This window comes from Podarcis raffonei, chromosome 9 (genome assembly GCF_027172205.1).
Source record: "Podarcis raffonei isolate rPodRaf1 chromosome 9, rPodRaf1.pri, whole genome shotgun sequence".
Taxonomy (NCBI): Eukaryota; Metazoa; Chordata; class Lepidosauria; order Squamata; family Lacertidae; genus Podarcis; species Podarcis raffonei.
In genome coordinates this window covers 41,333,164-41,477,342 of record NC_070610.1, presented here as the reverse complement: position 1 = coordinate 41,477,342, position 144,179 = coordinate 41,333,164, and the positions used below count along the sequence as shown (strand labels likewise).

Genomic DNA, 144,179 nt, shown 5'->3' with positions numbered 1-144,179 from the left:
TTCACCTAAAAAATTAATAAGGCTTTCCTGAGACAGCCTCCCTCAACTGTCAAAACCTTAACAGTGCTGAGCAATGAGGCCTTGAGGGGTTTGAGGGTATACGTTCCTCAGCATAGGTGCAATCGTTACTATGTCAGGCCCAGACAGAATCAGCTTAGCAAACATAAAAATGTGCTGTCAATTTTTAAATATCCTAAGAGAAAAATTACACTTTCTCTTCCCCACTGTTTTTGCAGCCATAGTTCTTCACCAGCTTCTCCTGTTAAGAAAGCATTGGCTGCACACCATACCTGTAACAAAAGTAGGAGGCAAAAGTATGAAATCTGAAGTAAATGGCCTTCTGTTCTTCAGCGGTCTCAGCCATAGACACAGACCACTACCCAGGCCCTTGCACTCACAGGCAGCAAGTTCTCACCTTAGAGAATTAAGAAATTGTATGGCTAGGACCAGGCCTACCACAAAAGCGAGTTGCTTAAGAAAGTGACATATTGTACACAACTGATGGCTTTGTGGGTTGGTCACAGGGACCTCATTTACAAAGGACCTGTTGTGCAAGTGGTCATTTCTGTGCTGCTACCAGGGGCACCAAGTTGTGCTCAACATTGGATGGGGCCCATCACACGTGTGTGACATCGCGTGGCATCTCTGACAGAGATCGCCAGCGTGCCTTCCTTGAAGGTGCTCTTTCAGTCTTCAAAGGGACACGCCAGGTTCGCCCTTCCCCGTCTCTGGGGGAGATTGCCAGCATGGAATATTGAGGGGACCCATCCCCTTCCTTGAAATTTGGGGGTCCCACGGCCTCTCCCCCCCCCCCCCGCCGATGGTGCCCCTGGCTGCTACTATTTTGGATGTAAGAAATGAAGACCTACGGCTGCTTCTATTTTATGAGCAAGAGGGCAAGCCCCAGTGACCAGGCATCAAAATAACAAATGAGATAAGCATCTGTGTTTATAGGGTAAATAAATATGTATTTATTTGTTTTATTAGAGCAGCAGCTACAAATTGTAACAAGGGCACAGCAAAAGGCATTGTGTATCAGGAGCTAAATCCCAGTGAGGTAAATCCAGGAGCTGAATCGTAGGAGTGATAAGCCCACAGGGCAGCCTTGGCGGAGGGCCAGAGAAAATTACAAGTAGAAGTCTAGATTTAGTCTCACGTTTCAAGTGAATATTAAAACAATAAAAAAACCCAAGCACCTAATTTGTAATTCCACACAATTCTAAGTGTGAAAATCAGCTCAAAATTATAAGATGTAGACTTAACTTTCTGCTCAAGTGTAGACTTTAATCCAAGCTAAAACTTTCAGCTTTCAGCTCAGTTTAAAAATGAATGCGACTAAGATAAGAACAACTAAAGTGTCAGCTTTCAGTTCTAGGCCTTGTTGACATGTCAAAAAGGAACAAATCGCCAGGTCCAGTTGCCACCAACCCAAGAGTTCTTAAAAAACTGAAATGGAAAATTGTTGATCTTTTAATAAAAATGTGCAACTTTGTCCTAAGAGCAGCCTTCATACCTAAGAACTGGAAAAAAAGCCAACAGAACACCTTAAAAGAGAGAGAGATCAAGATCCAGTAGGGATATGGGAAATTACAGGTCAATTAGTTTAACATCTGTTCCGGGGAAAATAGTGGAAAGCATGATTAACAATAGAATTACCAAGCATATGGAAAAACAAGTCTTGCTGAAAGAGAACCAGCACGGCTTCTGCAAGAGTAAGCCCTGTCTAACTAACCTTTCTGCTTTCTTTGACATGGGGTGGGGTGAGCCAGTCTGCAATGTGTGATTACACTTTTGAAAAGCTTTCTTTAAAAGCCCCACATCACTGACCAGTATGTCTCTGAATACCAGCAGGGAGAGTGCTATTGTGCTCATGTCCAGCTTGTGAATTTGTTATAGGCATCTGGTTGACCAATATGAGAACAGGATGCTGGACTGTGCAAGCAGGGCTCTTGTGTTCTTATGTGTACCTTCAATCCCAATTTGCCATATTAAGATTTGGTTTTGAGATACATTTGGTACATTCAGTTAAAATCTCCAGAAAGATATGATGCAAGGGGATTTCTGGCATCAGCATCACATAGTTTTGATGAACTTTGCATTTATAAAATGTGCTATACTTCCTCTCTCTACAAACTGAAAAGCAATCAACGTGGTCACTCTGGACCTCATGATGGTGGATAAAAGCTGATCCCGTTGTCCTACTTTCACATTAATATACAAAATGTGCTGCATAAGAACCTTTGACTCAAGGGTATTTATATTCACACATATATATTTGATATCTATTTTGATTAGATTGCATTTTTGTTGTGCTTGCAAAACGCAACTGCTAAGTAGTTTTAGCACTGGTTCCAATGGACAGGGGGAATAATAACAGAAAATAATTAAAGACTGCTTTGTCACTTGAAATGCAGTTTATAAAATAAATTTAAAAATTGCCTGTAATTATTCAGATTATATTAGGGGGGAAATGGGTATTTGCTCTTTTAATATTCAGCAAAGGATCTGTGGATAAGGAGCAGCTTGACAAATGTCTGGCTCAGGTTTACAGTTGTTTTGGGGAATGGACTCAGGTGTGTGTTTACTTCTCTGGTAGCACAATTGTTTCTGTTAGCATAGATGTTAATGCAAATGTCTTTACATTTTCCGTTTGCTTCAACATAATATGATGCATATAATGGATTCTTTATTGCAGTGTGTCTTCTGGCTTTGCAGCTGATTTAATTTGATCTGTCTGATAGGTAGCTAGCCTTAATACTTTTCAGTGCTTGAAATTTTATTTTGGCCTTCCTGAAATTTCCAACCTAGTTTATATATATGATTGGCTTTTATTGTTGACAGGCTAGAAATGCCTTTCCATTCAGTTAAAGGTGTGGACGTTTTATTAGGTTTATAAATTGCACTAAATATTTGAGCTATGTTGCTGTTGTTTATTTTTGTTGGTCAGGTTGTTTTGCAGCTTCATAAGCCCCAAAATTTGTATAAATGAAGGAAATGTGTATAGCAACATTCAGATACATCACTTTCTACTGCATTCATGCTTGTTGTCTTCCATTGAAAATTCTTGTAACTGACAGTTTTCTGTAAGACTATTTTCTCCCTCTTTAAAGAAGCTCAGTAGGTGTGAAATTTTAGGAGAACACACCGGTAATAAATAAACTTTCTTCATTTTTATTCTTCTCACTTAGCTACTTTGCTATTTGCTTCTGCCAACTAATACTGTGAAGAATTCTCTGTTCTCATCTAGTATTTGTCATACTCATCAGTATTAATTTTTGGAACGAGATTGTGTTACTTTTCTTCCCACAGAAAAGTGCCCACAGAAATAGTATAATTCAGATTTTCTTCCTGGTGGGTTTCGTATCCTTAGAGTTCAGTCATTAAAAGCTCTGAGGTAGTTATCTCACGTTGCTTGTAGCTTGATTTCTTCACAGACCAGGGTTATTTATGCTTCTTTGCCAATTCAGCCCATTTTCTTCCCACTGTTCCAGAGCAGATTCTGCCATTTTCAACACCTTCTGACAACAGTGAAAATTACTTGTAAACTGATAAACAGAATAAGCATTGAAGACTGGGGAGCCAACTTCTGATCAGAGGGTGACACTTTACGTGAGGCTGGACAGATCAGTCTCTTTCAAGTCCATGCTACTTTTACATGTGCTCGTTCGTCTCCAGCCCATTCCCACAATTTGTCTGTCAATTAGTATGTATTTAAGTATGTCTTTAGATACTTAGACACGGGTGGCGCTGTGGTCTAAACCACAGAGCCTAGGGCTTGCCGATCAGAAGGTTGGCGGTTCGAATCCCCTCGACGGGGTGAGCTCCCGTTGCTCAGTCCTTGCTCCCGCCCACCTAGCAGTTCGAAAGCACGTCAAAGTGCAAGTAGATAAATGGTGCTTCCGTGCACTGCTTTGGTTCGCCAGAAGTGGCTTAGTCATGCTGGCCACATGACCTGGAAGCTGTACGCCAGTTCCCTTGGCTAGTGAAGCGCGATGAGCGCCGCAACCCCAGAGTCATCCGCGACTGGACCTAACAGTGAGGGGTCCCTTTACCTTTACCTTTAGATACATATTTAATATATTAAAACACATATTTTATCTTAAGGTATATATTTAATTTAAAAATATTTTTTAAATACTGTTTTAATGCTTTCTGGTATGTTTTTGAACTGAGAACGGGCTGCAAAATTTGAAACCCCAAAGGATAAACATGTTCCAATCTTCACAATAATCCAGGAGGTGCTGATCATGTCTGTTTGCATCATAATTCACAGAAATCTAATTCCTCCAGAAGTTGAGACACCTGAGACCTCTGGTTTCAGAAAACGAACTTTGTAGTAAATGTATTAAAAACAGTTGCTAATCCTGCAGAAACTGCCTTTCTTACACCAGCAGTCAGTTTGCATTCCAGGTGAAAGTTTAAATGGCAGAGAGATCACCACAGTCATAATTCATCCCAATCTCAAAAGTAATTAAAAGAAGAGAGGTTTAACTAATCTGATGCCCTGAACACTAACCTTCAGGGCTGTTATGCGGTGTCTGGGCACTATGGCGGTTCCTCGCTCCAAGATGCTCCCTGCATCCGGAAACATCCCATCTCCAGTGTGAAAAATAGCTATCTTCTGAACATTTGTGGTTGATCCCTTGATCTCCCTATCTTCAAAGAGAGAGCCTGGAAACCAAGATTGGCTATCTTTAATCAACACATAATTATCTCTGTTGATGGCTGGTCAGCCATCTTTCCTCCCAGAAGTCCCAGTCCCAATAAAAGTTTTTAGTCCACATGATCAATGTTTTTTGCAAGAACAAAGCAGGTATAGCTTTGTTTCCATTTCACTCTTCCTTCAGATTTGTATTTCAGAGTTTAAAAGTCTATCAAAGCATTTGTTTACTCTTAAATTTTCTCGCATACCAATATGTTTATCCATGGTAAGCAACATTTTTCATAGTCAGCAATTATTTTAAGACCACCTTCTTTATTTACAGCTCTTTCAACCTGGATTTGCAGTCAATGTGTCCATTCTGTTTCACATTTGCCAAGTGTAAACAAAGCTGTCTTTCATCACGCATCCCTGTAGACATGGTGCCTCTAGTAAAGCAAGCTAGATTTACAACAGCTCTTTGTAAATTGGTCACTAATTTTCTTCCCATCATAATCTCTACGGCTAATCATCCATTTATTTTCCAGACACAGAATGGCTCCTGCCAGTGATTTCCTTTGCCTGAATGCCTATGCAAATATATTCCGTCAATGTGTCATACACTAGTTTAGCTCCCTGATAATCTATCACACTTTGACCTGGGCTCTATCATGCTGTAGTACATGTTTGCATTTGAAAGAGAATTACGTGCAGGCCACTTTCTCTTTCAAGGCATAGAAGTCACTATAGGCAGGGCATCATTTCACCGAAAAATTATCTGAATATTCTTCCAGATATTGGCAGATTTGGATGATAGTTCATGCTTTGGCCAAAAAGCTGAAGTGACCAAACTTGCATCAGAGCAGCATCTATCTGCTCTTGGCCTGCATGGATAATAGTCCATACATGGGGGGGGGGGATTAAGTGAGGAGGAGGACAACGATAGGCCACCCTGATCTCATTGGAGAAAGAGGTGGAATATAAATGAATGAATGAAACTAGCTAGCTATGTAGCTACCTAATTCACTCACTAACAAATTTTTATAGTAACATCCAGTTCTCTCGGATGGGACCCGGGTGGCGCTGTGGGTTAAACCACAGAGCCTAGGACTTGCCGATCAGAAGGTCGGCAGTTTGAATCCCCGTGATGGGGGGAGCTCGTGTTGCTCTGTCCCTGCTCCTGCCAACCTAGCAGTTCGAAAGCACGTCAAAGTGCAAGTAGATAAATAGGTACCGCTCCGGCGGGAAGGTAAACGGCATTTCCGCGCACTGCTCTGGTTTGCCAGAAGTGGCTTAGTCATGCTGGCCACATGACCCGGAAGCTGTCTGCGGACAAACGCCGGCTCCCTCGGCCAATAAAGCGTGATGAGCGCCGCAACCCCAGAGTCTGTCACGACTGGACCTAATGGTCAGGGGTCCCTTTACCTTTACCTTTACCTTTACCTTTACCAGTTCTCTCTGCTATTCATCTAGGAAAACCTGCTCTCCCCCCCCATGATAACTAATGCTAGTTAGTATCAGTTTCCTTACAGTGTCACTAGAGATGTAAGAAGGCACTGTTTCCTGTTTTGTATCCTTTGCATACAGTATTGTTTCTATTCTACTGCAGTTTTTCTTCCACCAAGAACTACATTATGTGTCTCACTGTCTGCTGTGACAAAATTATATAACTTAACGTAATTTGCGTAAAGTATATAAGTGATGTCACCCTTACTTTGTCCCACCTCGTTCATTTCAGTGCGAAGCAAATGCAATGCAAATGAGGAAGGGGGCATAATCAATTACGTATTGTTTGCAGACAGAAACCAACAACAACAATGAATACTGACTGGATTTGCTGAATTGGTTTCCATTCTGGACATGGGAATAATAAACAAACACTGGTAATTTCCACTCCTGTCTCTGCTTTTATCGGAACTCTCTGACATCTCCAAGTGTTGTGCAGCTTGCTGTCTTCCTGTGCTGCATAGGATCTACTAGATTCCCTATGGGGAAGGACTTCTGGTACCTTGTACTCCTTTTATACACTGCTGATTTGTAACCTTTTCAAAACGTGGGAGTAAGAAGGAAAGCTTTTTTTTCTTTTCTTTTTCCTGCACTTTGGAAGCAACCTAATCTGCAGTCGCTGAACATTTCTCTCCATCGTTCATAGCCATTTTCTTACTGGCCTGTTTCGACGCATTACTGAACCAAGCTCAGCAGTGCTCCCATTGTGGCGTGCTCGGTATCTCATAGCAAGCAGCATTGTCAATGCATACTTAAGATGATTCCAACTGTGGCACCGTCGTTTCCTTTGCGTTAAGGGGGTTAAACCCACTCCCCTTTTTTTAAGCTACAGGTATTCCCTTAGCATTTCTCCTCTATTGATTTATTGAGCCAGCACAGCTCTGGAGAGAGTGGTACAGAAAGCCATTTGGTCCCACTGTGCACACCTATTAGGTTCGTTGTGAAGAACAGCTCCTTGGAAAGTTCCTGAATGCCAGCATAGTTGGGAGGCACAGAGCTGAGCCTGAGAGCTAAGTAGGTGCTTATTGGTGCTCCTCTGAAAAAGGAGCCTGGTAGCTCCGAGGGCCTTGGAATCTTAGCTATACAGTAGTACCTCTGGTTATGAACTTAATTCGTTCTGGAGGTTTGTTCTTAACCTGAAACTGTTCTTAACCTGAGGTACCACTTTAGCTAATGGGGCTTCTCGCTGCCGCCACACAATTTCTGTTCTCATCCTGAGGTAAAGTTCTTAACCTGAGGTACTACTTCCGGGTTAGCGGAGTAACCCCAAGTGTTTGTAACCCAAGGTACCACGGTACTGTGTAGGCTCTCTGCTGGAACCAATTAAAAGGAAACCGAGGTGGCGGGTCTGTGGCCCTTTGGAAGTTTTTGGACTACAATTTACAGCTGGGACAGATCAGTCAGTAGATCATGAGGCTCTTAACCTCAGGGTTGTGGGTTCAAGCTGCACATTGGGCAAAAGATTCCTGCATTGCAGGGGGTTGGACTGGATGACCCTGGTGGTCTCTCCTAAACTGCCCTAAGACCCCCGGAACCTCCCTGAGGGTGGTATATAAATTCAATTAATAACAACAACAACAACTCCTAAAATTCTATGATTCTAACTCTATTGGTGATGGGAGCTGGACAAACAACACCTGAAAGGCAAAGGTTTAGCCATCTCTAGTGAGGATTGCATGTTAAATGCAGCTGTGCTATCAGGGCAGGATTTTGTTAAGGGACCCACTAAGCAGAATGAACAGGAGGGCTTCCAAAGACAGCATAGCTTGGTTGCTACAGTTTGAAGCAAGTAAATAATATGCATAACCATATAATGGAGGTGGGAGGTCCAGAGAAAGACTTTCTTTATAATTCATAGGGGTTGATGCTCTCAATATGTGGAAATTTGGTGAGTATGTGACTAACATAACAGAGAGAAAATGCCCTGAATCCACACACACAAAACTCATACCAAGCACTTTGCCATATTTACACGAGTTTAGGGGGCAGTACTACAAGCACATCCTTTGATGCAGATAGACCTACGCTAGCTACTAATGAAGGAAAGGGGGTAGCTCCAACGAAGGCAGGAAGGGTCTCCATATACACATCAGCAGGAAGCAACCAAGGTACCTGCAGTACAAACAGCCATATTCAGAATGTGATGCAAAATGTTACTGAGTGTTCCATCAAATGTCTGCCTTGCTTGTATCCTGCCTTGCTCCTACATCAACCATCTTGCACACGCACACACGTTTTGACCACGTTTCTCTGCAATGAAGAACTGCTTTGAAATAAAGTCATCCCAGAGAGCAATGGCTTTATACCAATTAGTATGAGATTTAGGGAACACGTGGCTTTCGGAGTTCAAAATATTGTTTTCCTAGTTTAAACTTTAATTCTGAAGAGGGGCTTTGGATGGTAAAATAACCCTGTGTAGTAAGGTCATCTTCCCCTATTTTGGATGGCCTTTATAGACGAATGCAACATGCTGTGCTTCCTATCCAGGACCACTGTGGATTTTATACCACTTTCCATTTCACTATGGACAAACCCCCTCATGCACAGTCCACTATGCCTCTGAATACCAATTTCTGGAAATCACCAGTGGGAGAGTGTTATTGCACTCATGTCCTGCTTGTGGTCTCCCATGAACATCTGGTCGGCCATTATGAGAACAAGAACACTGATAGACCTCTTACATTTAGTGTGCCTGACCACTGAATTTCCTAAGCCTTTGCTCAATTTTGTGTTTTATATAACACTTTCCTAGAAGCTGATTTTTCAATAAAATATGCAACATTCCCTCCAAAATCTGTTTTACAGAATACAAAATGCAATGTGGCTTTGCTCAGCAAATTTGATGGTTCTTCTCCCATCAGAAAAAAATGGCAGCTGGGGAATTGTGTTGGTAGAACAAGAGACCAATGTTTATTGGTGTTGTCCTTTTAGAAATATAAACTAGAGGGAGTCCCAAAAGGAAAATTAAGTGTTTAATGCACTCTTTGCTTTTAGCTTTTACTTCATTGGATCGTAAACCATTTGCAATAAACAGGAGAATTAGAAACTTGAATAAAGGGCCATGAAGTCCTTTAGCATCAGATCTAAACTCCAAGGACAAATTGGGTCTTTAAGCATCGTGAAGTATAAGCCGCAACTAGATGGTCTCCTGTTGATTAATTAGCGATTTTTCCAGATCACATATTTAGATTCCAAGTGTTCATTCTTCAATGCATGTCAGCTGGATGCCAGAAAATATCTAAGGGACTGTGGGACAAAGTACTTTAGGCAGTCAATTGCTCTCACTAATCTCAAAAGACACTCTGTATTCTAACATACCATGCTAAAGTGCACCAGCTCTTAGCCGCAAAGCATAACCATACATGGTGCAGATTTAAAAGCATGATCTGCTATGTTAATAGGTTTGCAGAAACAGAATAGTCTTCAGTGGAAATCCTTGCAACAAACCACCATCTACACTGCAGTGCTGTTACTAGATGGAGCCTTGTTATCAAGCACCCTTCCACGCACACATCCTCTAGTAGCATGCCTGACATTACTTGCAAATTGTGCTTGTGTCGGTGGCTTGTATCAGTCAAGCCGGAACAGACTATATGGGCTGTTCATTTCAAGATAGCAACTCCATGGCCAAAGTAACCAAGGGACCAATGGAGGCTGGTTCATTGAGGCAAATGGGGTACTTCCCCACCAACCACACTCTGCCCTCAGCCAACCCCCACCTGCCTGCTGTGTTACTTACAGCCAGTCGAGGGATAGCTCTGCTTGTCATTAGCTCCACCTACTGTTGGTCTCCCTACCTCCCACCCAACCAAACCCAATGGGTACCAGCCACCACTGGCTGTAGTACTTAAATACACTAGACTTATTTAGTCTGGTATTACCACTGGGTTTCTATGTGCTCCCATTTACAGCATCCTATTTTTTCTTCCATATAAAGAAGATCTACACAATATGATTTTAACAGGCACATGTTGCAGACCCCTATTAACAATTGAAATACGTAAGTGTCCTATAAAACAAAACAAAAACCTCACATGCAATGCATGGGGGCACAAATTGAACAGCAGGACCAACAGCATCTGCCCACAGCACATTTCCATGGGATTTTTCTTTATAAGCAGAGAAAGAGGAAACTGCAGTACATTTATTTTATTAGTAGGGCAGTTTTTAATGACTGATGTTTTAGTGTGTTTTTAATATTTTGTTGGAAGTCGCCCAGAGTGGCTGGGGAAACTCAGCTAGATGGGCAGCGTATAAATAATAATTTGTTGTTGTTGTTGTTGTTGTTTTTCTTCAGAGGAGGGCCAAGTCCGTCCTTCAGCCTTTCAGCCACTCATATAGCAACCAACCAGGATCTGGCAAGCCTCGTGGCAGGGCAGGGATAAATGAGGAAATAAAACATATCCCTGCTTTGCTCTTGCCTTGCATCTCTTCCTGGATGTGCCACTTACCCTCTCCCTTCCCCCCAATGTAACCGGTGCCCTACTTTTAGAAACTTTGACCTAGAAATAAACTTACAGAATAGAAAGATTATGTACAATTAACATATATTGACTGGGGAGTGTTTGTGGTCTGTATGTGTGTGTTTTCCCAGCTAGAGAAAGATATAGGAAGGGCAATGTCTATACTGAGTGCTAATTTAAGGCTCGAATTTCCCTCCGAATATGTCAAAAACAATTTGAGGTGGACATGTTTTTATGGTTAAGTAGGTCTGTTTCTTCCTCACCGAACAAAGCTAGCAAGCATAGTGAAAAGGCATAACTGTTATTCCTAGTCGCACCAAAACTCATTAAATGAAGGTGCTTCACTGATGCAGAAAATGTATATTGGATTGAAGGGCATAAATGAAGGGACTCGGGCGCGAATTAGAGAGCAGAATATTTAGAAGGAGCAAAGATGAAAGAAACTCCATGCATCTCATCTGCATTGTGCTACGTAACAATAGAGCATATTGTGCAAGTGAATCAGAGGATAGTTTTGCATACATGAAGTGAGCAGGGCAGAGAATGCGGCAGAGAACCTTCCAGATAGTTTTGTCTTAAGTTGTTTCTGTGAACATCACCATGAACCTGAAGGATAGGTTCTGCCTTTGGGAATTTATTTTACATCTTGGGTGCTATGGATACAAGCAGACAGTAGCTCAGAGCATTTGCCACATGTTTATTGGATCCTGAATTTGCATTCCATTTAATTCTAATCAATTCCCCAACCACCAAACAGACTTTATGAAGGAGAAATGGCAAGCCAGATCTGCTGCCACACCTGTTCAAACCAGGAGAATGAACTAGTATATTTACTATTTCTCCCTGCTAATTTATCCTCATAAAATTGGTCTTTGCAGAAGTAGAGATCATAATAATGAGCAACAGAACAAAATGTTAAGCAAACCCATTCTAATGTTTTATGAAAGCTTCACCATTACACCCCACAGTATCTGACTAAAATGTATGCAGGTAAAAGAGTTTGCAATACATCAAACCAAGATACCTAGATCTATAATAATTACAAAAGCAACTATAATTGTTTACCATTTGCTAAGATGGAATTAGGAATGGAACGAATATTGTTAAAATGTCAATGTTTTATATTTTCTGTTCCGTCCTTCCTCTCTTCAGCTGGGGTTTTGTGCCTAATTCGCCATTTTGTTCTTTTGTCAGTTTGTGGCGCTCTAAACATTAATTTGCTGTCTATTTGAATCCCATTACACTATTTTAATAGCATTACACGTAAATCGATTCATGGCTTTGCATGTTCATGCAAGTCTTCATTGGATTGGCTGTACAACGTCAGTAGAGCAGCTAAAATATATCTGACTTTAGGGTAATATATATGTAGCATATATTGGGTGAGGAACTATTACTGCATAAACTGTCGCTGTGTATTAAGCGTTGATAAACAGTGTGCACTGGATTGTCTTAGACAGGTTTTTAAATATTATTTCTAATGCACACTGACAGCTCAGTGCTATCCCAGCTGCACTATATGTCAGTAATCCTGGAAACCATGGCAAACTGTTTTTGTTATATTTGTAATACCGTGCCTGATCCTTTATCAGTTAAGTCAGTGGAAACATTTGTAATTAACAGTTAGATCACAGAGCCACAACTGTGTGTTATTGATTTCATTCAGAGTTGACCAAGTGAGTTTTGCATATACTTGACACTAAACATGGAAGTAGGTAATTTAACCACAGAGTCGCTACAGAGTGTTTGGGTCAGGAGAATATAACCACCAAGTAGCATTTCTAGAATGTAGGAAGTAGGGGTGGGTGAGTCTGTGGCTCATCCTAAGAATCAGCTGGGCTCTTTGGCCATTTCATTCAAAAGCTTAAAAAGTCTTAAGGATGATTAAGAATCTGAAATAGCACTTTTCAGGACCCGATTGTTGTCCTTCTATCCCCACACTATGGTGAGGGAGGAACATTGCCTTTGGGAAAGGGGATAAGGTATTATTATTATTAAAAATTTATATACCACCCTTCATCAAAGGATCAAAGGGTGTACAGGATGAGAAACAAAAATACATTAATATAATCACAAACAAAACAATCCCCCCACCAGTTCAATAGGCCATAGAGAGTTTAATTAACCAAAAGACTAGGAGAAGACAGGTGTTTTCACCTGGCACCTAAAGATATGTAGTGAAGGCACCAGGCAAGTCTCCCTGGCGAGAGCATTCCACAAATGGGGAACCACCACAGAAAAGGCCTTGTCTCATGTTGCCACCCTCCAGACCTCTTGCAGAGGAGGTACATGAAGAAGGGCCTCAGATGATCATCTCAGGGTCTGGGTTGGTTCAAATGGGGAGAGGCAATCCTTGAGTTATTGCGATCCTGAGCCTTTTAAGGCTTTATAGGTAAAAACCAGCAATTTGAATTGGGCACATGGCAGCCAGGGCAGTTGGGCCAGGATTGGTGTTATATGTTCAAACCATCTTGGCCCAATGAGCAACCTGGCTGCTGAATTCTGTATCAGCTGAAGTTTCCAAAGTGCCTTCAGAGACAGCCCCATGTATAACACATTGCAGTAATCTAACCTGGAGGTTACCAGAGGATAAGGAACAGAAGTTAGGCTATCCCTGTCTGGATAGGGGCATCACTGGGCCACCAGCTGAAGCTGATGGAAGGCACTCCATCCCTCCGAGGACACCTGAGTGACAGCAATAGGTTTACCCCCAAGTTGCGTACCCACACCTTCGTAGGCAGTCTAACCTCATAAAGAGCAGGTCTCATCTGAAGTGTTAGGGAGATGCAGGTGTTCCCTTTCAGCCATCTCTCCACTAAACACACATGCACAGACCTCCTTCAGAAGAGATATCCCCAATTATCTCTTAACCCTGAGCTCCCATCAGCCAACCATTCTGGGTGATTTACCAGCAACATAGCAATTTGTATAAGTGGCTGGTGTGTTCTGAGTTTGCATTCATTCCACCTTATGTAGGGCACAGGATTTTCTCGACAGGTAGGCGCACGTGTCAGTACTGGCACAAGGAGACAGTTTGTCCCTTTGCATTGTCACAGAAGCCCTACCTAATCCTAGCACTGATCAGGCAGCTGTCACTGTCACTATGGGGCCAAAGCTCTCCCCTTTCCCTTGAGTACAATGGAACTTGTACAAGTGGATGAACAGGGTTGTGGAGGAGCTGCATGCAGCCCCTTAAGTAGCTGGACTGTTTTATTAGAGACGTTGTTCCTTTAAAGGCACATGAAGCCAAACTGTACATTTGTGTCCTGCATTTATGATGGAAACTAATATTTGAACTGCAGATGGCTAACCTGATTCATGAAAGAGGGCTGCTACCTGGAGATTTTTTGAGTATTTACTGAATCATACGTTTGGAAAGGATTCCACCTCCTACTCTAAATGTTGTTTTTAGAAATGTTTAGTGAAAGCTCCACAATCGCTCCAGGCAGCATGTTGTTGATGAGCTGCTCTAACAGTCACACCCTTTCCCTAGAAGTTTAACCCTAGATGTATTTGAGAAAATTTGCTTTTTATCTTGTCTTTTACTTTGTGACATGCCACCCACTTTCATCTTCCCTTTGAGCTCAAGTGTGCACAGTAGTTTTAGCTTTCTATCGTAAAACAAACATTCTTAAATGGGAAGAAAGATGAGTGAAGAAGTAAAAACAAAGCAATTTGCAACATGTAATGGGAAATTACACTGCTTTAATTGCAATGCATTTTGCTTGCTATGTCATAAGCCTACTACAAATTTAATAATAATTAAAATGTTTGGTGCTTTTCCTTACATGCTCTATCTCTGACAAATACCCTGTAAGATGGGCCAGTATTATTATCCCTGTATTATTATGTTGTTGAGCAATTGAAGCAGTGTGTTTTCCCAAAGCCACCCATGGCAGAGCTGAGATTCAAACCAAGTTCATATTTTCTGCCATTAACCATTCTGATGCAGCTTTGCATTCTAACTTCTATAATACCCAATAATCAATATTCTAGTTTTGCCCCCATCCTCAATATTGAATTTTATAATGGTAATACTGAATCTAAGGAGGAGGAACCTTACAGCCAGTGAGTTGCACTTTCTGGACTGGGTTTACGCAAGAAGGCAGGCAGGAAGGGTCAGTTGAAGGCAAACTAAGGTTGATGGAGCAGTGCCACATTAGCCATAATAGACCAGCCTCCACAGAGCTACAGTCTCTCAAGGACTCAGTAACTCTACTTTTGTTGCATCAATGGATGTGGGAGAAACCCCAAAATACAGTAAATGTCAAATAATGTTGCCTAGGAATAAGAACTACCCACTTGATTTCCCGTCCAGGTTTAAATTCACATTTCTGGACACAATGTTTCAATGGAAGTGACTTCCAAGTCACATACAGTGGTACCTCAGGTTAAGAACTTAATTCGTTCTGAAGGTCTGTTCTTAACCTGAAACTGTTCTTAACCTGAGGTACCACTTTAGCTAATGGGGCCTCCAGCTACTGCCGTGTCGCCACCACGCAATTTCTGTTCGCATCCTGAAGCAAAGTTCTTAACCCAAGGTACTATTTTTGGGTTAGCGGAGTCTGTAACCTGAAGCATCTGTAACCTGAAGCATCTGTAACCCGAGGTACCACTGTATTTACCTTTGAGATGTTTACATTGTGTGCCCTTGGCCCAGTCACATCCTCAAGATTTAATAGCATTTATTTATCTCAGCGTTATTGTTTGTTCAGTGCTATGAAAAAGATGAATATTTATTCCTTCCTGGAGTAGGAGAGGGGAGTTTTACATACCCAGAACAAATATCTTGCTCAGCCTTTTGCCTTTGCTGGCTTCTGCATAGCCTTGGGAAGAGGACTTCTTTACTTTTGCAGGACTTAAGGAGAGAGTAGAGTATGCCTGGGAAATATTCTAAAAATGAGAGAAAACTGCATAGGGCTTCAGCCACACTGCTGAGATTTTGGTGATCTACAGTCAAGTAGTTTTAAAAACAAAACAAAACGAATAATCATCCTAACCTTGTATCCTAAATATCTTCTAAGGTTAATAAAAATTGTGTGAATCAGATTCTTTTACCTCAGTGACCTTACTGCTATCCTTTTATTGCTCTAGGCATTTGGGGGAAACCCAAAGATTCTCCTACAAAACCCAAATGTCTGCTTACAGTAGTATGCAGAAGAGCTTTCAGCAAGCTGGTGTCGTCCAGGTACTTTGGACTACTTGACATCTGTGACTAGCCTAAGGAAGTTCCACCCACCTCTGTGTCTGCCCATAAAAGCAAGCCTAGAGCGACTGACTTGGGTGATATCAGCAGGTTCCAGGAACTCTCTTCCTTGTGTTGCCCTTTGAGTTTGTTGGGGCCCCAAGAGCCAGTAGGCTAAGATGCGTTAAGTGGGGAAGTGTGTCAGGAGAAATCAGTAATTATTAGTAACTTGTATTAATGGGTTGTTTCAGTTCACAGAACACAGCTTAAATATATATTTCTATATTAAGTGGTACAGAAGTGGTATAAATAAATAAATAAAACTTCAGCCAGCACATGGCCAACAGAACATGTAAGCAATAGATTTCATTTCAGAGGAAACTGATGAACTGATAATTTTTTAAAAAAATAAATCAGGAAACTTGGCATTCAACACAGAGATACTATAGGTTAGGTTGCCTTTCTGTTTTAGAGTTGTGATTTTAGCTACTGTTACTGAGATTTTTATTTTTATTTGGAATGTTATTTTAATGCTTTCATTTTAGTTAATTCTATTTTTTTATTATTTTACTGTTTTATGTTTTTCGAACAGCTCTGAGAACGTTTCTACCTTTACTATGGTAAACAACAGCTTACATGCATAGATACTTTCAGAAATCCAGCTAGGGAAGTCCCATTGTAGGAAAATTTTCTTATATAAATGGGTGGTTTCAGGAAGAACTAGTCTAGCCAGAAATGGAGTATGAATGAGGCATCAGTACTAAGGACAAAAATGGAGGGGGATGTGATACTGCAGTACTATAAAAGTTATCACTTAAGTTAGGGGTGATTCAAGTAGGGAAAGCAAGAAAAAACACATATCTCATTCCATACCTTTTGCTCCTTTCCCTAGTATTTTGGGTTCCCTCTTTTTTGGTTTGCATAGGTTTGTTCCTATAGAAGCCTGTTACCCAAGCTGCACATGTTGGCATCTGTAACAGCACCAGTTAGAACTAACGGCTACAGGTATTTGAAGAGAATCCCCCCCTCCCAATTCACTTAACTTCCATCAGCACCTGGTGTGTTCTAACAGAGCGAAACAAGACCGTTTTGGCAAAGGGAAGCGGCAGTAATGTCCTCATTCCTCTCTGATTGTCAGAGGGCAAGGCAAGTTGTATGGTGTTAAGAAGGCTGGTAGGGACTGCATATACCTCTTGGTCCTGATAGCTCTGTGACCTGCATGCTCCAGAGATCTATAACACCTACCTAGGCCTAGACCTAGAACATCTCTCATAGTTCCCCATCATTTGCTCAGATTACATTACCCAGCAGAGTTTTTGGTCATAAGCAACAGTTTTACATTTTCTCTGCCCATATTCCTAGCTTGCCAGACCGAAACATTACTCGTTATAGGCGACACTATTTTACAACCACACTTTTCCTCTGCTCACTTTCTTGGACCCAGTCAAATAGCTTGCCACATCAAAACATGGGAAAGATCAAAACTACACCAGCGCCTTAAAAAGCTTCCTTAAGTGCAGGTACTCACCTTTAAAGCTCTACACTTAGGACTAGAGTACCTTAAAGAATCTGTACCAACCTGTCTTTACAATGAGATCATCTTCAGAGACTATCCTCCAAGTATCCCATCAGCTGATGCAAGACAGGTGATGGCCAGAGTGGCTTCTCGGTTGTGGTACCTCTTCTTTGAATTCCCACTCCAGGAAATCTTCACATTGCCATTCTTTTGGCACCAGGAAAAGTCCTTTTGATTCTTGAATTTTCTGTATGATTGTTTTTGATTGACTTAAGTTATCTTAAGATCCAAATCAATATCATAAGTGCATCCTCTCTTCTCACTTCAGCTCCCCCCCCCCCATTTCTTGTGAAAAGCCTCCCAAACAGCATTTGTTGGGGCATGGTGTGTGCAGCAGGGAAGGAGGGCCTAGAAAACTTGTCTTCTCTGAATTTTACCTTATGATTCCAGTGATTTGGGGTGGTTCCTTTTCCTCATCCCACACTGAAGTAGGGACCCACTGGAAAGGTTTTTGAGCATCACAGTGAGATGAAGCAGGGGACTGAAGAGGGGACTGGAAACATATATTGTGATCCAAACTATTGTATTTTTGACGTATGTGTGTGAAAATTGCATTGGAAACTGCTGTTGAAGGTGACCTATAATTTAATCAACACTAAAATCAACCACTCCGTTACGTAGGGGAAGTGCGGACGTGCAAAGAAGTATTCCAGTAGATAAAAAGAAATCAATTAGAATATATGCAAGAACCATCATTGTCATGCTGCAATGCTACCATCAATCAATGAATCTACCATTGTGCTCCATCTGGCCCAGTATTTGACAGACAGCAATCTATCAGGCTGAGTTCCTGCCCCATTTGTTACCTGAGATCTTTTTAACTGAAGACATGAAAAATTGATCCTGGAGCTTTCCACACAAAGCATGTGCTCTGCATCACTGAACTATGACCCATTTCTCCATATGTTAGTTAGGCTTGGCTTTGTCAAGGTTGCATCAGTATAGTCCAGAACTCAAAGCCACAATTGCTGGTCATTGCTGCATTCTTCTCTGCTATTGAGTTACCAGGGAGGTTACTGCTAGAATTCTGCATTCCTTATTCTGAGAAGCTATAAAAATGGTTTTGAATGAACTTCCAGGAGTGAACATAAGTTGACATATGACATAAAGGTAAAGGTAAAGGTACCCCTGCCCGTACGGGCCAGTCTTGACAGACTCTAGGGTTGTGCGCTCATCTCACTCTATAGGCCGGGAGCCAGCGCTGTCCGCAGACACTTCCGGGTCATGTGGCCAGCGTGACAAGCTGCATCTGGCGAGCCAGCGCAGCACATGGAACGGCGTTTACCTTCCTGCTGGTAAGCAGTCCCTATTTATCTACTTGCACCCGGGGGTGCTTTCGAACTGCTAGGTTGGCAGGCACTGGGACCGAACGACGGGAGCGCATCAGCAAGTCCTAGGCACTGAGGTTTTACCCACACCGCCACCCGCGTCCCATATGACATATGACATAAGGGAGGACAATTCCATATTTTGCAACTGCCCTTCCCTGCCCCCCCCGACCAATCCCTGTTTCAAGATACCTCTCCCTGGTTGATTATTCCCTCTTAGGTAAGGTAAGGGCACCCCTGACCATTAGGTCCAGTCGTGACCGACTCTGGGGTTGCAGTGCTCATCTCGCTTTATTGGCCGAGGGAGCCGGCATTTGTCTGCAAACAGCTTCCGGGTAATGTGGCCAGCATGACTAAGCCGCTTCTGGCGAACCAGAGCAGCGCACGGAAACGCCGTTTACCTTCCCGCCGTAGCACTTCCTATTTATCTACTTGCATTTTGATGTGCTTTCGAACTGCTAGGTTAGCAGGAGCAGGGGAGCTCACCCCGTCGCGGGGATTCAAACTGCCGACCTTCTGATTGGCAAGTCCTAGGCTCTGTGGTTTAACCCACAGCGCCACCCGCGTCCCACTTATTCCCTCTTATTGCATACCAAATTTCCTTTTTGATAGGACCTTTTAAATATTGTGCAGGTAACATTGCACTCATTTCTCTTTCACAACCTTAATCCAACGTATGTTAAATGAAAGTAACAGAATTATAGCTCAGTCAGTAGACCATGAGACTCTCAAGATTGCTGGTTTGAGCCCCACATTGGACAAGACATTCCTGCATTCCAGCTTTACAATTCTATGATTCTATGAAAATAATAATCATTATTAGAAACCAAGTTCACACTGAATATTAATAAATTCACTCATGATGTGGTATCACAAAATGGTGTGACAAGATGATTATCAAAAATCTGCCGTAACCAGCTCATAAACCATTCATATATTAAGGAGACAAGTTTGAAAATCTGATCTGAAAAGAACCAACCCACTGAGTCACTCCGCCCATCTAAGCAAATGTATGGGAAATGTAGGGGAACAAAGGTCAGGTTCTGAGAGAATGGTCAGACAAGGCAGAGGTCAGATTCTGGCATGTCCAGTAAAGCAGGTAGCACCCTGGATAGCTCCGAATGAGGTTAAAGCTGAAGCACCAGAGAAGGCTTCAACAAGCAGCAACACTAGCCTTAAACAGAACTACAGCTCCATCTGGGTACCTAGAAGCATCCTCAGTGACCAAAGCTTCTTTGGTTGAAGTTGTGACTGAGTTAACAGGGAATGCATCTGACAGCAAGCATATGTCAGCTGGGATTTCAGGACTGGAGCTGTTGGAGCCAAAGAACAGGAACAGGACCTTCTCAGGCCACAGAGGTGTGGGCCAAATGAAAATGAATATTCTTAGGAAACTGGATGACATAAAGCCAATAATTTATTGTGCAGCTATTCTGGGCTCCTGAGGACTCACGCCATACAGGCAACCCTATTTATGACCACTTTTTCTATTAAGAATGAATAGTGGGGGGAAATGGGAATGGCAGAGGGGAGATGATGAACTGGAAAACAAGACTATAGGTGAAGGAAGAAGTGCTACAGAGAACAAATGAAAATAAAGAAAAATGAGAGGCATACGTACATTGTATATGCCAGAATAATAAGGTCTTTTAGTTCAAACACATTTAGTATTTCACTGTAGGCTGTAGCTCTTGTTTCTCCCTTCCCAAGCTTTGGCATCACATTACTCCGCTGGAACTTGAATAGGGGTCTGCAATGCTACTCTTGATCAGAATGACAATCCATGAATGAAATATAGCTACATCATAGCCCTGAAAACCACTCAATCATGCATAATATATGCGACAAAATGCTTTGGTAATGGGATGGCAGACAGCTGTGCTTTGCTTTCGAGAGAAAAGAGCAACTCTTGCAAGTTTAAAGTAGGCAGAATAGCAAGAACATGTCATGGATCATCACTCCGAGGCATATTTTATATATTATATAGCTAGCAGTCCATTAAAGTGCATTTTCCAACAATGAAACTTAACGGATAATATGTGGATTAATAGGTTTGTAAAATGTATTTGGGGAACACGGTGTGTGTGAAGGAACAACAGGCTTTAGGGCTCATGATAAAATCATCCAGACATCTCAGTGGTTACTTATAAATATGAAAGCTGTATCTCTGCACACCACTGAAATGAATATCCCAGATCTACAAACTGATAAGAGCCCTATTTTGGAGCTACAGCTACATTCCAGCTGTTTTGCCTCCTTCAAACCGTCAACATATTCCATACAAGTACTATGGTTGCTGAAATACCAGCCAACAAATGACAAAATGTCAGTATGAATGTAGACACCCACGTCAGAGATAAAAAAGGCACATTACATTCCAGTGACCTGTTGAAAAAGAAATTTGCTGGAAAGAAAGTCAAAGCAGAATTGAAATTACCTTGAAGATGTCTAGCTTCTTTCTGCAGAAGTAGACATTTTGACTGCATAGATGCCGTGCTTAGTGGGAGATCATTTTCCATACATGCCCTAGCCAGGGTGGCAATGAAGCTAAGCTAAAAGTTTTTTAAACAAGCCTTGCAGAAGCAGGGTCTGTATTAGAGGTTCTGTTGTATTTTACACCATGGGGTGGCTTCCATGGAAACATAAGTATGGGAAAACAACCTCCACCTCACCCACAGCAATAAAATCAGACCTCATGCAGCAGCTAGACACACTTTTCTGGAAAACATGCTTTCTGTTAAAGAATACTGATACCTGTATCTTTTGGAAGACAGGGAAAAGGCTGGGTGGTCCTCTAGTTGAGCAAATATTTATAGTGCTTCTTGCATCTAGTGTCCAGGGATGGGGAACTTGAGAACCTCCAGATGTTGTGCAACTCTGACTTTCTTCCCCACCCCAATCCTTATCTAAACAATAGCTATTAAATAGCCACTGGTTGTATGGCACCTTCATATTTGATGGTGGCATGTAGCTCACTTAAGGTTTAGAAGAACATATACATGCCACAGGAAAATTGGACAAAAGTATGAATACATAAAGCAGTATTTGAAAGTAATGGCTGGGTGAGCAGGAGGCGTCATCTTAAAAATATTTTGTTAAAGTGAAGCTAGGACTGTGTATAACTGCATACAAAGCTGCCTTATATTGGTAGAAACACACAATGACTCAGTCTGCCTACTAACAGGCTGCCTGTTAATACTAGCAACAGGCAGCAGCTCACAAGAATCTTGGGCTGTGGTCTTTCCTAGTCCTGCTATGAAAGATCCATGGAAAAAATGGAGAGCAGGGATCAGCTCTTGTATCTGTTGTCTGCATAGCATGGGCTCTGCTGAAGAACCACCTGATCCCTTCTTCACCAAGCAGACCTTTCTCTGTCTTTATGCGGAATGTGTATTAGTTATCTTGAAACAGACTGGTAGAGAAATGTAAGAATTTGAGACAGGGCTTTTAAATAGTGGTGGCAGCCATGGCGGAGGAAGCTGCTCGGGCGCATGGGGCAGTGCGCCCAGGGACGAGGCAAGTCACCCATAGGGGCGGGGCGCACTGTGGGGCCTCCGGAGTCTACCTGCCTCCTCCCACTCAGTGGCCCTACAGCTGGGGGGGAGGCAGCGGGAGGACCATTTGGGCAGCACGGAGTCTGTGTGCACCCAAGCCGTGGGTTGGGCGCGCTGCAGGCCCTGCGGTGAGTGCCGCCTGGCATTTTGTCACCCCCCTCAGTGGTGACACCTGGGACAGCCCGCACCCACCTTCCTCTGCCACTGGGAGGCAACACCTTTATATTTCGAATGTTTCCCGTAAGTGTCCAATGGAAGCTTGCACATACTTGGGATCTGTCCCTTCCATTCACCAAATTTGAATTTCCGTTTAATCAAGGACAAAATTGAAGAAGGAAAAGGAGGCAGAGCACAACCAAGATTTTTAGTATTACCACAAAGGCGGGACATAAAATATTCTGGGTGGAATTCAACGTAGCACTAAGAAGAGCATTCCATCAGCACAAACATTTGTACTGGCCCAATGGAACAATCTCCCCTCTCCTCATCCTGCGCAGGCCCTCTGACTTGCCTGTAAATAGGTCTGAGATGTGGTTATAACTGCTGCTGCCGCTGCCACAAAGGCACTCTGCTCAGGTTGTTTTGTAGCCGTTTTCATTTGCAGATCCTTCTTACACAGTCTATTGCTACCTTCTTTCTCTCTCAGCTTTCCGTAGGGGCCTTTCCTGCTCCCATAGGGACATGATTTGGGAGAATGACAAATTTATGTCTTTCCGTCAATCAAAATACATAGCAAGATTAAGAATGAATTCTAATACTCTGTTCTCCATCTCAAAATTCTTTCAGAGGAAACTGTTAGAACTTCAAGAAACATGTTTGTATACAGTGCAAATTGCATTTGTTTTGCTTCTATTTTACCAGCATGCTCCAGAATAAAATCTTTGGATATTACCCCCATGTGAAATTCAGTAAGGTTCATTAAGCAAGGCAACAACCCTCAGAAAAGGAGAAAGAATAGTTGCTCTTGAGACAGTTTTCCTCACAGATTCTTAAATTTTAAGAAGTTTCTTTAAAATTGATTGTGAAAAACAGCTTGTTAAAGACCTTTCAGTAAAATTAAACTATGATTGTTTTAAGAATCTATGTGTCTGCCAAATCCTGTGCTTGATCCAAACCTAAATGACAATATTTATTGAAAGGAAGACATATTAACATGAAAAAACACATTTTATTGCACTTAAGTTATAAGAAAATAAAATTTCTAAGTGAATCAAATCATAGACACAATCCCTTTAAAGGTTGTTTTCCTCCATCCTGTCAGGTTGTTACATAACTAAAATTAACAAACTGAAATCTGATTTTTTTTTAAAAATCAGACTATAAATAAACCAAAAAGGAGGGGGGAGGGGAAACAAGATCGCCTAGGATACAGTGTTAAACCACTTTCACAGTTCAGCTTGAGTTGTGGCTCTTGGAGAATGAGGCAAACCAATTGATAATTGCATTTTTTTTTTCATGTGACAACTTTACCACAAAAACCAAATCGCTTTTGCTTGTCAGTTCCTCACCACCATAAAACTGTAACAGTCATTCTTCTCAAATTCTGTAAAACACTAAGACTGACCAGCAATTTATTTTCATTGTGGTATGTTTCTTTTTTTAAAAAACATCTTGTCAGTTTCATTATGTCTGTTTATTCCATTCACCACAGCCCTCACAAAGAAACGTTTCCCCACAGAACAGGCCGCAAGAGCTTTGTTCCAAGGAATGTGTTTTAATTTTTGCCCAGAAAAAAAAGAAAAGAAAAAAAAGAAAAGAAAAAGCTTTGCACGCACTCTCAATTCTTTACTTGCAAGCAAACTTCACTCTAAATTGTCTGAAACTCTTCCACTCTCAGCCTCTTAGAGGCACAGTTGGCTCAAGTTTCAGTGGCAAAAAGTCTTTTTTTTTTTTCCGTAACCAAACTAGAGCAAATTTGGAATTCAGTCTGGGACTAAAACGTCACAGCAGAAAAAAAATAAAAATAATTTGCTTTTTTTCCTTTCATTTAGCAGCATAAATAAGTTTGGCCACTGGGAATACAGTACAGGGGTGGGACAACAATCCCAGAGTTGAAGACCTACTTCTAGCACCAGCATCATGTATTAAAACCATCTGAGGAATCTCCAAATTCTGGACAACTTGCCACCTCAGAGCAACTTATGCATTGAAGAGCATAGATGGAAGCAACAGTTAATAAGATCAACAGAGGCTAATACTGTGATTGACATTGGCAATGGTTGGCAAAATTAACATAAAAAGCTGTAAAACTGTACAAAAACAATTCACAGTAAGATTTTAGCTTTTCCACACATGGAAAGGACTCTTTGCTGTCACAGATGCTCTCTTCTTTGAAAGACAATCAGTAACTAATAATGGAGGTATGAAGCTCCTTTCTAGATTTCCGTGGTAAAAGGACAGGGTTAACAAGAATCGTAACAACTTTTTAAGTTTCCACCATGCTCAACGAGCACTGAGAGGAACACACAAAAGAAATAATTGCACCTGGCTTGATTTGGAAAGTCATATTTTGCAAAGCTGCCCCCATTCAAAAGTGAAGCTTTCGATGTGATGAGACAGCAAATGCCTCTCTTGTCAGTTACAGTTCGTCAACTTTGTGTCTTCTCCTTCGTAGTCTGTAGGTCTTTAGGATCTGTTGCCCCAAGCCAACATCCTGCACCACCAAGGACAAGGGATTTTATTTTTTTCCTTTTTGCAGAGGGAGGGAGGGAGGATAGAACATTATTTGCATTTCTGGACAAAATAATCTTTTCAAGCTTCACTTTATATCCACATCAAAGTCCAATACCAGCAGCTTGGTTTCCTCAGTCCCGTTCCGGCTTCCAACTGCACAAACTAGCTTCGTGTTAGAGGCTCTGATCCGCCATACCACACCTCCACTGCCTCCGCTTTCCAATGTAACCAGATTTCGGATAAATTCACCCGTTTTTAAGTCCCATAGTTTTACAGTCCCATCATCTGAGCTGGTAATTACAAAGTTCTTGTTGAACTGTAAACAGGTCACAGCACTTTGATGCTTGTTGGGACCTAAAGCAATTGAAGACAGGAAACATGTCAGACAGAGGCTAGTGTGTAATCTGTTCAATAAATCAAAAACAGAAAGTAGAGGAAAATTTGCCAGTAGCCAATGAAGCAACTGAAGAAGTACTCCTGGCTTAAAAACACCTTGCCGAGAGAAAAGGAGAAACCAATATGAAATTAACAGCTGTCATAGTGCTGTACTTTACACACCTGAGGAAAAAGCATGATATATGGCGGCAGTGACCATGATTTCTCTTTCTTGGGCAAGAAGAAAGAGAGCACAGAAACTGAGAGTCATCCTAGAATGACTTGTTTAAAGCAGGCTGGCAGTGCTTGTCCATCTTATCTGAAGATGACCTTGCAAAGCTATGCAGGCTGTAGAAGGAGGTGTCTATGGGGAAGGCTGCTCGTCTTTTGCCATCTGAAATCCATCCATAGTGCTTTCCCAACTAGGGGAAAACAATGCATCCCTGTGGCAGTTGTGTGAGTCATTCTTTCATGTAGCAGAGAGGAGAATAGAGCAGTGTGTGGTGCGTTCTTGATTTTTATTTGCAAGACTGCCTTCTTAATGACATTTTCTCATCAACCCACATGAATAACCAAACTTTAACGAAAGGTTCCAATCCGAGAATAATAATAAGCGTATTTGGCTTAACTGCATGATGGACTTTCCATAATAACTTATGGATAAAAGCCTGTAAAGACCATACTTCAAATCTGATAGTATGTTAAAAAAAACCCAGACTCTTATTTTTAAAGACTTGTTTTGAAAAGAATATGCCTACATATCTATGCATATATGTCCAAGCAATAAACAAAAGAAACACTAACATTTTTCTTTCCCTCCCCCACTCTTCACCTTTTTAAATGCCACACGTACTCTGAAATCATTCTTTTTGATTTATATGAATAGGCAGCGTGTTCTTATGTACTGTCTGCCTTTCCAATTAACCCCCAGCCACTAGAATGTCTCAATAACTTCCGAATGAAAATAATGAGTTGCTGTTTTAATGACTGCATTTTTTCAGATTAATGTGGTTTATTAGAGTAAATAAATTAGATTAAATAACTTGACCAAATTTTCAACTGTCTCAGACTGTTTTCTTCAGCAATAAATACTTCTACTAGATCAGTGCATAACCACCGACAGTCAGTTCATAGAAATATGATGCCCAAGGACAAAGAGGGAGAATGTGTCTGATTCTGGAGCTTTGTTTTTCTTGCTTTATTTTATTTGTTAAAATGTATGATCCTTTCTTTTCTTCAAAGTACTAGGTACTCATTTAGAACATAGCTTGGCTAAATGTACAATTGAAGCACTTCTCTAGTGTTAATTTTATCCTGTAGAATACTTCAGTTTTAATTACGCAACATGGCGTTGGTCTTTTTCCAGAGAAAGGTTCCAAGACACGCAGACATTCTGCTCCTGCAAGGTGTCATTTGAAAGCCCAGGGCATAATATCCTGGTCAGAAACTAATTCTGTAGGAAAACCATATTTGGAAAGAACTGAGGGAGGGGTGGAGTCAAAGTGACCCACTGCAGAGTCAAAGTATCTTTTCTACCTTTTGGGTGGCAACTTGGGGTTTGGGCAGAAAGCACTCCAGAATGCTTCACTGCCATAGATGGGCAATTATAAATTCAGACAGGATGCTTAAGGGTGTCAAAATTCCTATGACCTCTCTCTCAATGGCTAAGTATTTAATTGCTTAGGACAAACTAGTTCCTTCCTCTTTGCTATCATAGCATATCCGACTGCCATTTATTATACTTTTCTTGCCAACAAAAAGAAACTATTACAACAGAACAAATCATTCAACGATATCAAGAGAGAATAACAGAAACAGAGATAGAAAATGCAAAAGTGAGTATTTTCCCCCATATTCATTTCCCACCAGCAGATGAGCCTATCCTCTTTATTGTATTCAGATCTTAAGCATGTGTTCAATTTACAGTGGTGCCTCGCAAGACGAAATTAATCCGTTCCGCGAGTCTCTTCATCTTGCGGTCTTTTCGTCTTGCGAAGCACGGCTATTAGCGGCTATTAGCGGCTTAGCGGCTATTAACGGCTTAGCGGCTTTAAGAAAAAGGAAACAAACTCGCAAGAACTCGCAAGACGTTTCGTCTTGCGAAGCAAGCCCATAGGGAAAATCGTCTAGCGAAGCGACGCAAAAACCGAAAAACCCTTTCGTCTTGCGTGTTTTTCGGTTTGCGAGGCATTCGTCTTGCGGGGCACCACTGTATAACCACATTTGTAGAGTCGTTAATACTGAGCTGTCCTGTGAGAATTTTACATTTAGTTCCATAAGACCCTGAGAAGCTTACCTTGCAATGTTTGTAAACACTGTCCTGTTTTGATATCCCAGATTTTGACTGTAGAATCTGCATTCCCAGAGACAAGAATGTTGTCCTTGAGTTCCATCCCACTTGTTAACGACTGGTGGCCTGTTAATGTGTGAATGCAGTTTCCGGTCTCTACATCCCAAACTCTGATTGAAGTGTCAAGAGACCCACTCACCACGTGGATACCATCAAACTAAGGGGGGAAATGTGAACTAAATTAATATATTTTTATTGTTTAAAAAAATCTGTAAACACTGATTATGTTTACTTCTGCAGTCCCATACATAGCTAGATATGTACAAAATAATAATAATAATAATAATAATAATAATAATAATAATAATAATAAATTTTATTTATACCCGCCCTCCCCAGACAAAACCGGGCTCAGGGTAGCTAACACCAGGTATAAAAACAATTAATTAAAATGAACTTACAAACAAGATTAAAATACAACATTAAAATGCAGCCTCATTTCAGTAGAAACTCAAATCAAAAACTTTTTGGGGATAAGCATTTCTGATATACGTTCAGAAACAGTAAGATCATTTCAGATTGCTCACTGCTGCCTAAACCCAGCTTCTCTGGTTTAATTTCTTGATATCCAAATATATGCTACACTGTGACTCAAACTGCACAAGGAACTACTCCACATGTATCTGGAACAAGTGACTATGGCCAAACTAGCCGGAACCTTACTTACAGATACACAAGGGTTTCCTTAAATCACAAAGATGATCTGTAATATGTCCCACTTCACTTTCAAAGAGAAAAAGGCTAATCTAGAGCAATGTTTCACTGCATCCTTGTATATTATTTTAATATTACCTGTTAATGATGTGTATTAAAAAAATATTTTAATACAGATGCAAGCTTTGATTAGTTTAAATATATAGCTTGATCAACCAAATATATCTTGTCCTTGCCTAATAACAAATTAAGATTGAAAGGCATACAGCAACAGCAGGAACAGCCCCCACTCCCAAAAAAAAAGAATCCTTAAAAATCTGGCATTCACCCCCAAATGCAGACTGCTGAGAACCACAAGGAATCGAAGCATACAGTGATGAGTTAAAATGTCAATACATCTTAAAATGATGAAATATTAATATTTCTAATATCATGCTTATTACCTTAATAGGAAATATTTTACATTAATAACCATCGAACAGATGGAACAATTAAATATGGTGCTCTCATCTAGTAATCAAAGCTTTGATTAAATGGTTACTTATTTCTGTCCTCCATTCAATCCTCTCAAAGAAGCAATTAAAGTGAAGTTATATCAAAAAGCAAATTTATTGGCAATGAGAAATATCCTCGTCTAACTCAAGAGAAGAACCTAAAAGTTTCCTTCCTCTATGAGAAGGCAGGCCTTTGCAGCCTTTAGATCCAAAATTAAATTAATGCCAGGTGATGTTTTCATTTATTCTTACACTACCAATGATGAAAGGATGGGCTTTTGTAAATTATAATTATAATTTGAAGGTTGTTATATGCATCACATGATTAAAGTGGTACATCTGTAAATGCAGAGGTTTTCATATGTAGCAAAGTAACTTAAAGCAGTCAGACTACAGTATTCAAATAAACTCTATTTCCCCAAGGCAGTAGCAAAGAGGGGTAAAACTCATTCCGCACATGAGTGAAACTCATCTTGTACTTATGGAGGGCCTACAGGATTATTTACTAATTATATATAATGTGCATGTAAGTCTAGTCCAGGAGTTCTAGCATATCTAAGAATTACTGTTTATTCTTCGGCTTAAGCTTTTTCAGTCCATACAGTGCTACAGTACCAGTGGGGAAGCTAAAAGACCACCTCTGAAATTCAAGAGTGATGAAAGACATGACCAAGCAATTTAGCAGATGAAATGAACTTATCTGTATCAATTAAGCTTTATTCTATTTATCTTTTAAATTGTGCTAATTTTTTTTACAGTTTTATAAATAAGGTTTTGGCCTGCAATCATCAAAACCACTTACAATTCATTTTTGAAATATTTTCATTGAATTTTCCATTATCCTAATTTAATACGGTCCATTTAGAATACTGGATACTACTTTAACTCTGTTTTAGTAACACCAAGTTAATTAACAGATGGACACCATTTGTTTAATTTTTCATATATTACGTTTTTATCCCACGCTTCTTTTAAGGAGTAAAACTGTACACGTGCTCTTATTCCCTACCCCCTTTCATTTTATCCTTACAACAAGTGAGTTTTATGCTTAAGTGTGGGCTGTAACCCAGATCTTCTAGGATAAATTTCACAGCACAATTTAGCCACTAAACCGCATTGACTCTCAAGGAACCAATTGTTCATTGAACTAATGCAGCATCCATGTCTAAGGAAAAGAAAAACTGCACAATTTGACACAGTTCATTTAAAAAGCCTCAACAATGCAACCTCACAAGTGATTCACCAAGTCTCACTCTCCCCGACACATCAGAATCAGAGAAAAGGGAAACACTGTAAATTTAGACTTCCCTTTTTGTCCTGTCTCCATCTTATACATGGCACACCTTGATCTATTTTAAACTGAAATAACTATGACCCAAAAGATTCAATTAGAACATATCATGCAAATTAATGATGTTATACATACATTAAACATTTTAGCAGAAATTTTATTTTAAGCATGTGTGTGTGGCAAGGAAAACAATTAACATAAAACTCCTATAACTCAACTTTTTATAACTACCAAATGAACTATTTCAATACTTTGTGCATAGGTTTCACTAGAAGTATTGAACTCCAGTTTATTTAAATGCCAGCAGCACAATTTATTTGGAGAAAACTTATTTTCATGGTTGGTGCAACACTGCACTATACCAACAAAAATAGCTCTTTATATTTTCCACATCCTGGCTCTAATAATACCTGAATTCATTCTTTTATACCATACCGTAACAAGCTAAAATGACAAAGACAGCTATTTGGTCAACTTAAATACAGGTCATTAATAGATTTCTATTCCTTCCTTCATTGACATTTATCATCACTCTGTTTAGAGGATGTTCTACAAAGTCAAGCACCAGAATATTCTAAAGATGAATTAGCAGATAAAAATGTTCTCTGGTTTACTGGTTCTGCTATCTGGAAACACCATGCTAACAGTGGATCAAATCTAACCTTCTCCCCAACTCAGTTAATAACCAATATTAGTTGCATGGACCATATGCCATTTATTTGAGCTGAATTGAAGGTGCTGGTACTAACCTAAATGGTTAAATGCATAAATGGTTAGGGCCCAAGGTGCCATCCAGAGTATATCTCGCAATGCATTATGATAATATGGTGGCGCCATGCTCAGTGAGACTGACCTCTACAAGGGGCAGAATCATTTTGGCAATGAAACCTCCCTTACCTATGGAATACTGTCCCCTTTGCTGCCTGTATGGTTTTTCCCCAATGGCCTTTAAGGAAGTATATTAAAACTTTTTATTTGGTTAATCCTGAATCTGTGTTCTAATTTAATTATTAAAAATATTTTGTAAATTGCCTTTCTACCCCAAAGTAATATTAAACATTAAAAACAGCTATAACTACCAAAATTAAAAGTAAACAGAACCATCATTAAAACAAAACCAGAGTGTGGTTTTGTTGTAGAGTTTGGTAATGGATAATTTTGGATTGTGGTTTGTATGATTGCAAGTGCTCCCTTATGGGAAGAAAGACAGGTTTTAAATGAATGAAATGTAAGATAAATGTGGATACAGTTGACCTTTCCTACAATGCAAGTGAAGATTGGTACGAAAGTTGCTCTCACAGCATTGTAGGAACACATTGTCAAGCTCTCTTTATTTAAAGCTTATAATGTAATTAAGAGGACTAGAGAGACAAAGGACGGAAGAGAAAGGAAATCAAGGATGCATAGAACATGGTTCACTTTTATTATTTGCTGGCTACTCAGCAAATATTCCATTTGGCGTCCATAACTATTAGTGGAAACCTGAAGGACACTTATAGCACCAGATGCAGTATGCTTACCTGTAATGAATAGACTCTATTAGTATGCCCTTGCAAGGTGTGTAGACAGGTTTCAGTTTCTGGATCCCATACTTTGACCATGAAATCATATGCTCCACTAACAACCCTCCTGCCATCATATTGTACACACCGGACTGCAGCTACGTGACCCATCAGAACATGTAAACACTGGCCTGTCTCTATGTCCCAAACTCTCAGGGTAGCATCTCGAGACCCACTGACAACTCTAGGAGGGGGGGAAAAAGAAAAACAAAAGCTGCATTTAGTTTTATGTGGCCATTTTAATTGTATTTAGTTCAGACGGCTACCTAAATAAGTTCTATGTATAAAAGCAGGTAATTAACCCATTCTTATTGACAGACACAGTGGCTACAACCGTTGCTTCTGAAATCTTGGCACCAGATTTTAAGACTGAAAAATGTAAGCAAGCTTGGTTTTCTAATGCCACTTCTCATAACATATTTGACAGCCTTATCCTCAGAAGCAGCAAGCTGTTAGTAGCTTTGGGTCAACGAACCTATGTTTACCATCTGAGAATGTTAGAAATGAAGTACACCTGCTAATGTCCTTGAAGCAACATTACCTACTAATGTGGACCCAGACTTTAAAGATGTCTTTCCCCTTTAGCACTTCTCCTTAACTGGTACAGAATAATCAGCCTATGAAGATTACAGGTTCATGAACTACCCCAGTTCAAAACTATAAGCATGTGTCACGTATCTTTTAGTAATGGGTTTGCAAATTGATATTTTATTATTCTTTTTAAAGCAAAATTGCGTCTGGAAGTTATCTTTAGTTCTCCCCTTTTCCGCTTAAAAGTTTTGCTCTATTTCTGTTTTAAGACCTGGACTTAGAAGCTACAGCTCTGTCTACTTTTGATGCAAGAAATTCAGTGTTAAAAAGGCAGTTATTAAATTGAGCGAAAACTTAAAGTAATGTTTAAACAAGCAGAGAAAGAAAGAGCCTTTCCTTTTGTCAATTAAAGTGAGGTGATTTTACCACACTAACAAGTAGGATGGCTATATAAGAAAAGAGGCTATTAGTAGAAAACAATTATCTGATTACATGATTAAATATCGACCTTGTGGTTCTATTCCTGCACTTTTCAGGTCTTCTCCCCCTTTTCTCCTTTGCAAAGTTTTCTATGTGATTGGGGTTTTTTTTCTACAATTGTGCATAAAAACTCATTACAAATGTAAGGATTATTTATTCATTATTTATTTCAGATTGTATGAATAGATTTATATTAAAATATTAATTTTTGCAATTAAATTTTTGAAGCTTATATAAGTTTCATTGATTGGGAAAGCTGAAGAAGTAATCAAATTACAATTGTTGATAAACAGTTACCTTTTTTCATGCAGGTGCATGCAACGCACAGTTGAGGTATGCCCATATAATGTATGTATACACTCTCCAGTCTCTGCATTCCACACTTTAAGGGTTCGGTCTGTAGATCCACTGATGATTATATTGTCCCTCATTTGTGATGACCAAACTCCACCTGTATGTCCAACAAGTGTTCTTAGACACTGAAAGCAAGCATTTGTCATGGTTACCATTTAGACAAAGAGGACAGATGACAAAAGATAGATGAATTTACCCAACTCTTCATACGTATTTCACACAATGATGTGCTATAATTTGTTACGAAGCTACTACACTGGCAGGCAAGTGATTATATCATAATTCAAATGCAGCAGCATTGCATTTATAAATGGGAGGGGGAAGTGTCTCACTTTCCCCCATTTCCACACTGAAAAATGTAAGTCCTATCTGGATTTCTAAATTTTACATGAGGCAATACCTTTCATGTCAGGATTTTAGTGAAAGGAAAAAGCAGGTGTGGGTGTGTATAAAAGCCACAGTCAGTCCCCAACCCTCCTTCCCAACTTCAAACTGGATTGTAAGCCACAACTTTGAAGTTGTAGAGGGATAACCATGGCAACTGTACTGAGCTTCTAAAGTCCTCTGTAGTGCAGCTCCAAGCATGGACTGTGGGGAGGGAAGATGGGCACTGCCCCTGACTTCAAGCAGAAGTACAGATAAAGATCAGAGACCAGCAGCCTAATCCTAATCCTAGAATTATTAACTTCCAGTAAGTATACCAGTAATAGGTAGCATCTGCTGTTGAAGCCTACACAGCAGCACTGTGCTTTGACTCCAATGGGAGTTCGTCCCATTGGACACTGTAGACATTAACTGGATCATAGTGAAGGGGAAAGTGGGGTTCTGGAAACCACAATTTGGTTGACTATCAAGAACAGCCATTATTTGTGACATCTGTTCTCAGTGAATTCTACTGAATGACTTTCAAGCTTTATTTTAAGTCTAATTCAATGCCAGCGTTTAACAAAAGTCTTACATTTGTTACTGAAGTCGCTCTATCTGCCATTTGGAATATGAGAAAACAAGCTTAGATAGAGGATTGCTAACAAATTACCATTGGTAACATTGGATTCATATAAAAGAATACAAGACAGACAGAGAAACATTTAGAAACATGATACATGTTGGTAAAATATACATCAGACACAGAAATGATAAACATATATTGATATTTACTGGAAAACATGTGGCAAATAATTCCATAGCAAAATTACTGTCAAAGAACTACCATTTATTTCTAATGGTGTATGAGTTGTGACTCTGGTAGAGCACACAAAGTAACTTATAAAAATACAAGTTTTTATGAAAAAATCAAATAACATTTTCAATAGGACAAAGTGCATTTGAAACTATCATAGTTTAAAAGGTAAATAAATGTAAGAATACTACAAAAATATCCTGACATATAATAATTATGAGTTGGATCCAGTAAACTGGGAGCCAAAGGAAGAGAATCTATGTTGCTGTTCTGCAAACATGTGCAGTAGAGTTCATGCAGTGCTGAGACAGTAAATTCTGTAGCATTTCTCAACCACCCAAAAGAAACCCTCCAATCTCTTGCACTGGTGAACGAACAGCTTTTAGTTGACCTGGCCCATATACTTTAAAGCTTTTCTTGTGCTTTTCTGATGAAGTCTGAGTAACAGAATTCAAGAATTACTAGCCAGTTTGAGTTAACACTCAGTGGCCCAGCTCAGACATTAACTGGGATCTCTAGTTTAAAACAAACCATAATTCAGTTTCAGAATGGGAGAGGAAGTAGCATGAAGCTAATGTATGTCTGATCAGGAAAAATTCTGTCAACATATTTAGGATGAATTTTATTAGAACACAATTAACAATTTGGCTTACCTTTCCTGTAACTGCCGACCAAACCTTTAATGTATTATCATCAGAGCCACTCACTATTCGGTTACCACAGAACTGTAGACAAGTGATCACATGATCATCATGACCTTTGAGCACCTGACAATATAGAAGAATTTACATATACTTCACTACTACTCATGTATAGAAAATACAGGTTGGATTCTTATAATTTTTTGTTGTTACTGCTTTCTACGCAATAAGCTAGTTTACCAACAGGAACAAACTAGATTTCTCTTCTTAATGCTGCAATCTTTCTTGCTAACAAACAATTTTACTTTTTTTTTGTCTGTTGCAACCATGCAAATTAGCACTTACTTACTTACTTACTTACTTACTTACTTACTTACTTACTTGCATGGACAAGTAGCTACCGACTCTTAAAACCTTAACATCCACCTTAACATCATCTCCTACTACTGAAAAGGCCAAAAGCACAATCCCTGTAGCAACCATTTACATATCAAAAGGCTTGCTAGTATTTGATAGTATTTGATTCATAGGCTGGTGAATGATATGCTCTGGACAGTCCATATCATTTCTGGGAAGCAGTAAGGCACCAGTTGTAGTTCTTTCTTCTTCCTAGAACATGCTTGCAGCAATCTCCTGCGGTTTCCAAACAATGATAGATGCTGCATTTTTAATCTGCCTTAGTTAAATATTCTCATGGTTAGAATTACTTAGTGCTTAATCTCTAAGGCATTAAAAAAAGTTTCACAAAACCATGACTAACCATAATACTATTGGATAAGTATTAATATATAGCCCCACCTAGGTTTGTTAGCACAAACTAAATTGTAATAAGTCGTGTTAGTGCCTTGGCACTTAGTTTGATTGGAGGAAGGAGTTGAACTCTTTGTACAATATGAAAGAAGACACAAAACCTTTCATCAAATCAGGTATTAGATTGTGTATGTTGGAAAATTACTTCATTTTATAATGCAAATAATGAAATGCTTGTCATTGTGATGCATGGACTGAATAGTGAGAGTCTTATGTATTTAATAGCAGGGTCCCCAAAAGGGTGCAATATGTCACAGTGTGCAGAGTGCTGCACTTTCTATGGGGCTCCTAAAGGCTTGAGGAGACCACTGGATTATAATATAAACCTGTACACTACTCCAACACAGGTGAGTTCTGTGCAAGTTTCCCCTGCCTTTCAGACTATTTACTTTCCCCTTGCCAATTGAGTTTCCATAATCACAACCCAAACCTTGGGTTCTGCATTGTAGCGGGTTAGACTAGATTACGCTTCCAACTCTGTAACGCTACGATTCTTGGTGATTGCATAAAATAGCAGAGATATGATTCAAAAGATGGATATATCAAAGGATAGGGTCATATAGAATATGTAAGCATATGCACATGCATTCAATGAATCTGGATCATTTAGCCACCTAATGTTCTAAGAATAGGCAACACCCCAATACACACTCAATTTTATGTGTTAAAACACTTATGGCTATGACAAAAGATAATGGTGAAATGCAACAAATGCTAAAACTTGAAGAGTTTGAAAGTTCCTTTTAAAAGTTTTGGTGTCTTTTAAAAATGTCAAACAATTTGGCTACTATTAAATAAGAATAAGCCCCAATCCAACTTAATTCATTATATATTGTTCTTTGTTCAAAGATGATTACCTTAGGAGATTTAAGTTCTCCTCGCCGCCAGTTAGTATCAATTCTGTGCTGTCTGATGTAAGCACTTTTCCATGGACTATGAATAAAGCCTGGTTTTATTACTTTTCTCCTCTTGATATGTAATGGTTCATCAATTCCTATATTAAAACCAAAAATCAGAAACAGGCAACAAATGTCAGTTTCCTTTCTCTCACACCCTTCCTTCCAAGTGAATGAAAATATTAGCAACTTTGCTATACGCTAACATTACTTCCCAGCTGATAACACTCTCCAAATCTGTTCTGTACTTTAATCCAGCCTTTCCCAGCCTGGTGCCCTCCAGATGTTTTAAGCTGTAACTCCCATCAGCCTCAGCCAGTATGGCCAATGGGCAGGGCTAACAGGATGTCCAAAATATCTGCTGGGCACCAGGTTGGCAGAAGGTGCTTTCACCAATATTCATTGCCCTTTTAAGTATCTTATCTAAAAAGCCTATACTGGAGTATCTATCCACATATCCTCACCAATTCAATCCCATCATCTCTTCTTAAATATCAGCTGTTACATCTCAAAACTCCATTTTATTCAAAGATTATCAATCATATATTGGTTTCATTTTCAAGTCTTCCATAGTTCTAAGATTTGTTTTCTTGAGATCAGCAGACTGTTTCTTGCTGCTTATGTCTGCTAAGCTAACCCAGATTTAGTGTAGCATCTCATACTACTTATTTATTTCCTTTGGGCACCTGGATTCAGAATTTTATGCCACTGACACTAATTATTTTTTTTTAAAGTCTCTTAAGTGCTTTTAAGCACTGTTTCTGCCAAAGGTTTTGTATATCCCAGCTCAATGATTCTGTGATCTCTTTCATTCATTCATATTACAAAGATAGTCTTAGGTTCTGTGTTATCCTCTCTATCTTTACCCTCTGGTGCATCTCATTACTAGCTTGAAACTCTGGTTGCTGGAACATGTGGATAAACATCCACCTCTTGGAGTCTGTTCTCTAGCCATTTGATCTCACAATCCTAGCAATAAGTACCAACATCCTTTTTTTTATGTACAGAGAAAGCTGCTCCAATTTCATCCACTTGATCAGCCTTTAACACAACAGCCAGGTTTCACATCTGGAGAGTCTTTCTTAAACTTATATTTTCTCCAGGGAAAAACAACAACAAGCAAGAGCTTATTTTTGTAAGTTGCCTTGAAGTAGTTTCACAAAAGTAGATGGTAGAAAGGCAGTGAATTTAATTAACACTGGCTTTCTGATTTGTTTAGGCACCTTTGAAAATTCTTACCTAACCAGATTGTGCAATTGATAAGAAACCACTAAAATAACCACTTCTTGCTTTCCTTCAAGGGATTATTGGCTAAGAACACAAAAAACTGCCAAATAGAAGTTTTGCTTGCACTTGATAGGCTTCACCTGAGTTTTTTGAACCCACTATTTCTATTGGATTTAAAACAATTCTGCTTCCTAACCTTTACAGTTAATTAATTTATGCAAAGTATAGTTAATTTAGCCTGCAACTGACACATATATGGATTTTTATTGCTGGTGAAGATACACGTATCACATAGACCAAGCACAATGTACAAAACATGTTGAATTGTTTTTCCATAAAGGACGTTGAAAAATCTTTTTTTTAAAAAAAAAACTTTAATGATTGAATTAATAGTTTAATGAACTTTACCCTCCTCTCTGCACTTCTCTCTCCACAGAAGATTGTCTTCTGCCAGAATTCTCCAGTATCGACATGTCTGTGCTGCCTGCAGCAGGTCCTTGGGTTCCAGGAATGAAAGCACATACAGAGCCAACTTAAAAGAAGAAGAAAAAAAAGAAGCAGAGATTAAACTCATTCTGGTTGCTATACTTCAGGGAATGTACTGTGTCTTGTATTTTCATATAGCCAAAGATTATCATAAGCACAGTGGATGCATTAGTAGAACAGACGGCTAAAATCAGAGAAGCCAAGACAGAAGGATGATCTATTAAGACATACTAGTGGGGTCATAAATACCACGTGAATATGGGACAGAATTGATAATTTAGTTTAATGCAATGGCTTTGGAAAATAAAGTTTTCCGAGAAAGGCAAGCAAAACAGTAACTGCATAATACTTGTTTAACCTGTGTGACAAGGGTGTACCAGTATTCTCTGTAGCTGGATATATGAAGCAAGTGATCAAAGGTACATGGTCCAGTTACAGGGAAAAAGAGCAGGAAAAATTTGAAGACTTCAAGAAAATGGAAAGACTGTCCCTACTTCAGCAGTCTAACATGAACAGAGAGATAAATGAAGTTGGCAGTGTTGGACCAGACTGAGGTCTCAATGTATTTGCCGTGGATTTTAAAGTTTAAAGCAGCAGGGTGGTAATCTGATTTTGGAGGAAGTGTTTAACTGCACATCCTCCACTGCTCCACAGTGGTGGAAAGGGGTTAAGCACTTCCCCCTCTCGAATGTCTCTTGCAATCCCCTTTGCTAAGACTTAGAAAAATGTGTGTGCTGAGGTGGAGGAAGAAATGAGAGAATCACCTTTCACTTGTTTTGCTGCCTGCTGGCCACATGGAACAGTCAGCAGGTAGCTGCCTGAGAAACTCTGAAAATGTGGAGATGGGGGGGGGGGAATGTGGTAATCTCCCATTGCTGCTGCATTTGTTTTGCTGCCTGCTTGTATATGAAGAAGGCAGCTGCTTGAGAGGGGTCTCAGCTGAATATGGGGGTGGGTGGAGGATATGGCTACCCTTTCTTGTTTTCTGCTACAGGCCCTACAGCAAGGATTGTTCTGAAGTTGTTGGGCAGAGGGGAGCCCAGGGCAGAGGCATCATAATGACAACCTTGTTCCTGGCTGACATGAAGCAGACACCTCTCTTGTACTCTTTCTACAGTGCCTGCTTAAAGCATATTTGTTTAGGCAAGTCTATCCAGACTTATAGAAGTTGAAATGTTTTAATCTTTTACTGTTTATTTTAATTCTTTTAAAATGTTTTGAATTGTTTTTAGCTGTTTTAATTGATAATTTTAATATTTCTTGTAAACTGCTTAGAATCAAATGGTATAGAAATTTTGTTAAACAAACAGCAATTAGATACATAAAATCAGTTTCAAATCCAATATTATTATATTGTTAATCTTAATTATTCTATAAACTACAGAAATTAAAGCAGCTTGAATCCAGACAGTACAAACTGGATACATACATAAAAAGGCAAGAGAGAGTGGTGATCATTACATAGAATGGCCACTTTCCCATTGTCTCTCCCCCTGCCCGCCCGCCCCAAATCTATTAACTGGCTAGCATCCTCTTTCGCAGCATTTCTTTGGAAATGTTCATCATGGCAACACTGTTTTCTTTTGTGTTTTGGTGGAGGCAAATTTAAAAATGAGAGTGCATTGTTTTTGAGCAGTTTTTCATACTGCAGTTTAAAAGTAACGTTTGATATCAAAGAATGGTGTACAGTCAAACCTTGGTTCCTAAACAGCTCTATTTTGGAATGTTTTGGCTCCCGAATGCCGAAAACACAGAAGTGTTCTGGTTTTCAAATGTTTTCCAGAAGCCGAATGTCCAACACTGCTTCCGCTTGAGCACAGGAAGCTCCTGCAGCCAAACAGAAGTAATGCCTCGGTTGTCGAACATTTCAGAAGCTGAATGGGCTTCCGGAACAGATTATGTTCGACAACCGGTTTGGCTGTATTTAACAGATAGCTAAAGGGATGGATAGGAGTAATAAAAAAGGTAAGAGCGTGATATAAAAACCACACAATTATTTCACAAGTCTCAATTTATGAGTGATGTACAAGAGATTTATAATCTAACACATGTTAGGAAAAAAATGGGAAGTGGAAAGAGACACAATAAAAGGGAAAGATTAAATGATGTTTAAAGTCTTAGGCGGGGGGCAATATATAACATGGGTAGGTGGTAGTTGTTAAAAGTAGTCATACAATCCCAGCCTTTAGGATATCAGAACCATTGCAATAGCGGATACTGTTCCTCAAATGGCCTAATATTTCCCCGCAGTTTAAATCTAATGCCTTTGTGTGCCCTGAGGCTTCTTATATGCATAGTCACATGGTACATCTGCTCCTCCTGTGGTTGATAAAATCAAGGCTTCCTTTGTAAACACATGACAGCCACTCTCCCATGGAGGGATTTTAAACAGACTCTTTATCTTAGGAATAAAGGGCTTTATATACCTAAACATTTGTTTGATAACTAAAATCAACAACTGAGGAGCTAGACAATTGTGAAAGAGAGAGAAAATGTCAAAAAAGGCAAAAGATTTATACAATCTAAAGAGAAACCCGAGTATAAAAGAAAAATGTCACGGCAAAAACAAACACAAAAACCCAACAACCATGGGGTGCAAACAGCAATTCTTCTCTAGCTAAGAAATGATAAATAATTTAAATTACTGGTTTTCTATCTTATTTCACTGCATTTTTCATGAAAGAAGTGTAACAATTCATAAAATAAATGGTACTCCTATGTGATTATTTTTTTTGAAAGACCGCTAAAAAAACTAAGACTAGGGGGCAATCATTTCAGAAGGAGTGTAGATGGGTCAGAAATCAAGTTTTGAAATTTTACCTGGGCCGATTACATACAGACCCAAAGATTCTCAAATTTTGGATGAGACTGAGCATGCTCAGGAAGCATTCATCACCAGTCAGATGCATGGAGATTCCAGTGTCCAAGGTCTCCTTGGCCAAAAGACAATTAAAAGCTGCCACTGTGATCTGGAGAGCTTGTAAAGGACACTTCTGAGCATACTTATGAACACGCAAGCCTTAAGAAAGAAGTGTACAAGACCTCTGCTGCTGCCAGCTACTCATTGCCTGCTTCTCATAATAAAAAAATTGCTTAGGAAAAGAGTGTTGGCGGCTGAGTTCCCCTAGGCTTAAACTTCCAAAGCTCTCTCAGGCTGCCCTCATAAGTACACTTACTTATCCAGAAGTAGATCCCACTAAACACAGTGGCACTTACTTTGCATAAAATGCAAAGAGGAAAGTACCCTGAGCTCAGAAATGACACCGAGCTAATTACAAGGTGAGCTGGGAGCAGGGGGAGAGAAACAGAAAATAGAACTAGCACAAAGAAACCGCAGGCAAGTCAAGATTTCTGGGTTCTTGCAATCAACGTATGTATAAGGTAAGTAGCTACAACAGAAACAGTACCCATAGAAAGAAACAATGTAAAAAACTATTATGTTTCACAAACTGATAGCTCAGTTAGTTAGAGCGTGGTGCTGACAACGCCCAAGTTGCAGGTTCAATCCCCGTAAGGGACAGCTGCATATTCCTGCATTGCAGGCGGCTAGACTAGATGATCCTTCCAATTATGATTCTATGAAAACTACTGTCGTGCTTCTATGAGAATATGAGAATTTTAAGGAAATATACAATATTACTATTACAGTTTATTACCCATTAAAAATTGTTTAAAACAGTTTAAATTACAGGAATAAGGTGGGTCCTAAAATATTCACATATACTGTATTACATTGTACTTAAAAAATGGAAACCATCAAACAAAACCGGGGAGGGGGGGATTCTGCCGGGAAAGAACTCTTAGTGATTCTTCTCAACTCCTTTCCAGTCATATAGCATGTGATCAGAAAGCCTGTTCCTTGTTTAAGAGTCCCTTGTGCACAGAACCACATTAGCATTTTATGTTTGGCACTTCTGCACAAACAAATGTTTGCTCAGACATCAGTAGCCATGCCAAGCCACAAGCAGCACATAGCCTCTGGAGCTTTTCTTGGATTGAGAAGGACAAGCCTGTAGATTTCTTGTCTGGATAAAATGGTGTACAAAGCCATGCAGAAGAAAAACCAGTTGTATAACCCTGCAGTTTATTCTCAAGTCTCAAGTCAGCTTTGTGGGGGAATCAAGAAATCAGCTGCTGCTCCCGTCGTGTATTAAGAGTGGTCCAATGGTGTAACCAATCAGGCAAATCAAACTAGCAGGAGAGAACGATCATATCCCCCTCTCTCTCACCGCCTGCCGCACATCTGGCTCTTTCATCTCACAGGGATGGCAGCACTTCCCCAGTATCCTTAATTTTATTTATCAAGGTGGTGCACAGCAAAATCACAGATGAATCATAAAACTTTAAAATCTAAAACTTTTTAAAACACAGAACAAATGGCCAACAATGAATTCTTAATTGTATAGTCTACCTAAACCAATGTAATGTTACCTCTTGCACTGAAAAGGATATTGCAACCTTTTCCTCTGATCAGCAACTCACACCTTAATTGTATGATATAAAACAGAAACATATCTCCCACCCCCTGGCAACCTGGTCTCTTTGCTGCAGCCATAACGATGCCATTCGAAAGGTTATTTTAGCCAAACACTCTGTTAGAGAATTTAAGGCAAGTGTTTTCACTCTAATACTTTATTTAGAAAACTAGTATGAATATATTTAGGTCACATTACATTCATTAAAGTAACCTTCAATAATTAATAAAAACTACAGGAAAGAGAGGGTGTAACAAGCTCTCTCTAAGACATCATGCCTAGCATGATAGTAGGTGGTGATATTTTTCATGTGTTTGTAGTTATCTGCCTACCTACTCTCAAAAAGGGGGAAAAAAAGCATCCTTGGCAGTGGTGTTTGTAAAAAGAGAGAGATAATTAAGAATCCAACAAACCTGTTGGACAAAAGAGCCTTTTGAGTTTTTTAGAATCATATAATTCAGGCACAGGCAAACTCAGCCCTCCAGATGTTTTGGGACTACAACTCCCATCATCCCTAGCTAACAGGACCAGTGGTCAGGGATGATGGGAATTATAGTCTCAAAACATCTGGAGTGCCGAGTTTGCCTATGCCTGATATAACTGTAAAGTACATCAAAGATCATTTAGTCCAAGCCCTTGCCAATACAGGGATTCTACTACCATAGCATCACTGATAGGTGGTTGTATCTAGTCTCTCCTTTAAAAAACGATCTATATGCCAACTGATTATGATGTCTTGGGAGGACCACTCTGTTCAAACACTGTAAAAGGTGTTTTTGCATACTCACTTTTCGCAACTAAAGCAACATTTTGCTAAAGGGACAACAATACAGCAAACTGGTTTTCTTTTTAGCCTGTCTTTATATCACGGGGCTGATTTCTACAGCATCTCACAAGAGTTTAAATTTTAAAATTTAATTAAATGTTTAAAAAATGAACAAATTTTAATGACTAAAACCGGCAATCAATTTAAAAACACAATCATTGTAGCTACACAAGGACATTTCTGATTGGTTGAAAACACAATCATTGTAGCTACACAAGGACATTTCTGATTGGTTGAAAACACAATCATTGTAGCTACACAAGGACATTTCTGATTGGTTGAAAACACAATCATTGTAGCTACACAAGGACATTTCTGATTGGTTGAAAACACAATCATTGTAGCTACACAAGGACATTTCTGATTGGTTGAGGCTTGAAGAAGTGGGAACACGTAATGGCAGAAAGCCTTAGAAGTAAAATACTGCATCCTATAATGATGCCTCCTCAACAGATGGGACATTATGTCATAGGAAGCAGGACTGAATATGCAGCAACATGATGTACAAGCAGGAGTGGCTCATTCAGTTGGTTGGGGCCACAGCAATAACCTCTTGTAGGTGGTACTGCTGCTGCTGCTTCCTGGAAAAGGGAAGGGTGAAGTGGTGGTGAAGTCAGGGCTGTGCACATGCACCAGCAGAACCAAATCTGGTTTCTGGCAATCCCAACTTCCCTTTCACAGTAAGTGATGACGCTTGCTGGGAGGCTACTGCTGCAGCTCCGACTAACCAAACAAGCCCCAAGGAAACCATATATTTACCATACCAGGTTTGTTGCCACCATCTCTTTGAACTCCTGGTGACAAGTGGGAACCATTTTTTAAAAGTGTCACAGCCATGTAGGCTGTAGGAAGAATAGAATCATGAATCCCAATGCTGAATTTAGTAAACCTTTGTCATTTGCAAAATACGCAGGAACCCAGGTCATGGCTATGTTTGTTTAGAAAGTTCCAGTGAGTTAAATATGATATAGCTGATGTCTTGCTAACGTAGGTAGGGTGCCAGGCAACCAAACAACAACAAACCTCAAAGGGTGAAGGGTTGGATTGGGCAAAACTTATTACACACATTTTTTAAAAACTATCTGCCCTAGAGCATAAATAACATACTCTTAAAAACAGTGATCATTAAGCCATGCCAAGAGATGTGGGTGTGGGGACTAAATTAGTTCTCAGTGTGATTCAGAATGCTGCTGAAATTTCCTTTTATCAATCCTGTTTTTTAATCAAGAGCAATGCAAGAACTAGCTAAAGGTTTGGCAGTAGCTGCCTAAAGCCTTGCTGATGTTCTGATGTCCTTGGAGCATTATTGGCAATCAGTAATGCGATAGCATATATGCACAGTTGACTTATTAACTTAGCATATTTGTATGTGAAAATCTTCAGCTATTATTCTTCATGGCAATAACCCATAGATCTTTTAAGAGGTGATTTAAATAATCAACTTAGGAAAGAAACAGGCACCACTGTTTGTGTCAATTATTCCTTGGATGAAAACTTAAAATTGCATTTTTTTAAAAAAGATAGCTGTACACTTAGCCTTTCCTTTTCAATTTTACTTAGCAATTCCTGAAAAAAGCACTGGAAAAAGCCTTCTTATATTAACTATTTTGACTACTGATTATTTCAAGGGTACATTCCTTATTGCCTGTGATGAACAGCATTATTAACGTAGAAACAAATTCAGTGTGTTCCAGTTTTAGTAGAAGAGGAATACCTTCTATAAGAAAGGATTTTAATTAAAACCAATGTCATTTATTTTTAATCAACTGATTAAAGAAAATAAGTAACAAATTATAGACAAAATTGTTTTACAGTAAAAGTATTCGTTAAGTATAAGCAACTGTGGGAGGCAGTGGAGGACAGAAGTGCCTGGCGTGCTCTGGTCCATGGGGTCACGAAGAGTCGGACACGACTAAACGACTAAACAACAACAACAACAACAAGCATCCCATGTACCATAGATTACAAACACCAAGATGCTCTGGCCAGCTTACACCAAGAGAAAAGTATAATTCGAAAACACCAATCCAATGTAATAATATAGTAGTACAGCTAGAGCTAAAAGTGAAGAAAAACTACTAGAAACACTAATTTCATCCATTCCAGGAACTACAATTAGTGTTTGCTATTGCACCATTTGTAGTTGCTAAAAGAACCCAGAGAAAGGAGTATCACTAAACCATCATTAGGTTGTGTGTTCTCAATGAAGAGCACTTGAGTTAAGAACTTGCTTCCAATTGACTTAATCTTATTTGTTGACCTGGGCTGTGAGTTGCAAAAGCGTTCACCTGGTCTTTTTTTTGTTTGTTTTGACTGTTGATGAGAATAAGGAAGTGTAAATATTTTATTTTTAGTCCCAGGCCGACTTACAATAATATTATTTTGGGGCGGTCTCATAATATGGAAGATGTTTTCCAAGCATGGGAGTCGCCTATTAACACAACAGTGTTCTTATACTTTGTACTGTAAACTAGCGCTAGTCATCAAAATGCCAGATACAGGACGGGAAGGGGGTGTTGATAGCTACCTTCCAGGATCCATCTTCAGACATGACTGAATGCACTAGTTACCAACTACAGATATATTTATAATGCTGCTCACGCTGCTCACAAATTATCAAATTAACCTCAATGGGACCTAGATACAAATGAATTCTGGACTACATGCATACTTATCCTATAAAACTGAATATAATTTGATTGAAAAAGTTATATGGGTGTTTATTCCCTTCATAAAATGTAGTAGAGATAAAATGAAAAGCTAAATACCTATTACGTTTTTTTAAAAACCTTAAGAGTGAAATCGTCAATGGATAATAAATCAGCTCTTGAAAGCTCTGGAAAAAAAACCCCTTACATATAAGAAACAACTGTCACAAACAGCAGGGGACATATCCTAGTCACTGAAACAAAGTCACTGGTCTCACAAGCATACATTAATCTGAAAATTACATTATTAAGTCATGGCAGTTTATCAACTTGCAGTCCTCTTCAACGCCAATTAACAGTGTTACACTGACAACAATGAATACTATAATTAGCAAGGAAATGCTTAAAGGTGGCAGATGATGCATTACATAGGCAAACAGTACCAGGAGCCCAGTATTAAGTGATAATCCTCACCTCTTTGGGGAGCAAGGAAATGAAGTCTCGTTGAAATTGGGGCTCGATCACTTGCATCATATGCTTCACTTGTGTTGGTTCACAACTATCAATCAATTCATCTAAGGCAAGTAACTTCTCTGGTCCACTCCAGCTCTGTGAAGTACAAATATATGTTTAGTTTCCACTGTATTGTTTTCATATATTAATGCATTTCAAAAATGTAATATTTGAAAATTGCTATGGAATATGCTGGGATGAAAAATTATTGCAATACCACCCAGAATGGTGAAGGGAGTATTCAAATGTGAAACAGGTGTTCAACCATACAAATGTTCCTTAGAAAAATAATAAACTTTAAATTAAAAAGGAGAGGGTAAAAAAAAAAAAATCCAAAACTTAATAGTAGTAACTTCATTTCAGGTTCATTTGGTTTTGTTTATTGCCAAAAAATTATAATGTTTTTATAGCCATGTGTACATCTGCCACTGTGCAATCTTCCTGATTTCTGGCTCGAAACCAGTGTTTTGTAAACATAATTTTACATTAGGAAGAAAAGAGGGAATTTTGTCTGGCAATTTTCTTACTTCATATTCCTACTAACAGGCATCATAAAATTTGATGGTTTTATTAAGGCACTCATCTGCAAACACAGCAGATTAGCAAAACCATTTGCAGAAGAATTAATAACTGAAGATATAGCACATCTTCTCTCAAACTCATCTGGGCTCAAAGTTTTGATTTGCTACACAAATGCCATTTATGAAAACCATTTTGGGAGAAACAATATAAAAGGAGATAACCTATCCTAGAAGACACTTCAGGACCACTAAAAGAAGTTAGAAAAGATCAACTAGTTTTGAAGCAAATGACTGTGCTTTTGACAGTATGGAAAGCAAAATGTAATGGCATACATATTCTGTCTAGCATTATCATCTTATTAGAGCCAAACAGGCTAAAGGTATTTCAATTCATTTATTTCAATAGGTTCCTTTAAGTATGACTAGATTTGGCTATTGCCCATAAATTGTGTAATTCTCTCGCTTATACCGTTAAAATCAAATACCTTATCTTGAAAACTAGTAAATAAAACTCTACGCGCATTAAGATATGTTAATACAGTATTATCCTAAACATTAATTTCCACGTGCTACATATAATTCCAGTTTCTAATTATTCTGCGAATTATGGCTATAAACCTAAACCACTGTCTAGATTAGCAAACTTCTACTGTACAGTGGTACCTCGGGTTAAGTACTTAATTCGTTCCAGGTCCGTTCTTAACCTGAAACTGTTCTTAACCTGAAGCACCACTTTAGCTAAAGGGCCCTCCTGCTGCTGCCGCGCCACAGGAGCACGATCTCTGTTCTCATCCTGAAGCAAAGTTCTTAGCCCGAGGTACTATTTCTGGGTTAGCGGAGTCTGTAACCTGAAGCGTATGTAACCTGAAGTGTATGTAACCCGAGGTAAAGGTAAAGGGACCCCTGACCATTAGGTCCAGTCATAACCAACTCTGGGGTTGCGGTGCTCATCTCGCTTTATTGGCCGAGGTAGCTGGCGTACAGCTTCCAGGTCATGTGGCCAGCATGACTAAGCCGCTTCTGGCGAACCAGAGCAGCGCACGGAAATGCCGTTTACCTTCCCGCCAGAGCAGTACCTATTTATCTACTTGCACTCTGACGTGCTTTCGAACTGCTAGGTTGGCAGGAACAGGGACCGAGCAACGGGAGCTCACCCCGTTGCGGGGATTCAAACCGCGACCTTCTGATTGACAAGTCCTAGGCTCTGTGGTTTAACCCAAAGCACCAACTGTGTCCCGTAACCCGAGGTACCACTGTACTTTCATAGGAATGCCTTTCAAAGGCCAAGATTGGTTCCACCAGTGCATCCACACAAAAGTGATATCGCCATTGCCTTTCTCTCCTAGTAAGTAGCAGTGACACCAGTGCCAGGAGGCTGTTACTGCACCTCACTGGCTGAGCCACTATATTACTTCATATTAATGCATTTATACAATCAAAACTGGCACACAAGACAAAATAGTCCCTGAACAATTAACATAGCTTTCAAACTCCCAAGCAGAATGTGCAAGAATGGTATAAACGAAATTTCTACATCTGTTTTATGATGAAATGTATATATTCCTGACCCAATAGTTGTCATAATTTGCTATACATTGTCATTTTTACGTCACACTGATTATGACTGTAATTAATTAGGGATCGGATAAATATGTTGGAAATGGACACAAACAAATCAAAATTAAACAGAAGCACAAAAACTGAAATGGCATTACGTGAAAATACCTGTGAATTTACCTTTACCTGCTTCATATTACTTTTCAAAGAAAGGTTAAATTCACAGAACCAACATGTCAAAACTGAGGGGGGTGGATCTGAATCTAGAAACAATCTATAATAGCTGTTAATAATATCTCTTTAATACTATAGAAACTGAGGTAAAATCTGAAAGTATAACAACTATCCTAAGGATACAATCCTATCTTTTCCACAATATAATGCTAATCAGAAAAAAAACTATGGAGAAAAATTATATCCCCATAACCTTGGACTTTTAGACAGCAATATCCATTTATTCAGCTTTCTAAACTAACTAAAAGGAATAAATATAATATAGTTTCCTATCAGTTAGAAAGATTTACTCCTGGAACATCACTCACAATGTCTTTCATTTTAAGGAAATAAACTGATAATCAATTTAAAAAGCTAAAGAGAAAATGTGTTTCATGCTAATTACAGTTATTTCTGTTGTGGTAAGCAATCTTAGGATAAATATTACTTTAGTTCAAGTGAAAAACAACATATTTGTATGCAGTGATGTAGCATCTATGTGCTCCTCTGAATGACATCATATCTCCAAAATTGCTTAGGCTACATCAGACACAGTTGTCACTAAGTGTATAGCCTTTAAAACCAGTGATACTATTTGAAGTAAGAGAAAGTGCAATTGGGGGGGGAAGGTTAATATTGGTATTTAACTGAGAAGCACTTTTAACCAACCTCATCCTTCCATATAGTTCTAATATTCAACACCCATTCAAGGCCTGAATTTCTTTTCATACTGCACCACTCACAAAACATGCATGTGTACCACTGATAATATTGTTTTGATGCACAGAGAAGCGTCAGTCTGAAGCTAAGTATTTCATAGTTCATGGTCACACCAAGTATTATTTCTTTCTAAGTACTCTGAAGCATCTAACTCCTCACTACTTTTATTTCCCCTCCATTCTGATGTATGGAAGAGTATCCCAAAGGACAATAATTTTGTATACTACAAAAACCAGGTAATCAATCATTAGGATAAACTTTCAGGAGACCTCCAGAGACTTTTATGATTCATTGTGATAAGTCATTATGTTGAATAGGGACCGATGGGAAGGAGTCAAACTCCTTATACAACTACAATTTGGGGGTTTACAGTACTTGTATTTCATAGAATCATAGAAACATAGAGTTGGAAGAGACCCTAAGGGTCATCTAGTCCAACCCCTTGCAATGCAGGGATCTTTCCTGGGGGGCAATGACTGATTTGTAAAAGCAAACATAAAAACATCATTTAGGATAGGGGAAAATTATAAACCTACTCTAAGTGGTGAGGTGTGTGCTTACAAATCTTTAATCTCTGTACTTAACCATGTATAAGATACAAATATGCTTGGCACAATAAAGATTGGGTGCCTTGGTATTTTAAAAAATGTGTGAGGCTTCATTTGTAGTTAGAAGCATAAGGTACATAAAATGTGAACTGACTGGGATGAAGATCTGCCTTGCAAATAAAATTGATACTGAAACATTAAATAGGGAGAATTATGAGGGTCGAATTGATAGATGCTAAAACTAACTTTAATAAAATTGATGTAAAATACAATCCAAGCATACACTTTACCAAGAAGTGCTTATACTGTTAAGGCTAAAGCTTTTTTCTTTTCCCTGACCTTCCACTGACTGTGGTCCACTTACTGCGTATACAGAACAACTCCTTCCTGTTCTAACCTCCAGATGCTGCCAAATCTGCCTGATGGTTTTTCCCAACCCGCGAAGCATATTTGGAAGGCATATAGGATACGACCTTAAGTCCATCAAACTCAATTTATTTCAAAACATTTTTAAAGGGCTAATGTGGTAATAAGCAAATTCAGGTTAAGAATTAAAAAGCACATTGGCCTACTTAACCAAGTTCAATTCTACCAATATTATCTGTACTGTTCAGGGTTTAATCAGAGGTTGTGCACAAGCATTCTAAAATTTAATCTGTGCTATTGCAATTTTAAATTGTCTCTTCAGGGATATAATTAAGAAGAGCATTTTGAAGAAATAAAGTGCATATTTTATATGCATTCTTGGGAAGAAGCAGTGTTTCGTGAAACCACCAGAACACAAGGGGAAACAGTGTATGAACAGAACACTGGCGCTTCCTACACAAGATCCACAACAAACGGATCCTTAAGTGGGAGAAGAGGAACTGCGTCACATCCAGAGATGTGCATATTGAACTCAAGAATAATTCAAACTCAAGACACAGGAAGTGATAAATATGCAAAAAGGAAATGGAATTCTGTGACTCAAATACACTAAACAAATTAAAATACAGGACCAGTTATGAAACTCTGCCCCATTTTTCTCCCATCCCACTTGTGCCAAATTTCCCCTCCGTTTTATTAGTCATGGGGAGTGGCAGGAAGCTACACTTGGCAGTAATGCTCTGTCCTCAACCACTAGAATTTACACTCAGCTATTTATTTAGCACCTGAGATTTCATCACACATTACCCACAATGTTTCAAGCAAATATTGACCTTCTGAAACACCAAAAACTCAGCAACCTGAATTTCCAAGTGCCAGATTTTCCACTCTTTCTGCACACCTGCCGAATCATGGAAGACACAATCTTTTTTTTGTTCTTTAATGTTTATGTCAGAGTTCACTGTCTGTATCTGTGCCTTCTCAGGGTTTGTGCGGATATCAAGCAACATTTACTGCTGCTTATTCTATCCACATGCTAGACCCAAGATAACCTTAATAGTCTAACCATGCTTATGATCACAGTCATTGCTTTCCAAAGGTTCATGCTACGTATTAACTGGTGGTAATATTTTATATTGCACGTTTAATGAATAGATCTTGTAGAATAGATCAATGGGATTTTTTTTTTCAGAACATCAGACTGTGGGCATTCATTCCAACAATCCCTTCAATAATCAAGCCAGGCCTTACTGAAGGTGCAACCCATCCTCCTGGCATCGCTAGAACCATAGCTGTCAACTTTTCCCTTTTCTTGCAAGGAATCCTATTCGGAATAAGGGAATTTCCCTTTAAAAAAGGGAAACGTTGTCAGCTATGGCTAGAACTGGTACACTTTGAACTCACTCGCCCCAATGTTAAAGCTGATAGTAAAACTGAACTGCATTGATCTATTGTTAGAAATGATTAAGTAGTGGGCTCTGCCATCTACAGAAGTAGGGAGACAAATTCAATGTAGCTATGACGACTGTTCCTTCAGCAAAAGCATTTCAGCTTGCACGCTCCTCCCAACTGTGCTGTTTTGGAAGTTCTCTGGACCCTTCCCTACACAGCCGATCTGGATAGGGGTGGGAGTGTGTGGCGGGGAGGAGAGGGGAATGGGGAAAGCCCCATTTTGCTAGAGGAAGTCCTTGTGCAGGCTTCCACTAGAAGGACTTGTTTACTGAATCTGGTCTCTGAGCTTTAGAAAATGTAACTTAATTAATGGTATTGAATCAGAAGTTGGGATTTATACTTTCACTCCACTTCCAATCACAACCAATTTAACATCAAATTTGTCTTAATAAGAAATCTACATCTGAATAATGAGACTCTTAATCTCAGGGTTGTGGGTTTGAGCCCCATGTTGGACAAGAGAGTCCTGCATTGTAGGGGGTTAGACTAGATGACCCTCATGGTCGCTTCCAACTCTGTTGTTGTTTAGTCGTTTAGTCGTGTCCGACTCTTCATGACCCCATGGACCAGAGCACGCCAGGCACCTCTGTCCTCCACTGCCTCCCGCAGTTTGGTCAAACTCATGCTGGTAACCTCGAAAACACTATCGAACCATCTCGTCCTCTGTCGCCCCCTTCTCCTTGTGCCCTCCATCTTTCCCAGCATCAGTGTCTTCTCCAGGGAGTCTTCTCTTCTCAAGAGGTGGCCAAAGTACTGGAGCCTCAGCTTCACGATCTGTCCTTCCAGTGAGCACTCAGGGCTGATTTCATTAAGAATGGATGTGTTTGATCTTCTTGCAGTCCATGGGACTCTCAAGAGTCTTCTCCAGCACCATAATTCAAAAGCATCAATTCTTCGGCGATCAGCCTTCTTTATGGTCCAGCTCTCACTTCCATACATCACTACTGGGAAAACAATGGCTTTAACTATATGGACCTTTGTTGGCAAGGTGACGTCTCTACTTCTCAAGATGCTGTCTAGGCCTGTCATTGCCCTTCTCCCAAGAAGCAGGCGTCTTTTAATTTCGTGGCTGCTGTCACCATCTGCAGTGATCATGGAGCCCAAGAAAGTAAAATCTCTCACTGCCTCCATTTCTTCCCCTTCTATTTGCCAGGAGGTGATGGGACCAGTGGCCATGATCTTCGTTTTTTTTGATGTTGAGCCTCAGACCATAGCTTCCAACTCTACAATACTATAATTCTATGCCAAAACAGCCGAAACCAATGGAATGGTAGATCAGCTTAATTGAAGTTAATTGAAATTCAAATCAGCCTGCTTAAAACAATTGTGAGGATAAAACATTTCTCTGAACTTAAGATGAAAGGCTGGGTTCAAAGGTTTAAAAAAAGAACATGAATCTAATGAATCTTGAAATGTTCAATACCCTAGTCTAGAAGATGCATTCCTACAATGTAGAGTTGGATCCACTAGCATGAAGCTTCTTCTGCTCTTAGGAGAGCTATTTCCAGCTTTGTTGTAGAGTCCTGCTTGAGGAAGTTGTCCCAGTTCAGGAAGTGTGAAAATTCTTGTGTGGGACTTTGAACAAACTCATCCCCAAGACCATTCTTAAGGGCCCACTAACCTTACTATGTAGCCTGTAATTTCATTATTCACACTGTAAACATAAGCCCTGATATACTCTTGACCCTGCCACTGTGTGAAGTATTCCACTTCCTCTGCATTAGTGCCATCCCATGAACCCTTGCACATGTTGTCTTACTGCTCATGGGTCTTTGAATCTGGCCCACGTCTATTTGTTAAACCCGTATCTTGGCATTGGGTTGCAGCCACTGCTGTGTGAGCATTATTTCAGTAACACAAGACAGTCTTTTCCATTCTTCTTCCTCAGTGAAACCCTACTCTTCCTTTCCACTGAAAGATCTATGTTATGGGCTGAAGAAATTTCAAGTTGCATATGGCATGGGAGCTGGGGTGGGACGGAGAAACAGCCCTAAGATCAGGCAGAAGCAACCTGAGGAAGTGGCAAGCTGCAAACACAAGGGACATCGGCTCAATTTTGGTCAATTGCCCCTCCCAGTTCAGCTCCCAATGCCACGTTCCAGGTCTTTCCTGGTGGTCTCCTGGCCCTCAGAAGAGGCTGTAGTGGAAAGAGAGGATGAAAATGCACTCTCATGCAAGCAGATAGTTATAGCCAGGCTCACAAAGTGTTGGATACAAGCCATTGTGCTGAATATTTGTTTGCTCAACCTATCATGTCACTCCTTCAAATAAAGGATAAAGTTTATTTGATTACATAAATGTATAATTGGGAAAAACAAATGGCTTTCAAATGTTTCTTTTTCAGTAGCAAGCACTGATTTGATGCATCCTGACAATAATTTGCTAACTAAACAATATTGACTATGAAGGGCTTTATTAAACAACAGATTTTACCCAAAAGATTGCTAGAAAGTTTACTGCTGGAGATATAGTATTCACATTAAATCTAAGAAATTGATTGCTGATCATAATGGCAGTAATTTCTAGTGCTGGCTCATTTCTCTTTTTTATAATGTTTCAGAAGTAGTTTTCAGTTTATAGATCTCTATAAACATGCTATATTTCTGGTTATTTAATTTAGCTTTGCAGAAATATATTAAGTTTGTTTATACTGTGGTGCAGAACTGGAAAGCTGTAGACAGCGGGTTAAGTTACTACAGTTACATAGCATTAATTTCTACCGGTGAATACCATTTTATTTTACAGTTTTTAACTCAGTACGCATTTTAGAGTTACGGTATGGAGGGCTGTTTTCTGTTTCTCATTAAAAACTTTACTATCTTTTAAAGAGATGAAAAAACAATGGGAAAATTCCATTCTCATCCATAATTAAGAGCACTAAAACATAAAACAGTCTACTCAATATTTTGCTTTTCATTTTTAAAAATTAGAATAAATCCCAAGAAAGTCTACCTTTACACACCTCATGTTTAAAAATTATTAGTTCTTTAAAACAGCAAGATATAAAACATGTTGCATTAGAAAAGTACTGTTTGTTATTAAAAAGACTCAGGAAGTGTAGTGATTCGGTACTGTAACCATTCTAACAGAATTCTTTCTCAGTTCACAACAATCTCTTCAAAATAAGTCAAACTTGAAATGTTTTTCACCTGAAACATTTTCAGCCATTCTTGAAGTCCTGTTGGCGGCTGGATGGATGTAATTCGGCGCCGTTGCTGTCCTTGACCATTGGCTGCTCTCAGATCTCCAAAAGTAGTAGGTGTTGCTGAGCAAGGCACAAGCCCAGTAGTGCTGGAGCAGGGGGGAAAAGGCCAATGCAGTTCTCAGAAACATTTAATTATACTATTAGCACACTGGTCACTAGTTATTGAGGCAGATCTCATTACTATATGAATGGGTCTTTCCAAATCTCATGTGTTTTACTATTTCAGGCTGATTTGGGGCAATTGCCTAAATATTGGAATCAAACAAGAGGTGAAGTAAGAAAACCTGGAGGTTTTCTTCACTAGGACTGGCATTTTGCTGAGACAGAGCACCAAATGGCAACCTCCCACCCCCAAGTAAAAGTGCATAGTACCCAAGGCTTGTGAAGTTATCTTGGAACCAGGCAGAAAACCTTACAAGTGCTGTTCCTTCTCCATAGCACAAAAATAATAAATTAAATAGCTATTTGCTGCCCTTTCGATTCATCCAAGATTAGCTGCCTGAGGTAACCACCCCACTCTGCCTAATGGCAGGGCCCAGACCCAAACCTCACAATAGGAGGCACTAATCAAAGTGTTTGCAGTCACCCAATTGTACATTTGATATTTTCTTTGAAGTTCAGACCACTGTGTCATAAGACAAACTATTTTGAACCCTCTTGATTCCCATGTTTAAAAGTAAAGCACAGTGAGCTGCATTGAAGAAATGCAAGCCTATAGATATCTTGGCCACTGAACTAGTTGGGACAGTTTTTTTGGATCACGACCACAGTAGTCACTCCCTCCAATATTAAACTTAGGTGGTGAATGTCAACTGAAACTAAGCCAAAAAAGAGGCTGAGAAACAGGAGGAAGTTATCAGCATTCTCAGGCGAATGTCGAAGTTTGAGATACAACCCCCTCTCTTTTAAAATCGTAAGATGGTAATCCTTCTCCAATGGTCTGAGCATGCTCAGTAGTGGTGGAATGTCGAGTGTCCGTGAAAAGGAAAAATGCACCACTCAGAGGAAAATTAGTGGAATGTCCTACTTTACAAGTTACATGTTATAGTATGTTGGGGGGGAGGCATAGCTGGCAGACAGGAACTTGAATAGAAGGTGGAGATAGACCAACCTTTGGTTGCAAGCTCCACTTATGAATAATGAATAATGAAGTGTGAAATTGGTCACCTGGCTCTCCAAAACTGTGTCTGAGTTAATTACGTCTGGCATGAGTTGTGGGCCCCACTGAGCACCCTTGCAGGACACCATGTTGGGAGAGGGACAACATAACTAACTTTGTTTTGCTGCTTGCAACCTCTAACCCTGCATGGGGCCACCTACTGGCTCTGGGGCATATGCAACTAACACCACACTGTTGAACCTCCTGTTCAACTTTCCTCTCTGAGGATGTAAGCAGAGTCAAGAGTGAGGAGATGAAACAGCATCCTCCTCTTCGCTTCTACGACCCGTCTCACTTGGTTGTGAAAACTGTGTCCAACCAAAGGGGGCTAGTGAAAGTGGAGAGGGAAAGATGGATCCGCTCAGAGCACCTTGCCCAAGAGCCTTCCAAAACCTCAAGCTGGGATTGCAGTCACCCCAAATCTGTTAGCAGTAAGTCTAAAGGATTTCTGGTTTGGGTATTCCAAAGTTTTATTTATTTTGTAATATTTCTAGTTTTATCTATATAAATGTTGAATGCTTTCCCACTAGTAGCCTTTGGTTACAAGATTTGGGACTTTCATTTACAACATGTAGATATTTGAATATTTTGAAGAGGGTAACTCTAGTCAGTTGAGACACATTTGCTTTTTATACATATTTCACTGGACACCGAGGATCATTGTATGTTTCTAATTTGTAATAAGCAAGTGCTTCAATGTAATTATATGTCAAACATTGACACTTTGCTTCCCTGGGTTTGCCAAAACAGCAAATACTACATGACTGCAAATTTGCATAAATTTGGTGTGTGCCTAACAAAACACTGATTGAAGTACCATGGATATGGGATTTTCTAGGTTCAGCATATCCAGTTTGAAGGATTTCAGAAATCAGTGCTAAGAAAGGCCAGCATCTGAGGCCTTGAAGTGTCATTGCTAGTCAGAGAAGGAGACAAATGGGCCTTGGTGGAGAAATAATCTGGAACTCAGTATAAAGGCATTATTTTAGCATTTTATTTTACAGTCTTTTTTGCAGGCAAAATAAGGCTCATAAAACTAATTAGTTTAGAACAATTTTCTGAAAACAGGGATGACACATTTACACAATTGAAAACATAACTATTTCATCAATGAGGGGCACAGCTGTTATCTGATGAGCGTAGATTAAATAAACTGGTTTATTTTAGGTAAAGAACTATCCTTGAAGGCATTTCTGAGTTCACAAATGTAAGATACTTATATAAAATGAACTCCAAAGATGTTCCCTTCTAATTCAAATCTAAATACGTATTAGCAAGTTAATAGCGATTTTGTCTTCAAAAACATTGTATTTTATGAGTAGCTATGTTGGCTTTTTCAGATTTTTCTTTTTAAAAACCACATGAATTAGGAAAGGATTTATTAGCTAGAAATGCACTAACAAGCATTCTGTATGCAAACTTCTACAATTAATCAAATATCTGCATAGCATTTTCCCTGTTCTTCTTTTTACCCAATTCAACAATGGTAGACCTATAAATTTGAGGGGGGAAATATATAAATGAATATATTTTAATTCATAATGAAGAATTTAAAAGGAAGATTAAAACTGAACAGCAGATAAATTGCCCATGGAAAGCAATCTGTTAAAACCAGAAAGTTTCACAATGCTGCAGATTTGAACAAGCTCAAATGCAAGAGGTAGTTGTTATGGCAACTACCAAGTAGTGAAGTCGAGTTGTATGCATCCCTGGGACTGAAATTCCTAACCAAAGGAAATTAAAGAGTTGTTAAATTGACGTGCCTGCCTATGATAAATGTACATCTCTTTAATTTATAAACGGAACTCCATGTTGTGGAGAGGTTATTATTCAATGTGACTCAGGAATTATCATGTTGTTGTATGCAAGAATGTTGTGATTAACACCAATGATTTTGTTGTCTGTATAGTCCAACTTGATGCATATCCCAATCTGCAAGGTTCCCTTCACTGGGTAGATGTGAGGAAAGAGAAATATTAGAGTCCTTTGAAGCCATGTAGAAGGATTCATCCTAAATTTGTAAATAAAAGGGTTTGTTTACCTCTTTATAAATTTATAATTTCAGCAATTTCAAGCAAGTGAGGTACTTATGAATGTAGATAATTCACTCAGATTTGTTTTGTGGTATGACCATGCAAGAGGTGGCTGGGCAGGAAGTACAGGCTGCAGTCGTGTATCTTAAACAGATGACCTGTCATTGCATTAAATTACCTTGTGTATTCTGAGACTTTGCAGGGTTTCTTTCCCAGTGAGAAAGAACGGACCTCGGAGCCATGGTCCAACTTTCTCTTCATCTACAAAATAGGACAAGGAACAAAAAAATGGTGTTAGTTTGGCAGCATAAGCGAGGCCCTTCATGAACAGGGTGGTAATCTTTTTGCCTGTACCTATCAATATTTTCTTAATATCAGCCTGTGCAACCTGCATTTTAAACTAACAAAACATAAATTATTCCAATGAGCCAGCTTTTCTACAACCCTTTGCACCATAATCACTTGGCAGCTAGAAGATACCCTGCTGCATTATGATTTGCATTATGATTTGTTTCCACACATTTATTCATCTCAATTAGTTATTAAATTATTCAGTTCATTACTCTGCACATTCTTTGGAATGATAGGTATAAATGCTAAAACAACATCAAACTGAATGAAATATTCTCTGATAAACACTTAAAAACACAGATCAGAAACATTTTACGAATGTGAAAAAGCACATGAAACTACCTCCCTTTGGGCAGTTCCTTACATTTTTACCACTAGTGTCATTAGGATGGCCTTAGGACAAGTAGCTTTGTGCAATAGGGCAAGATAACCGTGTGTGTGTGTGTGTGTGCGTGCGCGCGCGCGCAGTGTTGCATTGTCAACCACAGAGAAGTTTATCAAAAGTTACCAACACTTATATATCAAGTAATCTTTTAACTGCAAACGTTTAGACTGGAAACTGAAAGAAGCCTACAAAAACATATGCAAAGTGGAATACATCCAAAAGCAAACTTTTTAGGTTTAACAAGATGCAGTAGGAGCAATTCGACACCTATCCTGGCTAAACAATATGGAATATACATGTGCTTTTCCAGGTTTATATCTGGTTGTTTTTCTTAATATGGTAGCGATTTAAAATGACTGGTTTCATACCAGTTGTTGGCAGCTAAAATCAAATATACACTACCATGCAAATGCAGATTTTCCCATTCCCATTTTTTAAAAAACATGGACATTCACTATGTATTGTGGCTGTCTGCTGACACCGAAGATACATTAGAATCATTCAAGATACTAAAGTGCATTCTCACTAGGGAAATAAGCATTCTCTTACGCTTATGAATTGTGTTTTATTTTTAAACAAGGTTTCCATTTAAATTGTGATGCTTATCTTTTTCACTTGAGCAATAATGGAAACACTCCTCTTGTGCTCAGCCTTATTTGTGAGCCTGTGCCTCACATGGGACAATACACAGCATGCACCACACAGAACCAAAAAGCCTTCTCCACCAGCAACCTTTTTTCAGAGCAAGGCTGAGGATAATGGAGACCATATTTTCATCCATGTACAGGAGCATGTCTGAAGACCCTTGGAAAACACTTCCCATATTTAGAAAAATACATCGATTTATTGCAGAGCACCCTTTTGCTATAACCAAATTGCAGCTTCAGAAATGGGGGTTCAGATACTAGATGCTTTTAACCTCCATTAAAAATTAAACTGATTCTCCCCTAGGGGATATCATGATATTCTAGCAGTAATATTTCTTGTTTCCGAGTATGAAATGATTTATTCAGCAAACAAATCTTAGGAATATGAATTATAACACTAACTCCTACTCTGAACACAACTTCATTTTCTCAAAAGCATGGGATACATTCTAAACAACAGGCAGTTGTCCAAGGATGCAACGAAACTCCTGTTTTCTTAATATTTGTAGGAAACTTTTTCCACCCCTTTTAAGCTCCAACTGTTTTAGGTTCTGGGAAACCTGCAAAAGCTTAGCACTTGGCACTCTATGAAATACTCTTAATAAAATTACCACTTAGGCTAAAAAGAAGTTTATGCCCATTAGAAGTATCTAGTGTAAACAATTGCATTTTGCAGGGATTTCTGGTAAATTCAAAAACTTGCTCCACAAGTACCTGAGGAAACACACAATCTTGTAGAAAATTATGGTTGGTTGTTTTTTTTAAATAACAGATCCTGCAGACTCTATTCTGCATTGCTCTTGGGAATACACTGTATCTCTGAAACATTTCACAGCATGCTCAAAATGTCTCTTTGATATAAGCAATTACATGTTAACATCAGTACTATTTGCATCCAAAGCTACAAAATGAACATGAAATACTGAGTGAAAGTAGAAAGGGGTCTCTTTTTTTTTTTCAAGGGAGGGGGAAAAAACAGGCTAAAGTGCTGAGCTGAAGAGCCAGTTCAGTCCAAGGTAAATAGTCTGATCTTTCTTTGGTTTCCCATGCAGACTCCTAAAATAAAAGGATTTCGCATCTCATTGAGCCCTTTCATTATTTGCCTTTATTCAGCGTATAGCATGTTAAGCATCCAGGCACCACCAAAGGAGGGGGGGAATACAGAGAGATACCGCAGCCATCTCTGATGATACAGATTTTTCTTTCCTCAACAGACACACACACACAGAGGCACATACACACACAGGCACACAGGCACACGCACACATCTATATAGATACATATAGGAAGGGGGACACACACCATACCGGTTACTTACTTTGTAAAAAATCATTTTTAAAGTGCCGTAGAACCCCATGTTTTCGGTATTTTTCCCCTTCAGCGGTTCCGTGCCCCCGTGTGTCCGGCTGCTTGGTAGCCTCTGACAATATAAACCTTTTTCAGGTAGATATGTCACAGACTCTAATGTGGACATGCTCGGGCACGTCGGAGAAGGAAGATCAGGCAGCAGAAGCAGCAGCAGCAGCAGCAGCAGCAAGCAAACTCCACCGTGAATGCGAGGAACGAAGCTCGATATCAAAAACCTCCTCCCGGCACACATACATACGTACAGCTTGTCTGAGGAGAACTTAAGGGAATAATGAGTGAGGGGGGAAGATTATTGGAGGAGACTTTGCCCTGTCAAAGCCTTGACTGAACAGATTCCTCCCCAAGCGGCACAGAGATCAGATTACATCTTCCCTCACGCTGCGAATGGTGCAGTCCAAGCTTCAGCAATGCAGGCTGCACATCAATTATATGGTGCTCAGCTCCAAGGAGCCTGTGAGCACACAGCATGGGAAGGACTTCGGCAGGAAATTAAACCGTCCCCACGCCATCCTCACATTGGCCACTGGGCTCGAAGGAAAGGCTGAATATCTTTAACTATCTTCTCAAACCTGGCTAATTTATCTCCCCCCATTTTAAACAAACAGGAGAGCACTGGATAATTCACGATTACGAGCTGAAGCAAACAAGGCGATTTTCACTAATTACAGCTATACGGTGGCCCTCCGGCAAGCTGACTGGACCTTTATGCCATTGCATCTAATGGGTTCAAACACTGCTGCATAAAAATGCAGTTAATTTCAAATTAATTTGAGATAAGCATTTCCTTTGGCAAGCAGCCTACATTTCTCATTTGGGGGAGGGGAAATAGTAATGAATTTCATTGTTACGCTTAGCGCTCAATCCAATCATAATAAAATATGCAACTAGTTTGATTTAAATATTATTTCCTTCCTATTGTGGATTTTTTTTTTAAGTTGTGCTTACAAAATAACAGAACTGACGAGAAAACTCATGAGATCATCTTGTCCACCCCAAATGGAGGAAAGATCGGCACTACTGTTGTCTTACTACTCTTCCGTTACAACAAAAATCTGAAATAATTATTCAATGACACTCCCCTCCCAAACACAGTTGAAGCTACTGGAGAATCACCCTCCAAAGTGTTTTTGTTTTAAATAAACTTACCATAAATCTGTATTTCTGCTATTTAACTATACTATCTGTGGCCCTATTCTCAAACATATTTGAAAGCTTCTGTCATGACAGACCTTGAAGGTGTCTATTTCACAGAGCAGATTAATATGACCACTTGCACCATTAGGTGATTCCGCCCCCCCCCCATAGTCACTTCCTAGGGAGACCCCTACAGCCTTGCAAAAGGGTCCACATGCAATCAGCTATCACGTTGCTGAATGTACAAGAACCAAGTTTTAGCTGAACCCTTTCACAAGATCCAGGTCCAGCTGAATCCCTCTGTAGATTGTTGCAGGGGGCAGATTTGCATCACAGGGGGAGAAAAGCTACACCATGTCACAGTTCATATTCCAAATATATGAACGTAAAACATCAGATAGTGGAGCTATCACGTGTCTTGAACATGATACTTCTGCTACCCTTAATACACTGCAGTACGACATTTGCGTGGAAGTATGCTCGTATTTTCTCCAGATGGCATTTCTGCCATGAACACAGTGTTCCTTTCCCCCCTTCTATTATAATATGAAACATTTTTTTAAAGCTTCCACTTTTTAAAATGTTCCTACTTTTCCCCTACAATCTGATGTGTCTCTGACTGAAGTCTGGTTTGGGTATTTATTTTTGGCCTCAAAACTGTCTCCTGATTTTTAGGTTTTTTTTATTAAAAAAATCAGTCATGATATAGGTATGGTAAACTGCATTTTCTCCACAAGAAGCAGAATACTTCCTGAATGTTTATGTTGTGGACAAACCTTGTAATTTCTATACGGGCACGCTATCTTAAAAAAGTATTTTTGGACCAGAAGGCACATTTTGAATTTTAAGGAAGCATGATGGGCACCAGTCACAAAATGGTTGCCATGGCATAACACAGCATGCCTGTGGCATGCCGGGGGCATGGTGAAATTAGAGACAGTTCGGTCATTGATGCTTCCCACCCACCCAAGACAGCCAAAGGCTTACCATGGGAAGTCAGCTATGTGCTGAGTTTTCTCCACCTTCCCACCTCCCTCCAACATCACAAACATTGTCTAATAACAATGGAGCATTTCCCAACACCAGCAAAAATATACACAGTGATCACACCACTCTTTCTCCTGCGCACGCACAGCACACATACAGGCCACATGTGCATCTCTCTCAACTCACTCATGCACACACATTCCTCATATACATCTCTCCCTCTCTCACACAGACCACAGATACACACAGACCACATACACATCTCCACCCCTACTCCTCCCGCTCACAGACCATACATGCATGTGCTCCTCCTCCTTCCCTCTCTCTTACACATGCCCACAAATCACATGCACCTATCTACTAAGTGCATCTGTCTGTCTGTGTGTGTGTGTGTGTGTGTGTCTGTCTCTCAAATACATGGGTGTCCGCCGGAATTTTCCCTCTAACTTCCTCACAAGAAATGAGAAGAATGGTGTCTGCATGTTTTGCTTCAAGTTCTAAAACATGTCAGGTTCCAAAATGCTAAAAGCTTCAGAAAAAAAAGAAAAGGAAAGGAAAGGAAAGGAAAGGAAAGGAAAGGAAAGAAAGCTGGGTATTATGGTTCTTCTTAGGCCTATTACTGGTTAACAAGTTAGGACTGTTGGCTATTTTCCTGGTTTGTGAACTAATATGACGCTACAGTTCCCCAATTTGGACATAACAGGAAACTTAGGACCACCCAGGAGCTTTGTGTCAAAGCTGGCACACAATGGATGAGTGCTCAGCCCCCGATGCTCGTTCCTGGCTTCATAAACCAGAGTTTACAAAGCCTGGAATGAGAGTCCAAACCAGATATTACATCTTATCTGAATACGCTGTTCCTGTGCCCAATTTTCTTCTGTGAGAAATTCTAAAAAAATAGTCATTATTCAGAGAAAGGTTAAGGAAATATCTGCTACTCAAAGAGCATTAGTAAAGTTAAGCTTCTACTACAGTGGGTATAAAAGCATAAATCCTAGGGTATGATCTGAGGGTACATGAGGGACACCAATTGGCTGAAGAAGCTAAAGCAAGACTGGGACAAGTCAGTGCCTGGATGGATGACCATGTGGAAACCACATGTACACAATCTTGGTTCCATTATGGAAGAAAGGCAGGATATAAAATAAATAAATGCAGTAAGTAAAAGAGGAAGACATTATCCCCATTTTACAGAGGGAACTGATGTGTTTGCATTACATGACTGTCAAAATGCTTGTCTTGTCACAAACGAAAAAAAGTAAATCAAGCATGAACAGGAATCCGGTGTTTGTGTGTAAGAGAACCAAAATACAGAGAAGACAGTGTGTATGTTAGAGAAGACAGTAAGCTCCCCCAAGCTGCAGTCTAAGTAACTGCAGATTATTTATGCCTATACAATTATTTCCCTACTGGCCTTACAAAGACAACTTATTAAACTTTTAGCAGGCAAGTTTGTTAGCAAGTTATAGATTAAAAACCAAAATTACTAGTTTTTATGCTTTAGGTTTTCTTAGCCCAGTTAAGTAACAACTGAATTCCTGAAATCTGTACTGTTCATCATTAGCAAAACAGGTTATTTTAAAGGGGATTATAAGATCCAAGGGCCAATGCCACAACTAGACATCTGTTCTAATCTTGAGCCTATATAATGTACGCCATTTCTTCATCACCATTCTTGATGAAATGGAGACTCTATAGAACATACATGCAGCCCTGTGAATTTGTTATAGATACTCATTTCTTAAAGTCTTTTTTTTGGGGGGGTGGCAGAAAGGACCCAGTTGTGGTTAATGGATATGCCTGCTGTCAAAATTCAGATGCTAAATATCAGTTCTGAAAATGAACTGTGAAAAGTGTATAAAACTGTTAACTCACTATACGATTGTGGTAAAAAGAAAAAGAAAAAAGGAAGGCTAGAGAATAGCAGAAATCTAAATTCTGGTTTCCCTGAGATCTTCCATTAATATCTGGAACATCAGGAGCAGCATTCTGTTGCAGAATAAGGTTCTTGCATACCAATCCTAAAATTAGTAGCAGCAAAACTCTAAGCAAATATGATGCAATGATATAGGTTGTAGTGCTGAACTGCTGAGGTAGCTGTGGGCCCTTTACTAATCACTTCTTCGCTAATAAAATTTTCTACAGCTCAGTATGGTATATTTTTCTCTGGTTCTTCATTACACAATATCTAGTCATCTTCTAACCACATAACAGCTACAATTTCACAATGATATTTCTACTTCTCTATTAAGTTTCATTCCTTACGCATTTCACAGCAGAGAGCATGCGAGAACTGAGCTTCTGTCCAGCTCTTTTTCTTCTTATCCTTTCTTTCTTATAACCCATCTTGTATGAAGGGAAAATGTAACACATTCACAGCTTATCTTACATTATTTAATATCTATGGGAAAAGGAGAATCAGATATAGAAAATATTTTTTCACCTAAACTACCAGGGTCAAGCTCAGCCACGGACACTACTGCATTACTATAAAATAATGAATATATAAAAGAATTAGGATGTGTAACACTTGCTTCAACTATCCCTATATGTTTAGGAATAAATATACAAATCCTAGTTGCATGATCAGTTAAAACATTTTACTTGGCCAGGAAGAATACTAAATACCTTAAATTTCACTATTTTCATTTTTATATTAGGTGATAGTCAACTCTTACTTACTCAGGTTGCCTAAGTCCATTTATTTCAAGAGATTTACTTTGAGCAAAACTCTGTAGAATACCCAAGGGCTTGCAACCTTGTAAACGTCAGGAAAGATTCCAGAAAAAAACTCCAAGTATTCTTGTACCAAAACAGAATAGCAGATTATTATGGCAAAAACTTTTTGTAGATTCCTATTCCCCAGATGCAGCAAGTGTTATCCTGTATTGATATTTATTACTTTTATATATCAGAGAGAGTTCAAGGCAGTCTACATAAACCTTGCCATTTTATCTCCATTTTATCTTCAGAACAAGTCTGTGGGGTAGGTTAGGCTGTAAGAGAGAGGCTGGGCCAAGCTTATCAGTGAGCTTCAGAGCTGAGATAGGACTTGAACCTGGTCTCCCCAATCCTAGTCTAACCACTGCATCACACAAGTGCAGCCCTCTTCAGGACTCCTGAAACCTATATATGAAATGCTGCAAGCACAACCACTTCCCTCTTTGGTGGATCATGCACTTCTCCCCACGATCAAGACCCCCATGCAACCAGAGGCCCAACTGTCGGAAGGACTGTGAACAGATTTATCCTAACATGGTTACAATCCCCTTACAGACTTTTCTGCTCAACACAGGAAGGTCAGGGTGAAGGACAAGGAGCAGTCCTACACTCCCTTTAGTTTCCTCTTAAAGTGTTCAGTAAAAGCAGTGTGTGTGATGGAGGGTGGAGAGAGAGAGAAACAGAGAGAGAGAGAGAGAGAGAGAGAGAGAGAGAGAGAGAGAGAGAGAGTATAAATGAATATATGCAAACACTAGGAGCCAAATAACTAGAAATACAAGGGGTTAGTGGTGACAATTCTATGTAAAACTTAAAATGTCTACAAGGTAAGCATTGTGGTCATTCACAGCAGCAATGATTGCAGCTAGCACAATAATCCAACATAGTTTCAGTGGGTCGAACATGAGATTCTTAATCTCAGGATCATGGGTTCAAGCCCCACATGAGCAAGGCAAAAGATTCCTGCATTGCAGAGGGTTGGGCTATATGCCCTTCATGGTCCCTTCGTTGTCCAGGGCTTTGTAAAGTAATATAAAAATTTTCACCAATGCCAAGAGAATAGTATCATACACTACTAATAAGCACAATTATCACTGATGCTTTAGCGTAAGCAGCAGTAATTCCTACAGGCGTAGAATATTCAGTACCATAGGGTAGGAGAAAATGACTACATCTTTACACAAAACAAAGAAGACTAAAGTGCTACTCCCTTTCTGCTGATGGTACTTTGATTATGTAAGTGGGATCAGACGACCCAGTGACAACTGGGAATACCACTTGGTCAAAACACACAGCAGTGAAGCTCAAGAGAGCACTTTGCATTTCAGACTCCCTTAATATTACACTGTGGGTTGCCAGTGGAAGGATAAAAAGTCACAAATACTCAATTTCGAAGCTTTGCCCTGAAAATCCGTAGCGGTCTGAACCAATTACAAATATTCCATGCTTTAGGAAAACAGGCCAATTCCCCTATTTACACAAATAGGCTATTTGTACTTGAATGCAGATGACTCCCTTTTTACTTTAAAAAACAAACAAAGATTTTCTTCCCCTGAAAGAAGTTGTAGATATTTGTTCCATACTGAAACAGGTAGTCTAGTTTAGCTGTTTCCCTGCCTGCCCACCCGCCCCATTTAATGATGAGCCCACTACAGTAATTTCCCCGCTTAAGGGGAAAAGAACAAGTCCGTTCTAGAAGGGAACATGCTTGCACACTGGAGTGGTACAACAGGGAACTGCTCAGTTTCTCAATAATTCATTGAAAAGGTTACCAGATGTGCATGCCTGCACTGAGGGAGGGAGCAACTGCGTCACTCATCACGAGAACTGGAATTGTCACAGACACTATCCGGTAAGGGACACATATTCCATGCAGTATTCATTATAGTAACGGATGTGGTAGTACAGAGTAGTACTGTATTTCCCAAGCAACATCACTGCTGTTTGCAGGAAAACGCTCCGGTCGAGTCATCAGAGTAACAGGCACTCCGAGTTATGCTAGGTCCACACCATTAAAAAGGTTTATGGGCCAACACCATCACTTTTAATTGGGGCTGGAAGCTATTGGGAAGCAGCTTGCAGATACTTGAGTGAACAAGCTCCTACTTCCCCCATTTTCATCAGGTGTTGTGGAGACATGCTTTATTTATTTATTTTTATTTCCACGGCGGCCCCATGATAGACTACATTGCTGAAATTAACCGGGGAAGTTACCTCAGAATAAATGGTGCTTGTCAGAGACCTGCACTCTGGTAAACAAAACAGTTGATGGATAAAGTAGAACGAAGCTGGCAGAAAAGCACTTCTGGCGAAAGCTGGTGCACAAGATTATAAACAGTGGATCCAGGATTATTCCCAAACTGCAAATTCCCAAATCTGCTAGGGTTGTGGAAACGCTATAAACGAACAGTCATTCAACTTTATAACAACTTTATTTCCATTCTGTCTTGATTCACACTTGATCTCATTCTGAAGCACCTACACTGCATCGAGCTCTTGGAGAAATTGCAGGACAACAATTCGTAAGTCAGTAGGGAGGCAAGCAATTTCGGGAACTTATATTCAGGTGGTATGAATAAATCAAAAAAGCTCGTCCCATATGGTTGAGAGGCCAGACACCGGGTTTATAGTTGCAGATGTAGAAAAGGCTTTTCAGCATATGTCACATATAATGTCTAAATTGGGGGGGGGGGGGCTCTCCATGTTTTAAAACTCTAGTAATGAGTTTCCTTAACTTTGATGAATGCTTTGCTAACTCCAATGAGAGATCACAAAGAATGCTTGGAGGAAGACTGCTGAGATCATGTGAAGGCGCCAAATTGTGAGCATATCTTTCTAAATAAGGTCAAGCTTCCTACCACCCTGGCCCCGCAACACACACATTGTTGAGGAAAATAGTATTATAGTATTATAGCACTCAAAGTCTGCTGCAGTGATCGAGAGCTTCACAGATTCATCTTGCACCAACTGAAGAGTACTAAATGGGTTTGTAGGAGCCGTACTCCAAAGTGCATGTTTGGAAGTGTATGCTTCCAAACTAACTAGAGTTTTCCATTATGTCCAAACTGTGGAGAGCTCTAAGAATCACGATTCAATCCTTTCCTCTTTGAACTAACCACTGGACCTCCCCAGTGTTAGGTTATAATGGGAAACTATGATTACTTTAAAAGAGGAAGCAGGGATGGAGAGGGGAAGGAGACAAGTCTGAGGCTCATTCTTACAACACTAAACCACAGCTTTTGTGCTCTATCTAAAACAGCCCATGTGGGGAGGTAATCGAACTATCGTATTTGTGAAGCAGTTACTCTGGTGTTCAAAATGCCTTGGGAATAAAGTAAAATTTGTAATATTCCCCCTTCCCCTGCAATTGTAACTTATAAAGCTTGACATAATGAATCAATACCAAAAGAAGAAGAAGAAAAGGTCTGGGAAAGACAGTTTCCTCTAAATATATTTCTTCCCATAATTGCTTTTAAATGGGAACTGGATCATCTTTCTACACAGTTGCACTACAAAATCTGCATCTGTGTGCTGAAAATACAAGCCAATAATGAAATGCAGGACTAAGCACCAAGTATATGATAATGTCATATTACTACACAGTGTAAAAATTAAAGTTATTGGTTACGTGGGCATTTTAATATATGCAATTATAATGCCTTGGAAGTATTCCATAAAATATGGTGCCCAGCTCTTCCCAACTCTATACTGAAGTTGTGAACATCTACCAGCAACGTACCTAGCTGAGATATGTCTAATTATAGTATTTCCTTTTGTACTCAGAAAATACATGCAGACAAGAATGGAGACAATTCTCTTCACTGTCACACCCATCGTCTGTCTTGAATTATTGCCATGACAACTTTCTTCTGTCTGCAAAAATTAAGACGCAACCTACCCTGGAGTTTTGTATCTTGTCCAACCAATTGGAGACATCACCAACTCTGTACACATCAGAAAGGAATTTCTAGAATGCTGGAGGTCACATTAAGTTCTTTCAAGTTTCCCTAACCCATTGTCATTCAGTGTCTGCTATATAATTTTGTATGGACAGAGGCTACAATTGGAGTTATCAAGCAAGCAAATTTGTTCAAACCAAATGAAAAGCATTTCTATAGCATGAGTCCCTAAGGTTCAAAGCCAATTTTCTTTTCTTTTTTTCATGTGGAGAGGGTTGCCTATTATTAGGGATATTTCAGTCCTCCGTGCGTGTACAAATTAATGACATTCTGCTTTGCATTTGACAGAAACTGAGATTTAAAACTAGTCTACAGCTTTCTTCTTACAATAAGTTAATGAAATGGAAGGATAACAACAAGATTAACTAAGGGTAATGACTTGGAATGACTGAAGAAAAGTATCTGCCTCGTCACTTTTCTGCTTCTGTAATAAAGACACTTCGGTAACAATGTATTCTTTTCTCTAAATGAAAGCAAACATCAACTAAATAAAGGTTAGCTTCCCATAAACAAGAACACTACATATTATTTAACCAACTTATCAATACCTTTGTTTGGTTGTCTGATGAAAGCTACAGAACTCATGTCTTATTGATTGTGGGACAAAAAGTAATTCAAATTATTTGAAAACCCATGTTCTTTTTTTCCTCAGTGACACAATACAGCAAATTACAGATCACAACATATTTTGGTTGCTTCCTGGTTTACAGTTCTATTTTTGCACAACCAGAAATATGTGGCCCAACAAATCTACAAAGCCTTTGTATGAGCTAAATTTTACTTATGCACATATTTTTGGACTGAATGGCCCAATGAATAATGACACTACAGAGAAATATTCACTGCTTCAGAAGCCTGGGAGTCTCTTTAGTGGTTTAACATGATACAAACAGTTCTTCTGATGGCATAAATAAGATTTTGCTTTCTGGTGCTCAAATCCCCACTCAGCCATGAAGATTGCTGGGTGATCATGGGAAAGTCACCATCTTCAGCCTCACCTACCTTGCAGGGATGTTGTGCGAATAAATTGAGAGGGGAAGAGATCCATGTACGTCATCTTGAGTTTCTTGGAGGGAAGGTGGGATATAAATGTAACAGTAATGATAATACTGTAATAATAGGAGCTTCTCACTCTCAACTCAAGGGCTGAAATCAAATGAATACTTCCCTTAACCTTTTTTGCTTTGTCTCGTAGCTTTCAACAGTTGATGTGAGACACACATGCATGCACAAAATGGATGCAGGTTCCTAAAAGCATTGTTTAAGATGGATTACAGAAGGTATACCTTTGCTGCCACCATCATGTGTTCAAACAGAAGATGAGAAGACCAGTTTGTACTCTGCAGAGGACCTGAACACATACCTTCCCTTCAAAAAGTAGGCTGGTCTGTTTTTTAGGGGGTGGGGTGGGGTGGTGAGGGTAGTGGTGGGAGCAGAGACAATTTGTGGAACATGACCTTTGATATTTCATTCCCCCAATTCAGCTTGAACATATATGCAGGAAAGCAGACAAAAATGGATAGTAACCTCAATGTTTGTAATGGCAAATGCTTAGACATGAATACAGTCGACTCAAAACTTACACACATTTAACTTGCACATTTAACTTGTGCAACCCTTAGTCAATAAATACTTTCTAAAAATGAATTCAAGCAAGGCATCTGAAAATAGTTTGCACCTATGCACCTTATGTTTCTCACTGCTGCCCTTAAAGTGACGCTAAAAAGCAGGAGGATTTCACTTGTGTTTTCAATTAACCATGGCTATCATTAAGTCTGAGCCCAAACAGTGGCGTAGCGTGGGTTGTCAGCACCCGGGGCAAGGCAAGTAATTTGCGCCCCCTAACCCGTGGATTTTAGCAGGGGGCAGAGAGCTGCGAGTGCGAGCGTGCGCCCCCCAGATGTTGCGACCGGTGCGACCGGCCCCCCCTGTACCCCCCACGCTACGCCACTGAACCCAAAAAACCTAAAATTGTGGTCAACCTTAAGTCAGAATCATAAATCAGCAATGCTGTAGATCAATTATTCTTCCGTGTTTCTGAGGGTATGAGGGATGTATAGTTGTTGTTGTTTAGTTTTGATACAACTTTTGCTACTAGGTGAAGTTGCTTTGGTTGCAGCTTTTATTTATTAATAGTTGTATTTATTGTGTTTTGATGTTTTCTTCTATTGTTTTGTACATGGCCTATATGTTTTGTGAACAACAAATTTAATAAATAATAACCCTAGACCTTCCAAATGTTGTTGGAATCCCAACAACTATCACCCCTAGCAAGCAGGCCAAAGATCAGTGGTCAGGGATATGGGAATTATAGTCATAACTTCTGGAGCACCACAGATTCCCCAACCCGGTCATAAAGCAAGATTTTGAAGCTGACTTGTTTCCCTAAACCAATGTTAAGATTAACCACAGTTTGTCACAGGTTTCTAAATAATGATAAACTGCAGTTACTTAAAACAAAACTAAGAGCTTCTGATTTCCTCCTTGATGATGTGCTGAAAGATGAGAGGACGGGGAGCTTTTTCACCAAATCTTTACCATAGCTTACATGGTTATATGTGAAAGAGGCCACAGCTGCAAGGATGCATAAAAAAGCTTGCCAAATCTCCTGCAGCTTTGGTAAATGAGGCCATTGCATCTTGTGCTACAAATCAGATGCAATACTAGGATTGTGGTGATGAGACTGAAGTGCTTTTAGAATGGTATATATCTGCATGAACCATAGCCAGCCAAATTCTACCTCTGCCCTGCTTTATTAATGCAAAAGACCAGATAACAATGTATTTAAAGACAACAAGATTATAAGGGATTCACTTAACTCGTGTAACGCTTCCTGTTGAAAATGTGAGAAAGTTGAGGAGCACTAAATGTAGTGCTTAGTCATTGCTTGCATCTTTTAACCTTCCACCTTCCAACCTTCCATATCACTTATAAGTCAAATATGATCAGTACAATGATTAATGTTATTAATCTAAATAATCATTTCATTTATATCAGTCTGGAAAGTTTTTTGTGGGGGGATGTTTCTAAAGGATGTCTGCTGACTGCAATTAGGCAACGTGAGATACTTGAATGACTATGATAAATACAGACAGAGAGTCTTATGGAGTCAGATAAAACTGTAATAAAACTGTTATAATCTGAATGTGGGGGTAAAGAATGGTATTGAGAAAGATAATGCAAATAATATTTGTTTGGGAAGAAATGACATAGCTATCAATAACATTGTTTCCACGTATTTGGTATCATTTATGAAAGTGGCTTGTGTAAATCAGAGGAGGGGAATCTGTGGTCCTCAACTGCCATCAGCCCCAGTTAGCACGGCCAATACTCAGGGACGACAGAAATTAAAGGGCCAAAGGTTCCCTGCCCCGTCATAAATAAACCTAAGTTAAAATCCAACTTCAACCTGAAACACTGTCCCTAAATGTACATACCAATGGATGAGTGAGACTTTTGGCCTAATATGATCTACTCTGACAAAAAAATGGTTCTCTAGTCCTGCTATGTGAAATCCCTTGGATGGAAATGCTTGGGAATGAAGCACAGCCCTTTTACATGCAAGGCATATACATTTCCATTGACCTGTGGGCTCCTTCCCAAATTTACTGCTATCGCTTACCTATTAAAATATTTATACCTTGCCTCTCAATGGTATGATAAAAATTAATTGATGTTGAAAGAGTAAAACCATTAAATGGAAAAAGTATAATAGAGGCAGGAGGAATAACAGTTATGTAAACAAGCCATTTGTCACTTTCATGTGCTGGGTTAATTAATATTCTAAAAAGGGCTTCCAAAAGCTGAATACCTCTCAAGCTCTGAATTCATAGGGCTGACCTTAAGACTTTCTCAGAATGATTTTTAATGCAGTCTGTTATCAGCAAAACCCGTTGAAAACACATGCCCCATCTGCCAGTACCCCACTTGCAAAAGAACTTCTTATACTTGCAGACAGTGCAGCTTCTGCCTGCTTCCCTCTCTCTTCTAAATACCAGCTGTATGATAATGAGCGCAAACAGCTGAAAAATACTGCACAGTAACAAAGCTGGTACGAAATGGGCAGAACAACGCTCCCACTCAAAGAAGCAGTTGCAGCATGAACTTTGCAGATTAGCCATTGAACAGAGGTGGGGGAGGTTTGGAAAAAAGAAAAGAAGGGCCTGTACAGATAGCGAGAGAATGGAGAGAAAGGAAAGGGGGGGGGGACTCAAGAAGGGGCACAAGCATCTAATGAAAAGCCTAAATTCTAAAGCACTTTTGTTAAACTGCATGAACCAATTCTTCACATTTTCTACAGCTTATTCCTGATGCACTAATGATATGCCAAGTGCCATTCTGATCATTTGCAAGTTCAGTGTGTTTCCAAAAAGACACCAACTTGTTAATGAAAGTTTGCTATTCATTAACAAACCACTCCATCAGCTACAGGGGGCTATGAGAAGGGAAACACATATGAATTCGCACACATTATTTCTCTTATTTAAAAGTTTGCCACTTCATTGAGGGCTGAACAGCAATTATAATCTTCTAATGTTAACTTTTTAAAATAGTTTAAAGAGCCCTTCGTATAGTAAAAGGTTTGCTAAAACAGCTGTATCCTTTCCAAACTGTGATCCCGCTGTAATGACTTTTCAAAACCATGCATAATTGCAGGTAACTTGGTTGGTCAACTAGAAATCCAAAAAGTTTGTTACACAGTAGCTACAATTTAGTGCCAAGTAAACCAAATCCTACATTGTGTGTAATTTATATGCAACACTAGCTTAAGTTGCATATTTATACCATTTTTCTCTTAGTCATGGGGTGGCAAACTACGTAAGTCACTGAATCCTTCCCCCGCTATCCACAGGGTAGCCATAATCGTCATGCTCTACTTGTGAATTTTTGAGAGGCCAGTGTTAGAAACAGAATACTGGATTAGATGCAAATTGGACTGATCCAACAAGACAATTGTTTTCTGTCTGCATGTTGCAAGCCCAGAAATCTGAGAATGGACTAAATAGTTTCTGAAGGGCATATGGTTTATAAAAAATATATTCCTCTTATTGCATCATTTAGCTATGCATTCGCTAGTGAAGCATACATCAGGCAAGGTATTAGTAAAATTTCAAAATGAGTAAAATTTCAAAATGTTAGCTATTTTAACCTATTTCTATATTGCTTTTCTAGGCAAAGCCCATCCAAAGCAGGTTACAAAATTCCAAATTACAATGATAAAATCATCTGTATTAGAAAACTGGAGCTATTTTCCCATCTCAAATATTTCCAACTAAATTATACTCCAAATAGTGTCTCTAGTGCTCCTAAGTTCATCTGATCCCTGCCAAATTTAAACCACACTGCAAAGGAACAATCGGGAACACACTTTTGCCACACCCACTTCTGCCTTTGGCCCACAAAAGGTTGGCCACATTCCAATCTCACCTTTGGACTGAAACTAGTTCCCTATCCTTGCAGTAGATCAGTGAAAACAGTGTATGGATTTCCTCCATGAGTCGTGTTGGTTATAATCCACAAAATTTCTTCTTAAGGTGTAGTTTCTTTAATGAACTGTTGGACATTTCATTCTAGGGATCATTTCCAAGGCCCATAGCGCTGTATTCCATAGTCCGTACTTCTTTACTTATTATTTTCCATTACACTCTAAATATAGGAGCGTAGCATATATAATAAATATGCAACCCAATTCATCATGGTAACTCTAACAAACTACAATCTCAAATTCTCAAAGGCTGCTTAGCATCTGGGCCTTTGTACTTTATAAAACAAAAATAAATTTTAACTATTCACAGCCAAAGAGAAACAAAACTGGATATAATATTTTCCCATGGAGGAAATATTAAAAAGAAGTGGAGACAACTGTGAAACAAATACGAGTCATATTAATTAATGCCGTGTCATTTTTGTCCATTAAATTTTTACAGTACTTTAGAAATGTATTTGGGTGTGATCAATACATCATAGACATCTCTATACTATCACTTTCGCAAAGCATAATGAAGACCTAATCCTGTACCTCCTATTCACAATGATACTTGGAAATGAGGTGTTAAATTAGAGTCATGTAAGATTTATCTGGAGTTTTATGCTGAATATTAATCACATATGAGTACTGTTTATTGCCACTCTTAATTTTGAAAATCTTTGAATTGTACAGCATATTAGCCTCTGTTGTATTGGGATATTTTCCCCTCCATCACCAAACCAAGTTACGTCAAGTAGAATACAGAGGTTGAAAGTAAAAATTCAATTTTAAGTCACCTATAGAGACTGTTGTTGGGCAGTCAACATATGAATAATATAGAGATATATACTTATGTCACACCAACAGAAAATTGCTCTAACACAATGAAAGAAAATCTAATATTGGCGACAGCATACATATGGTTTTGCAGTACTAAATTTACTTCAATCATTAGAACAGCCATGATTCTGGCAATATCTGCAGATTAGGGAACTTTAAAAATAGTACTACAGTGCCCCTACATGTTCACTGACAGAAGAGCAGCTCAACATATAACTTGCCACAATCAAGTGAAAAGCACATAATCAGCTAAAACATTAGAACATGCTATTATAATGTGTTTATGTAAACAGAAAATCAGAAATATTTACATTTGGAAGTATGTTCTGCGTGGTAGTCTCCTTTAGACAGATTTCCAGCAAACGGCTGGAGGGCTTGGCAGTACCTGAAAGATACCCCCTCCCCTGTGAACACTCCATTTACCCTAAACTCCTTGCAGTAAAGAGTATACAAATATAGCATGAAACTTGGGCACACACAGGTTATAGGATATAAACTGACTCTCACACATGACTGTTAAGTGTAGCAGTACTTCAATGTCACTGAATGTTTACAAACACTTTAATTGATATGGAGAAAGTTCAAATCTGTGCCACTTTTGTGTAAACTCCTTCTTGGTAACAGTCATGTGAGACCATAGCAATTTTGATGATAAATTGAGATCAACAGCATAAATGGAATTATGTTTTCCTTTTGAAAAGATGCTAAAGAACATGAAAAGATGAAAATAGTGTCATGGTGGATTCAGAGTTGTAAGCATTGTTGTCAGAGGCATACCTAGGCTTCCTTGCACCCTTGGCAAGGGGATGTAGGACCCCTCCTCCAAAAGAAAACCTCCAAAAAAACCAACACGGTTCAATAATGACAAACTTAGCATTTAACAGCGCAATCCTATAAATGTCTACTCAAAAATAAACTCCACTGAGTTCAATGGGGCTTACTCCCAGGAAAGTGGGTGCACAGGACTGCAACCTAAATCTGGCAGGCTGGAGGCAAGAACTTCTGAGAATACCTCGCTTGCCTTTTCGTTACTTCCGACAAGGCGCCAGCAGAAAGGCACTAATTTGGAGGTTGTACCCGATTGCACACTGTACTCGGAAGTAAGCCCTGTTCAAGTCCATGAACCTTGCTCTCTGGGGTAAACATGCACGTCCTGGAAATTGGCCAATGTGGGAAAGAAACCAGGGGAAAGCAACTTGGCTGTGCTAAATTAAGCATCTCACCTGATGTTTCTCTATCACAACATTAGCCCTGGACAGAGAGTCAAGCAGGTGTGTCGTCCATGGGGAGCCCCACTACAGACTGACTGGAGAGGGAACTCTACAGAAATTCCTCTGCTGAAGCACCTAGAGGGAAGTGATTTTGCACCCCCTGGCCTGCGCTGTCAGCAAGGGCCAACGCGGCCAACCCCAAGGTACACCTCTGATTGTTGCAATGTTTCAGAAAAATGTGGTGAGAAAAAAGTGGGGGTTAAGGTAATCAATAATTATGTTGATTCAGGTTAAGGTAATCAATAATTATGTCATAAACGAATCTGTCTATTTAAGTACAGTGGTGCCTCGCAAGACGAACGCCTCGCAAAACGAAAAACTCGCAAGACGAAAGAGTTTTCCATTTTGGAGGTGCTTCGCAAAACGAATTTCCCTATGGGCTTGCTTTGCAAGAAGAAAGCCCATAGGGAAATCTCTGCCAGCCTTCAGAAGAGGTCCTGGACCTCTTCTGAAGGCCGGCGGGGGGCAAAAGTCTTTGTTCCCCCCCGCCTCCCTTCCCGGGATAGCGGAGAAGCGCAGCGTGTTTCTCCGCTATCCCGACGGCTTTTGAAGGCAGGCCGGGGGGAGCAAAGACTTTGGCCCACCGCCGGCCTTCAGAAGAGGTCCTGGGAGCAAAGTCTTTGCTCCCCCCGCCGGCCTTCACGGGACAGCGGAGACTTCTCCGCTGTCCCGGGGCGATCTGAAAATGCTGGCGGGCGGCAGCGAACGCTTCGCTGCCGCCCGCCAGCATTTTAAAAGCCCCCGGGACAGCGGAGACTTCTAAGCTGTCCCGGGCAATCTGAAAATGCTGGTGGGCGGCTGTCCGCTGTCCTGGGGGCTTTTAAAATGCTGGCAGTCAGGAGGAAAGCCCTCCTGTCCCCAGAGCTTGCGGGGTGGGAGGTGGGGAGAAAGGCTTTTCTTCCCACCGCCAGCCTTCAGAACAGCCTTCTGAAGGCTGGCGGTGGGAAGAAAAGCCCTTGTCCCCCCCCCCCTCATCCTTCAGAAGAGGTCGGGGGACAGACTGTCCCCGGACCTGGTCTGAAGGCGGTTTCCATAGGAACGCATTGATTGATTTTCAATGCATTCTTATGGGAAACCGTGCTTCGCAAGACGAAAAACTCGCAAGAAGAAAAAACTTGCGGAACGAATTAATTTCGTCTTGCGAGGCACCACTGTAATGTAATTCCATCCCTTGATCCAGGTCCGATCTATATAAAATGTATTTTTTTAATTAAAAAAAAATTCTCTCTCTCTCACTCTGCTTGCTGCCTACCAACACTTCTTCAGATGTTCTCCCTCAGCTGAAGGTCCCACACCCCTGCTTGGTAACTATAAGTTTACTCCCATGTGTTAATATGAGATGGAGCTTAGAAATGCTATTTCACAAAGTAGATGAGCTGCAGGAAGTTAAACAGAGGGCAAATCTTCAGTTGGCATAGAAAGTGAGTTGGGTGCTTTCTCAATGCAGGTATAATGTGAGGGCTGTATTGCCTTATAAACAAACTTCTGGGGGTGACATGTCAGTAGTGTGCATGGCCAGAGACAAAAGTAAGTGGAGCAACAGAAGCATCTCTTACCTTTTTTTACAGGCTACATTTCAGTCAGTCAGTAGTTTCCTACACACATAAAATCAGAGGCATTACCACATTTCAAGGACACTTCCTGTCAGGCAAAAGCACTTGAGGAGGGTGTGGAGCAAGGGCATTGAGGCGTGGGGCCCAGGGAGAGCCACAGGCTCAAAAGAGAAGCCTGAAAAACCATGTATGTCCCCCACACCTGAGGTTTCCCACTCCTACCTTAAATAAAGAATTACACATCAATAAATCAAATGACTCATTCCAGTTACAATCTTGAATCTCTGCTTTTTAATTACGGGTTCTGTTTTACGCTGTTTCACTGGATTGCTAACTAGGAGATTTGAATCCTTATTAGAGGACCCAACTAACTTTGCTGCATTGGGTACTTGTAATGGTGTGTCAAATAAGAGATGGTTATATTGAGTGAGGTTAGTGGGTTACATTCAAAGCAGCACTAACATGAACTGGACTGAATCTTCTTGAATTGCAGAGCCCCTCTAGATGTTAAGCATATTCTTCCCTCCATTTCCTAACTTCTTTGACCATTTTCTCAAGCATAAATCTCTACTGTCCTTTCCTTTAGGTTCCTTTGCCTCCTTGCCAGAGAGCTTCCCTGTATCAAGGGCAGGGGTCCTCAGATTTTTGACTAGCCTTGGTATCCCGACAAAATTGATGCTGGTCATCAATCTTACCAAAGAGGTAAGGTCTTGTCTCTGTCATCATGTGGGCATTTGAGATATGATTGACAACCCAGAAGCATAGCACAACTTCATGTGGAGAAGATATTCTACCTTCTAAAGCTCAGGAACTCCATCTTTGGGAGGTGGTATAGGATCAGCTCTGTGCTTGCCAGAGAAGAGAAGGCAATTCACTATGGCAACTGTGCGGAACAAATTTGTGGACGTAGGATCCTGAGATCTTTTCCCACTGCTCAGCAGGATTCTGTACAATTTGTAAAGTCAACAAAATGACAACTTTCCTGTCTCTCATAGAAACCAGACTGCAAGCTGTAAATTTCATGAGAAACTGGAAATTATATGCCACCACACCAGCTTGGTCTGTCAGTCAATGTCAGAGGTTTCACACAACATGGATTTTCTGGGATCATTGTAAAGAAAAATAAGCAGACTATATTGGCTTCACAGCACTTTACAAGAACAAACTATTAACAATATCTATATTGCTTGCATTATACATAATAAAGACAGGAAAGTGATATTTAACTCCATCACATTATTTTAATTTCACCTACAAACCATAAAGCAGGAAGTAGTCAATGCAACATTTTCTGTTGCAACTAATCTTCAAATGTAATAATTTCACACATTTATGTGCTTTTAATGCTAATATCTATACATTTTATTTTGCCCTTTATCATCTTTATTCAGTACTTTTTTGTCTTTTGCAAATCAAGTATTTCATGGTCTGATTTAATTTCTGGTATAGGGAAAGATAGAGTTGCAATGTGTTAACAGCAAATTTACAGGTCTAAGTAAATAAAACCAGTAAGATTATCACAATTTGGAATAAATCCCCTGCTTCCATGAAAATGTAACTTGACAGTAATTGGTACCAGTTTAAATATAGATGAAGAGAAATCACAGCAACGATAAAAGCTTTGCACCAACTTAAACATAATAAGCAACTAATAACTGTCTGAAGTACAATCTGACAAATACAAATTGAATTTAACAGCAGACAAGATCTAGTAAAACGGTTGCACTGGTGCCAGAGTTAAATTTCTCCACTAAACAAGTAAATTTAGGTTGGGTGAGAATTTTCTTTTCTTTAGGAATCATTTAATTGCGCTGGTAGAGTATCAAAGGATTCCAAAAATACTCTCAAATTTCCAATGTAAATGTTTCTGCAAAGAAAATTATTTATCCTGTATGTGAAGATGTGTCAACAATGTAGCATGGCAGGTTTAAGGTTTGCAGACAAGGAAAAAAGCAGTGGGTTGATACAATTTTAAAAATGGACATAAGGTATCCTAGACTACATCTGTTACTGTTATATATTGCATGCTAGAGGGCTTAGCAGAAACAGCTGTCTGCACTAGCAGTATCACATGTTATCTGTGCCCAATAATCATAAAAGAAATGAACTCAAGTTTTCACTGCACCCTATAAATGGCCATTTTTGCACTCCACTTCCTGACTCCCTATTGCAAAATGAATGAAAACCAAGCTCTTTGCAGGTGCAAACAAACTCATTTTGCTTTTCCTTCACTATTAGAAGGAACAGTGTTGCACACTGCTGTTTGCAAGAAGAAGCTGAAAGCCTGGCTCAATTACCATCCCAGAAGCTGGCTATTAATCACAGGCTCATAGAATTGAGGAGCTGAAAGCAGCCACCAAGGGTCATCAAGTCCAACTGTCTGCAATGTAAGAATCATAACTAAAGAATCCCTGATGGCCGTCCAACCTCGGTTTAAAAATCTCTAGTGAAGGAGAGTCCACCACCTTCCGAAGGAAGTCCGTCCCACTGTCAAACAGCTCTGACTTTCAGAAAGCTCTTCCTAATATTTAGTCAGAATCTTCTTTCCTGTAATTTGAATCCACTGGTTGCCCTCATCTCAAGATTCCTCCCTTGTTTAGTATATTTCATAAAACTGAATGTTGGGTGCTTGGGTGCAATTCTGAAAATTCAAAGTGTATACATAACAAACATTCCAAACGCACAGCTCAGTAAGAAGGCAGAATGTTTGCAGAAGACATACATAGATTAAATTGGGCCAGCAAAAGATCAATATCTGAAATGAAATCAATTGCTAGTAGGGTTCTGTTTATAGTCATAGACTAGCAGGAAGACCACCTCACTCCTGAGAGCAGTATCTTGGGATTGGCAGAGCCTCTCTAAGTGTGCTGCTGAAGAAAACGTGCTATGAGAAAAATGTGAATGGAATGCAGCAGTACTAAAGCAAATAGTCAAGACTGCCCGCATTCTTGTCAGCTGTTGGTATTATCACGAGAAGAAAACATACGGTGGTGCTATTAATAGAAAGTTGCCTTTGGGGAATGTCCACCATTTGTAGTCTCAGAACAATTAGAAGTACAAGTTCATATTATCAGTGATGAAACATCAACAATGTAGGTCAGAACCAACATTTAATAGAATGGTTATATTTGAAGGCATCCATAAAGACAGTGGTACCTCAGGTTAAGTACGTAATTTGTTCCAGAGGTCTGTTCTTAACCTGAAACTGTTTTTAACCTGAAGCACCACTTTAGCTAATGGGGCCTCCCGCTGCCGCCACACCGCTGGAGCATGATTTCTGTTCTCATCCTGAAGCAAAGTTCTTAACCCGAGGTACTATTTCTGGGTTAGCGGAGTCTGTAACCTGAAGCATATGTAACCTGAGGTACCACTGTATTATCATGTCGCGCCTATGATTCGTCACAAAACACAGAAAAGAAGCCTGGTTCATATTCAAAACTAGGAGTTGCCTCATTTGCGGTGATTTGCAATTACCAGTAAATATTTCTCAGACAGACAAACAGCCATGTTAAATAAGGCAGGGCGACTTTTTCCTCTGTACCATGTAAGCTTTCTCACTACCTTAAAGGTCCTCCACAAACTGAACTGCTGGGATAAGCATGTCTTGAAGACATTTAGAGGAAACAAGTGCGGAACTATTTATCTCAGGAGCAGAGCAATAAGAGATAATTGCTAGGCTTCAGAGACATAGGTTGTGCATATCTGGGGTAGGGATGAGGGATAAATTGGTTCAGTTTGCATTTTCATGTGAACCCACCTAATTTGCACTTCATAAACAAATACACAAACTGGAATACAGCTTATCCTTCAAAATTTGAACCGCTTCAAATTTTGTGATGCAGTTCTCTAATTAAAGAGCACACACCCAAAACATCTCTCTGGGGAAATATGTACAAAATGTGGTAAGGGAAAATGTCTGCATATATTATATTTATAGTAGGCATCACTGTATACAACACAAATATTATGAGCAATATGCATGGAATTATGCATGTGAATTTTGGTACAGTTTTTTGAAACTGCAAATGGACAGGCAAATGGAACAAGCTTTAAGATGAGAAAAATACAGCATGGACCTATTTGCCCATCCCTACTTAGCTGCAACCCTAGCTTAGGTATTTCTGCTGAAATTATACTGTTTTGAATGAAAGAATTTTTATTTTTTTTATAATTGCATGATATATTATTGTAACCTGCCCTGAGACCCTTATTGTGAAGGGCAGGTAACAAATCTGATAAATAAATAAAAGTTGGTATTATAATGAAGACAAGAGGGACCTTCCAACCAAGAGTTTCCTCCTGCTCATGGTTCCAGCCAGCCAGCCCATTACTCCCACTGTCTTCCCTCACCTTGGTTTTCTGTTCTTCCAAAGGTCAATAAACATTCCATGCACACCAAACATGGTCAGTCTTCACTGGTTGTTTTCTAGGTTTCTCCCTTTAGGTTTCCCCCCTCCAAATAAAATGTACTTCTCTAAACCTTAAGGCTCCTTGAAGTCCAATGATACTTGCCCTCTAAGTGCATAAATAATGCTATTTTGGCTACACGGGCATCTATAATCACAAAATGTGGTTGCTATTAATACCTATGTATGCCGGACAAAACAACACACACACTACAAAAAAGAGCACCATTCCACATTGTGTGTTTCTTATATTAGAGACTATCCAACACCCTGAAAAGTGTCCGTCAATGGACATAATCAGAGAACCAACTCCATGCATTTAGCTGGGCTTCAAAGAAAAAAATCAAAATCAAAGTAACTTTTAGAGCTCAAAGAAGTTCCCCAAACTGTAGAGCAATGAAATAAAGAAAGAAACTGCTGTTGTTCAAATTGGGGGTGGGCGGGGGGATTAGACTTTATTTAACAGGTTGCAAACCCTTGTATTTGTTTAAATGTGCTCCTGGGATCACGGTACAAATAAAATGGAAATGTAACCAAACACCTTTCTTAAATTCTGGATAGGTAAATATTAACATATTTGCACAAAAGACACCCAGATGGTGCAGATCAGGTAGCTGGGTTGCTCAAGGCTAAAATCATAGAATTTTAAAAAGAAAACTAAAGGAAAATTTCACTGCAGTGCTCAAAACATTTGAATTGCATGTCAGTGATCAAAGTCTAGCACAATACTTCCGAGATTTACCTGCAATATAGCATTAGTAGGGTATTTCTATATCACAATATACTTTTCATGTCAATTCCTCTAGTCTCACTATTTTCATGACACAGGATTTGAAAGTTTTTTTTTAAAAAAACACCAAAAAACAAACAAACCTATAGCACCGAAAAAATCTCTCAGATTTAAACTGACTACAATTTAAATTCTATTTGTATTGTTGTACACATTTTAGTATGGTTTCACAGAAGTGAATGAAGAAATGCAGTTTTCATTTTGGGGAATATTCCAGTCACATTTAAGACCTAATAGTACAGAGAGCTGAAAAAAGTTATGTGGTGTTTTGTGCAGAGCATGTGGTATATTACTTAAGGTAGAGCAGTGATGTGAGAAATGATCTCTACCGCTGAAATGGATTATAACCCATTGAAACAAATACTAGCTGCAAATTCCCAAAAAAATACTGAATAAGCACATATACCATTCATTATGTGCTTAAAATGAAGGGCATCAGTTTAGACAAATAAAAATGAAGTTACTTGAAGTTGCCAGCAATCAGAGCTGGCTACAGCTTTCAAATTCCACTAAACCATGTTCATAAGAGTGCATACTTTGTGGAGAGACCATAAACTACAGTCAGGTATGTCATTGTAGAAGCTCAAAAGGTAGCATGAACCATGAACGGAACGGGTGAAATGAGCACACCTAAACTGATGCCCATGCCATGCCCAAGAAAAAAATACATGCCAAATAATGATTATTAAATAATAATGCATGTTACTGGAAACTTTATAAAGTAGAAAGAAAATAATTTTATAGTATGCACTATGTAATTTACAGTTTATATACACATTAGTCATCAATATTTAATGAGATTAATACCATTCTTATTTACCAATGTGATACATGCGTAATTGCATGGGTTTCTTTATAAATGTTTTGTAGCCTGAAACTTTTATTTCATTTAATTGAGCATATAAAACAGCACATCTGTGGATGCTTTAATTTTAAGAGATACAGTTTTAAGTTGATACACTATTAATTCTTCACAATATTATTTTTGTAAGAAGATCTAGCATTATTCATACAAAGAAACCAATAACTAGCACTGAGTCCTACTTTGCATCTTCATAAAGTAATAGAATAATCAGATGGCGAACTGTTGTGTTCTGTGACCATTTATAGTAATGTGCTCAACACAAGCTGAATATAACTAGTGCTAGAGATGCATAAGACATGAACTGTCAGATCTCATAACAAAAGTATTTTTACTTGCAAGGATTACTGTAAACATTTGACGGCTACCAAATAATTGAATTCAAACAAGGAGAAAGTTGGCATCAGTCAATTGAAGGTTTAAGTAATTAGGAGAAATTCAAAGTGTCATTCATTTCTAGAACTTAAATTTGCTTCCATGTTCTTTACCAGCTGGTTTTTACTGAAGAGAAATTTAGATTTTGCTATAGAAAATAAATCTGAAATTTTCAGAAGGCTTGCTGGGCATTACCAAATGTTATTTTAAAGTAAACTGTAGCACACACATGGGCAAGCAGCTCAAACCACTAGCCACTCCAACCTAAAGTGGAAGTAGACATCTCATTCTGACCCTTATTACGACGCTGAACAAGATAGACATAAAGAAAAAAATTAATTAATTAAGTTGACCACTTTAGAATTTTACTTGTAATAAAGTGTTTAAAATCACAATTAAATTTAAATGAAAAGCTACTGGCTCCATTGCAGGAGTCCCATTTGCAGAGGGGCCAGTGTTGTTCTGTCATACACAAATTATCAAAGTACACTTAATTTCCCCAACAGCATTATTTAATACAAAAGTTTGAAGCTTGTATTATCTATGAAACATTTCTTGTAAGGAGTTACAAAGAAAATATTCGCACAGCAGCACTGAATAACTTATCCTGCAAAGACACCATAATTAATTTTTACAATTTGATGTTTTAATTTATTCTTCAACAGAATTGGAGAACAATCTTTGATAACGACACGGGCCAAACATACTGTTAAAGAATGCACATATACATAATTTTTCTAATTTCAAATTATGTAGGTTCCACAAGAAAATCACAAAGGAAAATAACGTATGATCCTTCATGGACCGATACTGCCACACCAGAGCTATGGTACTTAAAGATACAGTATACAACAGCAGGCCTTCACATACAAGGGGACAAAAATAATAGCACTTACCCGTCTACGACAGAAAGGAAGGCCTTGCGCAATGATGCTGATGCTAAATATCTTCATCACAGTTTGGTGGGGCAATGGCGTTTTTGTACTTGGAAGATCAACAGGAACCAGGCCATGATTTACGGGTGATTTTCCTGGTTTTGACATTGTACAGTTCTCACATGGTCCAGAATTGTTTGTAACAAAAGGGCATTACCAAGAAGCTCAACAAAATTGGTATCTGGTGTAACTGAGGGTTTTTAAGCAAAGGATTCTGCTTCCCAAGGCCTGCTTTCCTTTGTCTCAATCTTCTCAATCTCTCCTACCAAGTGTCTTGACCTGTCTGCTGCTTAGTGAAGTGCAAGCTATCCTAGTATAGAGCGGAATTATAAACGACTATGCCGACAGACTGTCCCTGCCAATCAAAGAGCTATTGGCCCACCCATGCAGTATCACTAACACATACACTGTCAAAATAGGTGACATTTAAAAAAAAATCAATTGCTTAGAACTAAAATAGCAAAGCTTCAAACTAGAATTAAATGTATAAGTTATGGTTTTGACTAATATTTTTTTTAAGTGGGAGACGTAGCCCTAATACCTTCAGATCAAACAACCTGAAACAGAATACAACATAACATTTTCTAATTACGTAAGAAGAAATTAAACCTCTTCATGTTTGGGATTATATATAATAATGCAATACCATATTAATATGAAGTGTTTTGCCTATGTTCAGAATGACCAAGATACGGTCAGGACTATGTCAACTTTGACTCTATCTCTTGCTTACAGAACAGTGACAGCAGCCGCAATGTGAATCGATTTAGTGGATTTGCCAACCCCAGAGTCACTATGAGGGCCAACTCCTTTTTTACTAATTTGCTCATTATTGTTCTTTGATGAATATTGGTTTTTCTTATTTTTGTCCAAGATGCTCCCCATGAGTTGATGACTGTAAGGTGTAACTGGTGGCTGTGTCTGACTGGGAGGAGAGGGGTTTTATCTCCTCAGGAGAAAAGGTGTCTGCATTTCTCCAGGTGAGAGATAGGCAAAAAGGAGTAGCTTTTCCCTGTTGCATTTTGATGCCTTGTATATGATGTGCTTCTGTAGTTCTCAGTTGTTTTACCTATGCACGTAGTTTAGAGCTATTTACTGTTGCTTAATCACGTGGGTGGCACTGTGGGTTAAACCACAGAGCCTAGGACTTGCCGATCAGAAGGTTGGCAGTTCGAATCCCTGCGACGGGGTGAGCTCCCATTCCTCGGTCCCTGCTCCTGCCAACCTAGCAGTTCAAAAGCACGTCAAGTGCAAGTAGATAAATAGGTACTGCTCCAGCGGGAAGGTAAACGGCGTTTCCGTGCGCTGCTCTGGTTCGCCAGAAGCGGCTTAGTCATGCTGGCCACATGACCCGGAAGCTGCACGCTGGCTCCCTCGGCCAATAAAGCGAGATGAGCGCCGCAACCCCAGAGTCAGCCATGACTGGACCTAATGGTCAGGGGTCCCTTTACCTTTACCTTTACCCATGCTGCTTAAAATGTGGAATACGTTTTGAATGTGTATTTCATATATTCATTCTTTTTTGTAAAAGTACAGATCTCTCTTGAAATAGGAAGCAGTATGTAAAACAATTAACTAAATAAATAAATCATTCATGGTATTTACCTAGATTAGGAGGACAAGCTATAGCACAAGATAGTCAGCATTTTTCTTTTCAAGCTATGACGCTAATAGCCATGATTGCTATCCTCACAGAAACAAACAAACTAAAAAGTTGCAGCCATTTGGGGTGGGAAAGGATAAACAAGTAGGGACACTGCAAATCACAGGAACTAAGAAAACAGGAAGTTGTGGACGAAGTTTGGGGAGATGCAGGAATAAATGCAAGGGAAAGTATCAGAGGAATGAAGGCTGATGGTCCATTTTCCAGTATCCTATAAATTTTGGGTCTGAGCTGGGCTGCCAGCATCATGCTGCTCTCCTTATAGGAAGAATAGAAGAAATATTCTCAGAGCCTAGGAATAATAAGCATCCTTGTGCAAATTTCCAATGGCACTGAGGGCAATCTTAGATATGCTTACTAATAAAGATTGGATCACCGTTCACTCAGATATTTAAAAATGATATTGAGTTTAAAGGGATGGTACAAAGCAACAGCTATTCCTAGTCATGATGTGTTACCCATACATTACATTACTCAAAATTTATGTAGAGTGTATAAAAACAAGAAGTGGTGATGGGCTGAGAACTGATACTGAAATTGCTGGACCATTATTGAAATTGGAATTAACTCGCTTGGAGTCGCTGAAATTTTAATTAAGTTATCGTGAAAATGGAATTTTCACTGACCATATAGTAAACAGTTGTTTACAATGAAGAGAAGTATTACTGAACATATCACTTGCAAGCTCGAGACAGTGAAACTTAACAGAACTCTTATCTTGTGAGCATCTGCCCTCAAATGGATAAGAGTGATCACTACAACATTTAGCATTATTTATACTGCTTCTTATGAGATACTTACTATGAGACACAAAGCAATCTGGAAGTTAGTTGTTTTTCATAAGTAAGATTTTTTTTAAAATGTTTGCCATTAAATGTTAACTTAAATCAGGGTGGCAAATTGTTCTTTTAAATGTGATTTGCAACCCACTGCACTCCCTAATTAATAAACACTTCAAATTTTGCAGAACCTGACTGCTTTACTGCTCCTGACAGACATGCTGGCCTCCTAAGGGCCACACTACACATATTTATGTGGAGACCAGAGTGCAGAAGTGCTTCTCATTTCTGTGTCACATTAAGTGTAACAGTAACACACCCCACATGAAGTAATTGTTGGTAGGAGATAAGTGAGTAGATTCAAAACAGGTATTCCACAGGATGAGAATAATAATACAGTGGTACCTCGAGTTAAGTACTTAATTTGTTCCAGAGGTCCGTTCTTAACCTGAAGCACCACTTTAGCTAATGGGGCCTCCTGCTGCCAGAGCACGATTTCTGTTCTCATCCTGAAGCAAAGTTCTTAACCCGAGGTACTATTTCTGGGTTAGCGGAGTCTGTAACCTGAAGCGTATGTAACCCGAGGTACCACTGTCCATCACAAAGCTGTGTGTCCCAGTTTTCACTGGAGATTTCATGATACTGGTCTGCTTATTATAACTCACCTGCTTCCCTGGATGACCTCAGGAAGGGTTGTGCTACTGTTATATTTCATAAGGCATAGAAATGAAGTATGATAGGGAAAGGGAAAGGCTTCAAAATCATCTAAGCAGCAATATGCACAACTTTGTTAACTGTTCAAGGCGCTACTTCCATATGCAGAGAACAGAGTACAGTGGTACCTCGGTTTTCGGACCTCTCCGTTACCGGATGTTCCGGTTTTTGAACGCCAAAAAAACAGAAGTAAATGCTTCCATTTCCGAATGTGCCTTGGAAGTTGAATGGCTTCCGCTGCATGTATCTGTTGTTTTTCACAATTTTCTCTACTGAACTGGCAGGTCGCCCTTTGTGCCTCAGTTTTCGAACGTTTTGGAAGTTGAACAGTCTTCCGGAACAGATTATGTTAGAAAACTGAGGTTCCACTGTATATGTTTAAAAAAATGCATTAGCTAGACATTTGTTGATTATATTTTGAACAGGGAAGTATTGTTGTTTTAAATCCTAACTTCTGCTTCACTTGCCCTACCTGCTTTCAAATTAACATTTCAAGAACATTTGTCTTCCTCCTCCATTAAATATTTCAGAAAGTATTTCAAATATGTAACACAAACCCCAATGATCGTCTTGCATTCTGCAAACATTCTAGAAATGTCAGTCCAATCCTTATCAGCTATAACATGATTTATCTCATGATTAAGTATAACTCTTTGGTCGTCTCAGGATAGTACCAGCTGTTAAAGAAGTGCTACAGCTGCTCTTCAAGAATTCAGTGGCAGATTGCATCTTTGTACCCCAGTACACCTTTCAAACAAAATATACCATAAAACAGCCAAACAAATATTCTTATCATTCTCCAAATGCAGGGAAACAAAAAGATAGGTATGTATGCTGCACTTTAATAAGCAACAAGCTTAACTGTCTGAGCTACCACCTTGTAATCTCATTTAAGATGTTGACAACTGAGTTTCAAAGAATGTGACATGCCTAAACCCCTCCCTACTTATGTATCTATAGCTCAGCTATGATAAGCCCAAACTCAAGTACAATGCTCTATCCATTTTCACATTTTGCCTATTGAAATACTGAATTGAAAAACTTTGTTCATCACTAAGTAAGCCATGTAAGCATGTACTGGAAAGGTCATCAGCACACAGAAATATTCAGTTTAACTAAATTGTACTACCGTATCTTAAATCTTACTACTCTACATAGAAAATCTTAAGAGGAGGAGGTGAACCACCTGCATACTGTTCAGTTCATTTTGTGAAAAGAACAGTGGGTTGCATCCGACAGGTTAGGAAACCCTCCAGAAAAGATTTGGCAGAAAAGCAGGAGGCTGCTGAAGTCCTGTTGCACAAGTGGAACTCACACAATATTGGACTCAACCCAGTATTTTTAGCAGAAACTTACTTGCCTTTTCATAACTGCATCAATGGATTTTAGGTGTGCTACAAATTTAAAATATTTTTAAAAGTTCAAGCACTTCATAACAGAAGCTTCTAATGTTCTTTGATAGCATATCTGACTTACTAGAAATATTCCATATAATACATATAAGCGAGCAAATGGAAAAACACACACTAACCAATTGTTACATGGCATTCACACGGTAGTGGCAGTTTAAGCTGCATAATCCTGTTCAGCTGGCAAATAGCATGCTGAAAAAGAGTGCGGCGTTATTAATAATAGCTCAAGATATGCGAAGTAAAGAATGTTTGAGCTGCCAAAAAAAGGCAGGTAGTCTGAGGCAGGCTGAAATTCTTGATCTGTCTTGTTTGTTCTTATGTGCTTCAGTGATCTAAATAGGTATGGGAAGCATTCTTATGTAAATGGAATTAATTATAAATACATTAAGATTAAATAGTTCATGCCGACTTTGGCGATGTGACTCAAAGAATGGCACCACTAGTTTAAGCACCCTCTAGTTGACCCAATTGTATCGTGCTGCCCTCAAGACTAACTAGAATCCTGTTACCCACTGCTGAGTCCTAATCTATTTGTAAATACTTGTTCAGAAGACACTTTGGAAATTCTCTGTAAGATTAAACCTTAAATCTTCCAGGGGCAGGAACAACCATACTACAGTGGTACCTCTGGTTGCGAACGCAACCCGCAGCGGCGTGTCTGTGCACGCGTGGATTGTGATTCACCGCTTCTGCGCATGCGCGTGATATCATTTTGCGCATCTGCGCATGCGCAAGCGGTGAAACCCGGAAGTAACCCTTTCCGGTACTTCCAGGTCGCCGCGGGACGTAGCCTGAAAGAACGTAACATGAGGTATGACTGTACTGAAATTCAGAACGGTATGTATGCGTCTCAATGCCAGCTGCTAGGAATCGCAAACAGAGAGAGAGTCTGTTGCACTTAGGTCCTGCTTGCAGACTTTCCATAGGCTGACCACTGTGAGAACAGGATGATTGATTAGATTGGTATCTGGCTTGATCCAGAAGGGCTCTTCTTATGTTTATATTAACTACAAGATGTTCCTGTTTGGTCTTCGCTTCGCCTGTAGTGAGGAGAGCAAGGAACAATTCCTTTCAAAATTTGCACTGAACCAGTCCCTAGTGTCTGCCCTTTTAAAAACTGCTGACTAGCAGCTTAAGAAAGCTTTGGACTCAGTGGTCTGGTTCAGAAAATGATTCAAGATTTTAAGCAACACAGGTTATGAAACTGGGAATGAGCAGTTTCCCTGCCTCTCTCCCATCACACACCGACTTTGGCACAGAGATCCTGGGTTGTAATAAGTTACGTCCAAACTGAGAAACTCTGACTTAACAACAGACAACAAACCAGGAAGGAAGTCAGAATGTGATCAATCATCTGAACCAAGCCACTGCCACACAGCTTAATAAATCAAAATATGTGGGGAAATAGAAGGTTGAAGGGCAACTGCAAATACAAGTCATGTCTGCTTTGTCACAGCCTACAGGAAAATTAAGCAAGTGTCAGATCTGGTCTATAGGCAGTGGGCTAAAGTGAGTCAGAAACTGGGAGTCATAATCAAGAGAAATCTAGGAGGCAGGACTGCCACAGCAAGTCAGGACCAAAGAGCAAGAGCAGAAAGAAAATGTGCATGCACACATGAGAATCCAGGTAGATATAGCTGCTCAAACAAGTTTCAATGAAAAGCCCGTCCTCTTTATATACTCCATGCTCAGGAGGGATCAATGAGCAGCCGCTGTGGTGAGACAGAATTTGGAAGATTCCTCCCTAAGAGGCTGCAGCTACGTGGCTCACCACATGGGGGAGTGGTTAGCCATTCCTGGCAATATAGGATATTGGACGCTTATGAAAAATGTAGTACTATATAGAATTTGCTGGGGGGGGGGCCAGGAGTAGACAGAACAAAAGAGGTTGTAAGTAGTTAAATACAGTAGAGACCACTGTAAGTAGGATAGTGCAGAAAGCGGCAACTCTTTTCCTCAATGCATGAAGCAAGTAAAGCCACACTAAAGGGATATTCTGTCAAATATGGCAGAAGTCTGTATGATCTTGCTGCTCCTTGCAGTAGATAGTCTGATCCATCCAGAGCTGAGGTGTTAGCTGACCAGCTCCACCTCCCTTGTGGCTGAAACTATGAAGGAAGCTGCTGCCCGGGCCTGTCCTGTGAAACTGAGTAAGGAAACCCGTCACATAGGGATTTATGACAAGTGGTAGAGGACTGGTGACTCAACAGCTATTGCTGATGAATTATTTTTCAGCTATTATTAGATCCATGGAACTGTATTGTTTATGTAATTGTTAGAATCTGCTTTCCTATTGTGCTCATAACCTGTTTGATATGGTTTTATTTGTTGTTTGCTTTTAAATAAAGACACTCTGTAACTGTTGTGATCCACTTTCGGCTCCGCTTTGGTACTGAAAAAGCAGCATACAAAAGCAGCAACTGCTACAGGATAAAGCAAGAATGGATTTGAATTAAAGATGAAGGACTTTTAATTATTTAGCAACAGAGCAAATTGCAGGCATTGTTATAGACCTCAGACTTACGCCTACAGTGGTTTCGAGTTTATAGCATATACAGTACTACAGGGTTGTGCATTTTCACTATGGATCCCTTCTTGCCTAAAGTACACCAATGCTGCCATGCCCCAAAGCAATATCTGAATGAAAAGGTTCTCCAGTCATCAGTGTAAGCTTTTAAATTCATGAGATTTCTTTTCCAGACCATGTATGCCATCATCTCACTCATCCACTCCCCTTACCATAGGTTCTCTTAGATTTTAATATAACTTTTATTAATTTTCAAAAAAAAGGGTTGTAATAGATTCTGCAAATATAATGTTATCAAACAGGATCTTGTGGCAATATACACAGTCCATATACAGTTATAGATCACTGTCGAACAAACAGACATATAATAAAACCAAAGTAAACCACAGGTGCGTGGAAGATTGAAACTAGAACTATTTATGGCACAGACATAATTCTTAAACAAAACAAGGTTACAAAACATGAACCCTGTTACATCAAGGGAAGGCAATTAAAGTATCCAAATGTCCTAAGTCACTATATCAGCCATACTGATAGGTCATAGGTCGAGGGGGGGCCTTGGCCATGTTCCTCCTTGCTTAGAAATGAAATAAAGTCAGGTCAAATCATTATCAACCAACACTCATGAGAATCTTCCACATTAGGCAGGTAAATATATACAGGTAATTTTATTGCATTTATCCTGCAGCCATAGGCACTAGCAAAACATTCATCTTTAATCTCTGAGTGTTTACCTTGGACACAGCCTCTGAAACATACTAAGAAGTGGTGAATGCTAACATGTATGACACACAGTGGCGTAGCGTGGGTTGTCAGCACCCGGGGCAAGGCAGTGAGAGAGAGTGAGTGAGCCAGGTAGGGGCAGAGAGCTGCGAGTGCGAGCGCCCCCCAGATGTTGCGCCCAGTGCGGCCGGCCCCCCCCCTGCACCCCCCACGCTACGCCACTGATGACACAGGCAATGAATTTCAAAAAATCTACCCCATATTCATGTTGGGGGTGGGGAAGAGATTAGTTCAGCAAAGGGGTGCAAAGCTAATTTAAGCTGGGAAAGCAAAATGTGAAGTAAGAGTGTCCCACTGAATGGCATGAGGCTCAGCAGGTTAAAACTATCAAGAAATACAACTGAGAATATCTATGCAAATTTCCCTCAGTCCAGTCCTCTCAAGTGACTGTGCATGCTTATCACTTTTAGCAGTGGTGTTTTTATTTTACAATCATCAAGAAAGCCAAGCCAACTAGAGTTCATTCTGGAGCCAACTCCAGTAGCTGGCAAATCCCAGCCCTCCCTTTCCACTTTGGTTGCCATGTAAAACCTTTCTGGCAGTAGGAGATGTTTGACAGTGGAAAGTGGTAGGCTCTCCTTCTCTGGAAGTTTTTAAGCAGAGGTTGGATGGCAACCTGTCATGTATGCCTCAGTTAAGTTCCTGCATTGCAGGGAGTTGGACTAGATGACCCCTGGGGTCCCTTCCAACTCAACAATTCTATATTTTTATAACATAGGCTAAGCATTTGTGTAGATCCTTTGTGGGTGCTACTGCCAGCAAAACAGAAAACTGTTAGACGAATGGATAAAGAAATTTATAGATAACAAAACAAATGGAGATCCGATTCTAACTGTGCAACATGGCCGCCAAAAGCCACCTCAGTGTAATGGAGACACACAAACTATAGCAGTCACTTCTGTACCTGGGTACAAACAGCGTTCTAGGGAACAGCTATTCTGAAATGTTGATGCCTGCCATATTCAAACTAGGGTTTTGGAAGCAATACTACTCCGTTTACTTTAGAACAAGGCCCAAAACACCTACTTAGAATAAACACAAGTTAGGCTGTTATACATAAGAGCTATTAGGTATCTACCAAATACCTAAACAATTTTGAGAAAGCAAAGATCAAGTCTGAGAATCACTGAGGTTGTTCATCTTAGTGTGTGTCTCTGCAGTAGACCAATCAGGATGATGATTCATCAGTGGAAGAGTTGTTAGTAAGAGATGCTTCAGTCTCTGGTGGGAGAAAAGCCCAATTTCCAGAAGTCCCAGTCCAATTGTTAGATCTACAGCCCTCATTGATTTATGGCTCTGGTCAGCAACTAACTGGCTAAAGGTAGTGCAAGGTGGAAGGTGGGTTTGTGTCTCCCCATCCTCACCAGTGTCCAGAAAGATTTTCCTGCATTTTCCTCAATACAACAGTAGATGAGAAGAGGCAGGTGGAGGCAGCATCCTAGACCCCCCTGAATAGTTGTAGAGGATTACAAAAGCATGTACACTCTCACGTTGCATGGGGAAGTCAGCTAGGTGGGAAGCAGCACACAGCTCTCATGTATACTACTTGGACCTGCCATGTGACACTGCCATTGTCAGGACAAATTTCAACATTTACCAAGTGCAGCAGTGGCAGCAGGTCAAAAGCAGCATAAGGGAAAATCATATGCCGCTTCTAATGTAGCCAGCTGCTCACAAAAAAAATAAAGAATGTGCTTTTATGTACACGAGTGTTCTGTTTCCACTCATAGAAAGGGCAGGAAGGTATTTTCTGGTCTGGGTTGATATTTGTACAACCAGCCATAGGGCAAAAAGCAGCACTTGTGGTTACAACCTAGAGAAAAGAATGGTTTCCTACTAAAAGCACCAGATGCATGTGTGAATTGTAGTAGTACAAATTTTCTTCGAATGTGTGAAAATTACCGTATTTTTGCTCTATAAGACTCACTTTTTCCCTCCTAAAAAGTAAGGGGAAATGTGTGTGTGTGTCTTATAGAGCGAATGCAGGCTGCGCAGCTATCCCAGAAGCCAGAACAGCAAGAGGGATTGCTGCTTTCACTGTGCAGCGATCCCTCTTGCTGTTCTGGCTTCTGAGATTCAGAGTATTTTTTTCTTGTTTTCCTCTTCCAAAAACTAGGTGCGTCTTGTGGTCTGGTGTGTCTTATAGAGCGAAAAATACGGTACTTTATGGTGATCCAAAATGCAGTGACCAATTGAACGCAATGAGGATAAACCTGCACATCATACATCCCTCTTGAAGAAAACTTATTGGACAAGTACAGATATCAATATTCAACGCACTCACAGATTTTTCTACCCGACTTCTTACTCTGCTTACACTTACGAGGAATGGAATCCACTAAAAAACTGTTGTCAGTTTTCAGCATATAAGTAAGACAGAAATATTGGAACTTGTATGATGGCAAACATTTCTTAGCCTAGAAAGCTGACAGGCATGCTGTAGTTAAAAAAGGAAAGAACTTTCTTGATTACCTATTCATGTTTATCAGCACCTTGCCTTCTGGTACATATTTTAAGGAGTTTCTTGTAAAAAAAAATGCCAATACATACTATTTTGGCAAATATGTACAAAACATTATACACAACTAACAAATTCCATTTCACTTGCTTTGAAGGGGAAAAAATAGCAAAGGCTCAACTAGAGCCAGGGCTTTTTCGGCTGTGGCTTCAATCTGGTGGAACACTCTGTCACAAGAGACTAGGGCCCTGCGGGACTTGACATCTTTCCGCAGGGCCTGCAAGACAGAGCTGTTCCACCAGGCCTTTGGACAGGGCACAGCCTGACTCCCTCCTTTGGCAATCTTCACAGAACCTTTGCCATCAATTTGATTTGAATTAATTTTATAATGAAATGATTTTAGAATGTTGTACTATTTTATTGTTGTTAGCCGCCCTGAGCATGGCTTCGGCTGGGGAGGGCGGGATATAAATAAAATTTATTTATTTATTATCATTATTATTAAGTGCTTCTTAGAGCAACTGTAAGAGCAGACCACAGAAGGATCCCAATGCCGTTGAACTTAGTGCTTAGTGGTAGAGCAGTATAATTTTTTTTCTTTCACAATAAATAAGAAAAATACTTGAACGCTGGTATAAAGCCTTCATAGTAAATCAGTAGCTTCACAGGAGTGCATTATTCTAGTAATATATATTAATTGCTTAATTCTTTTTTTAAAAAAAAATCTCCATGCCTCAGTGCTTTGCTTAAAATTACTTTAAATTACTCACCTTTGACTTTATGTAGAATGGAGATGACTGCTGATGTATTGCTAAGTCCATGATACTATTTGAGTTTGTGACGGTATTACTATTAGTGCGTTCATCATCTCTGCTGCTTTCATCAGATTGATCAAAATCATCACTGTCCTGGTCCATTTCTTCCTCTTCCTCCATCTCCTCCTCCTCTTGTTCACCAGCATGTTCATCTTCCTCCTCCTCTTCTTGGTTACCAGAATATTCTTCATCCACTGCAATAAATCTGTTGTTGTTTTCTTCTAATTGTTCTTGCTGGGACTCATTTCTGTGGCAAAGTCCAGGCTCCCCACCACCTATTTCCCCATTCCTTGCCGCGTGCGCTTCCTCTTGTTGCCGTAATTGTTGCTGCTGCTGCTGTTGCTCCTCCTCTACCACTCGATTCATCTGCTCTTCATCAACTTGGCTTGAGGAAGCATTACCTCGAATAGACCCACCAGTTCGTCGTCTCTTACTGCCGACAGACAGCAGTTCTTGATTCATTTCCAAAAGCCAGCTTGCTACTTCTTGGACCTTTGCTAGACTATCTGAAGATGCAAATGTTTTCACATTCTGAGAAGAAGAAAAAGAAGAGGTAGAGAACAAAGATTAGACACTTTTATCAGCGTATCAGTTATTTATACAGAGCTGGGTTTCACGTATTGCCCTGACTCAAGAACAGTTCTAAGCCCAGCATGGAAGCCTTATTTTAAACCTGAAGCTGTAATATGGCCATTCCAATACCAAATTAAGCCCTCTTTTTATGCATTTTATGGTAAGTAATTAGTTTTATACCTTTAGATTAACTCCAAGTGTCAAGATGGAGGGGGGAAAGAATATGAACACTGAGCACTAAATGGCCCCATTAATATAATAAAGTTTTTGTGGTCCATAAAACCTAAGTTAGGCACCCTGGGCAGTGCCAATTATAATGAAAGCAATATAGAAAAAGAAATTGATTGTCTCTGGAAAGTTTCTTCTAAAAATTAATTTCCTTCATAACAGGTTAGAGAGAATGTGCTTTCCACAATTATGCTAATTATTTCATTTGACAATGTATCTTAGGCAAAGTTGTTGATGACAAGATGAAAACACGTAAAAGGTCCTCAATGTGAAAAACAAACCAGTGGCTATTCTTTTGGATACAAAATATAACCCAAAAAGACTGCATTTTAAAATGGTATTTGGGGGGCTGTTTATAAGAACTCAAGCTGCTAAATTAGAGTAGATGTCATTCATTAATTGATCAATCAGACATTTCTAGATCACACTTTTGTAGAAATACAACATGGCAGTGAGCACTATACCAAAACTTACAATACCAACTAAAACATCAATAAAACAACAGAAAAAGTCCATAAATACATTTTACACATTTCATATTTTAAAGGCCTGTCTAAATAACAGGGGCAATGTCTGAAAGAAGGCAGGGGTGATTTCTGAACTTTTACTGGCAAGGAGTTCCGTCCGCAGCACATGGCCTGCCACACTAAAGGCTTGATCCCTAGTAAAGGCCAATCAAACTTGAGGGGTGTGAGGAACTACAAGAAGTGCCCCATCAAAGGATCTCAGTGATCAAGGTGGAGCATAAGAGAGGCAGGTGGTCCTTGAGGTACATTGGTCCCAAGTTGTTCAGGGCTTTGTGAATTAACACAAGAACCTCACACCTGACCCAGTAGCAAATTGGTAACCTGTGCAAATCTCTTAGCAGAGAAGTCACATACTGCCAGTCGCCTGCTCCTGTGAGCAGTATGGCCATAACATTCTGCACTAACTGCAGCTTTTGGGTCAGCTGCAAAGGTAGCCCCACATAAAGAACGTTACAATAATCAAGTCTTGAGGTTACCAATGGAGCACTGTGATCAAGCCAATGCAGTCCAGGAAAAGGCACAGCTGGTAATACTGAGGGAGGCCAGCATGCTAGCAGAAAAAGTCTTCCAAAGTACCTCAGCCACCCTGCTGGAACCAAAGGCTGCTGTAGCAGCAGAGGTGGACTACCCAGTGTGAAGTCCTTAAGGACTTAAGGATATGCAGGAGTTATTCTATTTGATGCAGGTACCCATTTAAAGTATTATATACAAACAGCATACACCTGGAGGTTATGGTGAAGAACCCAGATGCTGGGCACAAAGGAGCTGCCCTTCCTGTCTACCTTCATAGCACTGATCTTAGGTCAGCTGGTGGGCAGAAACAGAGCTCTGATTATGATCAGAGCAACGAAGCCTCTGAGGTGAGTAGAGATTGCACTTTTTAAAATGTTTATATATGCAGAAGTCTCAGCTAAATACAAATTCATTCCAAATATCTGTGTAATGGAATTAGTATAAGTATTACTTTTAAAATTAAACCATGTCATTTTAAAAAGGAAGCATACCATGTATTTAAACATCATAAAAAACATGCTGTAGCATGTTGACTGTAAGTCATGTGGAGTGATACGATGATGGAGACATTCTTTTATTTTTACCCCATATAACATAACATAGGCCATGATTTCATGTATGATACCTATACAAAACATACCGTATTACTTGTGAGAAACCTGCACCCACTTTTTTCAAAAAAAGACTCAATGACTGAGAAACATATTTGATTAGTTTCAAATTAAAATTTCTATAAAATTGATTTCCACTGCTATTTGTAACCCAGATATTTTTGATGATTCACTATCTACTTCACACAGATTTCATTTAATACACTGTGCCAGAAGAAACACAGTTCTATGTATAAAAATAGCAATGGCAGACATACATATTTCTCAGAAGCATGTGGTTTTGTGTAGTATAAGCAGATAAACATACACATTTGCTACAGAAATGGCTTGAACTGTGCTTAGTCATTAAGTGAGCGATGACTATCAAATTATATCAAAGGTATAATTTAGACTAACCAATATCACTAGCAGTAATGAAATAGCAGCTATAATTTTTATTGGCTAAGTATGCAGCTTTTGGAATAACTACAAGGAATTCTTGTCATAATCCGAACAAGTATTTTTAAACTAGTGTAAGGGCTTCTACTTATCTAGGTAGAGTGAACATTAATTCCCCATACGATACCACAAACTGCTTTTGCAATTCCCTTCCATTTCAGAGATCCTATAAAGCCTCTGGAGGAGAAGCTGTTCAAGAAACAAAAATCAAAAAGACTTTGGGACATGTGGAACTAACTGATCAGTTCTTTATATGTAACAGGACTAACACAATTGGAAGATCACCGATAAATTAAGGAATTAATTGATTTACAACATCCCTTCCTTATAAAAATATCATAGATGATAAAACATAATGGGTAGTGGCTGAGAGCCTAACCTAGAAACTCCCAGTTCAGCTCTCATCTCAGTCCCAAGTTCACTAGGTGGCCTTAGAAAACCTACTTCTATCAGCCTTGGTCACCACAACACATACCCCTACAACAGTAGCATCATCCCCATACAGTGGTGCCTAGCAAGACTAACGCCTCGCAAAACGAAAAACTCGCAAGACGAAAGAGTTTTCCGTTTTGGAGGTGCTTCGCAAAACGAATTTCCCTATGGGCTTGCTTCGCAAGAAGAAAGCCCATAGGGAAATCTCCGCCGGCCTTCAGAAGAGGTCCTGGACCTCTTCTGAAGGCCAGCGGGGGGCAAAAGTCTTTGCTCCCCCCGCCTGCCTTCCCGGGATAGCGGAGAAGCGCAGCGCGTTTCTCCGCTATCCTGACGGCTTTTGAAGGCAGGCGGGGGGGAGCAAAGACTTTGGCCTACCGCCGGCCTTCAGAAGAGGTCCTGGACCTCTTCTGAAGGCCGGCGGGGGGCAAAAGTCTCTGCTCCCCCCGCCTGCCTTCCCGGGACAGCGGAGACTTCTCCGCTGTCCCGGGCGATCTGAAACTGCTGGCGGGCGGCAGTGGACGCTTCGCTGCCGCCCGCCAGCATTTTAAAAGCCCCCAGGACAGCGGAGACTTCTCCGCTGCCCTGGGGCAATCTGAAACTGCTGGCGGGCGGCAGCGAACGCTTCGCTGCCGCCCGCCAGCATTTTAAAAGCCCCGGGACAGCGGAGACTTCTCCGCTGCCCCGGGGCGATCTGAAACTGCTGTCCTGGGGGCTTTTACTCCGCTGTCCTGGGGGCTTTTAAAATGCTGGCAGTCGGGAGGAAAGCCCTCCTGTCCCCGGAGCTTGCGGGGTGGGAGGTGGGGAGAAGGGCTTTTCTTCCCACCGCCAGCCTTCAGAACAGCCTTCTGAAGGCTGGCGGTGGGAAGAAAAGCCCTTGTCCCCCCCCCAGCCTTCAGAAGAGGTTGGGGGACAGACTGTCCCCGGACCTGGTCTGAAGGCGGTTTCCATAGGAACGCATTGATTGATTTTCAATGCATTCGTATGGGAAACCGTGCTTCGCAAGACGAAAAACTCGCAAGAAGAAAAAACTTGCGGAACGAATTAATTTCGTCTTGCGAGGCACCACTGTATCTACTCTAAAGGGGCTGCTGTAAGGATTACACAGCTAGCATGCCAATCTATGAGGAACATTCTAAGGTATGTGGGTGGGACTGAGGTCTAAACCACTGAGCCTAAGGCTTGCCGATCAGAAGGTTGGCGATTCGAATCCCCATGACGGGGTGAGCTCCCGTTGCTCGGTCCCTGCTCCTGCCAACCTAGCAGTTCAAAAGCACGTCAAAATGCAAGTAGATAAATAGGTACCACTGTGGCGGGAAGGTAAACGGCATTTCCGTGTGCTGCTCTGGTTTGCCAGAAGCGGCTTAGTCATGCTGGCCACATGACCCGGAAAAACTATCTGCGGACAAACGTCGGCTCCTTCGGCCAGTAAAGCGAGTTGAGCGCCACAACCCCAGAGTCGTTCACGAGTGGACTTAACTGTCAGGGGTCCTTTACCTTTACTTTAAGGTACATTACCATCATTACCTTGTTAGGTATCATCCCATCTCCTATGAAGAAGCACCTTTGGCTATGGGAAAGCTCTCTCACACACAAACACCAGGCCCACACAACGGTATTGGAACAGTGAAGTTTAAACATAAAACATACTCCGATCGCAACATTGATTAGAAGTACAGTATTGTCAAATATGGTTATGTTGGGAGGCTGAAAAAGAAAATATGTTAAGTGAATTTCCATGTTGATCCACTAGAGGGCAGCCTCTTCTTTGTATAACAAGTTAACCATGCTAAAAGCGAAACGGAAAAAGTTACTTGTCGACAAAATTTGTTGAAAAGCACAGCATTCCTTTAGGATCATCTGCCGAGAAACGTGCATCAGCAATTTATTTTGTCACTTCATAACAGTTTTTAAAATTATGAACTGAAGCTAAGAAATTAGTATACATAAAGCAGGTAGGATAGCTCAGCTGGTTAGAGCGTGGTAGTCATAATGCCAAGGTTGCAGGTTCAATGTATGGGACAGCTGCATATTCCGGCTTTGTAGGGGGGTGAACTGATCCTCAGGGTCCTGATCGATTTATTATGAAGACAACATGTGCAGGACAAGTAGTACTGGATCTCTCTAACTAGTCTATGATAGCATTACAACAGTAGATGTATCAAATCAATACCTCATATTTTAGAAATTTGCTATCAAGTTCAGATATGTCTCCACTGACTTACAGTTTATTATTACTTTTTAATAATAAAAGCCGTCTTTTCCATTTTTATTAGATTTTTCTAATTCCTATAATTCTAACCTATGCAGACTTTCAAATTTGATCTCAAACAGTACTGCGGTATCCCATTAAAAAGTGATGAAGGGGACAGGTAGAGACAACCTGTTTCAGTATTTTTAAGCAGGGATATTATTTGCTCTTTATTACATAAAACATCCATATCTTCTCATGACAGTGTTTCAGTGTTGATCTCAAAAGTTTAACAGGAAAAAAACCGATCATCAACTGCAACTGAGATAAAACACAAGATACTCAAAAGCCATCGAAATAAATGGGAAACTGGCGCTGACAAAAATATTACATTGAAGAATGGTCTTTGAGTTGGAGGACTGAGGTTAGAAATATGAAATTGCGACCAATGCTGTCACTAGGCAAGCAGAAGACACTTCTGCTTGTGTAAGGAGAGTTCCCTGTCCTCTCTCCACCTCTGAAGCCCACCGTCACCAAATCCTCAAAATCTGCTCCACAGGGGACATCCACCATGGAAGTCAACTAATGTCCATATAAAACCGAAATTCCAGTTTTCATTTTGTTCAGGCTTAAGTGCTCTACAAATGAAATGTATACACATAATGCATTAAAGTTGTTGGCAGTGTAATTCACCAAATGCTACTTGCTACAGACAATCTGAATTTGTACATTTGTGGGCAATTTGTGCAAAGAATTTGGGGGTATTATATTCCCTACGTTCCCAAATGGTAAAACCCGAAAATGCTCTTGAAATAGTCGCTGTTGAAACTGGGACAATCTGGGTCTTTGTAGTTTGGTACCATTGGTAACCTTGAGGCTGGATTACTACAATATGCACTGTGTGTGGGACTGCCCTTAAATGTGACGTGGAAGCTACTCTCTCTACTACAGAATGCAGCAGACAGACTGCTGATGGGACCAAATGGCCAACAGCAGGCAACATCTCTGCTAAAGCATGCACCCTGGTTTACTGGGTCAGAATCAAGGTTCTTGTGTTAATATACAAAGTCCTGAACACCTTGAGTCCAGCATACCTTCAGGACTGCCTTATATCCTGGTTCAATCACCAAGATCTTCCAGAGGAGGGTTCTTAGCTCTTCCGTGTGCTATAGAAGTCTAGGACTGGCTTCACCTAGGAGTTTGGCATTTACTGTTATATGATTTGACATTCCTAATTAACCCAGGAACTAGAAGACACTTTTAAAACCTTACCTGAGTAAAACTTGTATTTCTACTAATTTACTATGGGAAAAGGGTGGCCTAGGGCTTGCCGATCAGAAGGTCGGCGGTTCGAATCCCTGCGACGGGGTGAGCTCCTGTTGCTTGGTCCCTGCTCCTACCAACCTAGCAGTTTGAAAGCATGTCGAAAGTGCAAGTAGATAAATAGGTACCGCTCCGGCGGGAAGGTAAATGGCGTTTCTGTGCGCTGCTCTGGTTTGCCAGAAGCGGCTTGGTCATGCTGGCCACATGACCCGGAAGCTGTACGCTGGCTCCCTCGGCCAATAAAGCGAGATGAGCGCCGCAACCCCAGAGTCATCCGCAACTAACGGTCAGGGGTCCCTTTACCTTTACTACGGGAAATACAATTATAAGGCAAACAATATTGAATCTATTAAGACATGAAAAATAATATTAAACTTAAAAAAACTAGTTGGATTTTATCAAGCTCCTTGGATAAAAAAATGTGAGAACAGTTCATTTTAGAACTGTACGCAGCACCAATTTCAGACACTTTCCTCCATGGGCAGCCCATTTATTTACAAAGAAAAGCAAGTCTGCATGCCCCCCATATAACAATCTATTTGTCTTTCTCCCCCAAGAGTGCCAGCTTGCAAGTGGGGAGCACTTCACTGAGCTCCAGGATAATGGGAGCACAGAAGTACCCACAGGACAACGATCCATACTCAAACTTCTTATTCTTTTTAATGAATATAAGAAACACATAGTCTTAAGGCACGGCATTCCAGCCTTGTAACTGCACAGTATTTCTTATTCAATGATAAGTCTGCTGTCAAAAGATGCCAATAAAATCATGATGTTCTTCGAGTACCAGGTCCTTGAAATAACAAAGAACAACAGCTTGCAGCGGAGGGGGAATTCCATATTCAATAGTATCATGCTTTCTGTTACATTCTCCCAGTCAATTTTATGAATTTGGAGCTATAAATGCATTAAAGAAACTCAAAACATACATTCATTGATGAATTTTATTAAAAATAACAGCACTATGGCTGACTTGGATTGCAATTCCAAATCCTATGTCTACCTATTCAGAAGCTGAATGGGGTTGCTTTCAAATAAATATACAGAGAATTGATGTTTGGGGTTTTTATAATAGAGAGAGTTCAACAGACGAATATAGCTTTTATTCTGGAAAGCAAGTGAAAGTATTCTTAAATAAAATACTGCCCCTTCCAAAGTTCTGAAACTACACAGAAACTTGGGGGATTGGAGTGCAAGAAAGTTAAAAGCAAATAAAAATAAGGAGGAATCCAACAGGAAAGGACTCTGAAAGAATGCAGTAGCTTCAGTTCTCAAAGAGGTCAGACTTGTAAATAAGGCCACAAGGGTTACTAGCCTGTGATTTTATTTTTATTTTATATTGGGATGTTGGGGGGCTGGCAGAGAGACTGAGATTTGCATTTCTATTGCAGGCATAGAGGAGGGGGCTTCTCTTCTCTAACAACTCACTTGGCTTCTATGCTGGGTGCAGAGAAGGCATAAGTCCCTTCCAATGCCTACTCTACCAGCCTACATTAAATTACTGGTTGCTTCTAGGCCAGTGCTTATATGTGAGGCTGGTAAAGCAAACACAGCACTTACACAGGGGGGACCTGAAAAGTAATCCTGGGGGGTGGGGGAGAGGAATCTAAGCAGAAAATTATTAAAACTATGTCAGGTTTCCTTCTTACAACCCATAAAAAAGATGGCCCATAAAAAGAAGGGTTGATAAAAGAGATGGGTCTAAAACTCCCCCCCCCCAAAAAAAGTTCCATAATTTAGATTTTTGTCTGGCAAAAAGCTGAAAGCTACATCTACTAAGTGTTATCTCTCTCCCTCTTAATTATAGCTAGATATGACAATAACTCTTTGAATTAAAGGTCTATATTTTTTTTAAAAAATCACTACCTTCCCCATGTGTATGTGATGTCAGGGGAGCTACTAGGGTTATACAGAGCTTACTGAGGTCCTTCTGTGAATTCTGTGTGTTCAGTATTGCAGGAGAAGAAATGTATATACCCTCATAAAGGGGTGGGAAGGAAGGCAGCACAGACGAAGTCCACTGGAATTCTGCTGCAACATAAGCACATGTAACGTCCTTTATTATGCATTATCCCCTAGATTTGCAACATGAATAAAAGGTTACCTTCTACTGAGAATTAACTACAGTTAACTGGGGGAAAATATGAACTGAATTAAGAACTGCCCCTTTCAAAAGAAGCCTAAGATAATTACAAGGTGGTCACTCTTAGCTATTACGGTACTGATTTACTAATGAATAATTGCAATATTGCACTTTCAAATGTCTAACAAACTTCACATGCAATATCTAGTTGTAATCCTTACCACAACCCTGTAATCCAAGTCAGTTTTAATATGCCCCATATTATATGGGTGAATTGAAGTGAGTATTTGACATATTAGCCATTATGTGAGAGTTAAATACGACTGGGCTGGATGTGGAATATATTTCATTTTTTATTAAAATTCATAATTTTAGAAGATGAATCGCAAGGCACAGAAATTGGCAGAGAGAGAGAGAGAGACTGGGTTGAGACAGCGGAAATAAGGTACACACCGCCCAGACAGCTGCCAACATAAACCTGTACAACCAGATATGAGCAGTTAAGATTAGTAGCAGCATGCAGTACAACTGAAAAGACCAACTCCACTTGCTTTGCATGCAATTAAGAAGAGGATGTGGCACTTCTATGTATCTCTAGCATATGGATGTCCATTTCTACTATTCACTTTGATTCTTTTAATCAATTTGTTCACCACATGAAATTTTCTAGGGAAAATGTTTGCTAGTTCTTCATCAATCAACTACCTTCACCTGCACTGCAGGGATAAAGAACGTCAAACCAGAATAGGAACTTTAAAATCCTATGGGAACCTGTTTTCCTCCAGATGCTGCTGGACTCCCAACTCCACTTCCTCATACCTATCCTATAGGCAGATCCAATGGATCCAAGCCAAGTGGGAGCATAATTAATTTTAAGAGTACCAAGCTCAGCTCAGGAAATTGTTTTCAGTACAGAACTGAGTTCACAGACTTATCTCACAAAAAATTAGCTCCTGATTTCTCTCTCCCGCGTCACCCCAAACTTTCTTCACTTAAGCAGTCTAATTTAGCAACAAGAAAGAGGCTCTTTTATGTCTACTATTAAACAATTGGGAATCAGAATCCTTTTGGAACAACTGCAAATCGCTCAGAAGCCTACCAGTAGATCCCAATCTGCCTTATGCCCATTCCTGTTGTACATAGGTAAAGGTAAAGGGACCCCTGACCATTAGGTCCATTCGTGGCCGACTCTGGGGTTGCGGCGCTCATCTCACTTTACTGGCCGAGGGAGCTGGCGTACAGCTTCTGGGTCATGTGGCCAGCATGACTAGGCCGCTTCTGGCGAACCAGAGCAGTGCACAGAAACGCTGTTTACCTTCCCGCCGGAGCGGTACCTATTTATCTACTTGCACTTTTGCGTGCTTTTGAACTGCTAGGTTGGCAGGACCTGTTGTACATACAGTAAGTCTTTCACAACTCACTGACCCACTGTAGCACTTCCCACAGGAGAGGGTAGCCAATGAGTTTCAAACCCTTGGTGAGTTAGGGACTTCCCAGCATGTGAAGACAGGTCACTTCAATGCTGCTAACACAGAAGAAAAAAATAATAATGTGGGAGGCAGCCATTACAAGTTTTGCTCTGCAGCAAAAGCAGGCAGGATGGCACATGGTTTGACTTCACCCCCGGAGGCACACTCCATTGTCTCTCAAGACAGATGGATGCCAACAACTATTTGCTTTCTAGTGATAAATAATATTAAATTAAAAAGTAAATGTTATGTTATCAAAGTATTTTGTTCTGTAATGCATTATGAATTGCTGCTATAGAAATGTGGTGATTCAATCTGGACATTATACTTCAGCAAATAGACCTGTAACCTGTCAGGATTTCAAATCAGAAAGCCTCTTCCAAGTAAACCACCTTATTCCACACTTCCCCTCCTGAACAGTGAGGCAGCATTCCTTGCCACTGAGCACAACAATCCTTACATGTCTATTTTCATGCTACCTCTTTCCTCAAGATTTTTTTTTTTATATACACAGCAAACCTACTAATACTTTCCCCTTGGATATGGATATTGCTGTTTAGCTATATAAGAATTCAAATAGAGAGTGATATCCATTCAAGGCATATTCCAAGGAGGCCCATTAAAATGAATGGGCTTGAGCTATTTTGATTTCTATTTCAATGGGTCTTGTGATGGGATGGTGAGCTGCTTGTGCGTAAAATCCTAGTCCCTCAGAGTTTGGCTAAGTCCACAAACCTCTGTCTCTGACGGAGCTCCTTAAGCATGGCTCCATCAGTCGCTCGTTGAATCGGACAGTGGGCGTTTACGGAACTTCTTCCAGCATAAAAGCTCCTTAACGGAAACGCGTCTTCTGGACTCTCGGCGTGACAGTTTCCGCCGAGGAGTGGGTGTCCCTACAGGAGGTCTTGAAACCTCCCCACTGTTTTCGCTTCAAGTGTCTCTGAGCCCTCCCTCCGACTCACTTTCCCTTGGAACTCCACTTCTCCCCCTGCTGGTCCCCTCCTCAGCTGAATGGTCTCTCTCACCCTCCGTGAGCCCTTTCACCTCCTGCGTCTCAGATGGCAGTTCCCTGACAGGTCTATTCTGAGAACGACTAATATTGGATATCACCCATACTGTTCATGTCATATACATCCAGTCATATAAATTTTCAAAAGTCCATTGTGGGAGGACATCGGCAAAGCAGAGAGATACTAAACAGTGTAATTCGATTAAACTTTTCTCCCATCAAGTTAGTTTTCTAGACTTCAACTGTAATAATATGAAATAGAAAATAACAAACACAGAGACAAAAAAAAAAGTAAAAAAAATATACTGAGGCAAGAAACAGGAAATATGAGGCAGATTCTGGGACAGAAATGGGAAGAGTTCAAAGCTGGAAAGTACAATCTTAGTATAGAGCTTTGGAAGAGAACCACTAAGAATAAATGTTCTTTAGAACTGTATATCATTCTTATATTTAGTAACAGCTGAAACAGCAAGAATAGATGCTTCATAGAATTAACAAGATTACTTTCTGTTTCAAGGTAAATTGGTCTATGCACTCAAAAGGAAAAGAACACTATCATAAATGCCACCAATTTAATTTATTAATGTAATGAGATTTAAACTTTCCAAATGAGCAAGATGAAATGAGTCCAAGAACAATATCTTCAGCCATTAACATGACTAAGAGCAACATCATTTCTTACAAACGTAAGACAGCCACCATATAGCTCTAGGACAATTTCAACAAAAGTGTTTCAAATAGATATATAACATAGATATACATACACATATAGATATATAGATATATAGTGTTTATGTTTATGGCAGGTTCTAAAAGTGGAGTCCAACAATGTCAAGTCGTGCTTCTCCCAATTTTGGAAATCCTTTTCGGTCCTAGAGCTCCATCTCAATAGCCAGCAATGAGCGCGTATTTATGCAAGATGCTTTTCATGGTAGAAAAAAAATAAGGCTTTTAACCTAATATTTGAAAAATTATCTAGGCTGGCTTTCCTGCTAGTTTGGGATGACTACCCCATGATTTTAAAATCCACCATTCTATGATAATAGATACTCTGCATATTTGAGCTATCATACAGGAATGCCTATTCTATATGATATAAAGAAGAAGCAGCAATCCATTTTGCCAACCTAAAACTACTTTACAAAAACGAAACTTGAGTTTTGTTTTACCTCAGCAGCATTTCATTTCTACAGCAAGTTCTACAGCAGAAAGAAAGCTGTTTTATGAACTTTCAACATCAACAATATTAGGAAACATAGAAAATGGAAACCACGAAAAGTATCTATTGGCTCTTTCCTCAACAACCATGAGCTGTAACAAAGATCAAACTTCAGTTGCCACTCAGATTTAGTGAAGCAAGAGCTTAACCTTGAGTCCCATTTTGACCAACATGCTATGCCAAATTTTAGCTCAGTGCAGCACAGCAGAAAAAATGGGCAGAAAGAAAGCAGTGGTGAGCACTTCTACAGGAACCTGCACGTTAATGCAGTCTCATGAACCCAAAGCATGGCTTAGTGCGTCACACAGACCAGGCTAAAACTGCTTCTTTTTGTGAACCAAATGTTCTGTATTGCTGTGTTGTTTTTATTACATTTATTTTATTTTGGTGCTGTTAAGTTGTTTCAAGTTTCTACAGCGGGCTAGTAAACAAGATTATAAGCATTAACACAGACTGTGCTATCGGATGAGTAATTGATCACATTTCCACTTGGGAGTAACTTCAATTATCCTTTCACCACCAAGAAAGCAAACTTGCAAACAACCCCTTTTTGCTATCAATCAATTATAATGCCATCACTTCTGCATTTTGGAAATTACTCTTGCTGCCCCCATCCCACCATACAGTGATCATGCTAGTGAGCAGCAATAAATTATCAATCAAAACTAGCTTCCTAAACAGAGTCTGGCATTGAAGCAGCATGGGGACTCAAGTAACTTTAGGCCATGCCCATCTATCAAGGTGGCAGGAAGGAGAAGAAAGAGAGAGTACTATAAAGTTTAAACACACCAGAGCAGCCCTAACCTCTTCAACAGTGGCTGAGGCCATAAGTTCCGGTGACTGTGATAAACTAGGGCAATTTTTTTTTAATTATTATTATTATTATTATTAGCACTTATTATTTGCTTTTTCCCAAAAAAATAAGCAAAGCAATCTAGAAAAATATTAAATGAGCATGTGACAATTAAAAATGTCCTCACAGTACAATGATGGGAAAGTCCCAAAATTAGGAGACAAAAATGTTAAGTGCCCACTTAGGGCAGGAGACTTGAGATGAGATGGATGCTATAGGTAACAGATAGGTGAAGATGGGAAAGAGACAATTTAGTGGCCAACAGATAGAAAGCAGAGAGAGAGAAAGAGAGAGGAATCCAGAACAGCATTAAATGAGCTAGTAAGGGAGGCAACATGCACTTGGCTTCCCTCTGTGTTCTGGGGAAAAGGATCACAAAATCCTTCTCTTCCCCTTCAATCCCGTCTCACTAGATTAAACAATATAGACACACGAACACCCTTTCATCAAGGAAATAAGCCCCTATGGTGAAGTCCTCACCCCACACACATACCGGTAATTTTAAAACTTTCATTTCCTACATGTTTTGAATCTCACAGTTTTGGAAGATTTTTGCATGAGAACAAGAGCTTGTATTGCTTTGGCAGCATGATCTTCCCATTACAACTAAAAACTAGGATTTGCCAGAGAAATGTGGTGTGTTCCTTTGTAGGAAGCAACCTGAACTTGTGACCTTCAATACATCACTCAGCTAACACAAAAAACTATAGGTTGTCACGAAGAAGCTTGATTTCAGCCCATCACATGTAGCCATTTGGCTGATGCATCAGTTAACAACACCTAACTATAGGTTGTCTCTCCAACAATACTTTGCTGTGACAAGATATTGTGAAGAATAATAGCTGTTCCGGCTGAAACGCAATATCCAAATGGAATATGATTTTGTATACATTATGACATTGTCAAAAAAGCACTTTAACTCATCGTTCAACATTAAAGCCATGATGGGAAAGAGTAGGAGATAGAGAAGTTTTGGAAAGCAGAATTGGAAAAACAGTATAGTAGAACTGGAAAAACTTCAGAAAATGGCAACCAAAATTATTATGAGGTCGGAGCAACTCCCCTATGAGGAAACATTTAAACGTTTTGAGATTTTTAGTTTGGGGAAAAAGACGTGTAAAATTATTCAGGAAGTGGAGAAAATAAATAGATGTATGCTTTTCTCCTCATAACACCAAAAGCAAGAAACATCCAAAGAAGCTGAATGGTTGAATATTTGGGACAGAAAAAACCTGTACTTCTTCACAAAGAACAATGTCAAACGCTGTGATTTGATTCCAAAGGATGAGGTGATGGCCACCATAATGGATGGCTTTAAAGAGGGTTTGGACAAATTCATGAAGCTTACAGTTATGAATAGCTTCTGTACTGCCTCCAGTTTCAGAAGATGTATAAGAACTTGAGAAGAGGATCACACTAGTGGCCCATCCAGCCCTCCTCAGCTCCTGTCGGTTTCCACTATATATATATATATATATATATATATATGGTATATATATTATATATATACCATATATATATAAATATACCATATATATATATATATATATGGTATATATATATACACACACACAGTTTAAAAGCTGCTCTGGGACCTTTTTTATTTTAAGCTGGAGGACGCATGGGAAAGTGGCTGCTGCGCTACCCCACATATCAGCTGTTAGGCGTGGAAGCTGAACAACATACCGTATTTTTTGCACCATAACACTCACTTTTTTCTTCCTAAAAAGTAAGGGGAAATGTCTGTGCGTGTTATAGAGGGAATGCCTACGGGTGGCATGCCTACAGATTTTCCTCCTCTAAAAACTACGTGCGTGTTATGGTCGGGTGCGTGTTATAGAGCGAAAAATACGGTAAACATAAACAAAATAAACAAACCCCCACTGTGCCTCTGGTCTCTTTGGGGCTTCCTCCACCATCACTGATGGCCTCACCAGACTCCAATGAGGGTCTCCTCGCGAGCCACAAGGACTCTCCTGCCATTTCTGGGTTTGGATTTAATTATTTCCCAGCACCGTGCATAAACGTGGTCACATGCAAGTCTGTCGCACATAAGTGGGCAGACAGCTGTTCATATTAACTAGCACTTTTTTTCAAATTAAAAATGAGGGGGCAGATAGTCACACACGAGAGAAGGTTTAAGCCTTCCCACCCCAATCACAATCTCGGGGGGGGGGAGAATCTTCCCAAAAGCTCCTACTGACATCAACCTAAGTTTTTGTTCTGTTTTTACTAGGATCACAACCAGAGAGGGAAACCTTAAACTTCCTCTCCGTCCACAGAGTGCTGGCAATGACTATCATTCCCTCATCCAACCTCCACATACCTGTTAATTAACCAATGACACTATTCTAATTAAGTCATTAGTGGCATGTGGCATTAAGTCCCCAGAGATCCTTTTTCCATTGCTTGTCCATCTTACCAGACCAGATGGGAACTAAGTCAAGTATCCCACCAAACAACAATATTTCATTTTATGTAAGAGCAAGGAACGGCCTTGAGCAAGAGATGGGTGCAGACATTTGGGGACTGTTCTTCCTTTGTTGCTGCTTTTCCAATACAGTGTCCTTCAAATGTTTGGGCTACAACTCTCATCAGCCCCAACCAGTGTGGTCTATAGCAGGGATCAGCAACCTTTTTCAGCCGTGGGTCGGTCCACCATCCCTCAGACCATGTGGTGGGCCAGACTATATTTTTTTTGGGGGGGGGAATGAACAAATTCCTATACCCCACAAATAACCCAGAGATTAATTTTAAATAAAAGCACACATTCTACTCAGGTAAAAACACCAGGCAGGCTCCACAAATAACCCAGAGATGCATTTTAAATAAAAGGACACATTCTACTCATGTAAAAACACGCTGATTCCTGGACAGTCTGTGGACCGGATTGAGAAGGCGATTGAGCCGCATCTGGCCCACGGGCCTTAGGTTGCCTACCCCTGGTCTATAGTCAGGAATTATGAGAGCTATGGTGTAAAACATCTGGAGAGTACTAGGTTAGGGAAGCTGTGCTGCAACTTTAACTTCAACAATTCATTAAAACACAGAAATTTTGAAGAGTTCAAGCTATGTTGCTCACATTGTGCTAAGAGTAAATCCACTTTCATTCCCACAAGGGTTGGGGGATATACAGTGTAATGAAGGAGAGTTATTTATGCCTTCTATAGCAACTGCCAGACATTCTTTAGGGAGGCCGAAATCAGATTTTGAGAACTCTCAGTCAACACACAAGGAAAACTTTCATTTTGAAGGAATAACTACTCGTCTCTCTACTACTGTTAGCCATGCTCTCATTAGACAGAGGAGTTTATAAGTATTTCTGTGCTATGAGAAATGACTGATACCTGGAAAAGTGCTTATCTGCTTTTCCCTGATAATTAGTATGAAACAGAATCAATGGTTGTTGTTACAGAATCAAAATGTGCCAGAAAAAATAATTAATAAACTATAATAAATCATTAGACCCAAACACCACATTTGGGAATTTTGGAGAAGCATTAGGAAGAGGCAGCACCGCTAGGAACAATACAAAATCTCATTAAAATCTACTATTACACAAGGGAATTGGATTGCAGTGAATGCTCTACTAGAACTCTGCATTTTAAAGCATGTGAGTAGATACAATTTAAGAGAACTGTGAGAAATACCCTAACAAAGAAATTAAAAATACAGTCGTACCTCTGGTTATGTACTTAATTCGTTCCGGAGGTCCATTCTTAACCTGAAATTGTTCTTAACCTGAAGCACCACTTTAGCTAATGGGGCCTCCTGCTGCTGCCACGCAACCGCCGCATGATTTCTGTTCTCATCCTGAAGCAAAGTTCTTAACCCGAGGTACTATTTCTGGGTTAGCGGAGTCTGTAACCTGAAGCGTGTGTAACACGAGGTATCACTGTATTTGAAAAATGGCCCGAAGAGGAGCACATATAAAAAGAAGATATCCAAAGCTTATCAATATAAGAGTTACAGGGCCAAGGAATCAACAAAAGTAAACTGTTCCTATCCTGTTTTTACAATAATCTTGACACAAATTCACAAAGGCCTGTGAGCAAAAAAAAAGGGGGGGGGTCTTCAAAACACGCCTGGAAGTCATGCCTGATGAATCTGCTGAAGAGTGTTCCACAGCATAGGACAGGTAACACCAAATGCCCAGCTTCTGGTTGAGGTCAATCAAGCCTTTAACAACTAACACTCCTGCAGGTGATCTCAGTGATCGACAAGGGCTCAGGCTGTCCTGAAAGCCCCCTTGTCTCAAGTTGTTCTGGGCTTTGAATAGCAAAAGAGCCTTGAAACTGGCTCGGTTAAACAGTACAAAGGATACATTCTGGTGTCACATGGACAACTGAGATCTATCTGCATGTATGCATGTGTATATGTATAAATTAGATATAGATATAGCACGTTAAAAGGGCAGATGGAAGACAAACATTTGCTGCTGTCTAGTGAGGTAGCCATATTCATGTTACAGAAGGTGGCCCCATTCTATCCCAGCCCTCTCAACTACCACTTGTTTCATAATACAGAATAAATACTACTGACCTTGGAGGCCTGTTGTAAAGATTACCAAGATAATATACAATAAGTCTGCAGTTTATGCACATTTAACTTGTGTGCATTCAGCTTTACACAAGTGGCAATAAACATATAAAAAAACAAAAAGGAAGTGGAATTCCAAGGAAATGACTTTGGAAATCCCACCCGCCACTGAACCCAATGTGTTTTGATTATACGTAACTTTGGCTTTAAACATGATCCCCGGAACGTAACCCCTGTGTAAGTTAAGGGCTTACTGTATGTGAAGTACTCTGAAAACTTGAACTGCACTACAGTATATGAAATAAATGCCAAATATCATCACTGACTTGGAAGACAATTTTTCCAGTGGTCTGTTTTCTCAGTTAACCACGTCTCCTCACAGTTCCCATATGGCTGAATAGAGACAATATTTCCATTAACACATGTCTGATAATTTAAATGCTTAATCATTCCTCAGAGAAACTTACATAAATTAGGTTTGACTGCAAATTAGATATAAACAGAACAGAATAGGCTGTTCAAAATCAAAGCTATACACAACGAGATCAAAGGACCAGGGCACTGAATTTAGAGTTAAAACATGGTATCAACCAGCCAGCTACACGTACACCATCTCAAAGCACAACACAATATTTAATGAATCTTATTTTAAATATGATGAGGAATTTTACAGAAAAAATAATGAACCAGACAAATGACTGATTAATACTCAGTGATTTAGGATCTCAAGGTTGTTGAACATTTACATGACAATCAAGGATCACCATATCCATTGAGTGGGCTGAAAAATGTCAATGAGAGAGAGAGAGAGAGAGAGAGAGAGAGAGAGAGAGAGCAGTCAAAGGCAAGTTCTATCAGGAATGAGGTACCAACTTAAGTCAGAGGGCAAATTCTCTGAAGACATTAGCTGGGCGACGTTAGCTAATAGGTACATATTTTATTTACATATATTGTGTAGTGTGTTTAGTATAGTGTGTGTCAACATATGACTCCACTGTGATGATGTCATTAGCATTTATTCACCATGAATATAGTATGGAAGTTCTTAGTAAACTTTGGAGATTGTAGCAAACAGAAATCTGAACATCACTAAAATGTCTATTAACTGTACCCTTTAAAAAAATTAAGAAGGCACATTTGTTGATACTGTAGCTTCATCAGAGAAACAAAATATTGTTGCCCTTTTATCTCATAAAACAGCTTGTTTCTCAATAAACCATTTATCAAAATGTGACAAATTCCTTTTCAACAGCAGAGCTTTCTAGCGATTATCTAGCGGTAATCCCAAACCAATGTTACCCAGCTAACTAAAGCACATCCCCCCCCCACACACACACCAAGTTAAAAACTAAAGACATGTTTCTCTTACACCTCAAAAAGTTTTCTTTATGCTAAGTGTGCTAAAGCAGCTTTCCCCTTTTTCCTATGAGAGTTCTGGCCAAGCTTTTCTGAGACCAGAAACTTTTTCTATGTGTGCATCAGAAGCAAAACAGCTTAATCACATCAATGAGGACATACGGAAGAATTCCCTCTTCTCAGAAGATTGTCTAGAAGAAAAGGCTAGAGCTCTGAATCACGTACACATACACCAAAGTCAATTCATCTGTGGGATAAGGGATTTCGGCTCACAATTCATTAGCAGTTACCTCATGCAGAACTTGGAAATTACTACCCTAAACATTCTCAACACATTAAACTGCTTTCCCTAAGTAATACAATGAGCAAAACCCACACAATTTAAATAAATGAATTACTTTTAGGACAAGTCAAAATAATTTTAATATTTTTTTTCATTTTCTGCTCTACCAAAATGTACAAAAGACTAATAAAATTAAAGTACACTAAGTATTCTAAATTATTTATAGCTGGATTCCTAACAGATGCTCAGTTTTCTGAAAAGAGCAAAAAGATCCTAAGTCGGGTAGCCAGATGATAAGGATAGACCTTATATGCTTCTGAAAGATGCACAGGCTTGAAATTAGTAGGCTGATTTCAGACGAACAGTACAATCCTATACATGTCAACTCATAATCAAGTTCCATTGAGTTAAATGAACCTTACTCCCATGCAAGTGTACATAAGACTGCAGCTTACATAGTTGCATCTAAGTCCTATTGATTAATAGCAGGCTTCCTCAAACTCAGCCCTCCAGATGTTTTGAGACTACAATTCCCATCATCCCTGAACACTGGTCCTGCTAGCTAGGAAACATGGGAGTTGTATGCCAAAAACATCTGGCAGGCTGAGTTTGAGGAAGCCTGATAAATAGGTACCAAGTCATGACTAACTTTTCTCATTCATTTCAATGGGACCCACGCACAAATAACTAATTTGAGCTCTTGTCCAAGGAATTTTATCATTGAGGGGCAACCACCAAGAACACCTCTCTCTAGATGGAATGTGTTATGTACATCCAATTGCCCTGCAGATATTTGCTCCTTCAAATAAGAACATAAGAAGACCCATCTGGTCCAACATCCTATTCTTACAGTGGCCAACTAGATGCTTGTGAGAACCCACAAGCAGGATATGAGTACAAGAGCACCCTCCCCTTGTTGCAGTGATAATTAAAATGGGTATTACAAAGGGCTTGTGCAATAGGTAACAAGTTGACCTGGGATGAGGAAAACCTATATTCAAAATTTTACCCAAACATGAAGTACAACAAAGGGAAAGTCAGTAGCATGCAACATAACGCTGGGAAAGACAAATGCATAAATCAGATTATTTTTAAAAAATAATCTATTTTCTTTTGTTGCATATCCTTGGTCACTAGTTAGAATGCACTGCTTGGATTGTAAATGCCACCTACATGTTTTCCAAGGCCTGACTACAGAACTTTTATACAAACCAGTTATCTCAAGGCTAGGAAAGGTACAAACAAAAGAGGTCTGGATTATTTTTCCCCACACTGAACTAACTTAACACTCCAAAATTCACCCTCAAAAAGAAAAGTAAGAATTTTCAAAAAGAAAAAAAGAAATTTTCAAAAAGAAAAGTAAGAATTTTCAAAAAGAAAAGTAAGAATTGCTTTCTTAAGACATTCAATTGTGCTAATAATCTAAATAGACTGCAATTTTTATTCATTCATAACAATGTAATATAATAGTTCCTCTTAAAAAATAATGGATTTTATAACTATGATTATCATTTATTAAATTTGTATACCCCCCTTCATCCAAAGGTCACAGGGTGGTTTACAGCATAAAAATACTAAATGAAAACACAGCATACATATCATAACAACAACCAACAAACCCCCTCCCACAAACACATTTAAAAGACCAATGATTGTTTAATCAGCCCCAAACCTGGTTACTGAGGAACGTTTTTGTCTGTTGCCTAAATAACTCATTGTTACAAGGAATAAAAAGCTACATTTAGCAAAATAGTAAATATAAACTATGTATCTTATGAAAATGAACAGCCTGAAAGCATAAACCAATTCAATTAATCAATCAAACTTTTTAACACTGGATAAGTGAATCAATACATTTTTGTAATAATTAAATATTTGATTCATGGGAACTCTAAAAATAAAAAATCCATTATGAAATGAAAGTCAAATGGTATAATAAAGGTTAACATGAAACAATTCTACTTTCAATATCATAGAGAACTTATGATGTCCCACTATTGATGGAAGAAAATTCATGTTACCATGAATGAAATCTAATGGTGTTCATGGGCAAGTAGTACATACATTCACACAATGGGGCTTCACTGTCTTTTCCTCTCCTTTACAGATACAGCCCCCAAAACCTGGAAGGCGGGGCAGGGGGGAGGAACCACCCTTCACAGAAAATTTAGTGAGAAGTGGTTCAGTATGCAAACAGAACAGTATTCACACAACATTGGATTTTGCCCCACGATTTCAATATTTCTCATTTGGAGGCACAACGTTTTAACTGTGTAATGCTCTCTCCAGAGAGGCTCACCTTGCACCTTACATATCCTTAGACACCAAGCAAAAACATTCCTCTTCTCCCAGGCCCTTGGCTAATTAACCAACATATGACCCTTCAAACTAGGGGCAGGGAGGGTGTCACCTTCCCAAAGCCAGGTAAGTAAGCCACTGGACTTTGGGAAGGAGGCATGAGGGCTCTGACAGGGCACTAGAGCCCTCCTACCTACTTTCCAAAGCCTAGTTAGCACTTTAGCAGTCTTGGGAAGGAGGTGAGAGGAATCTAGGACCCTGCCAGCGCCTAGAGCCTTGCTTAGCCAGCTTTGGGAAAACAGCAGGAGAACTGGGAGGGGATCAAATTTTGGCTTAGTTTCCTCCCTCTCTCTCTCTGTGCAGGAGGGCAGTGTGAGGGTGCGGCCCACTTGGTATGAAAATACTGCCCTGGGCTAAGTATTCAGTATCAAGTTACCTGTCCCTGTGTCCCATACATAGAATTCAGTCTTATATTTCTGTACCAAGCACTGGATGATAACACAGAATCACATAATTTTAGGGTTGGGAGTTACCCAAGAATCATCTAGTCCATCCCTGCAATGCAGGAATTAAAATTATCACAATATCTGACCATGTGATTTAGGCCCTTGTCCAAAAAGCTGAGTTCCACCCACACACTTCAGGGTGTATAAGCCAGGGGTCAGCAAACTTTTTCAGCAGGGGGCCAGTCCTCTGTCCCTCAGACCTTGGGGGGGGGCAGACTATATTTTTTGGGGGAGGGTGAATGAATTCCTATGCCCCACAAATAACCCAGAGATGCATTTTAAATAAAAGGACACAGTTTACTCATGTAAAATCACGCTGATTCCCGGACCGTCCATGGGCCAGATTTAGAAGGCAATTGGGCAGGATCCAGCCCCCAGGCCTTAGTTTGCCTACCCATGGTCTAAGCCTTTCATTTCTAAGGCAGCCACCAATTCTGCCAGACAAGGCAACAACAAAACTTGTAGTGAGTTCAGAAATGCCCCGAAACAGGACAATGAACAGCTTCAATAAACACACAGGGAAACAAACCTCAGTGTATCCATTCAACCATTTGCATGCCTCAAGGGCCTTTCTGGATCACATCCTTGAAGTCAATTTATATCTTGATCACTAGTAAAAGTAATTTACATAATAAACAGTGCCACTGACAAGTGTTGATCTGATCCTGCTGAGAGCCTGCAGCTTTAACCAAACTTCAAGGGGTGTGGGGAGACAACAAACTACCAGGAAAATGGCTCTTCTTGAGACTGGAGAATATGAATGCAAATTACCGAGCCCTTGTACTGGGGAACAACAGGCCACATCCTGCAAAGTATTTGTCCATGGTCAGGTGATCCTCTAAGCGCTGTGTGGCTTGGATCCTAATAACCGCTCACCTAGTTTCACCCATTGAGAAGGTTTGGTCATTTTTTTAAAAAAAATCAGGTTGCCATGCCACATGACAATCCTTTGCAATATAGCATAGGGGTCTGCTACTCAAAGGAAAGCAGCAAGACATTCCATTGGGCTGATCCACACCTCTGAGTGTACCTAAAGCAGCTCTTTAGATACTAGCTTTGATCTGTATGCACAGAAGAATGGGGCTGTGTTTCTGGTGCTCCGAAAGATATCTAGATCAGGCAGACTCTTCAGATCTACTAAATTTGATATATGCATGCATAGGGAAGTTAGTTTTACTATGTATCAACTTGTAGAATGGGAAGAGAGTGCAAAATTACAAAAGTAAAACCATATGTATGGTTTGCATATATCAGTCATGTTCTTCAATTACTTCGCAATTGCACATTATATTGAAACATCACAGGTCACAAAACTGGAAAATACTACTGTAATTTGAGCAGAAACATACTTATTTTATAAATGCAGGAGCACTGGTGTGGGAAGAAGTTAAGCAGTTCTTATTCAAACGAGAAACTGTTTCTGAACATCCAGCACTTTTAGAGCAACTCCAAGCTGCAGTCACAAACATCCATTAGAGTGTTCCACAATTCAGAGCAAGCAAGTGGTTGTCAGTGCAGCCAGTAAATCACCTGATCCTATTACAAAATCAATTACTGCAGCACATTTCTATTGCTACACAACCTGATGATGGCAAAATGATATTGGATAGCTGCTGCAAGGTCAAAAACAACTAAAAACATTTTAAAATGTGTCTTATTTTAGGTCCACATTGCATCTATTTTAAAGGAAATATTTTTAATAAAGCTGTATAGTTACCTTCTTTGGCTGATTGGGACATTCGATGGATAGTCTCTGCAACTGGTCTGATGTATGGCTGCAAGATAGGAGATCGGAACAGCAGGTCGAACGGCCCAGCCTCTTCATTAAAGAAGAAATAATGCTGCAGCCACAGCCACACATTGACTTGCTCATCAGATGAGTTTATTCCTTAAGAAATCAGTACTGGTACTGGCCCACACACAATCAAAATTGGCCGACCGCCTCATTCTGCAGCTCCCTGGCAAAAATTAATACTGATAAAAATAAAACAATGGTGTTTCTCCGAATCTAATGCTAGTAATCACTGTCTTTATTGCCAAGCAAAGCTCGCAATCTTAAAGTGCCTCTTTCCAGCTACAGTTTCGCAAGACAAGCTGCTTTGATGCTCTCCACTGTTTTGCAAAAAAGCCATGAACTTAAAGTAACAGACACTGCACACTGACTAGAGTTTGTTTCTCTGTAGCACTTCAGGTCTGCTTTGATAGCCACTATCCAACCTGTTCCCACTTTGAACACGCAGTCTTCCAACAGCCAACAGAAAATAGCCACACCCCTCTGTGTTCACATGATCACTATTCAAGATCCGCTCAATATCTGAATAAGTACTGTTGCTGCATTGCTGAGAGTAACAACAGTGTAGAGATTACTGGCTGGAATCTGATTTGCCAGTCAGAGCTCCAGACCCTTTAAGACTCTAACGTTCAGGGTACCTGCCAATTTCACTTAGATTAATGTATTTTCTTTACTGCCAAACTTTGCCATTTTCCCTATGTTAAATATACACCCCACTTCAGCCTAACAAACCTAAGAGCAGAAAGCTGTCTTATGAAAATACAACTCTGGAGAAAAGGCTAACACCATTACAAACTTATACATACCAACCCAACAAGTAACAGAGCGGGGAACAAATTTCAGCTAAAAACAGAGCCAAAGCAATGGAAAACATAACAGGCAAAGGGTTTTAGTAAAGGAAACATGGAATTAACTTATTGGATAGCTACCTCAGAGGGGGAAAGTTTGCAAATTGATTCAGACAAGTGGGGGTTATGGGGGGGGAGAGAAAGGAACTAAATAAAATAATTTGCCTTGTCTTTGTCTCCCAAAGTTAATGTTTCAATATTTAAATAAAATAACTTTTCCTCAATAACATTGCTGTATTTCTAATTTCCCTTGTTTAATTGATCCTCAATGTAAAAAACCCAAAAAACCCAAACAAATATAAAACATAAAAAGCTTGCAGATGCTTCCAAAGCAGTACTAATTGCAAGTGCTATATATCAGTAGATGACATGCTGGTCTTTCAGCTATTAAAAGCAGTGCATTTATCTGTCTTACTGCAGCATGCACTAGAGTATTTGAAAAGAGAGAGAGAGAGAGCTCACGTTAACACAGATGCTCAACCTGATTACAGGATAATCTGCCTTGAAATAATTGTCACTTACATTGATAGAGCTATCAGCAGTTGTCTATAAAATCCCTTTTATCAAATGGTTAAGAAAAAGCAAGTGGCATGACAGCAGCTTAAGCGCACATATTCAAGCAAAACTTCTTGTTTTCGCTCTGCATCAAAAGCTATATTTGCTCTGTCTCCTCCCCTCTTCCTCCAGCCCTGGTTTACAGCTATATTGAGACAGTACTGCCTCTTCCTTCAACCTTGTTCTGCCCTTTCGATATTCACATTTCTATTAAATCATTTTCCAGTAATATTAAAATTCAAGCAACCAATGCAAATTGAATAAAAAGCCTTTGTGGAGAAAGACTCTGCATGCAAACAAGCAAATAATGCAGTAACCTTTTACTCGCCTGCTGGAGGTACTGTCTGCTGCATAGAATTTTAAATCCTCATCTGCAGATGCAATTGAGCTGGTATTGCCAAGGACTTTGCTCTTCCTGCGCTGATTCTACACAGCTATTCATCAGGAAAAAAACATTATAGGGAAAATGTAAAGTAATATCAGGTGAAATCTCTCAGACGGCCTGAAATGAGCCAACTTCTAAAAATCAGCTGCCGTCTTGCCTAGTCACATTTCTGAGCTCATAAAGGAAGTGTTATTGCTGATGTATGTTTGCTTGCCACCAATATGCAAGATAGGGAATCACAGGATGAAAAAAATTAATACATACAGTATTAGAGTGCACCGAGCAACCTTACCCTAATAATTTCCCGATGTCTTTCCTAATATAAAATTGCATCTCAAGATGAAACATCTCATAGAACCAAGTAAGACTTCCTGTCCTCCTTCTGCTCCTCCTCCATCTCCCTTTCAATGAATCTCAAGAGGCAGAGTTCTAATAAAGATGATTACAGCTATGCCATACTGTTGTGCCAAGCAAAGAAATAGCCATCTTTTACAAAGTTTTTATATAGACTGCTCGTTTAAAGAAGCATCTGTTATTCATCACAGTTACCACTACTGCCCCATCAGTATAGCCTGTTTCCCCTCACCCACAGAGGGGAAGATATCTGAAGTCCATACAGGGTGGGGTCCTAAAGGACTAATTTGTTTTTGGCCAGAGAAGACTAAAGCAGTTCTATGTTTTTGGATCTCAGAGCTGCTGCTGTTGCCTTGGGATTGGTATGGGTCTGCTTGTGTGCCCACCTGATCATCCTGCATATTTTTAAGTTATTACAGAAACATTTAAGTGTCTGAATCCTCTCCCTTCCAAGGAAACTGACCTGGAAATTACCCCTTGCTCAAAGTAGTGAGCAGCATAGAACAATGCTCTCATTTTGATCACAATAGATCTAATTTAAGCTTTATTTTTCTTATAGTAGGGAATTTGATATAGTCAAACAAAGAAACAGCTTTTGATTATAATTAGTTAAAGGCGGGTATAATCATTTCGAATAAGCATGTGATATGAAATGCATAGATAATTCAGGGAAACTTGTACTGCCTTTAACAGGAATGAAACACTAGCAGTAAAGGTTGTTATTCATTATTTATGTGCTCCCCCACTCATCTCATGTCAGTTTCCTTAATGTACTATTGATTCTCAGGATGCATAAAGATGGAGCCAGTGACAGACCACATATAGGGCAATCATCCAGTAAGTAAACAAAGTGACTGTTTAGGTAGATATAATCATGGAAGAATTCCAATATACAGAAGAACTTCAATGACACATGCAGATTTATCTATAATACCTAGCTAGATATTTCAAGAAAGTGTCTTAATTTGAACAAAGTTCTAAACAATAATTCAGTTTTTTGAAAGGCCATTTACACATACTGGATGCGTTCACATGATTGGATCCTGACTTAAGGTAAAGGTAAGGTAAAGGATCCCTGGATGGTTAAGACCAGTCAAAGGTAACTATGGGGTGCAGTGCTCCCCTCGCTTTTCAGGCCGAGAGAGCCGGCGTTTGTCCACAGACAGCTTTCCAGGTCATGTGGCCAGCATGACTAAACTACTACTGGTGCACGGAGGACCGTGACGAGTGCCAGAATGCATGAAAATGCCATTTACCTTCCTGCCGCAGCAGTACCTATTTATCTACTTGCACCGGTTTGCTTTCAGAAGCTGGGACACAGCAACGGGAGTTCACCCTGTCACAGAGATTCGAACTGCCAACCTTCCAATTGGCAAGCCCAAGCGGCTCAGTAGCTTAGACCACAGCGCCACCCGTGTCCCTTACTAAGTCAGTATGTGCACATACCCACATGAAGACCCTTTGCTGTTGCTTCACTCTTCCCTGCACAAAAACGAAACAAACGAGGAAACCACAGCTAACCATAACTCCCTGTCATATGAGAACTGGAAACACCTATGGAAAAGCTGGAAGGCAACTTGAAATAGTTGGAATAGGTTTCTGAATCCTTGATTGTTTTAGGTACTATAACATTATGGATGGCAAAAGCAGCTTTCTTTCCAATAGGCTCATATGAGGTGGTGTGGGAGAACAGCAACATTAATTTAATTCTCATTTCTACAATATGAAAGATCTCTTAGATATGTCTACATCATACATTGTAAGGGTTGTTGGCATCTGTCTGTCTCAAAGACAATGGAGTGAGCCTCTGGAAGTGAAGTCAGACCACTGCGTTAACAGCACCAAAGTGACCTCCCTGGGACGCAAGCCTGGGCAGTGTGTATGGAGGTCCTGGACTGCCCAGACGAGAAGACCGCCCTCTCAGCCTTGCTGATGTGGTCCAAAGGAAAGCAGAGCAATACATTTGGCACCAGCTTGGCTGCAGGAGTTGCCAGAAGGAGGTGTGCAAGGCGCTATCCAACCATCAGGGACTCTGCTTGATCTGTGTGGGGTTTACTCCTTAGCCTTTTCTTCTCCCGAAGACATCCTGCAAGGCAGTGGAGGTTTAGGACCAGAATTTTCCTTCTCCTAGATGGGCTACCTTCCCAGGTGGATTCCCTCAGATACCGCCTTCTTGACTGTTAGATCCACTATTGGTCTCGTCCGCTCAATCCACCAGGGCCTGTCTTGTGAGGAGCTGTGTGTTAATCTGAATTTAGGAAATGGTTTATCTGTGTAGATCATGGCATAAATATAAAATTGACATAACTAATATGACATGATGAACTCCATGGTAACCTGACACAAGCCTTACTCCAGCATCCTGAAAGGCATCCAGGATTATCTTAAATTCACACACATCTGACTTGAAGATTAACACATGCAAAAATAGAATTGCTAAATGCAAGATACTCAGCTCCTCAGTGGGATCCATCCACACAATGTTAAGGTGATTTAAAGGCAGATCTCAGACAGAGATGCCTAGGTTCAGATAATTTCTCACTATCAGAAGTCTTTCACTCTTTTGTTAAGCAAACAGGAACAGGATCACCAAAGATGAGCAAGGTGACAAATAGGCAGGAAAATCTGGAAGGGATTATGGAAATTGTAGGAATCACTCATTTCACAGCCCGCTCACCTCTCCACTGGCATGCCTCCGCAAAAATGTATTTTAAAAAACCATTAGATTCAAAGGCTAGTGAGCTCTCACAGTTCCAACAGGACAGAACTTATACAGTGCTCCCTGGGACACAACACACTTCTGCTTTCCCTTAACAACAGGTATACTTTTCTCTCCCACCCCCTTCTAGTGTGGGTTTATGACAAAATTGTCATGCCCATGCTCCTGTAGGCCTTTAGAATAGTTAGGAAAACTTTTACTCTTTAATTAAGGTGTGTGTGTATTGTAATTTACTACCTGCTTAGACTGTAACTTTGCTGTCTAAAGCAGCATTTTTTATATTCTGTCACTCCTATGTCATATAATAAACCAAACTTTCTTTATTTCTTTGTGTGAGAACTTCTTGTGGGCATAAGATTGAGGGTTAACACATATCCATAACAAGCGCATGTCATCACTCCAGCAAAAGATCCTAAACCACTCAGCATTGTGTATATGAACACACGAGTGCTGGCTGTGTACGTTTGAGTACACACTTGTAACAGTCTTTGCATGCAAGAGAAGTCCCTAACTCACTGATCAAGACTTCATGGTCTCCATGGCAACAATGACACTGTCTCAAGTAGCTACTGGCCCAACACACAAGGCAGGGTATACTCCGGATCTGGTCTTTGCTCCAAGTGGCATATGAAGGCCTGAATATAGATGGGAGTTGGTACGACCCCTTTGCCATGGCCAGGCCGCTTCCTGGTGAGATCTGGACCGACTGTATGAGGCGCCACAACTTGTTATAGAATGCATAAGGCCACAATCACAATCACTTCTTAGCGCCCTCTCTGCTGTAGTGGAGCCCAGTCTAAGCCTTTGCATCCTTGAGCTCCAGGTAATGGAACAGGTTGGACAATGGCTAGAGTGCAGGTGATATAAAGGTAAAAGGTAAGGAAAAAGACCCCTGGATGGTTAAGTCTAGTCAAAGGCGACTATGGGGTGCACCGCTCATTTCACTTCAGGCTGAGGGAGCTGGTGTTTGGTCAGATAGCTTTCTGAGTCATGTGGCCAGCATGACTAAACCGCTTCTGGCACAACGGAACACCGTGACAGATGCCAGAATGCATGGAAATGCTGTTTACCTTCTTGCCACAGCGGTACTTATTTATCTACTTGCACTGGTGTGCTTTCGAACTGCTAGGTTGGCAGAAGTTGGGACAGAGCAACGGGAACTCACCCCATCGCATGGATTCAAACTACAGCGTCACCTGCTCCCTAGGCGATATAAAACCCACTAGGAGGTCAAACAAGCATCACTTAGAGCACATAATCACACCCAATGCATGGCAATAGTTGTGGCAAAAAAGGCTTACTTTGCTGTCTCCACTGCATCCTTGAGTTCAGTGGAGTCATTCTGGGTTGTAGGGAACCTCTTTTTGTTAGGATACTACTTTTGCTAAGCTTAACGCAGCTGCCCTACATCTGATTTCAGAAATGACGTCAGGTGTGGGGCAGACAAAAGTGAAGCAAAACACGGTTTGCAGAGACTACAAATCAGGGTATTACTTGCAATCTCCTTACATCAGAGGTCGGCAATCTTATCGAAGGATGGGCCGGAAGACAGTCCAGAGCGTGTGCGCACACGCACTCTTCCGGATTGGAGGAGCGCCCGGAAGTGCACTGGAAATAGTGTGTGTGCATGTACACGTGCGCTTCTCCATCCCGCACGTGTGTGCACACGCTATTTCTGGCACACATCCAGGTTGGAGGAACACCCATGTACATGTGCACAAGCGCCATCAACCCAGAAGTCAGTCCCCGTGCCACACCAGTAAGAGCGGGGGTGGTGTGGCAGGGGTCGCCATGGGCCAGTTAGACAAGCCTCGTGGGCCCCTACCAGCCCATGGGCCTTAAGTCTAGATCTCAAGTCTAGATTACTGAAACGCAGTCTCTATTGGTCTGTCCTTAAGGTTTGCCTGGAAGTTGCAATTAGTGCAAAATGCAGTCACCAGGTTATTTTGCAGGGTGGCCTATAGTCAGCATGTATCTTCCCCTGCATAAAGAATAAAATTGGCTGCCTATATACTAGACTAGGCCAAGTTTAAGGTTTTGATTGATAAAGCTTAGGATCAGATTATCTTCCAGGCTGCCCAGTCTGAAATCTTATTTGACTAAAATACAATGGTTAGGATTAAGAACCTGGTATTTAATCCAGAAGCAGATTTTACATTTGCTGTTTAATGGGCAATTTATACACGCTTTGCGAATAAGTACAATTGAACCAATGATCTTGGTAAAACCAAAAGAAAACAATCTGAAAAGACCAAAACTATAGACTATTACTCACTTATGCTGGAGTATTCTGAATACTACTAAAATAATTATAATTTTTTTTTCAATTCATGAACTCAAGTTTACTGAATAATGTTGCAATCTAAACTGTTTGAATATAAATACTGCCACTGGTGGAAGGAGTAAATGAGATGGAAGGGGGGGGGATCTCATTTTCCTGCTGCTTCTCAAATCAAGCTCTGCTACTGAACTCAGAATAAGAGATTGGCTGAGCACTCAGCCCAAAGGGTCTATAGGAGTCTGCCCTTAGCAAAAGAGAAGCAGCATAACTGTGCTTCCTCCTTTCTAACCCACCGAACACCATTATTCACTTTAGAGGCACAGCTCAGCTGAAACATGGCAAAGACATAATCAATGGGGAAGAAGAAGAAGAGAAGCAGGCCATTCTCTATCCATAATTTAATATCACTGAATTTGTCCAGCCTAGTTCACTCAAAAGGTTAAGCCATGGATTGTTTAATCAATACGTGGCCTGCCTGAACACCCTGATGCAGCCCAGCAAACTAATAATGGTTTGTTTTCTGACAATGATGTGAAGCCATAGTTTGGCTTTGACTTTCTAACGCGCTTAACCATAGTTTATTTGTCCACCCCATTCCAAATGCTTGTCAAGCTACAAAGGCACAAGGCAAAAGCAATTTGAAAACAAGCCATGCTTTTGCTTGTTTACTAATTTGATAGACAACTAGTGGTTGGTTGAACCACGGTTTAAGCTTTTTGTGTGAACACAGCCTCTGCTTGACACCAAGCAGCGTGAGCTGCGGGAGAAAACTCTTTGGATCCAGAAGTATCTGGATGCCCACACCCTTATTTTCACAGGAACAGGAGGGGTTTAATCAAGAGCAAGTCCCTTTCCTGCCCCCAGAATGCACATTTTGCCACCTTCCTCATCCACACATAGATGTGGCATTTACACCCACAAAGCACTACATAATCTTATCTACCAGGATGAGCTACATGTATTTGCATAAACTGACAAAAATTTAAAAAGCTAAGTACAACTGTAACCCCTTTTAATTTTCAGCAATTTTTCATTTTTCTCCCTTTGAGTGTGAAGGTATTTCCCCCTCTAATATAGACATTACCGAGACAGCAGTCAACATAGTTTGACGAAAAAGCACGCCTTAAACTACCCATTAGGCACTTAAACAGTGGTAGGGATGCAATCTTTTTTAAAAAAAAACAATGGACAGGAAGTTTCACTGAAGTTTCATCTTAATTTCCAATTATAATTATAATTTATTCAGACAAATCATCCAGTACTAACAAAAAAGATAAAGACACTCAATACAACAACTCTATTATCAGCAGTCCGTTTCATTTTGTTTTGTAAGCTAAGCACTGTGAATCCAAGAGTACAACGTTGTGTGGATGAAATATCAAGATAAAGGCTACGCTACCTTTCAAGTTGGTCCACTGAAAGGCATCTTTTCAAGAGTCAATGTTGTGTTTTTAGGTATATGTGCTGGGAACCAAACAAGAGTCTGTCTGAACACAGGAGCTATGAAGACTTTATTTTTAAGTTGCTGAGCTGGAGTCCAAGAATTGTGTTGCAGTTCTCCTTGCGCACTTTTCTTCTTCACAAAAAAACTTTTTATTGTGCTTTAGTAGAAGGTCAATGGCTATCACTTCACTACTTGAGCACAATGGTGAATTGAAACAAGAACTCATAGCTGTTTGGACCGACAAAGCTACCAGTATGTCTAAGCCAATAAAGCGATTTGTTCATTAAAGCTACTAATAAAGCAACCTTTTGTTAGTCTATGAAACATCAGAAGCCTCAGAGAATGCATCTAACTGCAATATTTCTGGCTTTCCCACAAACTCTAGAAACGTCTCTTAAAACAAGTTCAAGGCTTAGTATTTTGATTTTCATATAGGTTGAACACACTAGTTGCATTTAATAATTCCATGTTCATGTAACAGAAAGCCAGGTTAAGGCACAGCTAAAATGCAAAAGCTGTCAATAAAGCCAACAGTAACAACGTATACTTTTGAAACAGAGTAAATAAAATTACATGACTCTAAAAAAGAGAAAGCGTTTGATAAGGGACGCACTAACAGCACCCATGATGCTGCTTGACCAAGTTGTGGGTGTCTGTTTACTGGGCCAAGAGGTAGGAGTCAACTTGCTTCATTCCAGTTAAGTTTAACACTGGCAGCTTTGTGGATTTTGCCCATCCTGTATTTGTTGACTGACAATATAAGCCAATAGGATACCCTCTATTTTAATGCATTTCTAACTACCCTTTGAAAGCCACTCCCCCTAGATCTTATGCACTTTCCTTATGCATATTTTCCTCAGTCCATGGTCCATTGGTCATCTATAAAAGACCAAAGCACTAACCAGAATTAAGATTAAGCTCGGGATTAAGAGCTCTCCTCTCTCCAGAATGTAACTAACATGTAGCCTAGTCCTCAAAAGGGTATGCCATAATAAATCTGCTAGTCTTTTAAGGTGGTAAAAGACTTTGTGTTGTTTTTGCTCCCCTCTGGAAGCTATTATCAAACAGGATAGTAAGGCTACCCTCCCAACCTCACAATCGTTATGCAGGCATACATCACAATGCAAATACACTGATAATCAATTCTTGGTTGATTGGGGCGGGGCAGAGGTGACAGAAAATAAGAGGGATGTGTGAAAAAATCAGTATGCAGAATCTAGAAAATTAATGGGGAATAACAGGATGTAGCAGGGCCTGGGAGAGAGAAAAATATAGGAGCATGCATGGAATGTTACGAAATAATACAAACCAAGAGGAAGAGCTAAATGGTCTAAACCATCATGTTACTTGCTGCACTGTAGATTCAACTGATCTACAAAGGCCACAGTCCAATGCACATTTAAGAGGGATCAAGTCCCACTGAATTTATTTCTAAATGAGTAGGAACAAAACTGAGCACCAAGACAAAAACATAGGTGCAGACTGTGGGTTCTTTCGTACATGTATGTGTATCACTCAATTACTAATTCAGATGCTACACATTCAGAATGTTTAGAATTATAAGACTGAGGCTAACCTCCACCTTCTTTCCCTTCTTCTGTTATGTTTTTGAGTTTCTAAGTCCCACTGAGTTCAATGGCACTGTCTCCCAGGTATGTGAGTATATGACTGCTGCCTTAAATAGTCAAAGGGCAACGTAATGAGAAAAATTTTTTTTAATGGCATGAACTTTTGGAAACTCATCAGATGCACAGTAGTCACTTAAGAATGATGCATACCCAGAGTGCAAGGGGGGACAGATTCCTCCAAAATAAATAACAAAAGGAAGATCAAACAATTCAAGAGAAACAGCATTAGGTGTATCATAGCAATATGCAGCAGTTCACAAATTAATACACAACTTATTCAAATTAATACACGGCCTAATCAGTGTGAGTATCAAACATGCCTGTAAGCTACTGGTGATAAACTGATATTGCATGGATTGAATCCTGTACACATACTTAAAACAGAGACAATTATGTTTGGGAGTGTACTAGTCATTTCCAGAGTTTGTTTAGACCAAGGTTCACAATGTCAATTTTCCCTCTGAACCTTTTCTGTTGGAATATGGCATAAATTAATATTTATTATGCAAGACTGAAATTCTCTCCCTATGGTTCCTGAGCATTATTAATTTTAATGTCAGATTTGTGTCATAGTGAGACGTTTCATCTTTTTGTTCGCAGGATACCTGCCCACTAGCATGACTGCTTCATTCATCTAATGAAATGGACTCTTGGTCCACAAAAGCTTGACACAAAAAACTTTTAAGGTGCCAGAAGACTGTTTCTATTGCAACAGACTAACTTGGCTATCCCCTACAGAAGTTATCAAGTAGTTTCATTGTATAGGAGGACAGTCAGAATTTCAGATAAAGTGGTACCTCGAGTTACATAGGCTTCAGGTTACATACGCTTCAGGTTACAGACTCCGCTAACCCAGACATAGTACCTCGGGTTAAGAACTTTGCTTCAGGATGAAAACAGAAATCATGCTCCGGCGGCAAGGCAGCAGCAGGAGGCCCCATTAGCTAAAGTGGTGCTTCAGGTTAAGAACAGTTTCAGGTTAAGAACCAACCTCCGGAACGAATTAAGTACTTAACCCGAGGTACCACTGCACACCAGAATGGTGTTTACATGAACGTACAGCAACAGGAAGCAAATGTTGGACACACCACATGAATTTCAATAAGAGTTCTGATGGCGAAGCTATAGATAATACGTTGAAGTTTGGACTGCAAGAACATTAACACTACTAAAATGCTGGATTTGTTTTATTGACAAGAGTTCAGCCACCTGTTTAATACTTCACAGAAATGCCATACTATACCAGAAATTGAATAATAATTAAATTAGCCATTTAAATGGCAGTTTGTGAACAACTGAGCTTTTTTTTTTTTTTACTGACTACAAAGAATAGCACTACAACACAGAGGATACCATTCCTGCAACATCCAAGCAGTAAGCAGATCCAGTAGAAATCCAGGTTTAGATGACCACTCAGGGATGCTTCCTATAAGGTACTGTATTTTTAAACTCCTGAAGTTTAGCAGCTGGCTTTGTGCAAGACACTACTCTCAGCATAAGGTACCTCACACACTTATGCAACTAAAATACTAGTTGCAGCTTTGAAAGAATACAAGGATGCAAAAGTAACAAATGCATTCCTTTTTTAAATGCTGTTTTTTCAACAACAAAAAGTCATATGAACACAAACTAAAGCAAATTAGTTCTAATTTACACCAATTTCCTGCTTATTCACACTTTCATACCCACAATACTAAGTCTCTTGCCATCCACTTCAACTACAAATCAAACCTTAATCAAAGATAAATTCTCCAACTTAGTTTCACTTTAAATAGTAGTAGTTTCTGGGCCTTTTTTTACCCCCAAAGAGGCAACTTTTGCTTCCAGGCCTTTCCCATCTCACTGCATATACTGTTCTTGGCAAGCTTCCAGCTTTGCTCTAAAAGCAGTCTTGGCTATATTTTTCCCTCCAGCGAAGTGCTTGGACAGCTCTGGATTTTCCCTTTTCTGAAAAAGGGAGGGGGGAAATGGCCTATAAATACAATTTGTCTTGCCTTCTATAAAGGCAAGAGGAAACGTTAAAGAAAATACATAGCTAAAAATAAATCTTGAATACCTGTAAAAGTAATGGCAGAGTGAGAAACAAGTGCTTCACATTGTCCTGAGTTGTAAAAAGAACAGAAGTAAGCCACTAAGCATGCCACAAATACACACAGGCTAAATAATAATAAAAAGTAGAAGAGACTTATCCACACACTCAGGAAACAGGATAAAACTGTTTTTGAAACACATAGTGAGTAGTGGATCATGTCTGCACCACACTTGGTCTCCACAAGTCTGACAACGTCTAAATGGCACGTATTTCCCTCTGTGTATTTTCAGGGATATATTTGTAGAAATTCACTCAAAAGCAGATGTCGTATTAAATACAAGGACACCTGGGGCAGAGAAAGAGGGATCCTCCTTCCCACACATTGATTAGGCAGAGTTTTCTGAACGCAGGACAACACCCAGGGCTTCACACATTGCGGCTGGGTGAATAGCAAAGTAAAGAACAACATATGGATACAGTTTTTAGAGCTAAAATATTTTTAAAATCTCCCTGAGATTTAACTGAAGAGTAGTTACATCAGGCTAGACAAATGGTCCATGTAACTGGGTAAGTAGCACAGAGTGATTGCAAAAGAAGGTTTAGACCGTAACAATGAATATGCAGAAACACCACAGCTGTATTTCATCGCTTTGTAACATATTCAATACCTCCTCATTAAGTCTTGAGAAATGGAAGAGATTCAATCTCATCAGGAAATACAGAACGATAATTAGTAAGCATAAAAAGAAAACAAACTATTAGCTGTAGAAAACACCTATCTTAGGTCACATAACAGAAAAGGCCTTAATATTTCACAAGTAGACTAAAAAAATGGAACACCAAATTTCATCATTATTACACACAAGAGGTCAAACTCTCTGCTTAACCTCAGACTTCTGCACAGAGCCAGACTGGGGCTACAATCTAACACAAAAGCCCACTAAAGTCAGTAGACTTAAGTGTAACTAGCTCTGGGATGGATTGTGACCAATAAATTTGGTTTCAAATCATGCTGTTTAAAGGTGTTTCATGTTTTTGTTCTAGGAAAGCACTGGGGGGTACATGTGACCTCCCATGAGTTGCTGGCTTCCCCCTGCCATGATCCCTGGTCAATGTCCATGCCAGGACTGATAGGAAGAGGAGTCCAACAACATAAAGAAGTCCATGGGTTCCCCATCCCTGTTTTTGGAATAAGCCTAAGGAGCAGTAGTGAAACCATTGTTCCCCATAAAACTTCTCACGATGAGCTGCCATATAAGAATAACTGCACAATGAGGCAGTGACGTAGGTTTGCTGGAAAGCTTGGATTAGGGTAATTTGTATCAGAAAATTTTGTTCGGATTTTTAAAAATGTGTGATGCCCTAGAGTAATCCAATTAAGCCTGTTTATTTTACTTGTACTTAGTAACCAAAGCTAAAAATATTGAAAATGCCAACCTTAGCTGATATTTATTTAAAACTTGCATCCTTTCTTTGTTACTAAAGCTAACGCTATTCTAGACTGCATCAACAGAAGTATAATGTCCCAATCAAGGGAAGTTCATAGTACAGCTCTATTCTGCCTTGGAAAGACCACAACTGGAGTACTGCATCCTGTTCTGGGCGCCACAATTTAAGAAGGATATTAACAAGCAGAGTATGACCAAGATAATAAAGGGCCTGTAAACCAAGTTTGATGTGGAATGGTTGAGGAGCTGAGTATGTTTAGCCTGGTAAAGGAGGTAGGAGGTAGGGCTGTCACATGGAGGATAGAGCAAGCTTGTTTAGTCCTGCTCTGGAGGGTAAGACCCAGACCAATAGATTCAAGTTACAAGAAAAGAGATTCTGTCTAAACATCAGAAGGAACTTTCTGACAGTAAGAGTTGTTTGACAGAGGAACAGACTTCTACAAGAACTTCCTTGGAGCTTTAAAGCAGAGGTTGGGTGGGTCATCTGCCAGGTATGATTTAGTCAAGAATCCTGCACTGCAGGGGGTTGGACTAGATGACCCTCAGGGTAGCTTCCAGCTTTACAATTCTATGATTCTGTGAATTTATGAAATGGGAAATGTCCCATTAAAAAATTAAAACTTGTACACCCCACAACCATGTAGTGAAGACTTTGAAAACAACCTGACTTTGCTTAGTTACCCCTGTAATATTTGATTACATGAAGTGCAATCCTCAGCATCCCTCAGAAGCAAGCCCTACTGGTTTCAGTGGTACATGTGCTTGGGGCTGCAGTCTTAGATCACAAGATTGCTCACCATTCTTGAACTTCTCGTTAAGGAAGAGATGCTAAGCTTCCAAGGATCTCCAAGAAACTCCATGAAATCAAAACAAATACTTGGGTAGTGTAATCCATCACCTTATCTCCTACAAATCCTTTACTGCTGGGGTCCAGGATGACAATAATGAAATTTGCATTGATCAAGAAAGCTAAGTAATTGTTTTCAAAGAACTTCCCACATTATCTCAAAATTATCCTTAAGTTGGAACAATTATTTTAGAATCCAAAACTTTATCCAAATACAATGTTTTCAATTAGGTTTTCCATTAGTACATTTATCACAGGTTAATACCATCTACCATTATGTTGCCACTCATCGAGTTCTATGATGGCTGTTGTTTACTTTTCTAAAAATTTAGTTATCTCCCTTTTGCTACTTTATGTCTAGTACTACTTTCAGTATCACTTCTGTTTAGGAATTTACTACATACAAGTATACTCAGCAAATTTACAGGGGAGGGGAATATTTTTTTAAGGGTTTTAACCAGAGACAAAGAAGAGCATTTTACTCTCCTGCTACATATCCATTCAATATATATCACTACTTTATAAGAGACTCTGAAGTCAGCTAAGGTTTCCAAATATTCTGCCTGCATTAAGAATGCAGCTGAAAGGGGCTTTTCTTCCTGATACTCCTACCAAGATCTAAAGGCTACTGTATGGCTGAGCAGCAGAACTGAAAGTGGTTAGGATCCTTCTTCACAGCTCCTTTTCTCACACTGCAACCTGAAGTATCACAAAATGAGAACATGAACCATATCACAAAAAGGAATGGTGAAAGGGATCTGTCAACAGCAAATCAATATGAAACCTTGACAGAGGAACAAAATTAATGCTGTAGAATTCATTCCTTAAAGAATCTGAAGGCAAGATTTCCAAGCCTAAACAATTGAAAAGACTACCTGAATCTCTTCTACCTGGAGTCTCTGGTCTACAAAAGTACAGTAATATACTTACTGCTTATACCTGTCTCAATTCAGATGCTAGAAGAACGGTCTCATCCAAAACCTGAACTCCTAAAACCTATTATGTATTCAACAATGCAAGTTTAAAAAGCAGAGCAATGTTGTAAAGCTAAGCACTCTATAGAAAGTTATTGAAATGGGATGGAGAGCCAGCTAGACAACCTCATTTTGCCCCATTTATGCATATGTGATATAGTGCAGCCTTTAATTACATGATTACATATTACTTTAGCTATACAACTCCTACATTGTTCAACATTCAGGATAGGCAGTGTTTATAAACATATCTGCATACTAGTGAGGCTGTTTTAGGACACCTCCCTTGTTTGCTGTAGAAGAATACATTCAGAAACAGTAAGCAGAAACTACAAAGCTTCATACTTTAAGCAGATGAATGTCACTTCAGAAAACACACATAAACCCCACAGACAGATATGTGAATTGAGTTTAAAAGATAGTGGATGTTATCCAGCCAAGACCCCATTAATGCAAAGATAAGCCAAACCTTGACCTGGTGTGAATAAGCAAATGTGCAGGCTCACAGAGAAGACAGCAGCTGCTCCTGCCCTCCTTCCCAGGACCTGCTTCAACCCAAGGCTAAGCTGTGGTTTGGTTCAGCATTACTTCCAAATCTGGGCTCATGCCTTGCCTTGCCTCTAAGGTTTGCTCTTCATTTTCTGCTCAAGGTTTCTCTGGACAAGACAAGCCATGAATCTGGGTTCAAACACAACAAACAGATGGACAGATCCATGCAGAAGGTAGTTTACACAGCAAATTCCTGGAGTGATTCCAGCAGTTTTAATAATGCCAAAACAAGTGACTCTTTTTTTGCTATTTATGATGTTGGGCTTAAAGTTGCCAAAATTATATGGTGAGCTATTCACACAAACTGCTTGCTATGTGAAGCTGCCTCCGTATGGCTGAGCTATTTAGTTACATGGATGGATAGTCAAAATCAGCCATATGAAATGGCAACCATTTCAGAGGCTCTTTCAAGTAACATCATTGTGGAATCTATAACCTGTGAAGCAGCTCTTAACCACTGAGTAGTAGCTGCAAATGTGGTTGTACCCTGTTACAATCCCCATTCTTCAATCACTTACGAAATATGAATGTCAGATTGGGCACAAAAGGGGAGAAAAGTCAAGAAGAAACCTGTGTACTTCTCCACAAATAGTTATATTGTAAACAGACTATTCTGACAGTTGCCTAACCAAATATTAAGCTGTGTGACATTACCTTCCATAATTAAGGCTGCTGTAGCAGGTGTATTTTGTAGGCTCTTGCAAAAAAAAAGTGGCACAATAAACACGTTACTCTTCAAGCTACCACTGAACTCTTGTTCTTGCCACAAAAGGCCAACACTGCTACTCTTCTTGAACATACTGAGAAGGTAATTGCTCAACCCATCCCAAATGTAACTGGGGTGAAACTGTTTGGTTGACAACACTCATACTTAGCCTTAATCCAGAATCAAGAAGATGAAAGACAAAGTGCAAGTCAATGGATGAGGTAGCTTCTGAGAGGGAAAATCTAGAAAGGAAGCAGTAAAAAAAAAGTGAAGAGAAGGCATGGCAAAGAACTGACAGAAATTACTTGGAAAGGCCAGAATTTAATGGCTCTTTTGAAATCTCAAAGAATGTAGAAACATGGCATCATCACCATCTCCTAGTAGCAATGGCTTCTTGTCAACCACGAATATCAGAAGGTAGGATGAATGGGCAGAGCACAAGATGACACAAATGACAATGGCTACATTCCACGTTAGTCATATTCAAAGCAGGCTCTTTGAAATTAATGAATATGACTAACTTAGGTCCATTAATTTCATGGAGTCTCCTCTAAGTAAAATTCAGTTGCCTATAACCAACAGTCTTTTGAAACAAAGGTTCATTACCTTACTCAGCTTTTTCTTGTGGAATGAACAGGTTTTGATACTAGAAAGACACAAATGAAAAGAAGGGGATATGCTAGCCTAAGTAGACCATAAAGAACTAAAGCCATTTTTAACTTAAGATGTTCTAAGAAAAGTATAAGACTGTGAGCTAACCAATTCTAGGACAAAAATAAATATGCACCAAGTATGTTCTCTTAAACGTGCCATTTATTTTAATAGAATTTACTTTCAGGGAAGTGCTTTTTGGCACCATAATCTAAGACTGAAGTTAAGCACATCAGCAGAAGTGCTACTAAAACACAGATAAACGGAATGAGATGATCCACCAGGTTGTTATATTGTATGTATTGAAGAGGTGAACTAGAGTACAAAATCAACAAATGGTACAAGTCCAGTATAGCATTAACACCTTTAAAACTGTACTGTCCACTACACTTCCTCAGGAACTTAAGAAACCTGTTTTACTAGTAGTTATTTTTAAACAAAGAGTTTGCACAATACAATTACATAGTGAGACAGTGTGCAAAACATAAGCATTAGTGTAGCTCTTTAAAAGTGGCAGAAAATATTCAAAAGTGATACTTCACTGGCTTTACTATATTGAAATGATTGATACAGCAAGATGACAAGGAAAATAATATGGCCAGGACGTTACAGGGACATGGATAGAGAATGAACCATACTTGATCAAAAACAGGAAAAAACCAAGTGAACAACAGTTCTCCATTGGAAAAACACATTGGAAGATATGTAAATGAAAAAAGCAATGCCAACTGCAGACCCAAAAAGAAGAGAAAGAAAAATAGTGGAAGCATTAAATGAGCTAAGACCTAACGCATAAAACAAATCAACAATTATTTTAAAGTGTGTGATCTCATGTTAGTGACTTTGAAGTTACATTTAACATTAAAGCTGCAATCTATACAAACTGGCCTTGAAGTAAGTCCTGTTTAATTCAATGGGACTTATTTCAGAGCAGAATTTTATTTAATTTTTATTATTTCTTAAGAATGCTTGTTGCCCGCCCCCTTCAGCTCAATGGAGGCCAGTGTGGGGAACAAAATACATATCACATAAAACACAATGGACCATGCAAACAAATTAAAACAATAAAACAAATTAAAGCCACACACCAGAGTTACATACCATCCATTAACTGAAACACTAACACCCCAGTCCTAACCATTTCTACTCAGAAGTCAGTCCTATTAAATTCAACTGGGCTTACTCCCAAATAAACGGGGATAGGATTGCAATCTTAGGCTACAATCCTAACCCAAACTATGAGGGAATAAGCAGCTCCACTGAATGTAACAAGACTTACAAAGTTTGTTCTTGGTGCCAAAATGATAGAAGTGATGGCACCAACTGCACTTCCAAGAGGAGGGCATTCCACAAGTGGGGTGGAAGTGCAGGAAAACCTCTCCAGTGGTATGCAGAGAAGGGCATCCTCTGAATATAGGCAGGATGATATAGGGCTGGGGTGGAGAACCTGTGACCCTCAAGATACTATTAGACTACAAATCCCATCAGCCCTAGCTGGTATGAGATGATGAGAGTTGTATTCCAGCAACACTTGGCAGGCCACAATTCCCCATCTCTGATATATGGGAGAGATATTCCTTCAGTTATTCGGGTCACAAGTCACTTAGCACCAGCATCTTGAATTCGGCCCAGAATAAAATGGGCAACCAGTGTAACTCCTTCAGAGGATAGCACCCTAAGTAATTTTAAAAAGCAAGTTACACTAATTATTAAAACATGGTCACAACAATTTCCATTTATGTTCTGGTATAAAAATGGCAACTGCACGGAGCAATACAAATCATGTTTACTCAGAAGTAAATTCTACTAAATCCCACTGGCAAACCAATCCTAACCCTAGTCATGAAGCAGCAGGTTGTGACAGCAATGCTGCATCTTTAGCCCCACTGCTCATGCAGGCAGGAGCAAAAGGAAGGGAAGGGGGACCCTGTTCCATGCTATGCCTGGCTAGAGATGATGCAAGGATTGGGCCAAATAAGGCCCAATGTCTCCAGGTGACTCTAGTGCAGCCAATTCTGCAGGTGACTATCTATGCAAATCCCCCCCAATGTTACTTTTAGTGGAGTTGATTAGATTATTTACACCTTGCCCATCTGGTTTCCCCAGCCGCTCTGGGCAGATTACGGCATATCGAAAAACATAATAAAAACATCAAGCATTAAAAGCCTCCCAATACAGGGCTGCCTTCGGATGTCTTCTAAAAGTTGTGTAACTCTTCCTCCCTTCATATGTCAAGGAGATGGAGTTCCACAAGGGGGGCGCCACTACCAGGAAGGCCCTTGGTTGTTCTCCAGACACCATAAAGCTAGAACTCCCATCAACCTTAGCCAGCATGGTCAATGGTTAGTGATGATACAATTTGTTAGTTCTTAGTTCAACAGCATCTGCAGAGCCACAAGTTCCCTACCCCTCATTTAGGACTTCAGAATATCAACCCAAACCATGTTTATTTTGAAGTCCTCACAGAGTTCAATAGTACCAAATAAATGCTGTAACAATGCAATCCTATGAATGTTTACTCAAAAGTATCTCGTGCTGTATTCAACAGTCACATAACGAAAGATATGGCAAGCCAAACATTCCAATACTTGCACCAACCCACTGGTGGATAACAATATGGAGCTAAAGTTTATGCACGTGTGTTGACCATAGTGAGTCTTCCGATACAACTCCTACTATTAAACAGAGAGAGAGAGAGAGAGAGAGAGAGATATGAAAATTATGCAACGTACTCTTGAACATCAGGCCGACGATTTTCAAAATATGGACAGAGTGGGTTTCTTAAATAAAATGTAACTCATATATAGTTATAAACTTAAGGCAGCACACACATTTAAACTGCATTAAAACTAACTTAAGATAATTTCTAATATAACTTTGCAGTGCAAGTGCAGTGCATATTAAAAATGTACAGAGTGTATTCAAATGTCAGACTTTTCAAGTGCTCAAGACCAATTGAGGCTGAATGAATCCTACCCTTGCCCTGCTTATCTTCAGACCATCCAAACCGGAAGATACACCCAGTACCTCACAGTAGTCAACATCAAGTCCCTGTAAGAAAAACAGGCATATACCTGGTGGAGGGACCAAAAGTATGCAAAACTACTTTTTGTAGCTGGTAAAGGGGGGGCTGCGGGAGAGGGGGTGAAAAAGAGAGAGAGAGTCTTAACACTTGGAGCAAACACGATGTCCGAAGTCGTCCCTTGATTGGCTCTCTCCAGCCCTTCTCTTTTTATTAAGCTACCCAACAAAGCCATTTAAAGCTCCCCTCGAGATGCACCCATCGTTTCCGCCTGACCCCGATGGAGAGATTTCTCGGCCACGGCTAAGAGGGAGGGTCAGTTAGCGCAGCAGACCGTGCAGAGCGCCCGGCAACGTGAGGCGCATATGAAACGAGGGGCAGCGGCGGCGGCGGCTGCCCTTCAAACCCCACCAAGTGCCGCGCGGGGCACAGCCGAAGCATCTCATTCCCTTTTCCCATCCTTCCCGCTCCCCGCCCCCTTTCCCTTGTTCCAACCGGGAGGAGCGGAGGAGGAGGAGGAGAGAGGGTCGGCATCCACGTGCACCGTCCGCGGAGCCCGGTGGTGGGATGCTGCAGCGGATCGGAGCCACAAACCCACCGCACCTTCCGTCCCACCGGTTGTTACTCACTTCGGGAGGGAGAGTGGAGCGAGAGAGAGGTCGGTCGATCAGCGGAGCCGGGCTGGGTTTCCTGCCGTGACCGTAGCAGACGTGGGGCCGAGAGGAGAGCGTGGCCGCCGGGACCACCGCTGCTTCTTCGCCCGCGGCGTGGCGGGCCGGTGTGGGCTGGGCAGCAAGTTCGACGCGGAGGAGGAGAGTCGGCTCGGGGGTCTCGGAGGCGCACAGCTGGAAGGTGCAGGACGGGTCCTCGCCGGCTCCGGGGGATCCTCAGTCTCAGCAGCAGCAGCAGCAGCAGCGAGCCCGGGGTCGCTTCACATGGAGCCGTCGGCGCCTCCACCTCCTCCAGCACAGCGCTGCCCGCCGCTTCCCCCCGGGGCCGGCGCGGCCACCCCCGGCCTTGGAGGGGGAGGCGGCGAGTGGGTCGGGCCGCGGCCCCAGCCCGGCTCTGGCTCTCATACACTCTCTCCGGGGGTCTCTGCCGCCGAGGGCGCTGCTAGGGCCCCAGCCAGGCGGAGGCAGCGCGGAAGCGGAGCCGGACGGCCAGGCTCAGCGCCGCTCCCGCCCCGCTCCCAGGCATGTGGGTGACTGAGTCTCCGCGCTGGGTCCGGGCGCTCCGCCGAGGGCGGCGGCGGCGGGAGTGTGAGGAGGAGAAGGAGATGGGAGCGGGGCAAACGAGGAGCCGCTTCTGTTTCAGGAGGGGGAAAGGGGGCAGAGGCTCGCGCGCGCAGCCACGGGACGGTCCGGCTGCCTAGTCGCGCTCGGGAGCCGCTTGTTTTCTGTCCCTCACGCGAGCGCACACAGTCAGCGCTGAGGAGGGAGGAGGAAAAGAAGGGACGGCCCGTCGACGGCGGCGCGGGAAGATGACACCAGCCGTAGCCTGGCAACAGCAACCCCCCCTTCACCCGCCGCCGCCGCCGCCTCCCGGTGCGAAGTAATGACGTAGAGGGGTTGCTACGCAGGGTTGGCTAGGGGCGGGGTGCTGATGCTGCGGAACGGTGTCGTCCGGGACACTGGGGTGAGTCGAGGAGGAGAAGACGCCTCGCTCTGCGCAGCCGCAAACTGGGCGGGCGGGGTCCGGTGGGGAGATTAACCTCTTCGGCGCCGGACCAGCCCTGGATATTTGAGAGGAGGCTGATAGAAGGCAACGCGACCGTGAGGGACCCTCAGGGACGGCCTGTTGCCGAGA

General features: G+C 40.2%; 1 protein-coding gene across 5 annotated transcripts; it reads right to left on the bottom strand.

The window, feature by feature from the left end:
• Positions 1-23,399: 23,399 nt before the first annotated feature.
• On the bottom strand, positions 23,400-143,103 carry FBXW7 (F-box and WD repeat domain containing 7). 5 transcript variants are annotated; one of them, XM_053403098.1, is made up of 12 exons: positions 143,003-143,103; positions 97,646-98,221; positions 58,670-58,752; positions 55,244-55,385; positions 46,679-46,813; positions 38,178-38,301; positions 36,504-36,640; positions 34,849-34,962; positions 32,959-33,140; positions 31,609-31,834; positions 27,596-27,806; positions 23,400-25,278 (listed from the first exon to the last, which is right to left on the bottom strand). In XM_053403098.1, the coding sequence occupies exons 2-12, from the start codon at positions 98,150-98,152 to the stop codon at positions 25,010-25,012; spliced, it is 2,130 nt and encodes a 709-aa protein (XP_053259073.1). In that variant the 5' UTR covers positions 98,153-98,221; positions 143,003-143,103; the 3' UTR covers positions 23,400-25,009. The 5 variants fall into 5 exon arrangements, with proteins under 5 accessions (XP_053259073.1, XP_053259072.1, XP_053259076.1 ...); XM_053403097.1 differs by lacking the exon at positions 143,003-143,103 and adding an exon at positions 121,856-122,035; XM_053403101.1 differs by lacking the exons at positions 97,646-98,221; positions 143,003-143,103 and adding an exon at positions 86,501-86,818.
• Positions 143,104-144,179: the final 1,076 nt, after the last annotated feature.

Excerpts from the sequence above, each read along its gene's own strand:
- FBXW7 (XM_053403097.1), bottom strand. The coding sequence starts at position 122,011 with ATGAGCAAGTCAATGTGTGGCTGTGGCTGCAGCATTATTTCTTCTTTA. Across the intron at positions 55,386-58,669 it reads AAAGTCTCAGAATACACAAG|CACTACTGGGCTTGTGCCTT; the intron begins GTAATTTAATGC and ends CCCCTGCTCCAG. Across the intron at positions 33,141-34,848 it reads GGTCGGCAGTTACAGGAAAG|TGTCTAAGAACACTTGTTGG; the intron begins GTAAGCCAAATT and ends GCTTGCTTTCAG.